This window comes from Mastigoproctus giganteus, chromosome 3 (genome assembly GCF_048544385.1).
Source record: "Mastigoproctus giganteus isolate SK-2022 chromosome 3, ASM4854438v1, whole genome shotgun sequence".
Taxonomy (NCBI): domain Eukaryota; kingdom Metazoa; phylum Arthropoda; class Arachnida; order Uropygi; family Thelyphonidae; genus Mastigoproctus; species Mastigoproctus giganteus.
The window spans coordinates 146,997,494-147,111,121 of record NC_143577.1 but is presented as its reverse complement, the minus strand read 5'-3'; the positions used below and the strand labels follow the sequence as shown (position 1 = coordinate 147,111,121).

The window sequence follows — 113,628 nt, the reverse complement described above, 5'->3', positions numbered from 1 at the left end:
TTCATCTGATGTTTCAAATATCACAACTGGGCAGTAGATGACGGATGGCAATTTTGTAGCGTACGTGTGGCAGAAATAAACAGCAATTTATATGAGAAGATTAGATGAAAATATGTATATATTTTAATAAATTAGCGACCTCCTAAGTGTATTACACTGCATGACAGTTTATCATAGATGCATGCTAATATACACACATCTGAGGAGGATACAAATTATGTTCAGATTAACATCATCGGTGAGAAGTTATAATATCAGTGAATCATTCTTGGAATTAGAACAGAGGGATGTTTTCGTTAATGAAACCGCAAGAGCACTTGACTTCCTGTTTTTCTCCACACTTTGTCTAAGCACTGGCAGCCCAAGGAGTCCGGAACTCATAGTCTTTCTGTAAGAGAAGTAAAATGCAATTATTAATCAAGGAAGCAATGAGTAAAAAAAACAGTCTCCCTCTAAAAAATTGTTATTGATGGATTTATTATACCAACTCACATTTCATTTAATTAGGTAATTAATCAAAAAACAAATGAAATCAGACAAATGATATCAAGGAAAACCACGTAGTTTTTATATAAATAATAAAACTAAAGCTACCAATCTTCCAACAGTTTTATTATATAATTTGATGAAATAAAAACTACTGCGTCTTCCATCGATAAAATGACAAGATGCATAATAAATTAAAGTAGGCACTGTTTATGACGCTCTTCACATCATCTCCCACCCGAGCGATCGAAAGACTGAGCCCAGTTAGCTTTTAGGTTAATTGAAACAGGGACTTCAGCTTCTGAATGACGTCCAGCCGTCAGAAAAATACCTCAGAACAACAACAACAACAAACTCTGTTTGGGTTTGTGGCTCAAAATAAATTTTAATAATAAAAATGACAAGAAGAACTAGAAAAATCTTGCACAGAAACGGCCCAGATTTCTGACCCACTTCCGCATTTATAGAAGGCAAAACTGACAAGTGGAATTATCTGTTTGGGATTTCCCATTAGCATGATTCGGACTGTAATTTCGAGAATGAACAACATCAAGGAAAAATAAGATGAAAGAATCTAATTTGGTGAGCTATTTTTGCGCGAATTGACGAACTGTACTGTAGCATTCTAATCGATGTATCTTCTGTGTCAGAAAAATTTCAGCCGTAAAATGGGAGAAGCTCACAGTCGATGACTACCCACTTTCTTATTATATTTATGTATTTATTTTCTTCTACTGGCAATAACATAATCGGAGAGTTTACATTCAAGAAGTTTTCGTAGCCACCAATTATTTATATCCAAATAAGGCACGGCCCAGCAAACATCAAATCAACCACACGAGGCACGTAATTTACAGAAATAATACAGTATATATGGTGCTATATGACTTAAGTTGCTGATGCGCCTAAAATCCTGTAACGACCATGCAGGGAACTGTATAAAAGTGTTTACTTTGATACATTATCATCAATAATAACAGACGTATATTAAAGAAATATTTCATGTTCTCTGCTTCGTGAGCAGTGGACGGGCACACATTTCCAACTAATGATTCTAATGCAATAATATATCGAAAATATTTGACGTATACACTTATTCTCAAGCGAGTTTAGGGACACTAAATGAAAACACAGATCTGGTTAGAAAAAAAAAAAATGAAATTTTTAATATCCAGTATGTTCTATAGGGGCTTTAATGACATCATCTAACTAAATATCTTTGAAATGTTCCAAAACACCCCAAAGGTACCCAGTTACATTCGGACCTAAGATCTCTGCTGCATAAGGAATGATCATTACATTATTCTCCTCAAACATGCCAGTGCTTTATGGCACGGAGGTTTGCTATGCTAATTTGTGACATTATGTACACTGCATATTGTACAGAATGTTGCAATACATGATTCAAATCTGATCGGAGTAGCACCCATTCGTCCTGAGTTGAAGTTGGCAGTTCTGCGAAAGGATTCATAATGGTTACAGGGCCGCAGTACCACTCCTTCCAACCATTCTTTTCATTAAACTCTCCGTCAAACAGCCTATCCTTCCCTTTCTCTTCCCCCCTTCCTTTTCTCTTCCCTCTCCTACATTTTCTGTTGACAAATGTGCCCTTGTCAAGTGGGTGGCATATGTATTCGTTTAAACTCTGCTGCTTAATAATTTTCAGTTAAAAAAAGTGCGCAGCCTGTCCCCGAATAGCGTCTTCTGTTTTATTGTATAACAGATGTATTTTTGTACCCTTGAAATTTTTACTCGTAATTTTCATCTTATATATTTTATTTGCATTATTTTAAATACGTTTTTTTATATATACTGTGCAATTGCAGGGGGATATTTCAAAGCAGAATCTGAAATAAAATCCCTACGCTTTACTGCGTTCGATTTTGATAATTGGAATTATATTTTTCGACTGAAGACCCAGGCCGAGTATTCGATCTTAGGTTTGTTCAACTTAAAGACAAACATTGCTATCCGTTATCCCGCATAAGTTATATTAGAATTTAAAATTTTTCTCTTCAGTTATAGGAATCTGGCTGTCAGGTTAAAGATACTTGACATTGACTCCAGCATAAAAAGAAGAATAAAAGTTATTATTTTTAATCTTCAGAATAAAAAATGAAATTTCACATTGAATTTTGAATTATTTCCTGTTTTAAATTTAATGGAACTCGTTCTCAATCAAATAAAACACCTTTTTTTTTTAATTATCGCCCCTAAAGGGCTCTTTTTAAACATTTTTTACCTAATCGCCCCCCCCCATGAAGTTGTAAACAAGAAAATACTTTATACTTATTCTTTTTATTCAATGGGATCCCTGAGACCGGTGCTTCTTAGCTAAACTTTCAATGTTAGTTTAATTTTGATGTCTTCTCTTGAACATATATCAACCCTGTTTATTTCCTTTGGCTATTTCAGACCATAATTTTGGATAAAGAAATTTAGTTGTTTTTGATCCCCACAACTCAGCCATTCCACCTTTTTTGAATTTATATTTGCATTCTTGGTTACATTTTAATTCAATTAGTTCTTGAATTTCTTCACTAGCAGACCACACCCGGCATCGCATCCAGTTGGATCTAACATCCATGGCTTCACTTCAAAATAAAATAAATCCGAAAACTATTTTTCATTTCACCTTTTAAAGAACACAAATGATCTGAATAATTGTTAAGACCATTCTCGGCGAAAGATTCGTTGATTTCAGCTAACTTGCATTCCATGAAACAGGGCCAACTTCAGGGGCGATCGAGCGATGAGGCCGCACAGGGCCCCAAAATTTAGGGAGCGCAAAATACAGAATTATAAAGAATTTTTGGGGGTTTATATTAAATAATTAGACTATGTTTTATTCGTTGGTACGATTTATATTATAATAAATAACGTTATTATATTGCCAAATGTGGTTAATCTATTTATTTCCGAAATAATATATTTTATTCTATCCTTCAGGGGCTCTCATACATGGTTTCTTTTTTAAAATAAAAAAGAAACTATTTATCAGTTAATAGTAAAAATATAAACCATAAACTTAATAGGAAGTTGAAGAGGGCGCATCAAAAAAATCTCGCACAGGACGCTGGGGCCGGTTCTGCCATGAAATCGTTTTCTCATTAAATTGCTTTCAAATATTTCCGGTTTTTTTAGTGAAGGCTTTTAATACCCGTTTGCAGTCTCTGACCGTAACTAACTTCCCTTGAAGTTGAAGAGATTCTTCATTAAGTTTTCGAAAAAGCCAAGCCATATAATATATGTTGCTTTTGTGTTTGCTGATCTCCTTCACTTTCTACACAAAATTAATTATCGTATCAAAAAGCCATCTGACTTCTGTATGTAAAAGAAGCCTCACGTATCGTTCTTCATTATCAACACAAAATTTAATGAAAAAGCGATAATATTTGCTGTGTGACTTTATTTTATCGATCGTTTTAATAACTATACTGAGAGATTGATAAAGAACTGGTCTAATATTTTTTTCAACCAGATGTCGGTGCACAATGCAGCGTATTGCAAGAACTTCGTGACATATTTCTTTTAGGTGGGTTATAAAACTTTTGTCTTCTGACCATATAGGTAGCACCATCAGTTGAACAGGATACCAAATTTTCTAATGGTACTTGTTTTTCATAAAACCATGTTTTTACAGCAGCAAAAATGGATGCTCTAGTACGAAAACCAAACAATTACATTAGGGTCATCCAGTAAGCTAATACATATACCCATATATGCATTGTGTCTGTAAATTGCGTGTGTTCTCTGGTCGATTTGCCTATTTTTGCTGGATGAAAAAATCCCAGTTTCTGGGGGGGAACCTTGTTATCTACGCCTGAGACCGACTAACTTAGCCACGGAGCGAATAAAGCCCATTAAAGATCCTCGCGTCATCGGCGGTATTCGAACCCGGGCCTTTTCCATCCGGTATGGGGAGGACAGTGATCATACCACTGTGGTACCGCGCAGACGGATGCTCCAGTACGGTCAGTTTCTATAGATTTTAAAAACATCTCTTCTTGCAATTTACAATCATCAGCGAAACAACGGACGAATGCCATTAGAAGGGCCTTATTGTCAGTAACTGTGGATTCATCGATCTGAATAGAAAAGTTTCTCGTTTTTGGTTTGTCAGATAGCTGCTCTTCAATGTTAACTGACATCTCGTCCTTGTGGGTTGTTAAGCACAGTTGTTAGGATCGCCGTCCTCCCCACCCCGGGTGGAAAAGACGGGTTCAAATCCCGTCGATGACGGGAGGAATTTTTATGGGTATTTTTCACAACGTGGATGAGTTAGTCGGTCTCAGGCGAGGGTAGCACGTTTTTAATCCCGGAAACTTGGGTTTTTCGTCCAGCAAACAGAAAACCAACTTCAGAACACCCAATTTACAGACAATATACACGGAGTAATATGGCCTTAGTCGGTGATGTTCCTAAACACCCAACAACAACAACAACATTAACGGACCTCTCATCGATTCGTCTTGGAATTGAATCGTTGCTCAATGGCAATGCTTTTAAAATACTGGAAGGATTTTGATGCATCACTGTAGAAATTACAGTCTCTAATGCAGGTCGTATATATATATATATAACTCTGTGAAAAATTGTTTGATAGTTAGTTATTTATTTATTTTTTTGCTAACTGTATATCCAATTACATACATAAATATGCATGGAAACAAGTTTTAAGGACAAATATCTAATTCTATTCCTCTTTACACTGCCTTTCAGTTTCTTGAATTTACAACCTATATTACAATGCACGTGAAGCACGATAGCATTTGTAGGATTACTCTATACAGTGAGTAATCGTACAAATAAAAAATTCTAAAAGAGCTCAATGTAGCATATAGTATTTGTATAGGGTAATTATAGTGAGAACTTAAAAGATTATCAGAAGGAAGGTGAAATATCTAAATGAAGATTGGAACGGTAAGAGTAAGAGATTCGTATTGTAAAAAGGAATACGAAAAGGCAATGCCAACACCAGAGAAGTGGAGTTCAAGAAAATGAAGTTGGATGTAAGGAGGAAGGAAAGGAGATGTATCTACACCATCATGAATCATCTTCTGTATAAATTGCAGAGTGTTTTTTTCTGCGTGGTAACAAACCAAATCGTTTATGGAGGAGTCAGTAGTCCTCGCAATTATAAAGGATGTGCTGGCTGTAGCGCAGCATATCCTATTTAATTTACAAGTTTACAAGTGCAGGCTTCAACCTGTTCACTGAAATATATTGGCGTGTTGACCAAACGACGCTCTTGTATTCTGGATGAAGAGTAACAACTGGTAATAAAGTTGGACGATGACTCTTCCACATTTACAGGGTATATCTTTTGATGATTCCTGGATATTGCACTGCACGAGGTGCGATGTAGTTGATATGACTGAGAAAGCTGAGGACAGACTTATAATTCATGGTCTTGGCGCAGACTGAAGAGTGGTATTATCTATCCAGTTAGAGAACAAGATGTGTTTTCTGATCAGTGCCCTATGAGCAGACACTACACGAAGAGCTTTTAGTATCATTTATTTTCATCATTTTAAAACCAGCCCAGTTCTCAACAGAAGTCATAGACCGAAGACTGCACTTGTTTTAGACAAGTGCAGTCTTCAGAAGCAGAAATGGGCTTGCAAATTATAATACGAGCAGTATCAGTAGATAATTAATATCGAATAATATGAGGTTAGTCATTGATAAGTGCTACGAGAAGCAGAGAACCAAGCGCTGATCCTTGTGGGACAGTTGTGTTCGAATACTTCGTTCTACTGAAATGTATTTTACAGATGCTCATCCGAAAACTGATGCTGGCAATCACTACTCTACTTCTTTGCTCATTACAAACATGAACTAAGATAAATTTTACTTACTTTAATAATATGCTGCATATCATTAGCTGCAAACTCATAGTGGTTCTTGTGTCTGCTGGGAATGATCTCCTGGACGTAGTGTTTGATGTAAGGATCCGATGACTAGGATGTGCACAATAATATGCAGAATATTACAATACTAGTATACATAAAATATCAGAAAACTAATAACTATTAAATATTTAATTATAACTTAATACAATTTTCTTTTCGTTCTTTTATGCATAGATAAATAAGTCGGGTTTTCCTCCTCTTTTTTCCTATTCAACCATAATGCAACCTCGTATCTATAAAACAGAAATTATGTTAGAAATTTGATAAAGTTACGCAATCATTATTAAGTTCAATGAACTTGTATAAAGAAACTTTTGTTAATGAATAGCTTGTATGTAGTTGGAGTTGAATTCTTTCTGAGCAGTAACAGAAATCATGCAGGTCATCTTCCTCTTCGAAAAAGTGATAACTATGTACTTCTAACATTTCTCTATTTCTTAAGGAATCGTTTCGATGAGCTCTCACCTTTATATGCAACCTTTGCTGATCAAACCCTTAAATGCTTAAATCATAAAATTTAGTAACATGAAGATCTATAAAAGCGGTGGTTTAGCCAGAGATAGTTAAACCAAAGTTAATTGTAAATTTGTAAATGTTCCATTAGTTACGTGTATAGTCAGATATTTAAAACATTTTCTCGATATTTGACTGCTTGGCAATACTTCGCATTAATAAGATGAAATTTGTCACGAGGACACAAAAGTCCCTACTACCCAGTGCTCATCCAAAGCCATCTCCAAACCAAAAAGCGAACCCAAGAAACGTGGTGACGTCGGTACTAACAAACCATAGATATTTAAGTATCAATCCAGACCGAATCAGAAGGGTGTATTTTGAAACTGGCTGAGGGTATTGACTTCTGATAATGCATCGCAAAGCGCATCTCATTTTTTAAAAAAAGTCAATAAACTCGCACTGCACGATACTGGATTACTATAGGTTCAAATTCTCCCGTGTTTGGAATGACGACTGAAATAAAATAAAATAAGCAAATTTTATGATGAGATGAGCCAGGCAGTCCATTGTTCTCTATCAGGGTTGCCTGAGCTTCCTAACGAAGACAAAGTTAAAAAAAATGAGGTAAGGGGGACAGTTTAAGAGGAGAAGCAAAAGTAAAGTGTAATATGTGTTTAGGGTCAAACGGCACCAGGGGTTTCCCCCATCTCCGCGTGGTATACATTGTCTTGTGATACAGAACACTGTGAAGGTCAGAGATTTAAAAGTGTATGGGTACTGTTTACGTGTAATGTTGTGTACCGTTGTTCCTGTAGCCATTTAGCCGCCATATCCCTGCTAAGGTCTGACGTTGCCCGCACTTCGCACCGTGGAGGCAGAACAGGTACACCAGTAGTTTAAGATTACTCTGGCAGGTTCTGCCACCTAATTTCCTGAGATTTCAGTGGCTAGGACCTTAAAAATAATAATAAAAAAAGCGCACACACACGTGGCGTGATCGCCACAGGGTAGCGCTAGAATTTGAAGGGCCGAAAGTTTTGTGGGTGAAGCAATTTGGATGTAGTTAATTTTGTACGTGTAGGGTTGCATACATACAGATAGAGTGGGGAGGAGACTGAAGGCTAGGGGGAAGAGGTAAAAATATGGGGACGATAGAGAAGGCGACCCCAGAGAGTCAGTGAGGCAGGCCCATTCTTCACCAGGCGAAAGGAGGGGACTGTAGGGGTAAGTAGACAGAGCCAGTCTTCTCCTCCCCTGCCAGTTTATAGTTGTTCAATCCAGACTACTGATTATTATTGTTTTTTTTTCCCTGCTGGCTCTCTGATATGGGTACCCCGGGGAGCGGGATTTCTGGCACTCACCGATATTGCACTACCTCCAGTGGGTGCGGGATTTCATGCGCAAATTGCGCTACAGTAAAATCGACCCACGTAATTCAACATAATTTTCTAGGCATGCTTTGTAAAGACTGCATATTCACAAGTTCTCAAGGCAGAGTTGTGCTTATGCCTGGGAGCTACCCTGATTAAAGAATACACACACACACACTCACGAGTGTTTAATGATATGTACAGAGCATCTAATTATATGTAAATATATATTGCATATAAATCATGTATATACTTTGATGTACGTAATCTTGAGACTGTACATTGTGTGTAATTAATCAATGAATGAAAAAATGAATCTTCCCCTGCCAAGAGAAGGGGAAGTTAAAAGTGGAACCAGGCAAGTGAGTCCGGTTCAGATCCCCAGTAGTGTCGTTGGGCAGCATAGCTGCACTGTCATTCATGGTCCAGTCCATATTTTTTCATGTTTGAGATGCAGGTCTAAGTTTGGGATCTTATCTTCTAGTCCCATTTTTCTTGTTCTTGATGTAGGTGTCTTCTTTTTAGTTCTTTTTATAGTCAGTGAGTGTGGTTACGTGCGGTGTTTTTGGTCCTGCGAGTTGGTGTTCGAAATTCACAAGTGGGTAACCAGTAGTTTGTCTTGTGTTTTTTTGCTTTTTTCAGTGTTAAACAGTATGTTCTAGGGTGGTCGCGGTAGGGTCCTTAGTTTGGTAAACATCTCTTGGGCAAATTGTGAGAGAGCCCGGTAATGGCCCTGCTCCCACAGTATGAGGTGTTCCCGATCCTTTAAGTTGAAATGGATATTCGCGATGAGATGGCAACGGAGGTCTTCGTAGAGGGGGCAATCGTGCATTAAATGCTTCCAGGTTTGCTCCTCACCGCAGTGGCATAGTGGTTATTCTACAATACCGAAGGCAGCCAATTTTGCATTGAAAGATCCGTGCCCTGTGAGCAGAAAAGTGATGTAGAGGCCAAGTGAGAAGCAGGGTGGTTGGCTTGGGTAGACTTGCAGAATTTCTGAGAAAATTTCCGTGTCACGGAGCCCTTGGTTGTGTCCGTCCATCTGGATTGCCAGATTTGTCCAAGGAAGGTTGTAAGGCGTTTATTCTCTGTTACAATGTTACTTCTTGGGTTGGTGGTGAAACCAATACAAGTCACTGTTCTTTCCTTTGAAAGGTGGTGGAGAAGGCCGCGACGGATGATTTCCAGGTCTAGGGGGAAACAGCCCATCAGGACAGTACAGCATGCCCTTGAGATGGTTAGTAGGATGGAGCGCTGTATAGTCTCTAATTTTCTCCTATTGCCTGCCCTGGTGGCTTTTTTAAACCAGACACCCGCAACATATGAGAGGGCTGGGATAAATACGGCTTTATACAAAAATTTGTACAAGAGGGAGAGTGTCCTCTTCTTTAGGCCCCAGTTCTTCCGAGTAACTCTGGCAATAAATGGTGAGTACCTCTTAATTTTTTTCTACAGATGTACAAGATGTGGGGTGAAAGATAAGTTATTGTCAAAGGTAATCCGAGATGCTTCAGTTCTGTTGCTAGTTTTATTGTGGTATATTATATTTTGATTTGCGGTGGCCTGCGGATGTCGAGAGAACCTTTCAGGAGTATCGAGGAAGTTTTGGTTGAGGAAATTCTCAGATGATTGAGACTGGCCCATTTCTGTAGTCTAACAATGGCCTGGTTTGCAGTAGCTTCCATCTGGGCTGTGTTGTCCTTGTAGCACGAGGACAAGATAGTCCGCGTATGCTTGGTTATCATCAAGGCCCAGGAAGCTGTCCAGGACAATGTTCCAAAGTAGTGGCCCCAGTACGGAGCCATGAGGGCACCCCCGATAAACAGGTCAGGTGACTTGGCAGCAGGGAGTAGTTACTGTTCTGTCAGAGAGATAGGTTTGTATGCTGACATATAGATTGCCCGGGATATTTGCCTCCCTCAGTCTGCCGAGGACGCTTGCCCACCAAAGTGAGTCAAACGCCCGGCAAAGTCAATGGAAATGACCAGAAAATAATTTTTGTTGAAGTTTTTGGCTGCATTTGTTATGCATTCAAGAGCGTCGACCGCAGAGCGCCCCCTGCAGAAGCCAAACTGGTTTGAGGAGGAGAATTTCGCGGCAAAGTAGTGACTTTCAATTTTATTATAGAGAAGATTCTCAAAGAGCTTGCTGATTACTGAGAGAAGTGCAATGGGTCTGTATGACTCAGGGAGGTCTTGTGGCTTGGCTAGGTTTTTCAGTATGAGCCTGACTTTTGCCAATCTCCAGTTACGAGGAAAATGGCCTGTAGAGAGGCAGTGATTAAATAAATTTAAGATGAGGTCCGGGATATATTCTACTGCCTTTTTGACAATCTCAAGTTCAAGGTGGGCCTTCCAGGCGTTTTCCACGTTTCGCAATTTGGTCACTTGCAGAAGGAGTTCTGTATGAGTGAAAGGGGGTCTCCTGGAGAGTGGGTTTGTATCTGTGGTTCTCCTCGCAGAGCTGGAATTGTTCTGGGAGTTAGGATACATTTGTGGAAGAAAGGAAACATCCAGAATTCCATTTATTAATTCATGCCACGTCTTCGTATAGGTGTCCATGGCTGTTTTGATGGCTAGTATCACCTTCCCTCTGGGTAGTTTATTGGTTGTTATTTTGTATACAACTCCCCAGGGGTCTATATTTCCAACGGTGGAGACCAGGGTCTCTCAAGACTGTTTCTTCTTTGTTCTTATTAGAGCAGTATATTCGTTCCTGACCACACCTAACGCTGTCTTAGGCCTTCCACTTCAGCTGCCGTCCAGGAGCGACGCGCACGCTGGAAGTTTTTGCGGCGTGCATTGACTTCCCGTCTGAGTCTTTGGAGTTCCAGGCACTACCACGAAACGGCCCAGGGAAGGGTCTCTTTCGTCTGATCATAGCGGTTGCAGCTTCTGTAATAATTGTTGTTATGGCTCTTTGATGTTGGTCCGGTGTGAAACCTGCATGGTCGAAGGTCTTGGCAGCCTCAGTCAGCTTCTCTCTGAAAAGGTCCCAGTTGGCTGTTTTCACTGAAAATCTGTACAGAGTGAGCATAGATATAGGTTGATGGGTGAGAGCACCATGTAACTGGAAGGTGATAACCCTGTGGTCTGAGGTGGTCCAATCTTCTCTCACCACCCAGGAGGATAGGTGGTTGGCGATGGAGCGAGTGGCCAGATTGACACCGATGGTGGCTTCCCAGACAGTGTTTGAGAATGTGGGTGCATTGTTTGGTTGGTTAAGAACTGTGAGGCTGTTGTTGGTAAGGAATTCTTTAAGGCGTTGTCCATTTCTAGATCCGCGTCTTTCGGGAGTTGTGCTGTGCCATGCCGGTGACCTACAGTTGACATCGTCACAGATGACGATTTTAGCATTAGGAATTTCATATAGGATATTCTGCAGATAGTTTTTCACCTGGAGGATGTCTTCACCTGGCCTACAGTATATTGCTATTTCATAAAAGTCCCCCCCCCCGTAGGGAGGTTATATGGGCACGGGCAGCCCATTTGTTGCACAGATGTGTGATCTTAGTCACCGTGAGGTCAGGATTGCGGACGATCGGGGTCGCCCAAGGGGTGTCTCCGTCGTGCTGTACCACTTTGTAATTGAGTGGGTATCCTCTCACCACTCGACAATGTAAGTATGGCTGCTGGAAGAATAGAATGTTCAGGTTTTCCTCTTCGGCCTTTTTTCTCAACTGGGCTGCAACTGCGATGGCCCTTTGTGTTGCGAAAATTTCACTATAGTTGAGTTATAGTTTTTAGATAGTCCCCATAATTTGTTTTTGTTTGTTGCGCACTCTTGGCTCTAACGTACACCCGACATTTATTGTCTCTGTTCGAATGGCCGGCAGGTAGTTTTTGTGCCTTACAATTGGCAGAGGTTGGAGCATGTCTTGTTGGGGCTGGAGTTGTAGTCGTGGCCTGTGCCCGCACAGTGGCCGCAGGTTGGCAAGGTCTCCGCACACGTGTGCGTAGTATGGCCGAAGCGGCAGCATCTGAAACACTTGGGGACAGCCACGTGTTCCTTGTAATGGTGGCTGTCCCGATTTATGACGACTCTATTTTGATGTTGTGTAATCTGCCAGGCTTGGGGGGAAAGCTCCACAAACCAGTTCGTTGAGATTCTCGTATGCGATTTTGTTTGGTATTTTGGAATGACATGGTTGGCAGGATCTTCTTCTGGAAGTGCTTGTTTGGAGATTTCTCTGGTATAGCTCCTCCCTGATGGTTGCTGAGTCAATATCTTTTGCAATGTCACATATGGTTATTGATGGGCCTTTCCTCTTTTGGGGTTCGGCCAGAAGACCTAGAGTTGGAATTGTGGTGTTTTTCAGGATCTTTGTTGCATCTGCTTCGGTCTCAATTTCACCAGTATTTCTGATAGATTTTATTTTTGCCACTTGAAATTCGCTGGTTAGTTTGGCAATCACAGTCTCCTTAATTTGCTCGATGGTCTGAGGGGCGTCGAGGGTTGCAGGTTTCAGGAGAAACAAATGTGATGTAAGAAGGAGTGCTTTCCTTTTGGTTACTGCTGTGGTTGTTGACACTGATTGGTTTTGTTTGCTTGTGTTCCTCAGCGCCTCTGCAAAGGTGGAAGCACGTTGTAGCATTTGATTTGCTCCACAGTCAGTTTGGGATCTTGCTTCTCCGTCAAGGTAGGCGTCGAGCTTCCAGATTGCTTTCTAATATTTAAGATTGGTTTCATATAGCACTGTTTCAAGTTTGTTCTATAGTGTGACAATTTGTGCCCGTAGGTTTGTGGTTACCCAGTTAGACTTTTTTGATCAAGTCTTCCAGCTCGGTCTTGAGTTTTATGCCTTTCTTGAGGACAGTGCCCTCTGGTATGGTCGGATCCAGTTGGAAGCCCTGTTGTCTGGTCTCATCCAGGTCCTTTTGCATGATGGTTGCGTCCTGTGATTCTCGCAGGTCAACCTGGCTGCGAGTCTCTCTCTCTCTCTGACTTTGATACTGTAAGTTTTGTGTATTTTCTTTTGGCGGTTGACACTAATTTCACGCCAACGGCACCTTCCTGGGTATCTAGGATGTTGAGGTCATCATTCATCACTGTGGTTGGCTCGGCAGGCGAGGTTTTCTTGTGTCCAGGTGCCTGTTCTGGCATTTTGAGGGTTTTTTCGGATAAACGAGAACGGTTCGAATAATCGGGATATCTCTTGCAGATCCGCACAGAGGCTTGAAAACGTTGTTGATTGTTGGGTCACACAAGTTCGTGTGGTAGTTAGAGAGACCGGGCTAATATCTTCTGGAATTTTGCAGTCGCCTTAGACGATGGTGAAAACATGTTGTGAGTAAGGTAAGCAGGAGAGAAGGTACTGTTTGTCCATGGTAAGTCTATGGTAGAAGTAGAAGGGGGGGGGGATTTCGAAAATCATGACTGCACCGAAATTGTTCATTATAAACCGTCCTAAGATATTGGAACGCTGTCGCAGTCCGAAGTTACACAGGTGGGAGCATCGAACCACGTCGCCGGAAATAGCCCATGTTGCGGCTCATAAACCTGGTCTTTTAATTCATGTTTGTTAATATTTCCAAACTGTTCTTAAGAGAAGGGGTCTCCTCGATTTAAGGATATTCCCAAAATATGTTTCCGATCTCTAGATTGAGAGATCGGGGACCCCGAAAACCACTAAAAAGTTGCCTGGGTGCCGTTACTTAGTGTTTATTGTGAATGTTTACTGGTAATTTACAATAAAACAAGCAAAGTGTCTCTTGAATAGAGCAGGCAGAATGCCTTCAGTTCACACTATATATGGTTGCTATGGCGCTGGCGATACCGTTACCATAGTATTACATAGAAAATATTAAATTCTATGTAGAGTCTTAAATTCTAAACCAAAAATTTACGAAAGATTACCTGGTGATCCTAAGACACCTTTTCTTTCCTTTGATATCGTTGGCGATTGTTATATCCTTTTGTGAGGTACATTCAATTGAAAAGCATTGGATTTTCAAGCAAAAGTGGAAAAGTAGGGAGGATGGAGAAATAAGGCGTCCTTCGTGAATGTACATAGTGTTTTGTGGAAGGCATAACCGGTGGTTTCCCACATCTGCGCCATAGTGCTTTGTGAAGGAGTTCAGAATCTCTGTAAAAGCCAGAAAAGTGTAACGTCTGGTTTATGTCAGAGTAATGCCATGTTCTGTTGTTGTGTCTCTGGTGTTTTGGCTGCAAGGCCCCTAGTGGGACCCCCCGTTGCCCGCTACCACTACTGGGAAATGAGCCACTCTGCCCGTCACGCCTTCCTCGCTTTCATCGCCCGTAAACTTTCTCAGACTGGAAGAATTCAGTAGCAGGAAAGGGAGGACTGGTTACGCGCAGTTTGTACAAAATGTATGGAACGTGTTTGACTACTTTTTTCTCAGAAAAGTGAGCTGACCCTGGATGTAGTGCAATACCAGGACAACTCGTGACAAAGGTGAAGCAAGCTCTAAGCACTTCGTCGCTTTCTAAAATTCAGTTTAAAATCTTGGGCCCTGATGGAGCTCGTATCAGATATTAAGCTGATAAGAACAGATACTACACTTTGATCTTAGCCAAAGAGCGGGAAGCGATACCTACCACTCTCTGCCCATACCAATTATTGCTCACTTAAGTAAGCTTCTGTTGGGCAGTAGCTAATTGAGGTCCCTCCCTCCTAAATACAAAGAAAAGTGACCATAAGCACCATAACTTTTTTATACATCCACGTAGAAATTTCGCTAAACATTATTTAGCAAAAAAAAAAATATATATATACAGGCGCTCCTCCACTTACGTACTTATTTTATTTTATTTTTTTCATGTACGTAAGTCCAACTTCGGTCTTGTAGATATTAAATATATGTACAGTATAGTACAGTACAACTCACCGAAAATATAACCCCAAACAAATTTCACCGGGCCGTATGTACAGTATTGTTTACAGCATTTTACGATTTGTAACAGTAAAAAAATAAGCTATCAATAACAAAGAATACGGCACGCAAAAATTGCAACTAACAAGACACGCGCAGGTAAGGTACGGAGTAACAAGTTTACGACGCTTAAAAACAGGAATGAAGAAAAGATTCTGAAACTTTGATTTATGTTTTTTTGTATGATTGAAGAGATCAGTGAAGGAAAACACATTTCACCATAATAACGTAAAAATCCACAGATTTCCAGCTATCGATATTATCGCAAATGCAATAAGATCGAGTTTACTACCCTTTTATAATAGATTTCCCCAACAGAAAAGCCCAATAAACTGGAAACTGCAAATTGTTTTTAGTGTCTTATGATAGTATCCAGAAATGTGCTTTACAAAAATATCATAAAGGCATTCAAAATCGTTCTTATAACCGAACATATGATAGTGATGAAAGTGTAGGGCATATTTTAATGATTTGAGTTGTTTTTTTGGAAATTCTATAAAGCGGCTGAATCTAGTGATTATGTTAACCTGCACCTGCTTATTTCACTTTACGATAGGCTTACGGGTGTCTCCGACCGGACCAAGTATTCCCTCCTCTCAGCCAGTAGCAGCATTTGTAAACACGTTGGCCGCGTGTCTTGTTTTTGCATCCTTTAATTAAAAGTGATTTTTGTGTTTGGCTTATTTTATAAAAATTTATACAAAACTAATACAATTTCATTACAAATGACCTTTTAGAGAGAGGTAACGTTAGTTATATCTTAAGTCTTGGAAAGAATTACCCAAAAAAGTGTGTTAGTGGGTTCACATATTTTTACGATACGATGGTGTCTCTGGAAAGGATTAATGTCGTAAAGCGGGGGGGGTCCACTGTATTATTTTCTGATACTGTGCTTTTTTGGAAAACTTCAGTAATAATTAGACGTTGAAACATGTAATTTATAAAAATCCCGCAAAGTTAGACATTTCTTCGAAATTTTGCACATCGCATCAATATAACAACCCTCGTTTTCAACGATTTTTTCCTCTCTTAATTATCGCCCTAAGAGAAGCTGAAACCAATCTGTATTTTTCATTTTATCGTCTGACGTAATTTATCCTACGAAAACCAGCGCGCTAAAGTCGTTTTGTTCGGCGCATTTTCCCTTGGGTGGAAGAAAGCGAAGCATCGGCACTTCAAAAATAAAAACAAAAGCAAAACCAATGAAATTTTCTTCTCCCGTTTCAAACAAATAAAATTTACTTCTGCGCGCGGCGAAAGAAAATAGGCTTGTTTGGTTGACGCCCCTTCCCCGCCGCAGTCCGGAAACAGGAGTGTGGCACTTTTCTTCGTTGATCGTGTGATAAGCTGTCTGTCGACAACATTTCGAACGCCTGACTTGAAGCGGATGTTTTCGTGTGACAACAGCGCACTCTGCCGAAGATTCTACTATTTATGCCGCAATAATGCAATCTAATAGTAAGTGAACAGTGGCTGCGAGAGACGTGCCCTTAAGCGAAATCAAATGCAAAAGGCAATTTATGGTTTTCGTGGAAACTACAAATGGCATCCACTTGTGTAAATAACGCATTCAATGTCTCATTTCGGAGAAAACTGTCAGTTATCGAAGGTCCATTTGAATTTTGCAGAATCGCCTGGTAGCACTGTTTGCCGATGCCTGTTTTGCGACAGGAAATGACAAACTAAAAAACACGTTCGAAGAGAGAAAAAACACTTTCTTCTTTTTGGTACAGTAGCCTCCAGTATTGTCGGAACATTCCTTCTTAACACCAGTAAGTTTGATTACTTAAGAAAATACTGCGTTGCATGATACGAGAACATTACAATGCTGTTAGGTGGTCTTGCGTGTATTTGTATTTCGAAAACAAAAGTGAAATGTTCAGAAACAGATTAAAGAACTTTCAATTGTTAGCCTTTATTTTCTTGTTTCCAACTTTTTACTATGATGGCCAAGAAGCATTGCCAAATAAAGGAGATAACCTACATTAAATAATGTAATGAAATATTTTTATACAACGTGAATAATTAAAAGTTGTTTATCAAGTACTTTTGATCTCACTACCCTAAATTTGATACTGTAAGGGCCCTTACAGGATCCTGTCCTGAGATCAATACATTATTTGATACGAGTTCCTCGCTCAGCCTTCAAACTAAGATCGCTGCCTGTGATGGCCAAAGGGTGAGTAGCTGGTGTAAGCACACATGTACTATTTTGATTTGATGGGAGGACCAGCAAGTGTCCTGACACGTCTAACAGGGCGTGGTATAACAGTGTTTCATTACATTAAATAATGTAACGAAACACTCTTACATCACACCTTGTTTCATTACATTTTTAATGTATGGATAATCTATTTATGTATATCTAATAACCACTTATTGTCATTCCCAAATGACATTAGAGATAACCTAATTTAAGTTGAGAGTTTCCATCAGCTGTTGTTTCGTCTAAAGCTAACCACTGCCACCATCGATGCCAAGCCAAATGTCATCCAAAGAACTGACTCAAGGTTTCTACCAAGAAGAGAGGCAGTGGATGTAGATGGAAGCTTCCGGAATAGTCAAGTGTGCCAATATAGTGTCACTCATGTTGCGTATTATGAATAACTCCCAGTGGTGAAACTACCATGCTGCCAGGTTCGCCACTGAGATGGCAGAGGTCCAAAGTTGCCTGATGGTAAGTTTAGTATGGTCGTTTAAGAACACGTGGGGACTGTTCGGAACTCTCGCGTGGGATCCAAAATATATAGTTTCGCCTCTAACCCCATATAGGTACAAGTACAAGCATTCTTGTGCTATAACCCCAAGTGGCCTGCCCCGAGTATAAATAAAACATGTATTAAACTTAATTCGGCATTCTGCGTAGTCTTCAGGTACTATCGAAAAATATAAGCTAATTTTGGACCTAGACAACTGTTTCACTCATGCGTTCTTATCATATATTAATGCTGAGAAGGATTAAATTACTTTGATCAGCCTGTCAGTCCAGACTTTCGGTATTATTAATTATATTAAATCTTTTATAGTGATATCAGAAGCGTAAACCCCAGTTATGCGTTATGCATCACTGGGGTATAAAACAGAATCAGTTTTCTGATTCTGTTTTATACGACGAGCTCCCTATCGTTTGATACCCAATCTATCGTGACAAAAATGCGTGCGATGATGACTTAACACTCTTCTTTCATAAAAATCTCGCTGTTCTTGGTCATAAAACATTTTTTCTTTTTATTGTCTTTCGGATTTTATTAAATTTTCTGGTCTCTCATTTATTAACATTCTAGTTGACCAATCTCCTTCCATTTCGCAAACCATATTTCGCCAATTAGAAGAGCAGAGCAATTCAATCCAAAATCTGATTTTTTAACCAGGAGGAACTGGCTTCTGGAAAAGTGGAAAGGAATCTCAACAACGACTAATCTCTCTGTTTGTACAGTGATTTTATCAGACGGAAAGACTTGTGTGTGGCGTCAAATCGGAGTACACCGTTCTTCAGGGGAGTGCACCGTTCAGATGTAATGGATAGCTGAGTAACCCATAGAGTTCAGGCCGACTTTTCGCGTATTATGTTTCCTAGTAGTTTTGTGAATAGCCATGTTAGATCTTTAAATAATTCTTCTTGATTGCTACTTCTTCTTCAATGCTATAAGCTATTAATAAATTGGTAAAAGGAAACCAGTTGGAAGTCGTTTCTCCATTTGCGCATTACTTAAAGATGAAAAACACACTATTTATGGATTGTTTTTCATAACAATTCCAAGTTAGTAGATCTCGGGCGAGGGTTGCATAGTTGGGTCTGTATGAAACTCGAATTGGATTTTTTATCTTGAGAAACAGGCAAACCGACAACAGAAACTCAAAATTTACACACAAAATATATTGAGGCCTCATAGTTTGAGGCTATTTATGTGTTACAACTGAACTATAGATAGCGTTGCCACCTCTCCAGGTTTAACACGAAATCGCCAAGTTTAAGGATGTTAGGGCCCCGGGTTTAGTAATGTCTCTGGATTGTAGAATGATAGATAAAAAATAAAAAAATTTCGTTTCAAAAATTTTATATTCATTTATAAAAGTTCCATTTTGAGGTGAATTGGATATTATTCGTTCTTATATTATTTTTTAGAATGTATATTATTTACGGAATTGTTTTATAGGTGTTTCAGTATATTTTAAACGAGGGGCTTTTGACACCATATGAGCACTCTAAAAATAAACAAGGTCACGAGACGATCTATCATAATTCATCTATAAACGTTATTTTATATTATAAAACTTTTAAATACACTAATTGTAGAATTACATTTTTTTATTATGAAAACACATTATGTAAGTAACTATATATATAAATTTTAAACTATTTCTAGCATTAGTGTTCACCACAAAATTTTATTATATTTTTAATTAAACATGTGTGATGCGATCGACAATTTGCAGAATTCTGTTTCAATCTATGGAGTTGATAAGGCCTAAACTGGAAAGTAAATGGTTATCGCACAAGTCATTTTAATGTTTTTCGTTAAATTAATAACATTTAAGAAATTATTTTTTACCCGTTTGAAAGTAATCTAAAAAATGTGTATTTTAAGTGAAAAATTTTTAGGATTGTCTTCACTGTTCCCTTTCATCCTCCACCATTATCGCCGGGTCAGCAATTTTGAAAAGTTAGCGATTCTAGCAAAGAGAGTGCTGGGTTTTTTGTTTTTTATTTTAAATCTTGGAACCAGCAACGCGCTGTTTGACAGCTTACAGAACTGGCCAAACCAGGTTTCTATTTGGCAGTATTGCGAATAGAAACAGTCCTACTGTTACAACAGGAATGCATTTATAGAACGTATGACTTAAATCGAAGTATTTTCCTGTTGAAATAATTGTTGTAAAAAGAGGATGCGTTCTAAAATTCTACTCGCCCATAATTTGACATATTGTCGTTTAGATGCGTTTTAATCGTGAGCAAATAAATCGAAATGGAGATTAATGAAAATTTAAGCACTTCAACCTAGAATAAAATCTATCTTTAATTTCTTAGACGAGTATAAATATTTAAGTCGCTGAATTAATAAAAAAATAATAATTCTTATTAACTGCGCAACAAACTGACGTACAGAGAAATATTAAATCTCTCTCTGTACAGATTAAAACGGCTTTTGAAACATTTTTCAATTTACATATCGTTATAGTGGAAATTTATGATTTATATAGAAAAACCGCTATGAAATATTGATATCGGCCTCGTGCAGCAGAAATAATTAGAAGACTACCTGTATTCGTTTGAGGTTGTGATGGCGATTTAAAACCTAAATTCATTTCTGCTTTCATTCTTTTTAATAGAATGAAATACATTCTTCACTAAACAGCAGATCGCGATTTCACATTAAAACGTGCTTCCTGTGTAACATATAAACATTAAAAATTGCAGATTGGTACTTCGTTGTGGTAAGTAAACTGAAAATGTTTCGTTTAAGAAAAATTCAGTTCCGCCTAACCAAGGTCTTCAGAGGCCAAAAGGAATCTCTTCACGGGCTGCTACACTTACAAGCCCCTGTATTTGAATAAATTTTCAGAAAGCATCCTTCTGTATAGAACGTTAACTTCCAATAAAAATCTGCTGACATCCTTTACCTGCACACTGCATTACATATGAGGGAATCAACGCTACTGACACAAGCAGTACAATACCAATTCAATTTCTGATGACACTTTACACGACGCGATATAGGAGTCTGTAAGAAGTATATTTGGGGAGGCGACAGGGCATAACTTTTTCATCTTCGATAATAATAAAAGGTCCCGTATTCTTAATCCACTTGTAAGATTGATCAAAGATTGGCGTGGAGGGGTGAAGGCCTTTCTACAACGAAAAGATGATTACGAAAATATCTGTTGAATAGACTCTACTCCTATCACGGTGGAATTTATTTTACGTACGAGTATAAAATTATTGATGCACTCTGGAAGCATTATGCGTGTTTGCTAAGAAAACTGAGAGGGGATATTAAGAACAGCTATTGAAATGCCGTGCTTAGTGAAGCACTTTTAAAACACCCTTCTGTATATTTCCAATTTTTTCCATATATTTCCATCGGATCTACACTTCAAAATGCAATTTCTACTTCGATATCGGTTCGGCGATATTAAATATCTGACAGCGTGTCAGAAAATGTAATTCGGGGATGAAGAAGAAACGGCCTCGTGCAAAAATCGTGCACTTGTGTACATTAATAAAACCGCCTGAAGCAAGAAGACAGTTAAACTTAACCCTGGATCTCCTTTGGAAATGTTAGTGGATAGTATTGTCCACAATTAGACGCCTGCCAATGTTGAAACAGTATTTTGAAATAGAGAGAAGGAAGCGAGGAAAGATTTGAAGCATTTACAAAAGGTTCGCTCTATTTTCAGAGAGTTCAGTTGTTATGAAATTATTTTTAATTTTTCAGTAGATATTACAAAACTTGTAGAGTAACAGAGGTATTAATAATTAGATCGACACTTATTCAAGCTAAGTGCTAACACTTAGCTTGAATTAGCATAACTAATCTTGGTCTGTAAACTTGCGCATTCCTCACGATATTTGAAATGATACCCGGTGAAGAGCTAGTAATCTTTCAAAATGTAACCAGACAAAAGCTTTCAGTGCTCACTGTATTACTCTTGAAACCGATGCACAAATTATTTTAGCTATTTCGAAAAACAAAACGATGGGGAGATTTTGTGAAATGTAAAAGCGCTTTGCACCACGTTCGTGATAAAATCATTTCAGATGTTTTTTTTTTTATTTAACAATATTTCAGTTTAAGATGAAATTCAAACTTAGCAAATAATCTGTCTACTGTATTACTGCATTTTATTATTAAGAGGATGAATCAAATGAAAACGTGATTTCGATTGTCTAAATTTAAATTACGCGCTTCATTGGTTCTAAACTTAAGGTACTAATGGGACGTCGACTACAGGACGATGGGATCACTGTGAACGCCATATTCTTTCTGCTGCTGCGCATCACTTGGGGTACTGAGAAGTTCACACTGTTATCAGACATCTGTTAACAGCCATCATAAGCAAGAGATCCCACAATTTTAATGGAGGTAACTATATTTTCCACATGAAAATCAGGCGAACACATGGTTGCCGTTTTTATTTATATAGCTCATTAACTTCTAAAGTTATATTGCACTTGGCCACATACAGCTCAATACACTATGGCAACACCATCCAGAAACTGCACTGGTGGAATGATTGATATCCTTTCTACAGCAGGACTTTATGTCGCCCTGGAATTCATGTTTTTGTGGGACTGAAATATTATCTTGCAGGACGTCGACTCCACCTTGACAATGAAGTGATGGAAGCTACCAAAAACAGTGATGCCAAGTAACGAAAAGGCTTTTATTAGCAGGATATAAAAATGTGGTCTGTGGATGGAAAAAGAAGATTTCTTTTGAAAAATAAGCTACTAGTTATTCTTAAAAAAATAATTCTCGTTTATCATTTGATTCACACTCGTGTTGTTATTATTGTTATTATTAATATTAGTGTTAGTAACAGTAGTAGTAGTAATAAATAATTTTGTCTGCCAACTTATGTGTTGATTCCATTGTGTTTTAGTCTGACTAAATCAGTTTTTGTTGTTTCTGTTTTGGCCTTAACCAATGAAATTGATCCCGACCAGTGGAACCTTTGTTCTTTTTATAGAAATGCTTATCTGGCTAAAAGTTTGGAGTGTAGTGTCACTTATATACATACGTAAAATTGTGTGACATACACAAATTACTGATATAATTGAGAAGAACCAAACACCCCTCTTTTACAGCTAAACTGCCCACTTCACTGAAGGGAACACAGGCATAAATTCTTGCTGCCTGCTTCAAATCCTTAGATGAAAGTGATGCATGACGAACGATGCTGCGATTTAGATTCAAAGGTTGGCAACACACTTCATTAATTTTCTTATTAAAATTAGTGTTTTTCCAAAAGTATTATCCAATTACTTTTCGAAGAATAGTGTATATATATAGGCCAGTCCATTCACTAATGTAATGATCCATCTGATTTACTATTTTCTGTAATGTACCTATTTGTAATCCAGCGAGAGAGTAGAACTCGTACCAACTTTTCTGTTCGTTATTTAAATTGTAAAACTAATTTGGTTATTCTGATAGGAAATGTAAATTTACAAAATCTTCGTATGAGTTTCTCAGAATTTACTGAAATCATTGGTACCAATAGTAGGTCATAAATTCCTTTTCGGCAGAGTTTCTGGCTGATATATTATATCTGTTTTCCCTTTGAAAGTCTTATTTTCTAAGACTGGTTTGTTTGTTTGGTGAACCAAAAAAAAATGCACTTCCAATGGAGATCGCCTACTATTCAATTGTAGCTCCCATTCTTAAAATATGGGTCAAAGTGAAGAGGTTCAATTAAGCTTGCTTCACTATTGGTTATTTTTCTACAATTTCTAATTTTCAGCCCGCCTGATCACTACAATATTGCATATGAGCAGAGATGTTATTCGGATATTCCCAGCTGTATTTTTGGACACGAATAATTTTCATTTAGCATTAAAAGATAAAAAAAAGCTGTGAAAATATTTATGTAGAAGTAATATGAACATAAGAAAGCTCACCGAAAACCATTTTTATAAACCCTTAAAGTTATTGGAATTTAACATGTAGCTAAATTAATATTAAGAAAATACGAATAATTAACCTTCATTTAATTTTTATTTCATAGTTAAGACTTCAAATTAATTAATATAAAAGCCAAATTGCTTTAGTTCACAAAAATAATTCTCAATTTTTATTATATATATATATATATATATATATATATTTGTATATAGTATACTATTTTCAAACGGTTAAGTATATGCAGTTCACGTACCGTTGCTGGACTGATGAGCAGGGCAGTTATATTCTCCTTTTTATGATTTAGCGGATCACGTGGCGCTCCATTTCCTGGTCTCCCCCAAAATGTCTCCCATGTGTCCAGATGCTGAATGTAAAATAAACAAGAGAAAGTAAGAAAGAAGGGGAAAAAAAAACGTTAAATGTTTATTTAAAAGTTTTTACAGGAAGGGGCTTCAAATTTACCCGGAATTTTGATAAGAGCGTGTTAATAAATTATTTTACCTTTCATATTAGGCACTCTTCTGGATGCATTTGTTTCATCAACGTTGGAGTGCTAATAACCTGCGGTAAGATTTCTTCCCCTTTAAGTCCTCTCCTCTCTGCTTCAGTTCTGTCCTCCAGAAAAATAAAGAAGACATTTCTGGCCTGTAAAGGGGGTAGCAGTCAAGGATATCTCACCGAAACAATCTTTCACCAAAAATTTTATTGCACTTCGCTCTCTGAACTAACTTCTACAGATTCCATCCAGCGTTGTGACTGATGACATGGGCAAAAATACAATTAATGTGAGGAAATTAACAAAAACACCAATTCTCATTGCTGTTTGCGAGAAATAATGAAAATTCCGGTAAAATTTGAATCCCCTCTCTAATTTTATACTTTTTGTACCTTTTGATGGTTTAAAAAGTACAAAGTACGGAACTAATTTGAATAGACATAACGATTGATGAAATAAAAGCAGTTTTAAAGGTAAAGTGAATAAACATTAGTTTATTTTAATTGATGCAACAATTCTAAAAATTCTGCTTCATAAAATAATTAACTCCGCGCAGTACTTCACAAGAAACGGGCATAATTAAAAATTTTCGATTCTTAACATGACGGTGGCGTTAATTTCGTTTGTAATTAATGGAAATAATAGTTCCTGGTGAATGGCTGCTGTAAAATATGAATTAAAAAATGTAAAATGAAAAATATGAATTAAAATATATAAAAATATGAATTAAAATATATAAAAATATGAATTAAAATATGTAAAAAATATGAATTAAAAATATAGTGAAAATGTGAATAAAAATATAAAAAATACGAAAAGAGAGAAAATAAACTGTATTGAAAACTACAGACTAGGTAATTTTCAGAATTTGAATAATTAAATGTTTTTTTTTTCTTTAGAATAACACGTGTATTTACATTATTCTTTACAAATATTGTAAAATAATAAAATATCGATATATATAATTATACAGATATTATACCTGGCATTTTGAATTTTTTATAAAAACAGTGTTGCGTACAGGATAAAAACAATATAACGTACAGGATGTTGCCTATATTAAAAGATACACAGGCATGAATAATATAAAAAGCACGGTGATTTAAAATGTGACAGACAAAAAATTATAGACATCTTTTTCCTTATTTATGCTTCTCGTGGTCAATTAATGTTCTGGATTCGATATTCACTTGCCTCACATTGCATGCACTCAAAGATAAAAATCATTGTTCTTATCAAATCCATCGAAAGTAGTCAATAAATTGGGGAATGCTGCCTCGCCTGCTGAAAGAGAACATCATGATGGCATTCCAGTCGGAGTTTAAATTCTAATATTTTAAAGTTTTAATATTTAAAAAATTCTGATCTCCTTCCAATAAATCGTTTAATATTCAGTTAGCAGGTTTTGGGGAGAGATTGTGAAGGTTTAAAACTAATAAACAGGATCGATCTAATATGTTCTAAGCCCGAAATAGGCTGACACATGAAAGAGTGTTAGTCCTAACTCTTATTATAACAGTATGCAAAATGGAATTCAACTCGCAAAAGGCAAGTTGCAATATTAAAAAGGAAAAGAATATTCTGTTTTTAATTTTGAATTATTATAAATAATTCTAAGTGACTCTAACGGATTTAAATAGTCTCACAAAATAAACTTTCTCATGAATTTTACCTTCTCTGTAGCCTGTTGTTCTTTCTCTTTTTGCTGTTTCCTTTCCTTTTGCCTCTCCGCGGCCTGCTTCGATAAGTAGCTGTGATATTCTAGACTTTCCTGAGATTTCGCTCTTCGTATATCCAGCCTCTAAAAGGCACAAAAATATCAGTCATTCAAAATGTTTAGTACTATAGTAGCAAACGTTAAAAATTAAATACATTACACATTATAATATACATAATAGGCAATATCTTTCATTAAAGTCAAATTTTCATATATTTCTATTTTGAAATAATTATATTTATATTTTTGGTTATTAATTATAATTATATTTAAAATTATATTAAATATTTCAATTTAAAGAAATTAGTAGTTATTATTAATCGATAAAAGGAAACAAACTTTTTTTTTTTAAATAAGAATTAGTAATATAGTACTTGAAGTTTAGCTTATTTTGTTTATTAGCCATATTTTTAGCTATAGAATATACTATTCCATATAAAAAGTGCAAAGTGATATCTGAGAATGCGTGTTATAAATGGTATAGGAGTTTGTACTATGATTACACATCTAGCGTTTCTAGAAACATATGCAAAATAGTTATTTCTCTTTAGCCGGAGGTATACCATTATTTTTGATGCAAGTGGATCGCAGAAATCCGTGGAGGTCAGTTTAGAAAGATCAAAATGAGGTTCCAGTTTAATGTTCAGTTAGTTTATTAAATTAGTAAATTATCTTCCCGGTGACAAGGGTTTTTTTTTTAATTTATTTATATCATTTTATTTAACTTCCTGCCTAAAGAATCCACAAGTGGTTAGGAGAAAAAAAAAGAAAAGCTTACGTGGTGAAAAAGCCCATAAGTGTCGATTTTCTTCACACTGTGGCACACATTAAGCCATGTGTTATTAAAGAATTTTTTTAATAAAAGGGTTTTTTTCCACCTCTGGTGAACAAAATCTATCACCTCTGGTGGTAACACACTGGAACTTTTTATCTGATCCCAATGAACAACATTATCGAGATCGCTTTATATACCTGTAACTTATTTTCTGTTACACAAAAGTATAAATAAAAAATTAACATTCACGTGTGTTTTATGACACCATTTGCCAAAATCAACTTATACTGAAGTTAGGATAGAACTTCACACGCATATGGCGCCTCCGTATCCAGGAGCAGCAGTGCGTAGCACATGCTTCTTGATTAGACCGGGATTCGAGCCCGTGACCACCAAATAGGGAGGATGCGGAGAGGTCAGGGAATGACCACCGCATATCCTAGGAGCAATATGGCCTTAGTTGCTAATGCTCCTAAAAAACCAAACAACACGCATATCGAGAAAACAGATGTGCTTAAATTTTATCTGCCTTCTTTTAAATTTCTTTAATTACTCAGTTCCGATTAAACATTTCTGTAACTTTAAAGTGACGTGTTGCTTCCAATTGCTCCTCTAATTTAAGGAGCCTCCCGTTTCCATCGAATGAAAAGTATAGGCGTTAGATAGCGTTCTTTAAAAAGAGTCAAGAAAATAAACTTTTACTGTATGAAATTAGATTTAAATAACACCAGAGAGAGAGAGAGAGAGAGAGAGAGAGAGAGAGAGAGAGAGAGAGAGAGAGAGAGAGAGAGAGATTACTACTGGCGATCAGCGATTATCTATAAAAATCATTTTGATCGAATATGTAGGACCAACACACAGAAGAAAGAAGTGCATCCCTGCCCAAGAATGAGATGAGCAATGTTCAATATTGCGATATGGCAACTGAGGCTGCCCGACTACCATTTGTTGGGGGTTGACAAGGGACCTGGGTAATGAGATCATGTTTCGGTCCATTGATGGGAAGTAGTTCAAACATTAATGGGTCTGAAATCCTTAAAAGCTCCTTTAGTCGAGGGTCGCAGTCTTCTGGCTTCATATGGAGGAAGGAGTGAGTTAGACCGTGTCCTGCGACCTCAAAATATGTTAATTGACATGTGAACACACGTGCCAACAGTTCTAACACTTCGCCCATAGCAGGAGTTTTGTGCTGCGGTCGCGGCCAACCCCTAATCGTATTGCTCACAACTAACAAAGCTGGAAACGCGATTATGAATATGATTACTTTCACTAGTTATTGATGATGGAATTCATGCATATACACTCGGTGGACATCCACACACATACCATCACTTCTCTATCGTGGAAGAATTTCACAATTTCGCAAAATAAAAAGGAGACACAATCTATACTTTACTGAGCACAAAAGTCACAAACTTAACTTATAAGGCTCTCTCACTCTGGAAAGCAAGCGCTAACAGAAAAGATATACTTAATCGCCCAAACGCGTCGCCCAACAGAATTCCAAACACTCTACTGTGTTAGTTAACTGATCACTCGGTAGATGGCAGCAGCAACCACATGAGCTAAAATATTACTACACCAAATATCAAAGATACACGAGTGAAAAGAAACATAAAATTACTCCGAAGAAAAGTTAATAATGTATATTGAAAGGACGTTATTGAGATATTCGCGATTAATCACATCAGATATATTTTTCGGATACATTTTTATTGGTATTGTTAAATATCAATTTCATGGAAACACAAGATGATAATTTGATTATTAATGCAAGTAGGCTGTTAACAACAATCATGGAAACTTCATTATACTGTATATTTAGCAGTCTATTATAGACGACTCTGTTCATAATTATCGAACTGTGTTATTTGTGTATTGCATTATGAGCTCCTGCTTTTGTAGTTGTCCAAGGCAGCATCTCCTTTTGCTCTTCGGTAAAAAAAAAAGCGAGAATGGATATTATTATTTGGGCGATTTCAATAATGACAACGATCCCGAAATGTAAATTATACTTACTGTTGCAGTTACATCCGACATAGTCCTAGGATTTCTAACAAGTTCACCCGTATTTGGATCTTTCTTCGGATTTCCAACTGATTTCTGCCGGATGATAGTAGCTAACTCATTACCCTGCAGAGCAATACGAAAAAAGAAAAAAATAATAATGAAATAAATTGCGCTATAAATACATAAAATAAAATTTTAATATTTGTTTTGTTCTAATTGCTACTGATCAGGATACAGAGGACCTGACGAGATCCGGGTGCCTAGCAAATTGAAGAGGGGGACAAGGAAATAAGTGTACCGTATTCAACTAAATCATAAGTTCCAAAACAAGCTCTTCCTTTCCCTGAGTTGGGGGAAGGCATATCAGAGGAAAAATTAACTAAATAGAATCGAATTAGAAAGAATGTATATTTATTTTGAGCTGTGGGTATGCTTACAGAAGGCATTTGCAAGGGCTTCTTCCACAGAGATCTTTCTCAGTGTGTTCCAATTCTAATCCGACTGTAGCCTGATATCAATTTTACGTGTTCAAGTTTTTTTTTTTTTTTTTTGTTATATATTCTCTGGCATAACAGATTGGAATCACCTTTAATTTTTATTAATTTTCACAGTTTGTTTTTATTATCATTAAAATAGGACGAAATTATTTACTAAATTTGTTAAAATATTTTCTGTTATGTGTAAAATCAAAAAACTTAAATTATATATTTAAGAAATTTATAGAATATTTCAGAAAAGTATAGAAGACTTCCGAATGCGGTAAACATCGTAGAACATTCCTGGATGAGGTTGAACACGTTGTAGATGATTCGAAAATATTCTAGAAAGTGGGATTATTCTACAATAGAGATATGTGATCTTGTCTAGAAATCTGGGTATGCTTATCTTCGATGACACTCCGATTTCTAGGCAAGATGATATATCTCTTTTGGGGATTACCCTGACTTCTAATCTCTCTTTGCACAAGCACATTACAAATATTGCTTCCTCTGCATCTAAAAAACTGGGTTTACTGTTTCGCTCTCTTCGTTACTTTTCTTCCAAACAGCTGTTCACTCTGTACAGATCTCAAATCCGCCCTACCATGGAACATTGTTCCCACATCTGGAGCGGTTTTACCCCTAAAACCTCTCTCAGGTTTCTAGATTGCATTCAAAGGAGGACAGTTAGGTTAATTAATGCTCTCTCTCTCTCTCTTATAGATGTTCTGTTTCTGCTGCATGCCTTTTCTACAGATACTTCCATGGGCACTGTTCTTCTGAACTGGCTTCTATAGGTTCCCGCTCTCTCTTCCAAAGCAGTCCAAACACGTGCCACAACCAGTCAGCATCCTTTTATAGTCCAACCTCAAACTCACAGAACTCTTTCCTCATTTATTTCTTCAATTTTCGTTTTCTAGTAAATCTAATATCAACAAGTGTATTCTTTCATCTTCTACAGCTTGAATTTGGGTTGAATTTGAAAGTGTCTGCAATTCTGCCCAGACACGATAGGAGGGAATATATGATGAGAGCCTTGTCGATCAATTCGGCCCTGGAAAGATTGTGCAAGGCTCAAGGGGTAGAATTTTTTTCAGCCTGGACTGTACTTGTTAACAGGAGAGATTGCTTCTACAGGGATGGGATACACTTAAATAGAAAGGGTGCAAGAATATTTGCTGATGCTATCGAGGCAGTGTTAGGTGGGTCGGAAAACTGCTAGCTTGTGGGGAGACAAAGACCAATAGATTGACAGTAGCCACTGGCAGAGGTGAAAGAGATTCTTGCACCGCTTCTATTAGAATGAGCAGAAGCCTGAAAAACAAGATGCATGGTATTTCAGAGACTGCTGGGAGCCATTGCGGTACAAGTAAACACATGGGTTGTGTTAGGGTAGCTAAGAATAGAAACAGGTGCAGGTATACTTGCGTGTACACCAATGCTAGGAGTTTAGTAAATAAATTTGATGAATTTGAGGTATTGCTCAAAACATCGAAGGCAGATATTGTTGGGATATCATAGACGTGGTATCACACAGATATAAGGGATGCGGAACTGCAATTTGGGGAGTACAACGTCTACAGAAAGGATAGACAGGATAGGAAGGGGGGAGGTGTTATGCTATTAGTTAAGAAACACATAAAAACCAAGGAAGTGAAGCCAGTCGACATCGCTGGACAGTGCAGTGTGGAGTCAGTTTGGTGTGACATAAACATTGGGAGATCAAAATTGAGAGTAGGAGTGTGCTATAGGCCTAATGGCTCTGATGAGTATAATAAGGAACTATACAGGGAAATAGAGTGGGCCAGTAAATCACAGTGTCTTATAATGGGAGATTTTAATTTCCCAGATATTGACTGGAATTTGGGGGCTGGATACTCACACACTAGCAGGGCTTTTGTGGATTTATTGGATGATTGTTTTCTACATCAGCATGTTCGGGAGGCAACTAGAGGGAGAAATACTCTTGATTTGATTATCAGCAGTGATTCTTCATGCATTAAGAATCTGCAGATAAATGAACCACTAGGTGGCAGTGATCACAGTGCTGAAGTGGGATTTACTCAAAGAGGTAACTACCATTAGGGGTAAAGGGAAGGGTTATTGCTTCCGTAAAGGCGACTACGATGGACTGAGACAGTATTTAAATTCTATACAGTGGGACCAACTGATGATGTTACCAACAGCAAATTCAAAATGGGAAGCATTCAAAGAACTTATCTTGGAAGCTACTAGGCTTTACATACCAACTAAGAAATATTGTTCAAGGTTTAGGCCAAAATGGATGTCAGATGAACTAATAGGTCGCGCATAGGTCGCCAGGAAGCGTAGCAGAGAAGAAAAATGCAGAGAAAAAATAACAGAAAAAATAGCAGAGAAGAAAAAATACATACAAATTAACACATGACACAGAAGCCTATGATAGATACAAGTTGATATGCAACCAAGTTACAAAGGAGGTTAGGCAGGCGAAGGCAGATTACGAGAAATCCTTGGCAAGGGATGCAAAGAAAAACAGCAAAGAGTTCTTTACTTATGTAAACCCTAGAAGGAAAGGGATGAATCAGATTGGTCCACTTGATATTGATGGGTCAAGTGTTGATGATCCTGCTCAGGTAGCTAACAAACTAAATGAATATTTTGCATCGACATTCACACATGAGGAGTTATTCAGCGAGGGGAATGCCAGAGGTGTATTCAACTCTAGCAGTAAGCTACAGAATCTTGAAATAACTGGGAGTAAAGTGGAGGAGAAACTGTTGAAGATAAACACAAGAAAGGCACCCGGGGTGGATGGGATCTATCCAGTTATATTAAAGGAGGCAGCAAAGGAAGTAAGCAAACCCTTAGCCATAATTATGAGAGCTTCCTTGGACTCAGGGGAGGTACCCATAGACTGGAAATGTGCAAATGTGACCCCAATTCACAAAGGAGGATCAAAGGCTGACACAAGTAATTATAGACCTGTGAGCTTAACTTCTGTTCCAGGAAAATTAATGGAGGCACTGGTTAAAGAAGCACTGCAGCATCATTTAGACAAGACTTCAGTTATAGCTCAGACACAGCATGGTTTTGTTAAGGGGAAGTCTTGCCTGACCAACTTGATTGGATACTATGATGCAGTCACAAAAGAACTGGATGCAGGGAATAACTTTGATATTATATACTTGGATCTTAGAAAGGCTTTTGATACTGTTGCACATGGAAGACTGCTACACAAATTGGAGCAGTGTGACATTAGAGGCAAATTGCTGCTATGGATAAAGGGGTGGTTGAGGGGGAGAAGACAGAGAGTGGTAATCAATGGACACTGCTCATCGTGGACTAATGTTATTAGTGGAGTCCCTCAGGGCTCAGTGTTGGGTCCATTATTGTTTTCTGTATTTATAAATGATATTGATGATGGTATATCGGGATTAATGTCCAAGTTTGCAGACGATACAAAGGTTGGCAGGGTTGTCAAGGACACTACTGACACTATGCTGCTGCAACAGGATCTGGAAAGGTTGAGCAGATGGGCTGAGAGGTGGCAAATGAAGTTTAACATTGACAAATGTAAAGTACTACACATGGGAAACAGCAACCCCAGAGCAACGTATCAACTCTGTGGTACAACACTGACAGTGGTAGAGAATGAAAGGGACTTGGGGCTGGTTGTGCAGGCAGATATGAAGTTCTCTGAGAAGTGCAGACGGGCTGCAAGAGTAGCTCATGGAGTATTGTCAATGATATACAGGAATTTTTCCAGCAGGGATAAGGAGGTGATTATTCCATTGTATAAGGCGATGGTCAGGCCACACCTAGAGTACTGTATACAGGTCTGGAGGCCTCATTTCAAGAAGGATGTAGAGCTGCTGGAACGAGTACAGAGAAGGGCAACAAGATTAGTGAATGGAACAAAGGGGTGCTCTTACGAAGAAAGGCTTAAGTTTTGCAAATTACAGTGTCTGGAGACTAGGCACTAGCGAGGTGATCTGATAGAGGTGTATAAAGCCTTGAATGGTTTAAGCATGCTCAATGCTGATGGGATTCTTCCTCTAGCTCAGAAAAATCACCTGAGAGGGCATAAATTCAAATTGAGGAAAGACAGATGTAGGATAGACGTGCGGAAATTTGCCTTTAGCCAGCGGGTGGTTGGTTGGTGGAACAGACTTCCATCCCTTGTGGTGGAGGTTGATAGCCTAAATAAGTTTAAGGCTCAGCTGGACAGGTATTTTGAACGAACAGAGGGGTGAAGTGGAAGTGGTTTTTTTTTTTTTGGCTGATGCTGCATAAGCTTGCTTTCTTGCATCAAATGCCTCTACTAATGCTAATGCTAATGCTAAATGCTTCACCGCATGCATGGTGCTAAGTACTCTAGGTTATAATACCTGTCGCCTTTGGGGTTTCATAAAAATAAGAATAAAAAAAAAGGAAAAACACGATCAGGATGACCGTACATAACAACGGAAGCCCAAGATAAGACCATAACATTGATTTCTAAACGCAATCGACGACTTACTGCACCTGAAATCTGAGCTCAGTTCACCAGGGACAGAGAAATCTGGTGTCTACATCCACTGAAAAACTTCATCTTAAACAAGCAGTACTTCATGGTCGTGTGATGGTCCGAAAACCCTTATAAAAACAGGAAAATTAAAAGAAACCTCGTGGTGGGAAGGCTACCTTTTGCGCATAATACAGACCGTACGTCTTGGCATGGACTCCACAAGGTGTTGCAGGGTGGTAGGTCCCAAACATGCCTAATTGGATTGAGATCGGTTGAGCTGGGCAGCTATGGGAGAACGAAGAATTCAATGTCGTGTTCCTGAAACCGGCTTGGCGCGTAGTCTTCTTGATACTAGACAACTGCATTTGTCAGGATAAACTGTCATCACGAATGGGATGTATTTCGTCGGCGACCATAGAAAAGTAGTGATATGTTTATTTTGCTAGGGCGGCACCCAGAACTTCTGTTCAACTCCACCTCGGGTCACTGTGCAGATAGAAAAACTCTTTAAAAAGCCCAGGCATGCTAGTATCGTAGGTTTGCGTGAATAGTGTGTGTTGTGTTGATATGTCGTTTTAGCCTCTTGGCTACGCAGAAACAAGAGTCACCTGGACGCCCGCTTCCGGGTACTCGTCTCTAACCACGGGAAGGTAGGCCAGTTCTTTCTTAGACATACTGTCGCCGTGGGGATATGTCCAACACCTACAGGAGGGAGTACAATGCCAATAGTTGTGAACGGAGAATCTTTGGAAGCCTATTCCAGAAAGAAAAAAACGTTTGCACAGAGGAGTTTGTCCAACTTGACGAAGTATTTATCAACTTTGGTAAGCGATGTATAAAATTCAAACATAATTTCTAAAGAAACGTCTGTTCAAACATGGTTTAAATACTAAATAATAAATAAATCACAATTTATAATTAGCTATTTACAGAATAGCCTTTTACACTTGCTCTAGTAAAGTTATCAACATTAACATTCACAATATTTACGCTATTATACATAATTTTTCTGCGTTTGAAGACTCAGCAGAGAAGGTTTTCAAGGCAGAGAAATTTAACCGATACTGGAGGATAAGAAGAGACTTGTCCAGGTGAAAAGTCTGAGCAGGCAGTCAGAAGATCAGAAATAAAACGTGACTCCAATTTTCTTTTTAACTGTAGAAGCAAGATTCAGTATTGTGCAACCCAAAAGGATGAAGCTTCTCATTAAGCGAGCCATGTCCGTGATGATAACTCCATAGAAAGGTAGGCGTTCCTATCGAGCTATTGATTAACGGTATCAGGTAACTCAGGATAGGCCACGAAAACAGGTTGCAGACCATAACACTATCGCTTCCAGCCTGCTAAACACCTATAATGCATTCAATTGCCATGGCCTTATGTTGCTTTCTCGAAATGCAGATACGTCCATCAGCATGACATTGTCGGAAACGGGATTCACCAGGTGACAGATTATTTTCACATGTCGGTATTCACGTGTTAGTGCTGATCTGCCACACAAGGTGCAGTTTCTTGTGTCTCGCAGTGAGTATGGGTATCCGTGACGGCGTCGCCTGCCACAGCCAATACGAACTAATGGTTGGGGACATAATCCATGGGGTCCCATCTCCACATAGGGTACTCTTTGCCTATGACTTTAATCCCTAAACACCCTGAGAATTGCCCACTCCCCGTTTTCACTTCCGATCTAAGCACTTCTTCTGAGCCCTACCACCCTACATACCTTTGCTGTTCTTAACAGTCCTTCCCTGTGGAGGATGGGGTGCCTCTGTAGGGGTCTCTCTGCTATGCTGCATTCTTTTACATTCCTGATGGATGTCTTCCTTTCATCCACCTTCTTCATCTTTCCTTCAAGTTAAGAACTGTCACCCACGCGCTTCTTTCGAACAAAACCTTCATTTTAGGACCCTCCGTGGTAAGCTCCGGCTGTGCTATGGTTAGAGCAGCCAGATAATTTCATCCCTACTGCCTGGCTCGACACGCCGCACATGGTATGGTAGCTAGGGCTCGGTGGCGTTCCAACAGCCCCTAAACTAAAAGGCCAGATGAAGCATAACCCTACACTACACTGTGTAAACCACATATCACTCTCGCTATCTGACCTTTACAGGCTACCGTATTCAACATAAGAGAACGGATCGCGGAGTTGTGGAAAACCAGCGGTACCGCCTAACCATAAACACTATGTACTATAGTCCATGTAGATACTAGTCTTGCTGTTCCTATGTTATACTGGGTTGTTAGCTGGGCCACTGCACTGCGTCGCTGCTGTGTTACGAGACACACGACAATCACCACGGTCTTCGACCACAAATGTGACCTTTAGCTCTTTGTTCCACCGCTGTTAAGCCAATCACGGTAGACTCATGGCACCACAGAGCGGGGGACACTTAACCACCTGGGCTGTTGTTCAAATACTGGCACATACACGTCTTGTTACCACAATAATTCCACGTCCGAAGTCAGAAAACCTTGAGGCCGACCTATTCTTCGTCGCAGACGCTCAAAAACTGATTGCCACCTGTGCGAGCTACAATCTTATATTAGCCATTCCCGACTTTGAGCCTTCCCGAGTGTCACACACCAGTCCATTCCTATATAGGGGGATACAAAACCTGTCAGGCTGTTATCGCAGTTAACAGCATTAATCAAGAAGCGCCCCAGCTAAAAAAAGTAGAATCAGGCATGCGTCGCGCATAGGTCGCCAGGAAGCGTAGCACACGCTTCTTGATTAGACCGGGGTTCGAGCCCGTGACCACCAAATGCGGAAAGGTCAGTGAATTACCACCGCATATCCCCGGAACAATATGGCCTTAGTTGCTAATGTTCCTAAAACCAAATAACAAACTACAAACTACAACAAACAGCGTCGCGCATCCACGAGGCGTAACTGTCAAAGAGTTGACAGTTTTGCACTTTTCGTAATAGACAGTATGCTTATCACACAAGCTGAAATCTCCTCTGTCCCCAAGGTCAGAAAGAGAGCAGACTCCCGATGTGACAGTAAGTCTGAATCACCAACAGTTGTAATTCCATTAACTTAAAGAAAAATTAAGCGTACCCCTAACTTTGAACTTATAAGAAAAAAGAAATGTGCAGGTGATTGTGTTGAGTGTTATATGGTGTGCTGCGTAGAGAAAGAGACTGCTTGACACGTACAATAACTCATAAGGCGAATAAATTCGCCGCTGTGCGTGGTATTTCCTACAAGTGGTGAGAGGAGACGTGCACTATACTTGGACAGTTCATACATAGATGCATTTCAGCAGGACACTACGGGTCTGAGAGGAACACCTGGCTTATGGATTTTTGGTAACCCATAAAACTGTGGCAGTTGGCAGCCCGTGGCATGAAGAAGTCGCCGAGTTGGATCGGAGATTTTTTCTTTAAACCATGCATGGACGAGCTTATTGACGCGTGACTCCAGATCTTTTAAGACCTTAATGGGTGGATCTGTCACAGGCTCATATACGCTGGGGTCTAGTAGGAGGGCCAGGGCTTTCTCTCGGTAGGCTGACCGGTCTAATACGACAGTCTGACGTCCTTTGTCAGCAGGAAGTACGACGATGGGGTTGTCCTTTCTTATAAAAAGGGCGGCCTGCTGACGGTGCTTAAGGTTTGAGCAAGTGGGCCGTGTGCTACGGAGGATGGCGGTTCTGAAGCGGATTTCATTAGCAGTTTCTTCAGGAATGTTGGTAATGCTTACTTCTACTCCCATAGCGAGCTATGTGATCGGTGGCACGACGGCGAACTTCATACCGGTGGTCAAGGCGTTGAGCTGCTCCATGGTTAGTTGTTTGCTGCTCACTTTCAGGACGAAGGAAGTCGTGTCAGTTGAGTGGGTGTTCGCTGTTGAGGAGTTGGCCTCTATTTAAATTTTCGTTGTTGCCGCGACCACAATCCCAAGCGAGACTATGAAATAATAGACCACTCCTGACACTGCCTATGGTTAGAGTCACTCAATATATTGAACAATTCGAGAGCCATGAACCGCTGCAAAGGCATGAGACTACACCCCATCTTAGAGACAACCGTTCTATGCCTCGACAAACGCTGGAGAAAAACTGCGCATGTCCGTGCAGCAACAATGAACGCCAGTTTAATGATTGAATAATGTGCCTTCGGAAGCCTCACTGAACGATATAACTGTATCTGTTAAGTTCAAATTCTGTTGGAAAAAAAAAAAAGACGATTTTCTCGAAAGCTACAAAGTATTTATAATTAAAGATATTTTATTGGATTTATACGTTACCATTATTTCATTTCACCGTGGATCCCAGTACAACAGGCCCATTTGTTCTCAAGTTAGTTGATACTGGTCAACGTCACTTTTTTGCTCCGCCAATACATCAACTGTTTGCAGGGAACTTTTATTATGCGAAAATTTCTGACAACTTCTACGTATATAGATTTTTGTGTTTACTGGTGTTAACGATAAGTAAACACTTAGTTTAGGGAAGCAGATACAGCCTGATTTGTTGTATTACATTCAAATAACGTTTGAATGTGCTCATTAGTGGTGATAATGTAGGGGAGAGTTAACATGTCCAACCTTAACCTCTACTGCCTTCCATCTCTCAGTAATAGAAAGACAGTGGGAGTGTGCATACGTGTACAATTCATCTACCGCATATTGTATTACTTCTGTGTTTTGCTCAGCACTATATTATTAAGATGGCTAAGCAGAACCATGAAGTTTATGAATCAACCCAACAACTTGTGTTTCGAACGAGAAACAATTAAAATCTGCATTATTACTAAACGTTCAATTGTGTATTTTGATTGAAATATTGGTGTTCATTATAAACTTGGATTCTATACACATTCTGGGTTACCTGCATTACAAATCTGAGGGAGGGGGTGGCAGCCAACTGTGAAAATTAAAAGTAAGCACATCGACAATGACAGTTTCTACGTGAAAAATATAAGATTTCGTTATGGACTTGGATGGAGCAAGCTACCAACGGACCTTTTTTTTTTTTGCGTATTCGAGTACGTTGCCTCTTTCGCTAAAAGAGTACTTTACGGAAATATCAGAAATCATTCATTATTTTGTTTGCATCTTAGTTCAGCGGTATTCCTCCCTTTCGGGTTGTTTTTAATCCGGAAAATCTCAGTGCGGTCTGAATCATGGGTATTTTCAAATTGTCCTTGGTGAAGAATCATACCAAGAAATGCCCATGCTGAGAGTCCTATAATTTGTATTCTGAAAATTGCAGTTACTTTAATTCGCCAAGCATTCTTATACTTTGCTGATATGATTATAGAAGAACGGGAAACAGTTCAGTTTATGAGCTAAATTTTATTCATTCAGCTAATCATGTTTTCGATTGCTGGTGGATACATTTATCTTTTATTAACTTATGAAAGCAATAAAATTTTCATATTTCGTTAAACTCAATACTGAAAGCATCATCTCGCTGAAGTGGGAAGGAAATCCAACAGCAGTCTACAAATGTCTCCTCATAAGACATTGTAGATTAAAAGTTTGTGAGAAGATATTGTTGTTTGCTCTTGACGAAAACTCCGAAGAATAACATTTACAGTTTTAATAAACGGTTCATTCTGTGTACTACGATTGCAAGATTGGTATTCAGGACAAAACCTGGACTTATAAATGCTACAATTGAATTGCTCGGAATAATCTTATTGGATAGCTCACTCCATCTAAATTTGTTGGATAAAATTCGATTACGCCTTAACAAGGGTAATCAAATTAGTTTTATTCATACATCCTTAAACTTTAGACCTAGAGTTGAGGTTGTTCCTGCTTGGTGGTCAACTGCCACTCAAGTTAGCCACCCATAACTTGGGTACGTTCTATTCCGTTATCAACATAAAATAATACAGAAGTTAAATACCAGTTTTAGCCACATATATTTGTTGTTCGGGTGTTTTCTAGGCTTTAGAAAAATACTGTCTTTTAGAAGATTTGATGTATACCTGTAAAAACTGCTTTCTAGAGTTACAAAACATGCTGGATATATAATAAAACTTTATTACCATATTAAAATAATAAAGAATGCATAAGGTAGTATATAGACAAGTTTAAGAAGAGTTTACAATCGGTCTTGAAAACCAAATGTTGTAACAGTAGAACCAGAATCACTCTTCGGAAGAGACCAGAATTACGTAAGTATATATTCGTACAGATTTGAGCAATATATAGCGGCATTAGTGACCTAGTCTTGCTTCCACTAGTCATTAAAGACATAGCGTTGCAGGTAGATGAGTCCTTGCCATGCCATGAAGTCCACAGGTCGACTCCAAGTCTCAAGGTCCAAAGGTCAGTCCCACACAAATTCATGGCACACTTCAAAAGAAGAGAACAGCACTCGTTTTGTATTGCGGGAAGAGGAAGAACAGTACAGTACACTAAAGCAGTAACTATAACTCTGCATTTAGCACCATCTTTATGTTGCAGCGGGTGAGCAGGCTATGACTCCATAAGCGGCCATGTATATTACGAATATTTGCATATAATTTGCGCAGATCTTGGTCTTTGCAACCCTAAAATCTCAGGATGACCGGAGCAATTTAACCCTCAAAGCAATAAGTATTCCTTAACGGATAAGTTATCATCAAAAAGAACACCCGTAATCATCAGCGATCACGAATATAAAAACAGCAAAAATCCACAAGACTGAAAACAGCGAGCGACAATCTAAAGTAAAGAACTTTGTTCTGAGTGGATTAATATTTAAAGTAAAAACACTCATAAATAAGAAAAAAAGATTTTAGATTAAACTTACTTATAGGGAAACATGCACAGAAGAACGCGCACCGGTATCAGCATAAACTAGAATTGCTACACAGCAAAGAAACCGAAAAACAAGGCCGACCACGAGCTACCTTTAGGAATTCAAACCGATAGAAAAACAGAAATCTTTAAAAAAACATCGGAGTAAATAATATTACCAATACAACTCTGTACACCAATGTACAATTCAGTAGACTTCTAAAAGCGCAGAAATTAATACTGCATCAAAATACGGAAAAGGCGAGAAGTACGATAAATTACTGCTTTATTGGAATTTCACGCCTGGTACATTCTACCAGTAAGAAAATTAAGGCGCGTTAAGCATTGAAGTAAACAGTAACGTACTAAATAGTCAGCAAGAAAAAGTCCCATCAAAGGTATAAGTAAGACTTTTTCAAAAAAAAATTAAAAAAAAAACTAAGCATTATTCGGAATAAGCATAATTCTGGAAGTATACCAGCAAATCGGAACAAAATTAAATGAAGCAGTTAAATGCAACATTTAACATAAAGCCATCGTGACACAAAAAGAAGGAATGCCATCCAGATTTAAACAGAAATCGTGGATGTCTTAAACAGCTTCCTTAATACGATTGTTTCAACACGGAAGAAGGCGTAAATTAGTTTCATAACAAATTGACAACGAACACACATCGTTAGACTTGAATTAAAACCATCTAGAGCGGAAAAACCCGAAATTTTAACTACGATGACCAACCAAGCAAAAATTTCAACACCAATAACTTCCACACAGAAATTCTAAGAGAAATACTCTTACCAAACGTCAACCTGAGGTTAACAGAAGATAAAATAAATATCATGATTCTCCGCAAACGATCAACAAACTTTGCGACAGATTAAAACACAAATACCGTTTGCATCGACTTAAATAGGCGAGCGTTTCGCCAGGGCTTCGAGTGAGGACCAATGCAAATTCTGAACATGGGTAATCTAGCAATCAGCATGATCCAGCGGGACAGCCAAAAGGACGCATTATTGAGAGGGGGAGTAGCAAGTAGCGACCACAGAAAAAGTTCAAACAGTAACACAGCTAATCCTGACTGAATGGGATTTTTTTTTTTTTTTAAGAAAATGCCAAACACGAAAGTTATTAGAACCAATAGAACTTAACATCGTGTATCGATTGAAAGCTGAAAAGGGATAATACTTGTTGGCATTAGCTTCAAGCTTCTATAGACTGTATTTTTCGGGAAATGTATGGAAAGGAATGTTATTCCAGAAAATGGAAGTAGAAGGACAACAAGAAGGAAAAGTTGGTTCTGTGATTCTCGGGCTGAACAGTGAATAGATGCTGACAGTTTGCAGCACGTGTTCGAACTTGTTTTCGAAGAGAGTGGGGAGATTTATAAATGACATTTCATAAGAATAGTGCCCGTGAAAGTGCCTATAGAAAAATACATGCAGCAGAAATGGAACGTCTATGAGACAAAGAGTGAGAGACTTTATAAGAGATGGGCCATTATCTTTACCTGACTGCTCTCTTTTGAATGGCCAAGAAGCTTGAGTGTTTGCTGCACCATCCAAGATGTGGGAACAGTATTCCATGGTAAGGTGGAGTTTTTTTTGTGATAATCCCAAGAACGACAGGTATTACAACCTATAGTACTTAGTACCGGGCATGGGTTATTGGGAAGATGAAAGAAGATACTTGTTAGCATTACACTTAAATTTCTGTAGAATGTAATTTTCAGGAAATACGAATGAGGGGAGGTTGTACCAGGAAACAGAAGTTGAAGGAATAAATGAGGAAGAAGAAAAGTTGGTTCTGTGAGTTTGAAGTTGGACAGTAAAAGGATATTAACTGTTTGCGACACGTGTTCGGACTGGTTCGGAAGCGACAGCGGGAGTTATAGAACCCAATTCAGAAGAACATGTGCCCTGCCCATGGAAGTATCTATAGAAAAGGTGTGCGCAGAAACAGAACGTTTATGAGACATAGAGTGAAGAAACTTTGTTAGAGATGGATTATTAACTAACCTAACTGCCCTCTTTTGAATGGAGTCCATAAGCCTGAGAGATGTTTTTGGGGCACCGCCCCAGATGTGGAGAAAATATTCCATGATAGGGAACATTGTTTCTCGTGGAACTATATTCTATAAGAAACGCCCAGTTTCTTGTGCAGTATGGCATTAAACAGGATGTATTGCATACAACCAAGCTCACCATCACGAGGGATAATGTTCAAGTCCTGTGCTGTTCCTTGTACTGCAAAAACTTAAGGGGTAATGGACTGGTAATTGTACTGTCTCTATGTAACTTCATGCAAGATCCATGCGGTTTATTTTGCTGCATGGATCTTAGGATATCTGCGGTTCTTTGCTCTGTTCGACGAAGGATGTACTTGCTGTTGTGATGCTGATAATGACATTGGCAGGTACATCTGAATTTCGCAAATGACTGGAAACAGGAATGTAACGCAAGTCTCCTACTGCGCAGATTACGACAAGGGATTCCTTTCAGCATTCACAGTATTCGTTTGGGCATCTTGGCTAGACATTTCATGAACACTTGGACTAGTTAACTAATCAACCAATTACCAATTTGATAATAAAATCATTTTTTAACTTTAGGATCGTGATCTGACTCAGACAGATCACAGAGCACAACGAGCATTACCCCACACCATATAATAGGGAAACATATTAAGCACTATACTGATCAGTTTTGCTGAGTAAGCTATCTTCACAAACATACAGCGAGGGCGAGGTTGGCATAGTCTGCCTCGAGATCGCTCACACACATTTAAGAAATAAAAAGAGATATGAAATTATTTATTTAAGAAAACTTTTGAATTACTTACCGAATCCAGAATGTTTTGCTTTTCATTTTGTTCCCGTTCTTTTTTTTCGCACATTTCTTTCTCTTTAAAATAGATATAACACAATTTTTAAAGATGCAATCTACTTGTTTTACAAATCAAGTTTTATATAATTTTATTAGTATTCAAATTAAAGAGCGATTATAATTACTCTAAATCTGTAAACGTCAATTATTAAGGAACAGTATTATTGCAGATTTATCAGTAGCAGCGGAAGCATAAATTCTATAACAAGACAATTTTTCCCTTTAATATGTAAAAATTATTACTTCGAATTAATGTGTTTCAAGACCATGCAATATTTTACCTCACGCTATTTTTATTTTAATCTATGTTTTCTATTTTAATAACCCGTTATTTTCCTTAACGAAAATCATTTTAGGTTTCTCAATTTTTTCTACGTTATTATAGAAAATAAAAAATAAAAAAATTTTTTTTCATGGTTAGGAAAACTCGTAATAGTTTTCCTAACCGAGTTGCAAAGCCTTGATAAAGGCTTTGCAACTCGGTTTTAAATAAGAGCGGCTGCATATTTAAATATATGCATCTGCTCGACAAAATTAACAGAACACATAGAAAACGTGGTGTAACACGTGCAGCTTGCGATGAAGCGGGACAAAATTTTTGTGTGGTGGTACCAGAGAATAACGATGAAATGAGGAGATGGAGGGGAAAAACGATGAAATGGATACAGTTACTGTATCCCTATTAAAAACGTGAAGAGGGTGCGGCCGTTGATCATTATTCTTCTCCACACGAGAATACCCCTTCCACCGTAAATGTCCCTTTCTCTGATGTTGGAGGGATGGTACCGCATTCCTCGTTGTCTCCAAATGAAATATCGTGTAGAATCTGTTTGTAGGCTAAGCTGGACCTCCTCAGACAATAGAACTGTACCCCATTTGTCACGGCTCCAAGTCACATGTTCATGGCATCAAATTCGACGAGCTCTGTGGTGGTTTTGGTTAAATGGATACGAAGCACTGGCTTCTTTGCGTAGAGTCCACTTGAACTGAGTTGGAAATATTTTCACCTCTGGCCGCAGCAACCTCAAGAGACAGTTTATGACAGGACATCGTAGCGTTCCGTCTTGTTGCTAGAGGCAGATAGCTGTCTGTTCTGGTTGATGCAGCCCTAGTGCAACCTTGGCTAGCTCCTTGTAACGGTTCCTGTTTCCTGAAGCTGCTTCTATACGTGAACAGTTTCAAAGACCACACTACGTACTACCTCCACCTGCGATTGCGTGGCTTCAAGTCGTCCAACTGCTTGCCATTTCAAAGAATCATTTAAACGACAATGACTTTCCATCCTGAGTACCGGAGATGTGTCTATCCCACTGAGCAAGCCAAAAAATGGGTTGGGAATGAAGTGATGTGGTCGCAACCGTGTTTTTACATTCTCTGTAAGATGGTAGATTGATTTCTATTCGATACTCAGAATTTGCATGCCGAGATGCTTATTATATCAAATATTCGCCATCGGTGACTGTTCACAATAAAATATTAATGAAAAACATTTTGTTCTGTTATTTTTGTGGAGAAGTTTATATTTCTCTACATAATATAGAGGAATTTTTCGAACTTAAAGTATTTAATCAAAAAGCATTATTATGTCTCTACCGGGTAATGAAAATGTCAAAGAAAGGTTCAAATTTGTCATTACATTTTTATATCGTGTCAAAAATAGCAAAAAGTTCATGGATTTTCATAAGGAACGTGCCCTCTTATTTTTACCAAGATAAGCAGTCACTACAAGAATTTTAAACGTAGTTGGAGGGGTATTCTTCAATATGTGGTTTCGAATTGATTTGTTGAAAACAATTCAAAGCTGCGGAAGGTGTTATGAAATGTTACAATGAATATACTTATGAAATTGCATTGTAAATGATTATCTACACCTTGTTCAGTAATACATTGAACTTTTGTAATCCTAAAACAAAAATCCAAAAATCTGTGCTGTTCTTTCTAACAAGGTGGAAAAGATCTTTAGCCGAATCAAGGGGTAATAAATTGAATGGGCAAGCAAGACTTGGTGTCCCATTATGGGGACTTTACTTCCTTTTTCGTATATTGGAAATCGTGCACCTGCAGTACCAGGGCTTGAAGGGAAATTATGACGGACTGAGGTACTTCTTGAACTTTATTAACTTCATTTATTATTAATTATATTATATTAATTATTTCTTCTCAACCCTCTGCTGGCTGGAGCACAATGCCTTGACACAGACCTGAATAAGTTGTACTCCTCTACTCACAAAATGTACAGGAAAAAGATTCTGACAGCTCGGTGAGAGTTGACAAATACGAATGATGCTGTGATCTGTGGAGTCTTAACCACAGTAATTGAGTCTCCTGGCTAAGACTTTACCATATTATACAATTTATCTTTGTAGCTGCACGTCTCGATGTTATCAGGAACAAACATATATCAAGAAAGGTTTTGATAATTTTTTGGGTTCATGTTATAAAATTTTCCACAATGCTGTGTTATTCTAGTTTCATTGTAGTGGGGTTGCCGGTTGTCTCCCCCTCTCAGGATAATCCTCAGCTGAGGAATTACTCATTCACGTGTCCGGAGGCAATCTTCGTTTACAATGCCCCGTTTTTCTCATTGTCAAACACGTAACCCTAATATTTTGGAAGGAATCACCCTCACGATTTCGCTGTGCAGCATAGGAATTGATCGAAAATTCTTTTTTTAGGTTTCGTGGAGCATCAAATGTAACATATAATTCTCCTAATATTCAAGTCTAATGAACTCCCGTTGCCCCAGGGCAAACTATGCGGATGGTTCCACTGATGCATTCATAGCAAACCTCGCTCTTCCTTTCAAGTGGAATCATTTTACCACGAGGCATAGGGCATGCAAATACTGACTCTATAATAAGATGGAAGATAATAATAATGGTAACCAACCACATTCGAGGGGAAGTAACATTAGAACAAGAAGGGGACATGAAATGCTTACTCAACACTAAGATGAATATTACGAGAATGGAGACATCTACAATAATCAAGAATTCATATTAGGACATAGTCGCAGGACGGCACGGAAATGCTCCTTCCATAACAAGATGAAATACTCGAATAGTGGAGCAGCATACTCGTAATAAAATAATAATAATAAGAGGAGGTCACGGAAATGCTTTAAATAAAGGAAGATCTGCCCACCCGGACAAATCCCAGGTCACAGGGTTCATCCCAATAGATATCGTACCAGGACGGGACGAAAGTAACTCTGTCTCGGAATGCCTTCCAGTGCGCAAGGCAGGCTTCGCTGCGTTGCTATAGACGGAATTCCGATCTGGACAAGCTCACGAATCCAGACCAACAGTTCCTGTCGTAATTCGCAGAATTACTATAGCAACGGTTGCAAAAAACGGGATTGCGAACTAAAGGCCACTATAGTCACTCTAGTAGGTCACAATTCTGTGTACCAACCACTTGAATACACACGCGAAGAAACTCTCGTATTTCACTGATCACTCTGAACAACGAGTAGTCCTCTAGTAGTGACTTTTTAATTTGAACTTTACCTGTTCTCTTCTCCCTACCCACACCTCTTCCTCCTCCAGGACTCCCACCCCAAACTATACCTAGCACTCTTCCTGCTCCTTTTCGCTTGGAAGATGCCCTACACTTTGCCATCCCCCGCTGTCTTCGACTTTCCTGTCTCTTCTCTGCTCTTTCCTTGGCCACTTTTCACTCTCGCTCTGCAAGAGTGTGAACGGCCCGTCAGATGTTTTTCTACTCCCTGGTCCGGTTCCTTGTGCCAGTGGACGGATGTTGTGAGGCTCCTTCATGGTGATCGCGCTGCCGAGTAACGAAGAGGCCAGTCAAACAACACACTTCTTACACAACCCACGTCGACTGGCTTTGCAATGTTCACAGAGTACATAACGCGAATTTGTGGGAAACCACAGAAAGCGCATAACAATAACACTATGTCCACTATAGTCCTCTAGTAGGTCAAAATTAGCATCTCTCACGATGGTCTAAACCTTCGCCATGATGACACCTGCGTCATGGAAATGACCAGAACGCAATATTGCTCGTCACGTTTCGCCACCACACGCCAGCATCACTGCAAGTAGTGGAACTTCATTGGCAGCTGCCATACGGTGGCTTCTCTATTATGCTGAACCCTCAATGCTTAACAACAAGTTCTTCACTGATTGCTCTCCGGTTCAGTTTCACTCTTGCGAGACTATCACGTATTCCTCTCATTGCATGAAAGGAACACAAAACGACGTCTCTACTAACGCTCAGCCGCCGAAGACCTCTACTAACGCTCAACCCCGGAAGAACTTTTTTGCAAACCAGATTTAACTTCTTACCAGCCTCATAGAAGAGATTAATACATAGACCAGCAATTATCATATGATCCTGTGGAAAGTAAAATTAATTATTATTATTTTATTTTTTTTATCGTTCTAATGACGGCAAAAATACAGGCACGGGAACACTCGATCGGCGACTGTCCCGATCTTCCATACTATAGGTATGGAAGATCGGTATGGTAACTTGACAGTCTCGCTTCATGACTTCATCTGTCATTGGTTTCTGTTACTCACGACTGACAACTATTGTCAATCAAACTTTACGCAACAAACTTCCAATTGTTCTTTAACCCTGTATAGAAAATCTAACCTTATTTTAACAGCATTACGTTTATTAAATTAAAAACGCAACAATACAAATATTTCACTTCCTGCAGTAGTAACTGCAGGAAGTGAATTTCGTAAAAAACGACACGAAGGTGATGCTCTGAGTGTATTTTGGTGATTTTGTAATTTTGTTTGTGGATTTGATTGTAATGCCCGGACCAAGATGTATTGAAAAAGTGCAACTATTTCTCCAATCTATAAGAGAGAATCTAATGAAGTGGCAGGCAATTATAGACAGTGATTTTGACTTTTTTGATTGTAAAATTATGGCATCTACTGTTAAAGACGCAATTCCCGACCACTTACTATGACTAGGTTATAAAGCGGCTGGATGAAATGCTTTGATATTATGTTTCTGAATTTTAGTAAGTATTTTGATACGATGCTTCATGAGGGATTATTGTATGAATAAATTACAGAAGGACGGAATAACAGGGAACATTCATCAATGGATTAGAGGATGGTTGAAGGACAAGATACGAAGCGTTGTAATTAATGGCTATTATTCAAAGTGGCCTGAAGCAGTAAGTGGGGTTCTTCTGAAGTCAGTGTTCAGACCACTCTTGTTTCTTATCTTCCCAAACTAACAATAAGTACAGGGGGGATTCTGTCAAAGTTTGCTGAAAACTTAAGGGAATCAGGTAGTTAGGCAGAAAAAGAAAGATTAGGAAAAATCCTAATAGAAAACGAAAGATTAGGCAGAGAACAATTAAAGAATGTTCAAGATGAGACTTGAGGATTGCAATGCAGAAAGACGTGACGTTCAATGATGTGGGACTTCATGCTTATACTGAAAAGCAAGAAGGTCACAGGCTCTTCTGTGATTTATCGGAATTTCGTAAAAAGCGACATGAAGGTGATTCTCTAAGTGCATTTTGGTGATTTTGTAATTGTGTTTGTGGATTGGATTGTAATGCCCGGACCAAGCTGTATGCCTTGGTCACGAAGGCACCTGTTGCAACTGCAATCGTAAAAACTCCTTGCGTTATTGACGAATTCAAACACAGACCTTTGCCACCCGGTGTGGGAAGACGGATTGTAGGCACTTACAGGTACTATCGTGACCGCTGTCATTAGGTATGAGGTATATTGAGGGTCTAGCGGCTCCTGGGATTTCTCCCATCTCCGTGAATGCTCTGTGTATCGGTGACAGTACCCTGTCAAAACCAAAGATTTAGAAGTGTGTAGGTCATGTTATATGTTGTGCCCATTGTTTATCCGGCTTATTGGCTGCCAGGCCCCTAATGGGACCCGACGTTGCCCATACCTCGCAACGTGGAGACTAGCTGGGAGTTACCAGTGAGTCAATTGTACTCTGGCAGGTCCTGCCACTTACTTTCCTGGGATTTTAGTGGCTAGGACCTAAAATAAAATTGGAACGACCGCGGTTAATTTTAGTTCACTTACATTAAAGCGCTAATATGGGATTTGACGCTGAAGTCCTGTTTTTGAAGTGCCTAAAAGGTCGGCGAAATTTTTTTTGGTGTATTTTAAATTTGGTCGTGTAGGACTATGTGCTGTACAAGAGAAAGTGCTGGGAGGAGAGAGTGAAGGCTGGGGATGAAATAGGAAGAAGAGGGTCGATAGGGTAGGTGACCCCCTATTATTCAGTGAGGCCTGCCCATGCTCCACCGGAGGGAAAGAATGGTGTGACAGGGGAGAGAGGAGACAGCAAGCCGTCATTTCCCCCCGCCGGGTGTGGGAGAAAAAAGGCTTGCATCGCACAAGAGTGCAGAGCCCTGAGCCAATATGGCTCTGTCAAGGCGGCAACTTGAAGTTTCTATATCTTCGTCAGTCTTCTCTGTCATCGGTAGCCTTTAGTATCCAGATTTGTCCTCAGCTATGAACACTGGTCAGGTCCGTTGTTAGTCCGTTACCAATGGCTGTGGTTCTCTTCATCATGGAAAGATCCGCAGCACCATTGGGTTGTTCTTGCGTTCGCTAGGTATTAGATATTATTAGTAGTGAGCAGGTTCCTGAGGGAGGCTCTCCCTGAGTACTCTAAACGTGTGTTCGTGTCTCATTTTCTTTTTAATCTGTTTCTTCTGTTGATGGCTATCAGTGTTTTACGCCTAGCAAATAGTTTTTGTGCATATTCCTTTAGTGCCCTATATTCCTCTAGTGAGTCCAGTAGATGTGATTCCAGGGTCTTGGGGAGGTAGTGTATCGCGGTGATCAGTCTGCACCTGAGGTCCTCATAATGTGTGCAATCGTATATAATGTGCTCCCCACAGGCGCAGCTCGGATCCTCCTCAATTCCCAGCGCTGTCAGCTTGGCTTTAAAGGCCCCGTGTCCAGTCGGTAAATAGGTGGTGTATAAGCCAGGTTTAAACGAAGTTGGAGGACTGGGGTACATCCTGTCGATGTTCGGAAGAAATTTCCTGGTGATATTTCCCTTGTTTGAGTTAGCCCAGCGCTCCTGCCAAACTTGCATCAGGTGTTTTTGGGGTCTTATCTTTTCATTTTTTCGTGGTGCATTAACGTCCACAGTATAGCCATGGTATGTACAGGAGATTCCTTTCTCTATATGGTAGTTCATTCCGCTGAGCATGATCTCTAAGTCAAGGGGGAGAGCCCAGGCCAAGACCTGCAGTGCGTGAGTACTGGTTGTTCTACAAGTATGTGTAAGTGTCAGTAGGATGGTTCTTTGCGTTGCATCTAGGATACGTCGGTTTACTACAGTTGCTGTTTTGGAAAACCATATTGCTGAGGCGTAAGTGATGATCGATAGAAAGATTGTTTTATAAAACAATGGCAGGGTGCGTTGGTTTAACTCCCATTCCCGGCTAGCGATCCTAGCCACCAATCCAGAGTATCTTTTAATTTTGGCTCTGATATAAGATGGTGTTTAAAGGAAACAGCCCCTCGACATGGGCAGCTGTACATGGTGAGGGCCCTCCCAGTGACGCTGCTGACTCTCCAGATTAGCATCACTGGGATCTAACGCCCGCGGCCTAGGTTCCAGGCTAATAGGAATCCGAAGTTTTTACAGTATTCTGCGACCAGTGGAAATTCGAAAAGGGAGGATCCTGGTGGTTGAGGAGGCCCAGATTCAACACACCACTTTGGCCCTGGAATTATCGGCCGGGATCAATCGGTTAGTGGGTTCGCCTACAAGGGTCAGCTGTGTCAATGCTGTGCCCCTATCTCATGGTCCGAGGGACAGGATAGCTAACCAGACACTATACCCGCATCGCCGCCAGCTTCAGGCTGGCGGCGATGGGGGTATAGTGTCTGGTTAACCTGGCGTCCCACTGCCCAGCGCATTTATTGCTTTCCGGGCAGTGAGCGTGCGTCCCATTTGGACTCCGTGATGCATAGATAGCAAGGTTTTTCCCCAGAAACTGGGGTTTTTCGTTCAGCAAAACAGACAAATTGACCATAGAACACACGCAATTAACAGACATAAGACACACAGCACGGCAGACAAATTTAATTATTCGGGTGGCCTAAAAATAATATATATACATATTTTTTTTCGACTTCGTGATGAGTGGGAAGCCCGGGCACTGAACAAAAACAAAACATATTATGAATAATGAAAAAATTATTTCTTCCATGCTCCAACCTGGTCTCTATCTGTAAACCAAACCTTAGAACCAGACAATGTCAGTGCAGCAAAGAAACCTTATAAACTTAAGTACCGTCAGATCCCACTCCAAGATTCTTGATAATGCATTCACAAAATGAGAAACCCATTGGGAAAATTCCGCCGTTCTTTGTATAGAAAGGTTTAGAGTGAGTTAGCAGATTCCCCGAAATCGATTAAGAGGCTTCGTTCTGGGAACCCCTTAATTGAAACCAAAAGTGACAGACACTCAGAGCAGCTACTACGAGACACATAAATTGGAGGAACACCGATTACTGTGACACCTCACAGAACTCTGACAACGACAACGATGTGTCAAGCTGTTTTTAGTTTTTTTTTTTTTTAATAAATAAACTTTTTCTATCGTATTTAATGTAATTATATGCCTTTTTACATTTTAATATTTGTATACCTTTTTACCTCCGTATGGCCTCTGTAGCTGAGTGGTCAGGAGCGGGAGTGCAGTAGCATACACTCTTTGAATTGACCGCGGTTCAAGCCCCTGACTGCTGAATACGGTCGATCTGCCAACCTGCACTGGACCAGCGTGGCAGATTATGGTCCATTTTCCCTCAGCATGAATTGTTGAGAAGGCTTCCATCCTGCAGATAATGGCTGCATTTTATATTTGTATACATATTAATTAGGTCACCGAAATTTCTACTGTTATCTTGTATGGGAGGTGGTTTTAGCGCATTATAGCCCTACCTGCTGATGCACCATTAAAACCCAAACAAAATAATTGGATAACAGATTAGTTATTTACATTTGATGAGATGTACTGGCTGTGCAATATTCGTTCTTTTCAATAATGTGGTTAATTTGTATTTCTTAATGTGAAACATAGTGTTATTTCAATATATTTAGTGGCTATTCAATATACCACGCTCAGTTTATACTTTTCACATTGAATATGTTTATTCAGTGCAAAAAGTTAATTTATTTACGAAAATCATTCACTCTGATTCATTTCTTGAGCGTCCACGAGCCAGTGATTTAACACGAAGAGTGAGTAAATGAATTTCACTCTTTTTTAAATTATTTTTTCCTCCGTGTTATTTGGGCTTAATAATCTGTCCGTACGTTCTGCGCATCTTCGTTTCTGTTAAAAAGTGATCCACCGATACGTTATTAGAAAAACGCTTCATGGCCTACGTAATTTATTTTAGACAAGAGGAGATCAGAATGTTTAATAGAGTTAGACAGCAGACATATCAAAATTAAAACTGTGCGCAGAAGTACATCTCGCTGTAAATTGAATTTGAGTTAACCCAGATAAAAAATAGAGTTTTTTAGCATATTCATACTAATTACTTTCGCTGCCGTGCTTTGGAGAGATTTAAAAGATCTGAACCGTGTACAGTAATTCTCTCGCGTGCTTCAGTTAATTGCCATACAAATTCCTAGAAAACAAAACAAAAAAAAAACTGCATTATGACTCGCAACGTATATAAAATAAGAAACGGTTAATCTAAAACGCCACAATTCGCTAAAGGCTTGGTGTTGCTGTGAGACACAGCACATGTAGACCTAGAATAGATCTGTGTAATGCGCTGTTATATTTTAGGGGGTTGCACTGTAAAGACCCCATACGTCGAGAAAATAATACTATTTTTGTTCACTTCTGCGAGTAAGCGTACTGAGCACTCTGTGAGGCCAGGGAGAGAGAGAGAGAGAGAGAGTTCTCTTCACCCACTGTGCTTAGATTTGTTTTCTGCTGGACCAAAAATAAAATATAATAGAGTGGCAGATTTGAATGAATGACATGTTACGAAGAAGTTAGCATCAGAGAAGGATTTTTTTTTCTCTTCGGTTGAAGTAAGGATGTTGGGGAAGGGAGAGTCAAACAGGAGTCAAACACGCCATGGAGAGGTCAGTGGAACAAGAAGTCAATATTGATACTACAGTAGTACGCGAGTCAATATTGCTAATACAGTAATGTTAGCGTTGTATGGAAGGGTATTATCCATATTCTCCGGAATGAATACTGGGTTTTTGACATTTTCGACGTAATGTAAAAGATTTTAGACTAATCTCAACTTCTTCCACCTTCCTCAAACTTCTTGAAAAGGTACTCCTTCCAGCATTAAACAAACAACTGATGCCTCAGAAGCCGAAACAGTTCCATTTCGCAGTCGCAAATAGATCCACCATAACAAACTTCATGGCCGCACAAACATCAATTCTTCAATCCTTCGAAACTAAATCCGAATTAGCTACTGTGTACGCCGATATTGAAGCTGCTTTTAACAGCCTAGACGTCACAGCCCTTCTCAATCTTCTGCAATTCTTCTTCAGGATTAATGGAGACCTACTAGCTTTCTTCACCACGTTATTGAGGAATAGAAGTGTCCACCTCACAATGAAGAAGACCCACTTTACAAGAAAAATCAATGCAGGAGTCCCACAAAGTGGCGTCCTGTCTGGCCTTCTTTTCTCAGCCATTCTAATTCCTTTCATGAGTCCCCGTGACGATGCTCTAATATATGCCGACGATATAAAGTTTCTTACCTTAATCCCACCGTCTGCAAACCGAATGGCAATTACGTCTTCAATCACAGAGAACTTGACCGCTCTTTCAACTTACTTGAAGGTGTTTGGGTTAAACCTTAACCCTTCAAAATCTGCAATAATGATTTACTCATTGAAGCAGCAACCAACAATAATTCAACCATCAGTTTGGGGTACTCTCATCCCAGTAGTTAACTGCCATAAGGATCTCGGTGTCTATTTTGATCCAAAGCTGAAATTTAATGTTCACACAGAATACCTCCGGAAGCGATTTAACACCCTACGCTGGAGAGCGAAGCAACACTTACTTCGTTCCAACGATGCCACAACCACCGCCAGATATCTTCAAACCACTGCTTATCCGGTTATTTTATACGCTGCTGAAATTTGGGCATCTGCGTCGCTCTCACTTCAAAAACCGGTGTTCTCGAGTGAATACTGAACCCTGAAATGGGCCACAAATAAGCATCGCCGACCCCCTCAATTGAGAACAACTGACATGGCTGAGCAGCTAAATGTACCCAGGCTCCCGAGGTTAATTGACAGCAGGCGTTTACTGACTACAGTAAAAATATACACAGGAGCGACAAACGCCCCAAGCATCTGGGATTTCTGTCAGTGGCACAATCCTCTGCCATCCTTGAGGTCAGACCTCACATTAATCCTCAAATACAACCGGTTGAAACTGTGTAGTCGGTTCCTACCTGCCCAGGCACTCCCCAAAATTCAGGCACTGCTCCGTCTTGGAGTCAACCTACAGAAAATGGCTACCGATTACAAATACCATCACATACTCCTTGAGTGGATTACAACTGTGGAACTGGGATAAATTCCTCCAAACTGGTTTACGACGTTCAATTCCTCTTTATATTTTTCCTATTATTATAATTTCATTTTGTGTAACTCATAATTTCCCATGGAACTGTAATTTTTGCCTATTTAATCACATATATAATGTCAAACTCCTGGCCACGTCGCCGTGATGAGAATTATTGTTACTAGTACACGTACCGTACTTAGCAGCAATAAAGAAGTTATTATATGTTAATAATGGACTGCCATTACCTTCAACAAGCACAAAAGTTCTTTTTATGTCATACCGATGGCTACCCAAACCATTACATCGAAGTTTATGATATCATCACCCGAGAGTCTTCTCACTCTCATTTTTCGAAGCATCAATCACGCCGATTCCAAAGCGGTTCTAATCACTAAACACTACCAAAGAACACTGTAGTTCTAACTGACCCATGCTCGACACCAATGAAAACGTTCACAACATTGAGTAGGGGTGAGGAACAAACAGTACGATTGAACAGGAGATCGCAACCCTGCTTCTGGCTAACGATCGCGAACTTAGTGTTTAGTCTTTCTGGTTAAGAGTGGCACTGGGGGTCTCTTCCAACTCCGCGTTGTGTACTTTTGTGACCCAATACAATCTTTGTGAAGGGCAGATAGTGTGCTATTTTGTGGTCTGCGGCGTTTTGCGTTGTGTTGGGTTATGTTGGTCTGTTGTTCATCTGATCTCTTAAAAGTGACAGGAAAGACAGGAAAACCATAAACCAAGGTCCCCCCCCCACCCTGCCCGTCCTCTACCACGAGAAGTGGGCCAGGACGTAGGGTATAAGATCTCTGTCTGGAGTCAACCATGGTGTCACCTGAGCTTGCCACGAAGGACCCTCTAAAAAAATCTAAAGTTTTTGTTGGAAAGGGGATGACAGTTCTAGCTTGGAGGATAGGTGAAGATGAAGAAGGTAGATGATAGAAAGATGTCCATCATGAATATAGAAGAATGGAAACAGAAGGAACATCCTGTAGAGGCATCTCACCCTCCACAGGGGAGACTTTTAAGAACAACAAGAGTGTTTAGGGTGGTTGGGCCCACTAGAACGGGAGGGGGCAATGCCCTGGATATTTGGTGGGATTAAAGCCATAAGGTCAGAGCACCCTATTTTGCAGAGAATCGTCGCTATTGGGCCATTGTGTTATGTTAAAAAATCCCACACTAGCCAGACCAGCTGAAGACATTTCAGTCCTTCGCCTTGCCACCCATGAGGATCAGCATAAGCAGTGAGAGGAACATCCAGATTGGGTGCATTCTCCAACTGCAGTCGGCAAGACAAGTAACAACACACTTCAGACAAACGCTTATAATTATACGAATACAGAGGGCGTTTTAAAGTTTTTTTTTTTGTGCGTATATTCAGGAGTGAAACAAAGAAAACAAAGTACAGCATTTATTCTCATATTTGTGATTTTTTCCACCCAGAAATCTAATTTGCACAGGGATATGTTCACAATATAGATGCATACGCTTTTTTTTTTTTTTTTTTTTTTTTTTATTCACAGGTCACAATCACTCATTTGGCCATTGCACAGTTTACACACGCGGCCAGAAACATTAATACGACAATTACAAATCTTAACTTACAAGGGAATATTAAATTTGGGGGGGGGGGGACACGTAACCAGAGTACAAAATTCAACCGATAATTACGACATTCACGTGTACTCTCTCACAAAAACAAAGAATCACTCATTACAGCACACTTTTTTTTTTGCAGGTTGAGAACACTATACTGTGATACTTGAGGATATTCCGCAGAAGGGGGAGGGACATTCTCGCCCCAACACACATAGGGGCATATTCAGAGGTAGGCAGAGAGGGCATATGCCCTTAACCATTTTGAAATTAAAGAAACAGAACGCAGGAGGCGTTAACTCAAGAGCCTGGTCGCCATGCCTCTCCTTACGATGTTATCTGGACCTGGTTGCCATGCCCTCCCCCCCTTACGATGATACCTGGATACGCCACTGCACATAGTCATTCAATCATGCTCACTTGTCCTAAAAATCATACTTGGCTAGTCCCAGACACCAGAGAAAGAGTGTAATCTGGAAATAAAAGAGCTCCTGTGGGTAAGGGGGGGGGGGTTATTACTAAGTGTAGTGTATTACTGGAATAGTCAAGACTAAGAAATATCACTGCCTTATAATTTAGAAGCTATTCTCACGTTCCTCCCAAGCTAGACTGGGTGGAGCTCCCATCCAGTATAATCACAGAATACTATGGAACTGGTGGTGGCCACCGGAAGTGTGGGGAGGGATTTTGTTGTTATAACATTGTTCTGGTACTCCAGGAGAGGAGAGGAGGGTTGGACTTAAAATGTAATAGTTTCATATTGATTCGAATGTCAATTAATCACTCTACTGCAAAAATCATCCATTTCCAAAGGATCTTTTATCACCATGGGCCAGGAAAGAATATCCACTCCAACCCATAACGATAGCGAATGTGCAAGAAGTCAATAAGACATAGCAACTCTCCTAAAGTAGGCAGAAGTAGCCGACCTGTTGGTCAATCCTGCCTTTCGTCAGGGCTTCTGGCTGTTCCCTTTGTGTTCATCGATGAATTGTAGACCTTTCTCTCGTCCAACTCAGCAAAATCGTGACAACACAGCCGTCTCTTAGACTGAATATCCGTTCTCTTTCAAAGTCAGTTATTTGGACATACGGAGAAATTTGTCTTCGTATCGACATTATTCTAGTTATACAAACAAATTTTAATAAAAAAAACTTTTATATAAAAATAACAGTAATTTCACTCTACACTTTGTTCATAAACAATGCTGTATCTCTTTTAATACTGAACCAAATTCCCTGAAACTTTAAAAATTCATTTCTATAATCCATTCTAACATTACAACCAATTTTGTCAAAATCGTACTAATAAATAGTCTTGTATTTTCATTCATATCAGTATGCTATAACAAAAACATGCACGATATCAAATAATACTTACGAAGCGTACTTAGATATTCTTGTTTAGCATTTCGGTTTCGTTTTCTTGGATGACCGCTCAAAGACCATCCCTGGAAATAAATCAGGTCATGTAGTAAGTGAAATTTAACAGAATACAGAGAGATTTTTCTATCCGCATTGTAATGTACAGATAAGTAAATATACCTATTACAAAGTGGGATACACTCAAGTGCAAAAGTTACGCTTCTTCCACTGTCTCTGATTGTTGGAAGTTTTCTGTTAGGCAGCGATTTTTAATTAGTGCAAACGCAGTTGAGGCTGACAGCTTTGAGGATATTCAACGATCGGCAGTGGAAGATTGGCCCATAGCAAGTGAGTTGTCAGGTTCTTTAATGTGTCCAAAAGCATCATCTCAAGGTTGCTGAAATGTGAAGCCGTCCACGGGTAATAATCATGTCTGAACGTCGATTTTCAATAGAGTTCTCATCGCCCTGAGGTTGTACTGTATTGAAGTGATTCGCAGACTCCGGAAACCTTGTTCGTGTTCCTCTAAACGGTGTTACATCCTGATATTAGCCCTGCAGCATGCTGGACATGAACAGTAGTAGGGTTGGGGCTGCATCGCCATATCTCCAAGTTTCGACGAGCAGTTAAGAGTGACCTTCATTTCTATACAATTAAATGTTGGAGCGCTGCGTGCAACTGTTCCAGGACGCATTTGGTTTCAGTTTCTTCAAAGAGGACTGCTTACAGATTTCCTGAATAATCTTGTTGCCAGTATGAAAGCTGACTGCGATAGGTGATCACGCCCCAAATTAATCCTCACTAATCCGTGTAAATTAATCTTTACTAACCCTTCATTCATGGTATTAAACTAGTATGATTTTCCGAAGTTCATGAACGGCATGCGCTTTGTTTTGGTTAATTTTATGAGTTATTCATTTGTCTACGTTTTTATTGAAATATCAACAAGAGTGATAAGATAATTCTAAAAAGGCTTAACTTTTGCACCCGAATGCATGTATCTACTATAAATATTTCTGTTCTGTAAACATCAGGACCCTTAAATAATAATTTTCTGAAACAGACTGGTTAATGCAAGGACATTTATAAAATTAAGGATATTCGTTATAGTACAGAAAATATACATATATTATATTTTTAAAGAAAAAAGTTTCACATGTTGAGTGAAAACCTCAAACACGAAAGGCATTAGTACCATATTTCTGTGAATTGTAATTTTCAGGAAATAAGGGTGAAGGAAGGTTAATCCAAAATGCAGAAGTTTAAGGGATAAACTAGGAATAGAAAAAATTGATTCCGGAAGTTTGGAGTTGGAATAGAGTGGGGGATTTACAGTTGCCAATTCAGAAGAACAGTGTCTGTGGAAGTATTTATCGCAAAGGAATGCGGCAGTAGAAGACAGAGTCATCCACCATTCGCCACAAGGGGCCAGAGAGAAAACGATTGCAAAACATAGTCAGTAATCCATAAGATGTCGCTTGTTGAGAAGACCTTTGTGGCAAATACGGTGAAAAGCCTTAGAAATATCAATTCAACTTCTCGAATTTCGCCACACTTTTCCATCTAATTTGTCCAAACATATTATAAGTCAATATATCAGCAGTGAATTGAAGCTAACAGAATCCATATTGCAATCATTAATCAGATGGAAGGTTGCCAAATAATTTAAGATCTTGCGGTTGATGGATTTCTCCATTAATTTGGAAAGAATAGAAGTAAATGCAGTGAGGCGATAAGTTGATGAATATTTGCTGTAATATGATTAAGGACAATTTTGTTCGAAGAGGAGAGGATCAGAATTTTTTTGTGTCATTTGAATGTTTCACATCATGAAATTAATGATTTTTTTTTTAAACTTAACAACTAATTTTGTGCTTTCTGTTATTGCATTACTATACAGTACTTTCTAACTAGAGCCTGAGAGAGGCCCCATAGGAGATTTTTTCTTGGAACCCGAAAGATGCCGAGATAAAAGTCGCTTTCTCCTTCACTTTATTAAAAAAGACAGGACAAAAGCGAGTTTGAGACATTGAAGTTTATAAATAAACAGTGGCACCATCTACTAGCAAATTAATTATTAATTTTTTTTTCTGGGGTACTACAAATGGACTTTATTAGTCTATTTTAAATTTCAATTTGTGTTCCGTTTCTTCTCATGTTTTTTTTTTTCTTTCTTCCTCTCTTCATGCTGACTTTCTAACTAAATTTTATGGCAACTGAGTCATTTCAACGGTACATAAGAATTTTTAGAAACTTGGTAAAAAATAAATAAATCAATAAACGAGTAAAGTATGTTTCTCGCCGTAATAATTTCATAATGAAATTTGAATACTAACTAAAGTTAAGTAAAATATTTGAATACTTACTAAAGTTAAGTGGAGAATAAATTTAATGTTTACTGCCATTTCCTTCGTGTAGAAATAAATAACACTTACGAAAATGAATTGATTGGGGCACGGTAGCCAAGTTGGCAAGAGCGCCAGGCAGTACTGAGTGGAATAAACGGGGTTCGAATCCCGCAGCTGGTAGTTAGGAATTATTCGCGAAGCCACTCAGTATCCTGAGTTAGTCGGTCTCAGGCCGTGACCGTGAGGTTTTCTCCGGGTACTCCGGTTTCCCCCTCACGAACCAAAACCGAACTGAGAACATCCGCTTCACATCCACCTACACATTTTCTCTTCAAAATTCAACATTCGGGGGTTTTTCCCCGGGTGCTGAATATTGAAGAGACAGGGGGCGCGTTTACCGCGGGGGTTACTCACCCCATCTATGCTGTTGTTTTACTTGAACACTGACAAGCCACTTTTAGTAGTATGGGAAAAATACCTCTTGGCTGCATGTAGTTCATATAGAGATGGACAGATGGCGCTATGAATTTAGATGTACTTGCGCAGAACAGAGTAGCGCATTTTTTTTTTATAGTCAGTTTCCAGAGTAGCGCACTCGTAAGAGCAGTTTAATAGTTAGTGATCGCTTCTGCACCTTCAGCTGGTAAGTAATTACTTACAGAAATTTCTCAATCTAATTAAAGTCCAAATGTCACAAGACAGAGATAAATATCTCTGGTGATTATTCTCAACGTTGATTATTGTCTAATAATCAACGTTGAAGTTTTGATTTAACTACTTCTGAATTGAGAAGAGTCGTGGTTAAAAGAAAATAATTTATGTTTGTATTTAGTATTTCTCTATAACATATCTGCTACAGAATACAAGCCCGGTTCTGATTTAACGCTTCTGCAATTTACAGATAATTGAAATATGAAAGGTCTTAATCAGATTTCCGTGATAAGAGTGAAGTCCTAGAAATATTCCAACAAGACTTTCACTAACTTTTTTTCTACCAAAATATAATTGTGGCTGGACGAACTGTTCCTCTGAACTGAGAGCATATTCTTGTGTTTTAAGCATTAGAAACTTAAGGTAGGACTGGTTATGTGAGTGTAATCGTTATTGCGCTAATAGATATTCCAGGTGAGTTATTTTAACAAAACCGATAGCGCTTCTTTGTTTTCTAAATCGCCTTTTACCTTAATTTAATGCTATTTTGTTCGCTATGATTATTATTATAATAAGAAGAACCTAAAACGAACAGTCAAGGTCGAAAAAAGCCTAACTTTCTTCTGTGCTTCGCTTCACTAAGAGTTTCTTATTTCTCCAAAGTGTATTAGAAAAGAATTGTTCTGTGTCATTTGCGTCTTACTTTAACTAACCCCTTCCTTTCGGTTCATGCAGTGGCTCCCTGCTTTCCTTCTACTGTTAGGCTTATTGTCAAATACTTCGTTGAGAAACCGGTATTCGTTATGTGGCTTCATACAGCTTTCATTTAAAAAAGATGGACTTTTTTTTCTTATCTCCTGTGTAATATGAATTTACTTAACCATATGCAACAGTTTCATTACATTCAATTAAGACAGGGAAATTTGCATGACAATTTTTGAGGAATAGCAAATGAATGAGCTATCCAATCACATAACCGATAGTTGCCCAATAAATTGTTTTACGCCTCGATTTCACGATCTGTGAAATCGAGGCGTAAAACTTTCTCTCCCGAAATATTACTGTCTTTATTGTGATTAACTCGCAGGATTTTTAATCAAGTAATTTCAATAAAATTGACAGCAAAGGTAAGATAGATAGAAAAATAGCCAATTAACATTCATATAATATTAATTTGCTTTTAGCACAATTCCAGATTATATTCTTCCCTTCGGCCTATCAGTGAATTCTAAAACTGGTTGTTATCATTTCGCTACCTTCTACTCACGTTGCAATTCTGGTCCATTTTAATAATTGTAGTTAGTCGAAGAATAAAAATATAAAATTGGGCGAAACCCACGAGATACTTGAAACAATTTTAAATTGATCAACCAGGTTGAATGAGCCGTTTGGAAATTTTGTCATTGGAATGGAATGGTCGCCGACAATATTAAACGTCATGCTAACTCTGAAACAATAAACAACCTTTCGAGAGGGGATACATTTTCTTTGTACCTTCACCCCTCTGGGTATCATGTCTCGTTTTGAAACTGGGATAGTTACTTCAAAAGGCATACGTAGTGACGTATTCATTTTCCTGTAGAGTGAAATGAACTGCTTAGTATGTTTGTATTGTGTTCTCTGTGACAGTTCGGTCATTCGTCTGGGGAATTTTGCGTTCAGTTAAGAGGTTAAAATACGCCGATCACAAATGGAAGGAGTGTAATTCTCGGAGATAAGATATCACTTTCGCATTCCAGAATTTTTTAGGGTATAGATGAATGTAGTTTGTGCATTATTAACTTCCAATAAGAGATGTTTTTTGTGAATACTAATGTCACAAAGGATAATACGTTCCACTTCAGGAATGTTATTACTCAGAAATCAATTTGTCATCAAGGTAGGCAGTAGCGTACCTAGGGGCGTGCAAGGGGGGGGGATTTGCTCCCCTGCAGGATTTTTGCCTTAAATGGCGCCTATGGAAGGGTGTCTATTTCTTGACAGGGAAATAGAACATATTTCAAACAAACAGTAAAAGCGCCTATTTTGTCAACTTTTCTCCCCCTCAAGGAAAAACCTGGGTGACGTAATGGGAGCTGTCCTTCCCATTCTTGACATGAAGTCTGCTTCCAATGGCATGCTAATTTTATTTATGCGGTGAAGTTTTTCAGCTCCAGTGAACACTCTGGTCGTGGAGTCTGCTGGTAATAGACTTAGATTGGTGTATTCTTTATTTTAACGGAGAGTGTTTGTTTGGAGATTTTTTTGGCGCATAACGGAGGGTGTAATCAAGTAAATAGCCATTTATTTTTAGGCGCGAGGTTCGTGAGCCTCACACCACAGAGGAAAACAATGGACGCTTGTGAAATCATCACCAGTAATTAAATTGTCTCTGGCCATAAATTTTGTAATCTCTGAATTACTCTAAAACCAACTCAACTATTTATTATCTATAAACGCTTAATAACGTTCGTACCATCTTTTCCATGAATGGTTTGCCATTTTCTCTAGAGAATGGTGCTCCTGCGCCTGGTTTACCCCAGGGATTGTACGTTTCATCAGAATTGGTCTGAACAGGTTCCGCCACGAAGTTACCTGAAAGTCATAAATAAAAATTGCATTGGTATGTAAGGATTCTTCAAATAAAAATAATGTATGTATTTTACTTGCATTACGAATATTGGAAAAAACAAAACGATGGTTGCCCATTTTAAGGAGTTTCGTATATGTGGTTAGTATATGCAGCAGATACACGAAATTAATAGGAAGATCTCCTATAGCACAATTTTCCCATCTCCAAAAGAACAATTATTACTTCAATTGTGACAGAGTTGATGGAGGGTAATTCCACAGTTATTCCATCTGTCATTCTTTCAGCACAGGAGTTCGGTGTATGCAGGGGCGTACCGTTTGTGTTTGTATTTTACCTTGAAATTAAAAGTTGGTATTTATAAGTCATCACCCTCTGTCATGCAACGTATTATTCTCATAAATCAACAAATATTGTATCAACGATCTTAATTTATTGAGATTGTTGTTACACAAAATATTCTTTACTTTGGTGTAAAGAAAGAAAGAAAATATAAATATACACAATTTCTCTATATAGATATATATTTTTTTTCATAATAGCAGCTTTATAAGAAAGAAATAGCCACTGGGGACAGATCTACACTTATAGGGTGGATTGTTTTAATTCCTGGAATCTGCGGTCATAATTTATTTCAGAACAGCAGCATAGATGTCTCCAGTAATCTATTTTCTTATAGTCTATCAAACATTTCTTCCAAAGCCTGAAAAAATAGTCCCGCTCTTGCGGCGGATGTAGTCCTGAATTTTGGCCCGTGGTGATCCATGGCATTTCCATTGCATGAGCTGCTGTTTTTCTTTTAACAGATCCCCGGATTTGGCCTAATCTAACCTCGAGCGTTTACCCCAATTTTTTTATTATTATTACTATTTCATTTTTTTTTTTTTTAGGTCCGGGCCACTGAAATCTCAGGAAATTAGGTGGCAGGACCTGCCAAAGTATAAATATAACTATACTGGGTGTACCTGATCTGCCTCCACGGGGTAGAGTGTGGACAACGTTGGGTCCCATTAGGGGCCCAGAGGAACCGCATTTAGCTACACGACACTTTACTTGTACAAGATCCATACACCTTTAAACCTCTTCCATTGACATGTTCTGTTTCACACCCACAATGCGGAGGAAACCCCTGGTGCCGTTGGACACACTCTACACTCACTCTGATCAATCCACGTTTCATCACCAGTTAAAATTCTTGAAAAACTGACCTATTATATAACCAAGTATTCATGGAGGATAGTCTGTACCGCCCACTCAGAAATATTGCATTCTCTGGCTGTATATGAATGCCAAATCATGGTCTAATATGTATATCCTGCATACCAAGTGTTCAATTTAATTTATTTGCGCATTTCTGGGATTATCCCTTCAATTGTGTTCTTCTATGGATTCTCGAGATCATTTCAGTTAACTGGTTTCGCCAAAATTTTATCATCTCCATATACAGCGGTTGGGGAATAACTTTTGGCCCATTCCTTTCTGTTGATAAATATTTCACCATCAGCAAGTTCTTGATATGTTTTCCTTTGAATTGACTACTTCTAGGTTATGCTCATTCTCTCCCTTTTCCTTGTCTTCAGTGCTTTGAGACGTAGCAAGCATACTAGTACTTATCAAAGGAAATTCGACATGGAAGGCAGTTACAGCAACGAAGAGTATGCGGACATGCACTTCATGTATGGTAAAGCCAACGGCAGTGCACTCGAGGCTGCACGTTTGTACCAAGAAGCAAACTCCCCGCCGAAGGCAGCCCAACAGACGTACATTCATCAGGGTACATCATCGCCTTAGAGCACATGGAGTACGAGCAGGTAGGCCCAGAAGCATAACATCTGATGTTGAAGAAAGGATGTTAGAAAGAATAGAATAAAATCCAGGAATTTCGACAAGGAGGGTTGCTCTGCAAGAGCGTGTACTGAGTCATAGCAGTGTGTGGCGAATTTTACATCGCCAGTTACAGTACCCCTAGCATATCCAGCGTGTACAAGGTCTCAGCAATACAGACTTCCATAGTCAGTGGCGGATCTTAACAGAAAATGTGCATTATCTCGGAAACGGTTCATTTGCGGCAGGGGACTTTTTCGCTTATTTTAGTTTGTACTTTTCACCTTTAAACTGTTGACCATAATTTTTGAAATACTTTACTCAAGGTAGATATTTTATTTTATGAATAAATCTTCCGAAAACTAAATGCGCAAGGAATAATATGCTATGGGTTGAAATTAACTATATAATGTTGGTGTAAATACATCATAGTTTACCGATAAGTTTAGTCTTCAAAATATTATTACCTACACCTTTTGGCATTTCTCATATTGTGGAATTAACTTCGCAACCGTGATGGCATGCTTCTCTACTGGGGAAGCGTTGCCTATTCGAGGAATATATGAGCTTTGTGTGCGAGTCGAAAGGAGTTGAGTTTCATCGAATAGGTAACAACAGTCTTCTCTACTGGGGAAGTGTTGCCTATTCGAGGAATATATGAGCTTTGAGTATGAGTTGAAGGAGCAACTGCTCTTCCTTCCTCTACCTCTCCGACTATAGCACCTTCCTACATATTTATCTCTTTTCTAAGTATGAGGATAACCGAGAACTTTACCATACCATATTTCAAAACGGTGCCGTCTGGGTGGTGATGAACACTGAGAATAAATAACAGTAGTCTCCTCTATTAGAGAAGCGTTGTTTATTAGAAGTAGTGCAATACCTGGTATCTCGTTGTGAAGGTAGCAAACGATGCCTTTACGCTACTAATGCACAAACCTATGGGTAAAATATGGTTTATTTACGCCAACATTATATAGAATAAATCTTCTATACAACGTTTTTCAATTGAAATAGAATATTTAATGAACGAAGATGAAACTTTTTTCTCACCTTTATTTCCTATTGACTTTAATGTGCCCCGTATCCTTCCAAAGTGATGACCACTTTGAGTTATTCGAGGAGCCCCTCCACCGCCTTTTAATTTGGACAAATTAAGTGACGTCTTCTGAAGTAAGAGGTAAACGTTAATGGACAACTGGGATAATTAAAAGTACATAAATATAAGATAAGGTTAACATGATAAACACTTGAAATGGTACGCTATAAAAAAACTGTTGCCTAACCACACTAAATATAACGTAGTTGTTTAGAAGCTTTCTTTTTCAAAGAGGAAACAACAACTTTTTCGTCCAGTGCATATTGATTATTGACCATGAAGTTTGCAAGTATCTCAGGAATAGCTCATGTCGATACATTTAGCTTATCTGTATTCCAGGATACATAAAGAAGGTATTACATAATATTCAATATGTTCTTTAAGAAGAAAGTGAAATATTGTATTAATAAATAAAAGTAAATGCCTGCCGTGAGACGACCAGGAAAGTCAAACAAGAAAGAAACCTTGTTGATAATCATCGTTTAAAAAGCAGATGTTTATTCAGATAAGCAATAATTATTTTTTCCAAATGGATTGTGTTTGCAGGAACCAAACTGTATGGACGAGAGATTACGAAGGTTTCTTCTTAGATAAAAAGGGAAGGGGAAGCACTTCATACGCTGTTGTTGACCAACTTTGGGCAAGGTAGGTTGGTCTATTCAGTGCGTGAAGAGGTGGGCAACGACAGACATTTCATTAGTCTGTTTACAGACAGGTTACAAACTCCAATAATAACCAAATGTGTGCTCCTACTATATCAGGCTTGTGATCATAATTGTTACGCAGTGAAAGCAAATCCTTTTGTCAGTATAGTAATACGACATTTGACCCTCTATTTCACTGTGCATGTATTACAGTGGCAATTAATTTTAGCGCCTATCTGTGATGGTTATAGCATCATAAATCGAAACAGTTGTCAGGGGATGATGGTTCCTCACACAACAGTAATTGTGATGTGGCACTGCGATCAGTCTCTTCAGAATGGCATGTGTGTTTGCAAGTATCTCAATATTTGATGGATTTCACTCGGATCAACCGAATGAAATCCATCCAGCTGTTAGGGTCACGGTTCATCAACCATGCTGTACCGGCGACAGTGATCCACCTAAGATCATGGTGATTTCAATGTCTTTTAAAATTCGGCATACTTCACACAGTATAAAGTAATAAATAAATTTTTTTGGTCATTTAGCCACTAGATTGAAGGGTAAGTGTACAACTGTCCTTTTAAGAAATGGAAACTAAATGAACTAACTACACTTAGCATTATTGTTCAATATTATTTATTACTGTCGTGTTATTATATATTTTTCGTTTATCGATTTGTTATGAGCCAATTCATTAGAATGAGAGAAAAGGTTTCTTGGAAGCTCCTTCTCTCGTTCTGCTAAAGTGGAAACTACTCTTGATTTTTAAAGTCCAGTTACCTTTCAGTAGGAGTGTGTTGAAAAATAAATTCTATGATAACCTAGCATGTGCATGTGACAATTGGTGCTGCATCTGCGTACTTTGATATATTTTCCAGTTAGAGAAATACATACTCCATTTCCGAGTGAAGATTTAGGGTTTGGTATTCCAAGTGAAGCTGAAGGGGCGAATTTGTGTCTGAGAACATTTCCTTTTTCGTCTCTGGCTGGATTACCAAAACCTTTTCCCCAAGGATCGAAAGCCTGCAGAAAGAGAAGTTTAGAGTTTAATTAATAGTGTTGCATTATAGGAGTAGTATTTATGTTTTAATTAATATTATAAGACAGCAAGCATGATTGACCAATAAATTAGGCGAATGCTTTTTCCCTTAATTCCTGCTTTAATCCAGGATGTCCAAATTGCCACTTAGGCCGCACAGTTCATTGACATTTGCTTTTCTAGGTGTTGTTATTTTTTGTCCTTTTATAATAAAGAAGAGGAACCAATCCGCGTCATTCATCTTTATTATGAAAACTAAAATTTTTCGCAGTTTTAGAAATTCTGAAATTACCATGATCTGATTTTGCAAAATTTTAATGTGGTTGTTTGAAATAGCGATTGAGGATCTGGAGACTGCAAAATAATAAATTTAATAAGTGAAAATAGGACCCAGGGCCTAATTATGAGGGATGTTTCTTTCTTTTAAGTGGTAAACTCCAACGAAAATAACTTTTACAAGAAATCTTCTACAAGCTAATAAATTTGTTGGTGAAGTTTTCATGTGGTCTTCCTTTTAGAGATGTTAAGAGATGATCGGAATTGTCAGAAATTTGACATTTTAATTTCGGAGAATTTTTAGCAAGCTATGTGATGTGAACAAATGGTGTTGCTAATAAAAAAATAATTTCACATACAGTACAACTATAAATTATTGGGTGAAATAATCTCAGTTAAATTAAAAATAAAGAAAACAGCAAGACACGCAGAATGTGCTACTTCATTTCCAAGGTCTTCAAAAATAGAACATCTATTCTAAAACCGTGGAATCGTCTTTCTAAACGCAACCACGTGATGAAAATTTAATTCCACTACGTGGTGAAAAGGTTTTCATCACGTGACAGAGGAGAAAAACTACTTGTCGTTATTAGTAAGTAGAAGAGAGATCCATGTAAACAATCTTCAGCACACATTTATCTACAATTTACATCGGGAACTTATATAAAATGTAATATATTTAAGCACTAAGAGAAAAGAATGTTCGTTCTTTACCCTTATGTATGCATGAGATTTCGATATGACATCTCATGTATACATGAGACATCGTTACGAGTTTGTAACGCTGTCAAGCTCATTGAGAGTGGCGTGGCATAAGATGCAAGAAAGCAAGCTTATACAGCATCAGCCAAAAAAAAAAACTTCCCAATATCACCTGTCCATCTCTCTAATATATATATATATATATATATATATATATATATACAAATCTGCCAAGGCCAAATGAAGATCTTAGTAGTGTGGGTATCTTGAATGTTGTTGGTCGTGTCCATCCCTCTAATAGTTTGTGAAGTTCTTCTTCGAATTTATTCAAAGTACCCACTTCCACAACAACCGATGGAAGTTTGTTCCAAGTTGCCGCCAAACTGAAAGGAAATTTCTGCACAATTATCCGCACCTATCCTTGCTCAATTTAAATCAGCTTTGAAATTATTCAATCGACTAAAACCATAGATACATGAGGAGATCTCCTCGCAGGTGGTTAGTCTCAGAAGCTACAATTTGCAGAGCTGAATCCTTTCTGGGTGCACCCTTTAGTTTCCTCTCACTAATCTCATCTGTGTTCTGCACCCGTTTCAGCAGATCCACATCCTTCCAAAAATGATGCTTCCACACCTGTATGCAGAATTATTTCTCAACAAAGGAACACATAACTGAATTGTGTACTTTTTTTAAATCGTTTCCCATTTTCTAAACCTGAAATAATTGCTGTAACTTATACTACGGTTCGCCGGTTCCTAAACAGTAGCATAGTGGAAATAATACGCAACCATTTAGGACGCTTTTACCAACTGAACGTCGTTTGATATGTTCTTTGAAAGACATTACGTAGCGAAAGCAATTGAAAAATGCACTTCTCATCTACGTGTTAATAATGCTAATTTAATCCTGGACGAGTATTCAGCAATTTAGCCGTATTCTCTGTGCACAAACGAAGAATAAATGTCAACAGTAACTGCGTGAAGTTAAATTACGGAAGTTTCGTAAACCCAAGATTTTGTTTTCATCAATGACAAAATTCTTTAAACAGATTTTTATTTTATGCGTCAAATGCCTAATTAGTTTTATTGTAGTTCAAAGATGAAACTGAAGGCCAAGGTGTTCTATTCTTGCGATCTTTTCTCCTCCTCCTTCAGCATTTGCCGTTACAACAGTTTCTACGAGTGTATGTCGTAGACATTGGTGATGATCTGTTGTAGTACCAATTGCTTGGTGATACTTGCTAACTTTTAGAGTTCTTTCTGTGGAAGAACTTCAGAGGAAGAACGGTACACCTTCCGTGTACGGATGGGAGGAATGAGGATAGTTCCCTCACTGAAATTTCTACAGTGAAAAATTTGCGCTATCAAATTATTTGATTAAAATTGTGGTACTGTATTTAAATATAAACAGGCTTGCGTTTAAATTCAAAATTACGTTACTTTCTTTTACAGGAGTCCAGGAGAAATATCTGTAGGAGATGTTTCCATAAGGGGAAGTATTATGTCATTTTATTAAGGTTTGTATTTTTCAGTAGATGCGATTAAATCTCCTAAGAATATCACCTTATTGTGATTATTGTTGGGCATTCTTAGAGCAGTAATAATGGAAAGCATGATTCAAAAAATTGCAATTAAAATATGATTTATATATTTTTATATTTCTCTAAAGATAGCAGTGGAATATCACCATTTATATTTATCCGTAATGGAAAAATCTAAGAAATTAGTATAAATGGCATCGATTTAATTGTATCTCATATTATGACTACTCCTTCACAACGAGTTACCATGTATTGCACTACCTCCAATAAGTAACGCTTCACCAATGGAGAAGACTAAATAAATAAATATATTTCACTGCTATCTTTATAGTATATTACTAATCCGTAACTTATTATGCCTTGTTGCGTTTATTTTATTAGTACAGTATTTGTATATTTCATAAAAGTGTAATTACGTGAGTGCCCTTCTCTCCATCCTCTGCAAGAGGTCCTTCGTCACTTCGTCTTGGTTTTGTTTGCATGAAAACAGAATCTGGAAAGGAATAAGAACAAAAATAGAATTTCATACTTGAATTAATAACCGAATTTAATAGTTCAAAATTAACATAAGCATTTTTTAGATATGTTGAGACAGAGCGTCACACTGAAAATTAATCAAACGCAAATGCATTGCAGTCTTTGCAACAGTTATATATAATTTGTTGTCATAAACTTGAAGTACGTCTTACTTCAAGATTTCTGATCAATATAAAAGCATTTTGATGAGGATCCTCCTTGTATTCCTTGCTATATAGCGCAAGTTTAGCTTCGGTCGGTTCGCATATATATGCCGTCTAAGTGTTTTAATAAGGGGGATAAAAAAATACACAGACAGGATACCCGATATATCTTATTCGGATATCATCATTATCGCAACAAGACTATATGACATGACGTTGCTACCCGCCCATTACTGCCTAAGCCAAGGGCTCAAATATAGTTCTTCCACAAACCTGCAATAGAATTTCATTGCTCCGAAGTGCATTTTGAGTAGCCAGCCAACCAGTCACTGCCAATGTAAGTCCATTAATGCTAAACTTCTAACCACTCTGTTCCTGGAAAGTGATATTGATGCTGCAATATCTTTAATATATACTTAATTTTTTTATATTAATATGAAATTCATTTCATATATTAACAAATATACTTATCAAAATATCCTCCACGAGATTTTATCACTGCCTTACACAGACGTGGCTTTCTGGCGATTAATTTTGACAATGTCTTGACTAACTTTTTTCCAAGAGATCGGCAAGGTTCCCCATAAATTTTATAAAAATGTACAGACTTGACGGTCTAGATGATCTCATATAAGCTGTACTGGGATTAAGTCAGGCGACTGGGATGACCATATCACAATTTGCAATAGCCCCTCATTCTATTGTTTAGTTCCAGGACAGCTTAGAGCCGTGCTTCGGTTCATTGTCATGTTAAAATATTTTTGCCCCCACAAAGTCGAAGTCCAGTGAATATTGAATTATGTTCGAGAACGTTTTTTGTATAGCCTTCATTTCTTAAAATTCCTTCAATTCTGACGATGTCACCCATTCCAGAAAAGCAGAAGCACCATCGTGCTTGACTGTAGGCACTAAACAATGTGGCACCATTTTTTCTTCAATTGAAGGTTTCATAAACTGAAAACGCATGGATCCAAAAATGTCAAATTTGAATTCATCGGTCCATAGTACATTTTTAAACTCTTTAATTGTCCAAAATATTTTAATAAAAATTTAATAAACAACATTTATTAATCTGCTTAAGTATATTAATAAAATATTAGATATGATTCGTTTGGTGAATGAATCAAAAAAAAAATTATTCATTTAATAAGCTTTTGAAGGAATTTGGGAGTGACAAGCCATCCTCCAAGCAATTATTTGGAAAGAAATAAGTGATAATTCTTATGAATTTGTAATGATATGGCTCATATATAAAAGTAATTATGAAATTATTGTCAATAAACTTACTATAAATGAACTGACAGATATTGTATATTTTAGTGGTCTTCGCGCTTGCTGACCATGATGTGTTCATAAGAACCTTATCATTCCGATTCTTTCAAAAAAGTAGCAAAGTGAAGAGTTGACCACTTCCTGTCCTTCAGTATCCAGTTTTTGTCGTAAAAAAATATTAGTTCTTCAAGAATTCAACTTACCAGGTGACTCTTTTTTTATTCTTTTTTTACATTAAGATTGATTTTGTTACATATTTATCTTGGTGGTATGTAATGTTTTCATCTCATAATTTTAATCTACAATTCGCACAATACTCAGCAACTTGAGGTCGTCACTATACGATATCATTCACACTTATCCAAAATCAGACTTAATTCTTTTCTCTGGGAACTTTCCAAAAAAGCAAAAACTGTGCAGTCTGGTAAGTAAGGTGACATCATAATGACAAATAAAACCAACACTACAAAGATTTCATCGCTTATGAAAAATGGTTTATATAGGAGTGTGTAAAATGAAACATTCACATGAATGTGTACACGAGGCATAACTGTGGAAAAGGTAGTGTAAACACTACAATGTAATCCAGAAAGGCTAGGTCGAGGTCATTTGCACGTTTTCTAATTACCGGTTTAGATAATGATGGAAACATAATTTTCCCCCTCTACTTATGCTCCCTTCAATGATTTAACTTTTCAAAACTTAATTATTCTGAATATAAACTCATATTTTCCTTCATACATTTGCCCTTCGTCCAACATGATGAATGCGAAGTCTTGTTCGTTCCAGCTTCTTTTAACAGATGTTTAGAGTTTGAATAATAATTTTTTCCTCCAAAATAGTCACGGATATATATTATTTCCAGTGGTTATAGATGGCAAAATCTCCAAACTGTACCGAATTGAAGAACAACAGAATCCTACCAGACAGGCCAATCCAGATGCGCCTTTGACTCAAAGGCGAATCTCCCATCATTTATTGATGGGAGGAGAATGCTGCCCATAATGATCAAAGCCATTTTTTCTTGACTAGCAAAAATATTTAAACAACTGGCTTTGTGTCGCACACTATACGATTGCATAATGCTTGGTCGGAAAACTGCTAGCTTTGGGGCGGGAGACACAGACTAATAGATTAAAAATAGGCAGAGGCAAAAAGTGATCCTTGCATTGCTTCTATTGGAACGAGCAGCAGCATGGAAAGCAAGGTGTTAGGGATTTCAAGGACTGCTGGGACTCATCATGGAACAAGTAAATACTCTTAGGGTACTTAAGAGGAGGAACAGGTGCATACACACAGATGCTAGGAGCATAGTAAATACATTTGATGAATTTGAAGGGCTGGTCAAAGATAAGCATTAAACATTTGGGTAGTACAATGTGTAGAAACAGGATAGGATGGGAGGAGGTGTTATGCTGTTAGTTAAGAAACAGATAAAATCTAAGGAAGTGGACAGTGTAATAGGGAGTCAATTTAGTGTGACATAAGCACTGGGGAAGCAAAATTGAGAGTAGGAGTGTGTTATAGGCCTAATTAGTCTGTGTACAATGAACAACTGTACAGAGAAATAGTGGGCCAGTTAATCAGATTGCCTTATAATGGGGGATTTTAACTTCCCAGATATTGACTGGAACTTGTGGATGGTCACTTGCACACTAGCAAGGCTTTTGTGGATTTATTGGATGATTGTTTCTACAGAAGCATGTTCGAGTGGAAATCAGAGTGAGTAATACTCTTGATCTGATTATCAGCAGTGATTATTTATTCCTGCATTAAGAATTTGTAGATAAGAGAATCACTAGGTGGTAGTGATCAAAGTATATTGACGTGGGATTTACTTGATGAAGTAACTATCATCAGGGGTAAAGTGAAGGGGTTTGATTTCGTGAAGGTGACTTCAGTGATCTCAGGTAGTTTTAAATTTCATACAGTGAAACCAACTGATAATGTTACCAAAAGCAAATTTTAAATAGGAAGCATTCACAGAATTGATCACGAAAGCTGCTAGGCGTTTCATACCAATTAAGAAATTGTTCAAGGTTTCGGCCTAAAAATATGTTGGGTTGGAGGAACTAAGAGTCGTGACAGACAGAAAAATACATGTGATGCATAAAAATTATCAGGCGACACAGAAGATATAAGCTAGTCTGTAATCGTCACAAAGGAGGTTAGGCAAGCGAAGGCAGATTACGAGAAATCTTTGGCAAAGGATGCAAAGAAAAACAGTATAGACTTCTTTACTTATGTAAACTCGAGAAGGAAGGCAATGAATTAGATAGGTTCCCTTGATGTCGATGATCCTGATCAGGTAACTGACAAACTTGAATGAGTATTTTGCATCTACGTTCACGCATGAGGGAAGTCCTTTGAGAATGGAACTTGACAACCTAAATAAATTCAAGGAGCTAGACAAAGTTTTGGGAGGAATGGATTGGTGAAATGGGAAGGGGGGTGTGTGTGTGTGTGTGTGTGTTTTTTTTTTTTTTGCTGATGCTGTATAAGCTTGCTTTCTTGCATCATCTGCCATTACTAATGCTAATAAAACCACTGTATGCAAGTGAATTTTGGCTCCTTTCCTGGGCAGCCCACATATCTCAACAGCATTTCTACCCCTCCACGCCACTAGCGTTGGCCGCCATCTAGGACTAGTAGGTAGATTCAATAGTCGTGACTGTGATGTGCGAATCAATCACGTGCCGTATGAGTCGGATTGTCTGCAGGATTTAAATCTCCCGTCCTTAATTTCAACGATAAAGAACTCATTCTGATTGGATTGTCACTGCAAAATTACTTACTAGTGCCAATGCTTGAATAGTGCAGTTGCGATCACGTCTTTTATACTTGAGTGAATTTTGATCATTTTGAGGTAAGATCTAGAATACGAAGATTATCCTTAGTCTATGCAGCGGCTAGAGATTTATTTAAATTAATTCATTTAATCAAAATCATCATTCGAATAATTGTTGCACTCTGGATAAAAAAGATTTGTTTCAAAAATGCTGTACTTAAGGAATTTTAATCGAAAACAAGTTAAAAAGTACTTAATGGACTTAAGGTAGTTTTAAATTAGGTTAAATTAAAAAAAAATAGTCGTAAATAGGAATGTCTAATGATTTCAAAACCAACTGGTATTTTCAAGCAATAATTTATTTAAACTCTGTTAAAGCAGTTTTTTTCATAACAGCGTCTCTGGAATAGCAAGAAACGAAACAAGAACTGTATCTTTGGAGAGAGCACAGATGCGGGATTCAGTTATAAAAAAAAAAAAAAAAAATATATATATATATATAGCCAAATGCTAAAAACATCGAATAAAAGCAAATGCAATTAATTAATGCAGCTGAACTTCCTTTAAACGCTTCAAGTAAATGCAATTTAATTAACGACGCAGCGAATTAAATTAGCTTCTTCCAAAAGAGTATTTTTATTCTCTAATGATCTCGTTTCACCTCAATTAGTGGTAGTCTGTTTTTCTTTCTCATTTTGTTTTATCAGGTTTCAGATTTTTTACTATTATAGCGCTTAATTATTTTCAGTTTTACAACTTCATAAAAGTAAGCTGTTCGTTCCAGTCCAGAAGTCCGGCTAAATAAAAACTTAAAAAAAATACATACTTTTTTAAATATCTTTATCGGATTCCGATGCCTTTTGTACCTGATCTGCATTAAGCTGCAGTGGCTTAATTGCACCTATAATTATCTTCCCATATATATAAATAAAATGTCGACTGCATTTATTACTGAGATTAAAGTTACAGTGATGACAAGTGCTAGACTTTAAATGGCATCAGGAGATTAACAAATAATTTCAAAATTATTTACAATTATGCCAGTAATTCTCATACGTTTTCTTTAAATTGTAATATTAAATTTCACATTCAGTGAAATCCAGCATATTGCCCAATTTAAAAATCTGTTGTATTTTGTACCTTGTACCCTGTAAGACTATACATAGTTCTCCTTCCTCCTTTACGACAGACGAAGGTCACGGGACGTAAGCTTACAATTAACAGTAAAAATTTTATTTTATGTAAAAAAAAAAAAAAAAAAGCGTGATTTTTGCATTTTCATCATTTAATTGTTTTTGGGTCTATCTGTGGTTTATGAACTATGTTCTTTGATCCAGACAACAAACTGTCCCCTTTGGCCAGACTTTGACATTCCAGTGCTTACTCCTTGCCCGACTGTCCCAATAAAGCAAAAAGCTAGGCATTTTTATGTAGCCAGATTGCTGTTCAAGTAACGTGCCATCACATTAAAGTCAGCACAGACCAACCAACCAACCAACCATGTTTTTCATACTTAAATTTGTCAACAATTTCTTCAAGTTCTCATATGTTTCTTTCAAATGCACAGAGAGCTATTGAAATTGACCCATATTTATTTCCATTGTGGAGCAACACACTCTTGAGACTTCTCTAATTCTCAAAAGGTGCCCACTGTGTAGGATTGTAACTAATTCCTAAATAGTTCATTAAGTAATTTATATTACTACAAAAAACTGTGGAATCGTCCTCCGAAATGTAGGGGTCTGTAGTTATCTGTACCATGAGAAAAACGTACATGTGCTAAAAGGTTTTTTTGATTTAAGTCTAGAATCAAGGAGTTCTGCAGATTCCTTTGGTAAATTTAAATCTCTTACCAGATCATTGATTTCATGCTGTGAAAACAGTTGAGGGCTGGACTCAATTTCTCCACACGTGTATACTTCAGTTTCATCTTCAGAAACTTCACTTTCCGCACTCCCTCCTGCTACAATCTCCAATATAAGTGGAGGGCATGGATCGGCAGATTATCTCCATGTGGGACTGGTCTAATGGCAGATGGAATATTAGGATACACAATGCCTTTACTCTTTGCATTGTATCCCTCTACATTAACTAAGTAAAAGTAAGTCATCACAGTGGTTTGTAGGCTCCCGCAAAATCGTGGGAATTGAAAATTGCGTATCCTTCTTTTTATCATTTTTCCACAATCTCAATTCTTCAACACAGGTTCGGCAAACTTTTATGTGAAGCCCATTGTTGACCTTGGTTACCGAATTTCACTCCAACATAAACACAATACACTTTTTTTTTTTAACAAATTCTGTAATATCTGGTCTTTGTTTGGGGACTACATAACTTCTATTGATATAAAAAAATAAGTTCAGATTGTTCAAACACTTGCGTGAAAACATTTTACTCACTTTTCAGCGCAAGTTTGGCACGATAACCTCAAAAATAAAGTAATTTCATCCTGATAAACACAGCTGGATATAGCGCTAAAGTTCAAAAAAGCAAATGACTGAAGGCAGTGTTGCCAGCACGTGAAGGTTTAGTTTACAGATTCCTAGTATTTATTCCTAACTTAATTCAGTAATACAACTCATGACATCAACTTCAGTGATTTGTAAAAAAAAACTGTTCGTGGTAGAAAAAAAATCAGATAACATTAATGAAATCAGTGTTAAAAAACATAGTTGGAAACCATGCTGAGTTGGTAAAAATAATGCTCAAAGGTTGAGATGTACAAATTAAAAGTGGTGTAATAAAATGTCCCAAATGCAACTTACAGGGTTACTAAACTTGGCCACATTTATATAATAATAAAGTGTGGCCAAGAAAAAAATCTTCGATATCTGATGCATACAATAGTCTCCCTAAAGACACAAAAATCTCCTCCAGTGGATGTGGTGTGGTGCTAGTGTTAGTATTAAACGCTTTAATACCATGTATAAAATTGCTACAAAGTTCAGCAAAAGATACTTGAGATTTGGTAACTGCTAACCACAGCCAAGCAATTAAAATAAACAGATAAAAGAAAAATATGAAGATACAAAATAAATCATTGAAAACCAAATCAATAATCAAAGCCAATACTCACCCAGCGAAGCACTGAGGCATGAGATCCTGTCAAGAATAAGGAAATCCTTCGCTTGTAACACCCACTTAAAGGTGAAAGAGAGGAAAAGTTCTGGGGAACCATAGTGACAACTTGTTCATGGAACATCTGCCACTGTAAGTTAGCATCTTCAAATTACTACTATCAGTAGTCAGCCATTTGTAACTTAATCCGTGGCTGTTAAACTGCCAACCGAGTGGAAATGTGTGGACCGAAGTGATGTCGGTGAAGATGCCACATTTTCGTTTCGTTAGGTGGTTTCTCACTGGAAAACATTGCGACCTCCCTAAAGGAGGTAGCAATGTTTTCCATCGGCAGTTCTGGTTCTTCACTATACACAGCAGCCAATTTTTTGAACATACCCAGTTTACTGACACAATGTACTAATATCATATTTCGTTTTCACACTAATTCAGCTGAACTAAATATCAGAAATATATAACAGCGGCATTGACCGTTAGTTTAAATTAATATATCATATTAGTTTGCTGATAAATTGTTTTAAAATCACTATGTAAGTTACCTTTCCTTACTTGTCATATTTCGATATTGAAGGCTGTTCAAAGTAGGTCGCTTAGTGCTTCTTATTTGAAAAATACTTGTAAATCTCCGAATGGTAATAGATTTTAATAAATATTTACTCGTCACTGAAATTTCAATATTCTATTGATTTATTCACTACAGTAAAATTATACAGCATTTGTCTTTGATTAATAAATTACCGTCAGAGTCAAAATTTTGTAAATATATGCATATTGAAAAGAGGTGCTTTGTGCTGAATAGCTAATGAGTCATAATCATGCTTAGAGCAACACATTTCACAACAGTGCTGAATTTGTAAATTGTAATTATAGTAGTGCTCAATAAAAGACTGAAAAAGTGGAAAAAACACACATTAAAAAGACCAAAATTAAGATGTGGTGTCATCCCAACTGTCTTTGCTTCTTGTGGCTGTGTGAATCAGAATGTGGCTAGAGCCAAATTTTTATCCCATATTACAATGCACAAAACTAATCTGTAATAAGTCTATCAGATGGTGACCAAGTCAGGAATGAACTACATTCGGTAACCAGGAAAAATGTTAGTAAACAAACAGCCCTCGCAGCTAGCATGAAGGCCACGACTGTTGTTAATGCAGATCATGTGGAAAAAAATCTCAGTCCGAATTCTCTTGACATGGGAGGGGAGAATTACAATGGCTCTTTAACGCGAAAGTCGCAAGCTTTCCTCCCCCTCCAAGAAACTCTTTCATTCCATACAAAAATAAATAAATAAAATAAAATATGAGGGAAATTTGCATTCTTCTGATTATAATTCACTAACACTAGGACGACTGATTTATCTCCTGTTTGTTTAAAGCGTTTACCAATTTTCCTCTTAAGGGTGACTTTGAACTGCCCTTACTGAGTTCTACGTTTCGCTATCGTGAAAATCCAGTATGATTTTTCATTAGAAGCGTCGACTAGAACTCGCATTATCCTTTAGGACTGTTTTATTGAAGTTATGCGGCATTTCTCTTAGCTAGTTTCGCTCTCCTTAGCTTGCCAGGCTATTTTCACACAGGAAATATCTCCACATATCCATAGTGCGATTTCCTTCGTAACTGAAAGATCTGTGCTTTCACCAAAATGTTTTTTTTTTTCAACGTCGAAAACCAAAAAGTATCAATTTTAAAACATTATCTCTATTACATTTGAAGATGCATAAATTAAAGATGTCGACTCGTGGTACAGTGGCAGTGTTTTTGTTAATATACGGACAGGATCGAAGTGGTCAGTGTGTTTCCCCCATAAGTTTTCATAACAGGGGAAAGCAATGTTTTCAGTGATCTTTAATCAGAGTTTTCTTTATATGACCTCATTCACTCACATAATGAAGTGTTTTGAGGTCTTTATGTGATGTGTGGGGTTTCCGAGATCCCTGTATCCTTCAAAATACAACGTACAAGGAACAAGCGGTTCGTGTGTGAACTTCCAAGCCAATTTAATTCACTTTCGATATGTTGAATACACGCAATTTAAAAACACCATGCTATTGCCCTGTCATCTTAGTTGCCTTTCGTGTATTCTATGCAATCCAACTCCTTAGGCAATTCCTGTTAAGATTGTTTTTGAACGTTGATTATGATTATTTCTTCATTGTCCTATTGGAAGATTCCTAAATATTCATAATAAATTTACTGTCAGCTTTATTCGTGTAAATAAATTGATTCTAAATATTAGTCAATATTTCAAGCTCTCTAAATTTGGTTTACAAACATTCAGATGAATATTACGTAGTGTTATTGCACATCCTGACTTGGCTGCCACTTCTTGCAAAAAAGGAAATCGACCCTTACCAATGTAAGGGTTTATTTCATTTTTTCTAAGATGATTTTTAGTGAATAGGTTTATTCTTCTAGATTAGTTCATTAAAAAGGAGAATCTCTAACATTAGGCTTTAGCTACATTCCAATTTCTAAGAAACGCCCAGAAAAATGTAATCCTCTTAGGAACTCGTGAATTAGATTGATTTGCAATTTTTTACACGAAATTGAAAAGCCAGCTAAACGAGACTTTAAATGACTGGCCTGTGGAAAAATTTTGCGAAATAACAGTTTTAATGTCAAAGGAAATTCAATAGCCAAAGTATTTTAGGAAAAGCCATTTGATTCGTTTTAATGGCTTTTTGGAAGGTTCTTCTAGAAAGAAGAAATAATTAAAGAAATTATTTCACAAAAGGAAAAAATCTTTGCATTTTGATTCGGGTTATAAGCGTTATTCCCTAGTTATATTTAATCAAATTAATAATATTTTAAAAACCTGCTGTTTCTTACTTGTTTACTTTTGTTATCTTTTAGTTTCTCTTTGAAAAAGGAGTACGTTCTCAATGCAATTCAGATACTCTCGTTTTTAGAAGTATCGTGTAACCACAGAAGCAAAATTCAATCCAGCCTTATGTGGTTGAATGACTTCGTTTTAAACGAATATTTATACTTACAATTTCCAAGAATTACAAGAATAACTCATTGCTAAAGATTTCTAGAATAAGTGGAAATTTGTAGAAATTCTGCCTTGATTAGTTACACTAGCTGTGGTAGTGTGTACCAATCGAGGGGGAAAATATTGCCGTAATAACAATATTATTAAACAATTTTTAACTTAACGCAATGTGACAATATTTTCATTATCAAAGTTTATTATATGCGGTCTTACTCCTAGCTTTTTACTTTTCAAAACGGTTTGATCATTGCTGAAAAATAAGAAAACGATTATAAAGAACACAAACACTGGACAACACAGAAGCGTGCAATACCTGGCTTAGGAAACGAAGACCCACCGTTTTTTGGATCTTTACCGAACGGAAAGAGCTTTTTCTAGAAAGAAAAAAGAAAACAGAATAAATTAGAATGAGGCTTTCATATTAAAATTTTAGTAGGCGAAATGAAATATATTTTAGCATAATTTGTTAAAACTATTAGCGTTCGAGAAAAAGATGGCACTGCCGTTGTTTATTCTTAATATACTTTAAAATTTTCGAAATGGAAATGCATGCAGAAAAACTAGTGAGATATTATTTAATATTATGTATATACGAAAAATGTTGTCAAGGACGTTGTTCAGAACCTTTCGCTATTAAAAAATGCATATAGAATGAATTACGACTCACCATTTCTTCTTGTTTTTGTTTATCCAATTGCTTCTCCTTTTCCTTTAATTCAGCTTTCTTTTTAACTAGATCTTCTGTAAATTTAAAATGTTATATTTTAATCATTGTTTTAAGGAGAAAAGGTTGCCTAAGCTTTATATTTAACAAGAGATTTGGATAAGAATCCATGTTCGAATGGCCCCGGCTGAGCATTACATATTAACGTTCAACGAGTGCAATAATGACCAAATTTTGTTTGACTGCTGTCGCTTGTATTAATTCCAAAGATTTAATTTTCCCTCATGAAATAAACAATATTGCAGTGGTGAGTGGGAGTAAAGAAACGAATCACCATAATGCCTGTTCCAAATTGGCTTATTTCGAGAATTCATATAACCATTATGGCGAAACTAAACATTTTCAATGATTTGCTATCTATATTTTGAATCTAATTGCAAATGAAGCTTTTTAATCATATGCGAGTTTGGAATCCTTATTCATAACTCTGGTCCATCTATAACCATTATAGTTGACCAGAGCCAGTTGTTATGTTATATGATAATCCACTCCGTTCTGGCTTAAACTTCAGCAGAGACAGCAACAATCTTATCCTAATGACACTTAGTTTCATTTGTCGGCACACTTCTGAGGTGATCTTGATTTTATGTTTATCATATTGGCACTGCTAGAGTTTATTAATCATTAATGTGAAGGCACTCTTCGCAAAAACAACTATCGGGAAATTGTTCTCTAAAAGCACGTGCATAAGCAACGTAGCACTTGCTAGTTCAGCGATAATTGCGTTCTGTCGAATATGGCATTGCAAAATCTGGCCACACACCATTGAGAGATTAAGTACAAATTATCGTACCATGCAACGCAGCTAGCATATAAGCGATGGTAGTCACAGTTAGAGAATTAATCCTGGCACTTTTAAGCATTGAAATATCAAAATGTTTTCCATTGGGTAATTTTGAACCGATCACACTGATAATAGTGATTATGTGGGATGCAATGATCTTTCTAAAGTGGATAGGGCTGCTGAAATTTCCGATTCCATTAGAATTCCTTTTTTTTCCAAATCGCCAGTTTTTAGATGTGGCCTGTATTTGTCGGATAAATGAAATCCATACCATACCATATGAAATGAACACCACCGAGCGGCAATATAATTGTAACTATAAGAAAAACTACAAGTGGTAAATAAAAAACTATTATAATGTTTTTGAATACGAAGACAGTTAAAATATATAATGAGAATTTCTTATGAAATTTTATTTTCATCAAATATCAATGATACAAACAATGCTACTTCTCGAGATAATTTCCCGCTTTATCAAACTTCGGCTATTTTTTTTTTCGAAGAAGTTTCAGGATTCGCTTAAAATTTTTAGTTTACATTCCTGGATTGCCACATAGGGTCAAAGAAGTGTACAAGACTATCCTATTTCTTAGTATTCGAATGTGATTGCTGTCTGAACCAGAACTGCTCGGCTTCGATGACTTCCTCATTATTTTTACATATCTCTTACTGAATAAAAACCTTTTAATGGTCCAAAAAAGATAACAAAAGTGCTTAGTCCAAACTATAAAGTGTATGAGGGTTGATTGAGGTGGAACATCTTTCAATTCAAGTTCCACAGGATATCCCTTGTCAGTGCCTGCTAGTAAGGCTGGCTCTTGCCTTGGTTGAAGCAAATGCCTTTTGTACTAACTATTATATTTAGGCCACCCGAATAATTAAATTCATCTGCCGTGCTGTCTTGCGTGTGTTCTATGGTCGATTTGTCTGTTTGCTGGACGAAAAACCCCAGTTTCTGGGGAAAAACCTTGCTATCTACTCCCGAGACCGACTAACTCAGCCACGGAGTGAAAAGAGTCCATTAAAGTTCCTCGCGTCATCGACGGGATTCGAACCCGGGCCTTTTCCACCCGGTGTGGGGAGAACGGTGAAGATACCACTGTGGTGCAGACCGCCTTTGGTACTGTTGACCTCGGCATTTTCACAATACTGCCGGCTCTACTTTAACGTTCAATAACTTGCTATAGTTATTCGTATTAACAGCCCGCTGCGTCGTAAGAAAACTCAATGAAGAAGACACTTTTGCATTTTTATCGGCCGATTCTGAGAGCTGATAAACTAGCCTTCCCTACCTTCTGGAGCTAATCATTACCTTTCTACCACTGATGTCATTGTATTTATTTCGCATCCCTACGTTTCTTAATAAGTCTGTAATAAAATTCCTCTTTGAAATTTCAGCCACACTGTCGTACTGTATATACAAAACCGTATCTTTTCTAAATGTTATGTAGCATTATTATATTCAAGCACCGACTAACCGAGGCGAATGTCCGTTTGCTGAATTAGAAGAACATCAGATGTTGAAAGAGAGAACATTCTTCCGATTACTGCAACTTTCCAATGAATGATTTCGCTCGCAGTCAGATCAACTTAATCTAATGGATCTGGTGACTCTTTCTTCTGAAAATGCAGTATTCAAAATATGCATATATGCAAAGTCATGGCTGCTTTTACTGACAGACACTGTCAGTTCTCTGGAGTCAAAGTAGTAGCATTTTCTGTTATGCGAGGCTAAACTCTTTTTTTTATTGTCTTTGCAGATTTTATTTCACAAAAATTGTGTACTAAACACGTTCACGTATGAATGACAAGTACAGCTTATTGAGAAAATTTAAGCGTAATGAGTTTTACTGTTGACTATTACAAAATAAAATTTTTACAGTGGAGTGGAAATTTTACCTTCTACAATTCAAAAATGGTGTTGAGTGAAAATCAACTTTGAAGTGTGTTATTAAGCGCATCTACTACAGGCGTAAGTAACTACCAGTTCTTACTTTTCTGTGACTTGTTGGACATTCATTCCATCCGCCAATTGAAGGTACTGATTTGGCCTTCCAGTACACTATCGAGACTGGGATCGGTTGGATGAATTCTTCGCTCATCAAACTTTCTGTAGGTGTGCGGAGACCGACATTCGCTGTGCGCTGTGATAATCTATGAATGGCTGATGCAGATAAAAAAAAAAAAAAAAAAGCGGTGGCTAATATCGATTGTGAAGGACATTGACCTGCCTTCGCAGCTAATGAGACACTAACACCAACTGCATTGGCTAATTAATGGATTGCTTTTCTAAATGCAAATGAGATCTCTCAGCTCTGACATGGCATTCTTCTCTTTAATAACTAATCATAATAAGATATTTTAAAATTCATTGACTTTCAAGGTAGTCAATAACCTTTGAACACAATAGTTCATTCTAGAAATAATTTAAGCATTCTCGTTGCTTAAACTGCATTTCAAATAGTTTGCACTAATATATCACTGCCATAATTTGCAGATGTATTAATTAATAATAAATAAGAATATCGCAAGCTTTATGCGGATTGTGATCTATTATACATAAAAGATTTGCAGTTGCTTCTGCTTTTCTCGATCACTTTTGAAGCAAGATGGCTGTTAGGATTTTCTCACTTAGGTTTTCCTCTTTCTCTGTCCAGTATATAGGCCATTCGGACCCGTTCATTATTCAACAGGTGATCACTCATTGCAACGACAGTGTTCTTTCTTATAGTACATGGGTTGGCAAACGTGCGGAAGTTCCTCTATACAATGTAAATTCAAAACATTACGGCATTTTTTTTTTCTTTCTTAAAGACAGTCTTTAACTTCTATTCTATTTTTTGTATAAAGAAAGCTTTCATGACAACTATAATTATAGTTGAGTTCGAATTGCAGTTGCTTTATCGACCACACTACAGAGACCATAATGAACAGTATATTATATAATATGCAGGCAAGAGTTAATTATTTATACGACCTGTCTCTATCAAATAAATTGAGATGGCGGGATAAAATATATGAGGAGATATCAAGTGAAACCTTGCCAATATACAACATTTAATAAAAAATCAAATTTTCATATTAATTGGCAGTTTTTAAATATACCTTACCTAACACATCTCTGTAATTTTCCTTATCTGTATTTTTATAGCGCAGGTAATTTTCCACGCTTAATTTAACAGCCTGATGGTCTTGGAAACGAATATCAGGATCACCACTCAACTCAGTTTTGATGCGTCCTGAATTTGTTCTAACGGGGGCTCCTGCACCCGGCCGTCCAAATTTCAAGACCGTGTCCTGTAAGGATTGTAAATTGTTTAACGATTAAGACTTCATAAATAGTCAAAAAATGTGGTTATTCAATTTGTTTATTTTAAAGTACTGGCAGATTAAAATAAAACTTTCACCACGAAACATTTTAACAAATTTCAGTTGGCCTAAATATTTTAATGTATTATTTCACTAAGAGGGAAGAAAAAACTGTAATATATTCCAATGACTATGATGAAGTGCGCTGTGATGTCTAATCTTCTGTGGCAGGAAAAGATGAGGCTTCTCCACCACATTTTTGTAGACTTGTTCTAAGAATATCATCAATGGACAGAAATCTTTGTTTTACTTGTATAGCGTACTAAAGAATATTATAATGAAAATATGGCTATATTTCTTAACAGAATCTTACCTCCTCCTCCTCATGTCCTTCCTTACCATTTGAAACCTCTTGAAATTTCTTCCGTTTTGTGTCATCCTGGAAGAAAAGCATTTGTTTAACGAAACAGTTCATAAGAAACATTATTAGAAGGTATCAAGATATGTTCACTTATACATAAGAGAATTTGTAATGCCCGTTGTATCTTTATTATCCCACGAAGCAAAACAGTGGGCTTAATTTGGAAAAATTTACGCAAGAATGTCCAGAAAAGAAAGACTTCTTCAGGGGTAATAATTCCCAATATTTTTCCGATCGTTTACTTGGTGTATTTTCTGTAAATTTCATTCCTTTAAGTTGAACCTAATAATTTATCTACGTGCATTTATTAAATAAACCGGCTATAAAAAACGAAGGCTTCGCCAAGTATGGACAAGTCTTGTCAAGACATTGATCCATGCAATGGTTACTAAGTTTTTTGAATGACATAACACTCACCAAAAATATGTATATATATTATTTCATTTATTTTTAATGCGATGCTGCCAGACAAAAGGCCATTCATAATGTCTTCATTTAAAAAACGGTTACTATTTGTTTTGAACTGGAAAAGTACTTACTGCTGGTGCTCCTGCTCCCGGTTTTCCCCAAGGATTATAGTTTATTAACATTTCCATATCCTAAAATGAAAGGAGGAGGAAACATTTATTAATATAATGTAATGTCAACTTTACTTAAATGAACGATTTATGATTAATTTGAAATAATTTTCGCTGTCTCAGTGAGAAATTAAAGTTTTTCCCATAGTTCAGTTGTCGCAGAAAGAAGGAATTCTCTATAAATTTTATTTTGATGTTTTCTCTCTTGGGACATAAAGGGCAAACAAACGGGGATTATATGCAAACCGAACTAGGATAAACACATTAAGCCAAAATGGATACATACACTGAAGTCTCATGACTTTAGTTGCGATTGCCAAATATTCCTTAATATGAGGTATAACTGGTGCGATAATACGTAAAACAGAAATAACTTGGTGTCATAAAGAAATCAAATGATCTTAAAACGATATTACGCAAATGGAATCCAAATATTTCATTATCATAATGATTGCCTATAAAAATTAGTAAATTATTTCTTCAAATCAATTTACCCTTTTTCTTTCCTCCTCTTTCTGCCGTCTTTGGATCTCTTTGTTTTCTTGTACCTTGACCTTCTCCTCCTCCATCATCTCGCGTTCTTTCTGTCGTCGAGAAAGATCTGCGGATCTAAGAAAGAACAAAAATGAAACTTCGTAAGTACAATTAGCATATTTTGTGAGCGCACCTGGCATATAAGAAAGGTAATCCATTTCTATAGCCGTTGAGAATATCAAGTAATCATCACGATTGTTTATTTACAAATCATTTTATTAAAAGGAGGATCTAATTTCTTGATTGAAAGACATACTTGGGAAATTAGATTATAAATCAAGATTAGAATGTCGACTTACTAGTTCTGTTTATTCTTTTAGACTGAGAATTTCATAATTGTCACATAAGTTGTCAGTTTCATTCGATAGTGTATTTACTTAAAGATATACAGTGGCGGACAAAAAACTGCATTACTTGCAAATATATTTGGCGCTGTATTGGGGGGGGGGTTTGCAGAAATGTTCGAAATGCATTTGTTAGATGGGATATATATCTCTGGAATGGAAATCCATTAAAAAGACTCCGCCTGATATACCTAATTACCACAAATATCTTTCCAACGGGTAAAATGCGTAATTAATAGGACTGTAGAGTGTGTTCAGTGTCAAACGGCCCCATCTCCGCGTTGTTGTTGTTGTTTTGGTTTTTAGGAGCATTAGCAACTAAGGCCATATTACTCCGGGGATATGCGGTGGTCATGCCCTGACCTTTCCGCATCCTCCGTATTTGGTGGTGACGGGCTCGAACCCCGGTCTAATCAAGAAGCGTGTGCTACGCACTGCTGCTCCTTCCCACCTGGCTACGGAGGCGCCCCATCTCCGCGTAGTATACATTGTGTGTGTGAAACAGAACACTGTCAATGCCATAGGTTTAAAAGTGTATGGATTTCGTACATGTGTAGTGTCGTGTACCGTTGTCCTCTGGTCATTTAGCGGCTGGGCCCCTAATGGGACCCAACGTTGTCCACACTCCGCCTCGTGGAGGCAGATCAGGTACACCACTATTATAGTTATTTACTCTGGCAGGTCCTGCCACCTAATTTACTGAGATTTCAGTGGCTAGGACCTAAAAAAATTAATTAAAAATAAAATAAAAAAACCCCGTTATTAGTGGTCAGCCAAAAGGAGTACTATTTATACGAATTGATGTTATTAAGTTTTTGGGAGTAGGGCTCAAGCAATTTAGAGATGATTCGGACACTAGTAATAAGTTAGAGGGGTGGGGAGACTGAAGGCTGAGGGGGTAAAGACAGAGATAAGGAGTCGATAGAGAAGATAACCCCCAAATCAGTGGAGCAGGCCCATGCTTTACAAGAGGGAAAAGAGGGGCGGCGAGGGGAGAGGAGACCAGGAATCACCTCACCCACCTGCCTGGGGAGTGGAGGCAAAGGACCATGCAAGGGAGAGTGGCTAGGAAGGCCTAATAGCAGCATCTGAGCTGTGCTGGTGGTTGTGTCACTCCTGGGACAAACCAAGGAAGGAGTTGTATGGCACTATTCCCGCGAAGATTTACGGTTGAGGTAAAGTTCGTTGCCTGCCAAAAAAGTCTTGGGCAAACTTGGAAAAGGCGCGGTAGTGTTTCTCGTTTTCCAGAAGATGGTTTTCTTGATCCTGCGGAATGTAATGAATCTGTGTAATGAGAATGCGTCGAAGGTCTTCATAAAGCGGGCAGTGGTACATAAGTTGGTTTCAGGTTTCCTGGGATCCCTAACCACAGTTACACAGAGGGTTGTCTGTTATATATGGAAATAAGTCAGTTTTGCACGAATGGAACCGTGCCCTGTGAGAAGGAAGGTGGTTTGTAGGCCTGGGGAGAACCCATGTCGGGCATTTGGGGTAAATTGTTTGGACTTTTGGAAGAAATTTTCGGGTTATGGCCCCCTTTGTAGACTCCGTCCACCTAGTCTACCAGACGTGTTAAATGGGTATAAGTCTCTTTTCTTCTGCAGTCCCGTTGTTGAGTGGATCAGAGGTGAAGTCTAATATTGTCTGATTTTCCTTTGGAGAGTTGATAGAGTAGACCTGTGCGGACAATTTCTGGGTATAAAGGTAGTACATCTGCTAGGACTTGCAGGGCATGGGTTGAAACTGTGCGACAAGCTCTTGTTATTGTTAGGAGGATAGAGCGCTGGACGGTTTCTAGCTCTCGCCGACTGACTACAGTCTGCGTCTTTTCGAATCACACCCCGGAGGCATAAGTGATGGTAGTGATGAAAACTGCCTTATAGAAGAGCGCCAGGGTGGGCTTTTTGAGACCCCAGTCCCACCGGGTTACCATGGCCACTAGGGCAGTGTAGTTTGTGATCTTCTTACGTAGGTTGACAAAATGCGGTAGGAAAGATGGATTTTTGTCAATGATTGCTCCAAGGTATCATTTGGGCTTGCAGTTTTATCGTAGTGCCATGGATCGTTATCTGCGGCGGTCTGGTTGGTGCAAGCATGCCCCTCAGTAAGACACAGCAGGTCTTAGCAGGTGAGATGTTCAGTGGGTTATAAGTAGCCCATTCTTGTAGCACTGTCAGAGCACGATTTGCACAGGTCTCTAAGAGAGCCCTTGAGTCTGCCCCCAGCATCAAGATCAGATACGCTTGTGACTGGACTTCTCCAAGGTCGATGTTCAAGAAGTCATCCAGGACGTAGTTCCAGAGCAGAGGCCCTAGAGCGGAACCCTGCGGGCAGCCTCGGTATATATGTCTTGAAACGTGACTGTAGGGGGTCTTCACCATTATGCTTCTATCTGAAAGATAGCTACTGATGCAGTTATATAGGTTCTCTGGAATGTTGACTCGTCTGAGTCGACCCAGGACTCTCGGCCACCATAAGGCGTCGAATGCCCGGGCGAAGTCCACGGATATTGCCAAGAAGTATTTATTGGGTGGTTGTTATCGCAACCGCCGATTTCGCACTCGCGACAATCAGTTCAACAGGACAATCCGTTACGCTTGAATCCGCATCGTAAAGTACCACATTTCGTCTTGCAGAAACAGCGGATCATGTTGAGTAGATAATCTGGAGCTGGTGGCATGTCGCAGAGTATAGGGTAGTAGGAATTATTCTTTACATACCAACCCCATTCTTCTGCATTGATCCTCTCTTCTGTAGACTTCCAGAGTCTTATTTGAAAGTATGTGCGAAAGCTGTGGCAATTTGTGGACGAATCGGTACATGGCAAACGCTGTGGTATAACAAATGATGTAGCTGCAGCTACCTTTTCAACTAACATTCGATGACGCAGTGCGTTTGTGGATTCCAATGTTTTGCAGCCATACAACAGAAGCATTGCCTTTCTTCCAGCGGCTTCAATATCTGAGTGTTGGCAACAATCAGAACAAAATGTATTTGCAACTGAACGGAGTTCAGCCACCTTCATCAGTTTGGCGAATGCTGAGGTCTTCCCAATCGAAAAAATTCTGGATGTGGTATCACAGCCCGTGAAAACATACATAAACAGGAGTAACTTGCAGATGTCACTACCCAACAATGATTGAATGCTGAGAATATCATACACAGGATTGGGAGATGGTCCCCGTCTTACGTCACTGCGATAGTACAACTTGAAACCACTGTCTTTGGCATGGTACAGAAGCACTTTCATCAACCGGTGAAATACCACCACTTGAAGTGGTGAAACCCATGTTTAGTCTCTAGAGCAAAGTTTCCGGCATCCCCCCCCCCCCCCCTTACTTATCCTTCAATCCATGCACGGTACTAAGTACTATAGGTTTTGATACCTTTCGTGTTTGGGGTTTTCATAAAAAAAAAAAAAAAAATCAGCAAGTCGGTGTCTTCCCCTATAACTGTTATTTGCATTTTCTGATGATGAGACTTGCAGCACGAACGATATCTGCATTGTGCACAGTACACTCATGCTTCTTCAACATCTTACCTACAAGAGAATTCATTGCTTGATTGTTGTTTTCATTAGCCAAGAAGTGTTCCTTCCTGACTACAAACTGTATGTCCGGACTGAAGTTAACATTTCTACTTGTCTTGGTACTGCGTCCTCTGTGGGCCGTGTCCTTAATCGTAGGAGAGCCGCCGTAGACATCAAAAACAATGATAGCTTTTCCATAGGTTTTCAGAGTGAAATCGGCATAGGAGATTGCAATTTTTTCAAAAGTTTCATTGTTACGCCATGGAATACGATGTAGTAGAGATCCATCATCCATGACATACTGCTCTGTACACTGAATTTCTTCAGCTTCTTCCATGCGTAAATTGTCAGTGTATTTCAATACTGCATGAGCTAACTGAGACTTGTCGGCTTTCCTCAACATACTTCGTGATTCGAATAATGCCGGAGGGTACGCACAAAGTTCGTAATACATGACATCTTCAAGATTCGTGTCACCGCCAGTGTCATTCGCTGAAAGAGAGGTTCAGGATCTACTTGTATATCGACCGGGCTCATAACGGTTTGTTTGTTATTTGATTTTTAGAAGCATTAGCAACTAAGGCCATATTGCTCCGGGATATGCGGTGATCATTCCCTGACCTTTCCGCATCCTCCGTATTTGGTGGTGACGGGCTCGAACTCCGGTCTAATCAAGAAGTGTGTGCTACACACTGCTGCTCCTGCCCACCTGGCTACGGAGGCCCCTGCTCATAACGGCAGCAGCAGATCTATGGTTTTCACTTTTCCTGACCTTTTGGCAGAATATGTGAATACTTCTTTTCCTATCAGGTTGACGACGCTGTCCATACCTATGGAGTGCAATTCATCAACGTTAACTCCAGAATCAGCATTTACCCTGACATAATGTTGCAGAGACTTGAGTCAGAATTGAATGGGGATATGGATTCCAGTCGTTCGAGTACTTTTTTAATGTCATTACTGTCCTTCATGTGTCTGCTTTCCTTCATTTCTTTGTGCTGTTCACTACTTTCCAACAAAACTCTGGTGTATTCCTGCATTGCTAAGTTATAAGTGGAACAGAGGGGCATAGAAAACAGCTAAAGTTGCCCTCTGGATTTCTATAAATCCACTTTCTCGTGTGTCCTCCTCTGCTTTTCAGCGAAAAATATTCGCTATAGAGTCGTAAATTAGTTCTTTTTGCATTTAGGAGGAAACAGCCAGTCCACCATTTTGAAATCCATTTTTGGGACTGTTCCCGTGGTCCGAATTCGTCGGATTTTGAATATGTTATTCAGCAATGATTCCTGAGCTGGAAACTCTTTAGAACGCTTCTGAAGCAGTTTTTCCCGGGTTAGAGGGAAAATTGCTTCAGTTTGCCTGGACTAATATTAACTTGTTGTATAGGGCAATGGACGCACCTTGAGTACTGAATACAGGTCTGGAAGGATGTCGAGTTGCTGAAATGGTGCAGGGGAGAGTAACAACATTAATCAAGGACACAAAAGGATATTCTTACCAAAAAAGACTAGTTTTGTAAATCGGAGCGCCTGGAAACTAGACACGTGCGACAGTTCCTAATTGCCAGGTGTATTTAATTGAAGCGTATTAAGCTTTAAATGGATTGAGTAAATTGAATGCTAATGGCTTCATACTTTTCATTGAACAACGTGCATATGGGGATGTGCGAAAATTTTCTTTCATCGAGAGTAATTGTTTGGTGAACCGAAACTCCATCCAATGTTCTGGAGGTGGGTAGTTTTAATGAATATTAAGAAAGATTAGACAAATCACTAGAGAGGACGAACAGACGACGCTTTCCTCGTTTGGCTCTACTGATATTAACGCATTATTTCTATCACTTCTTGCAAATTGTAGTCTGCTCCTTATGCATAGTCTGTACCACAGACCCATAAAAGAAATTTAATGCAATCGAATCAGGTGACCTGCAGGAAAGGGAAATTAACCATTCCTTGGAATTAGCTTTTCATTGCGTTTTTGGTGTAATAAATCTTTTGCGTCTTTTTGTAACACATACCGTGTCGTTCAATCTTTATTGAAATAGGAACTTCTTTTCTTTTTTTTTTGCGAAGTTGCGTGAGAAGTTGGGATTAAAAAATATGTTCAACGCATGTCGATATACGAATATTCTGTTCGCTGACTTTCACCTAAATCGGCATGCGCCTCATCGGACACGAACAACGACATTCCATTATTTTTACTGTCTTCAAAGATTTTCGTCATAATTCAACAGTAGCAAAATCTGAGTTTCTAAGTCTGAAGTAGTTAGTTTATATGGAAACTTGAAAATCCTGATGCAAAATTCTCTTCAGCAGTGCGACTTAAATCTGTCTCTACTTATAATTTTCTTTTGGATTTTAATATGGCCTTGTCAGAGGGGAAACTTTGCAATAGTTTGTATGATGATGATATCTTTTAGTTCCTCTCACACGGCATCTCTTATTGAACTTTCCAACGAATTTGAAAAGTCTGTGGGGCGATTCAGACCCAAATGGAGCGCTCTAAGATCTCAATATATGTTAAGATTAAAATGCTGCTCCGTTCAATAAATGCTCTACAATAGCTCGAACAAACGTTCAAAATTAGCCAGGGGCCTCCTCCTGCTTTAAAGATGAAATTGTGACCATAACATGAAACAGTTTTATTTTAGTTTCAGCTGTACGAAATATTAAATTGCAGTCTTTTTCAGTGTTAGATATTGTAATTAAAAATTAAGTGTTTTAGACTTCGTGGTAGGCATTATAATTGCTTTTAGAGATATTTGTGCGCTAGAACTTAACTCATCGGATAATAACTGATGTTCAGGAGAAAGTAAAGCGAATTATGTAATTGGAATAACTCATATACTCACGAGAGGTTCAGCTGGTGCACAAAAACTCTGTCCCCTTTGTCCAGCACCATCGTCTCTATGCTGTCACCTGAAATATAACGAACTTCATCAGTGCGTGAGTAACACTCCAGATTTAATTCCACTTAATTCGCATTAGCTTATTTTAAATGACCTGTAATTTATTTTAAAGTAAAACGAATAGCAAATATAACAATCTGAAAGTTTATAACTTACCTGTGTCCGGATGTGTTTAATCAAACCAATTTAATACTTCTATCCAGAAATGATAGAGGGCGTGCAGTTAAGAAATTCATTACATGAACTACACCTTAAATATTAAGGTCAATTTTTGTCTCCTTCATATTAAAGTCATTCGTGTTTCTTTCGTGAAATGTTTGCATGACAAACTTTTTGCAGAGCAATATTACGTAACTAAGTATGCGTGCTTAACCTCAATTTCCATCAGAGTAGCAGTGTTTTTCGATATGGTTTAATGTACTTTAGAAGCGGATAAAGAGGATAGTTTTTTTTTCTTGTGGGCAGCTACCCAAAGATGAGGAAAGGTTTCAATAACTCTGATACTCCTTGATGTGTTGGTACTTTAATAATAAACTTACTCATTCGATTTTTCTGCTACAATACAAATAGTAGCAGCGGTTATTAAGCATATAATTTATTTATAAGAAAGAAATGATATTTTTACATTTATTGTATCTGTGAAAAACGATTTTAACAATTCATATGCAGCATACACACACTTTATACATTCAGCACACATTAATATACAAAACATAAAGTAAATAAATAAAATAGACAGTATTTCATTCACTATTTTTTTTAATTTCCACGTTAATAAATTTAAGAATTTATTAACGTGGAAATGAACTTTTTTTGAATTTACAAAAAATTAAAAGCAACGTTTAGTACCGGTGGTTCAGACTTCTACTTATTTAGTCATGCTGTCTGCGCTACAAAAAACTTCTAAGTGCTTATTTTGTTCCATTTAAAGAATATCTTAACGAAGTTTAAAATAAACCCGAGATACAAAGTACCCTCCTCTTTTACAGACCTTTTTCTTTCATGAGAGAGAAAAAATGTGTCCAATCTCATTTGCAGAAAATAAGGAACTGAAGTGTCCTCTTTCTTAATGCACGAGTCATCAGGTAAAACGTTTCCAACAGCAATAAAGTTACAGTTTAAATCATTAAGCTAACGCTTAGAACTATTGACTTCAAAAGGGTATAAAAGGTCTTAAGTCTTTGCTGCTTTGTTAAACGAATTGAAGTTGAGAATTATCAACAACAAAAGACGACCTATGGAAGCTAGGGGAGATAATGAATCTTTCTCAAGAATGCTTTTTGGGTTATGTTTTTAAATCGTAAGAAGGGAGGAAAATGTGAAATGCAAATATTATAATATTTGCGCTTATCTTTCTAGTATCCTATTTTTTACAGTCTATTTAGAAACGTAAGAATCCCCTATGCTCGGAGGAACTTGAAACTTTTTTCAGTACAGGGAAACTTAGCAAGTCTGAAGCAAAGGTTTTGGTTTTTTTAACCCTCTCAGAGAAAATAGATATTAAAAAATACCACTTACCTACACTTTAAAATGACTCCTCCTAACTCGAATTTCCAATAAGTCTTAAAATAACACTGTTAAGAATACCTGCTTTGATTTTACAATACAGTTTTTTTCTAATTTTAATAAAGAACATACTGTAAAAGTCAGAGGATTACTGCCACAAAGTTTAGGCCTATAATTTTTAAAAATTTATTGTAGAAAGCAACAACATCACTGAAATGTTTTATTTACAAAAAAACATTAAAAATATCATAGAATTATTTATATAATCTGTAATATTTAGTTAATACCTTCAGGGGGAAAAGGCTTCATTTTATTAACTTCATTAAGCAGTCCAAGATTTATTTTTCTTCGATAGAATCGAAATTAATGAGTTCGTGCAATGTTCACGTGAACATGTGATGTATTATTCAGAAATAGGTTAATGTTACGTTCTTGGAATACTGCTTTTTCCCACCAGGTCGCTATGTTACATTCGTCTCCTTAGTGATTTCGTGGCTTCTTATCAAGCCACCCGACAAAATTCATGTCCTCTTAATGTTTACTGAATACGAAATAAGCCTTCCACATATCTCTTGAGAAAATGTGGAGTAACATCTTGCTGTATCCCATAGATACGGCCCTTAGCAACATTCTAACACAAACAGTTACCCTCTAGAAACACAAACGTGCTCTGCTTTATGAACGTCATTATCACACGTAAGCCAAATGTCTGTTATCCTTTGATTTTGTCAATACACACATTCCACACGCGGAAATATGCATCGCTTCGTTTTCCCTAAAATGCATACTACGATTCTGAAAAACTACAGTTAACAGTAATATCGTATTTCTCAAGTATGACTTATTACACGCCACCAGAACGAATATACGTTTTGTGAGACAGACACTCTTCAATATATCGGTAGCAAGTTTCCAAAACATTTAAAATTGATTCTGAAAATAAGCAAACTTTTGGATTATAAAGAAGCTTTTAAAATTTTCGGGATGAACGTTTTAATCATTATCACGATTTATGCGCAAAAGTTAATTAGAATAAGTAAAGTTGATTTTAGCAGTTATTTAATAATTATAAAGTAATATACAGGAGGGTTTCTATTAAGACATTTTTAGTGTTCATTGCTGTTTGATTGAAAATGGAAGGCAAATTTTTTCCGAGTCACTTCGATGATTGCACACAGATTAAGCCTCTAAATCAGTGGTTCACAAACTGGGGGCATGCTTCCGTTAGAGAGACAGAGAGAGGGAAGGTGATGATCATGTTCTAAAGGAGTCAAAAGATATGAGACCCGTTTCAACCCACTTTTCTCAAACTATGGGCCTCCAATTCTGTTTTAAGAGGCGCGAGAAAAATACGGAAGAAGAAAAAATCAACGCCAATCCAACCATTAATGAAATCTTTACTTCCTAGACTCGCATAACTCAATGTTTTTATGATGTAAAGTTTAAAAAAGACGTTTAAATTAATCATAGACGCGATGATATATCTAATATACGTAATGCAAGCCAGTTAAGTAAGTGCGTGTAAGTTTATATAGACTTTGCTAAATGTATCGTTCCTTACCTGATTCCGCTGTTTCTGGTCTTTCTTCCATCAAGTCTCCCAAAGTATTTTACCGTCCTTAAGGTAAAAATAACCGATATGAAGTTGCAGAAGTTAGTCCATAAATATAGCACGTGACTTTTTTTTTTTTATTATTATTATTATAATTCACTTCTGACCAAGATGGCGCCTAGTAAAAGTGGCAGCAGAGATGCAATGGCAGTCTCCGATTCAGAGTTTAGCTAATCCAAGACGCATCGTTTAGCAGCCCTCGTCAAAAGCGTAAGTCTACTAAACAGCGCGCGCATAAAAATTTTTCCTTTGCAGTAATCGCCTGAGAAATTGCACCGTACAAACTTCCGGAAGAGGGCGCTTAAGTAAAAATGAATAATCTCCTAGAATTGGTTCACTGAAGCGTTTAGGGATTGTTCTTGTCCAGTAAATGTGCAACCAGCGTCTCTAATTACTGAGAAATTTTATTTTCCTTTATAAAGTTACATTTTCTGCGAAAACACTGCTTAAGATGTCAATGGAAAATTGTTTTCCATACCTACTTCGTTTGTTTTTCTTTTTATCGGGCAAATGAAATTATCCTTAGTTGAACTCTAAATGAAGGATGGAATCCCTAAGCTGACCCCGGAAGTAGACGTATAACGTCAAATATAATTCATATTAGAGCACGTGCAATGGAGACTGACGACATGCCACAGTAAAAGTAATGAACACTGCTTTTATCATCTTATGAAACCTGCTTTTATTATCTCACGAAGCCTTCAATGATGAAATAAATTTTATGACAAGATGTTTCCACATCTGATAATGTATATGAAGCGGTATTGTGATACAGATGCCTTTTATTCGTGAATAATGACTCTGACAATGCGTTATGTGTTTATGATGGAGCGAGTGAGTAAGATATTGAAACTTTTGAAATAAATTTTTTGTTTGCTACGAGAAAGTTTTAGGTTGGGAAGTTTAGCGGTGATCTTCCATACAGTAATTCTCATCTGTTCATTAATAATAAAATATTTTTCACTAAAGTTAATGGCAAACGTGTTCAGTTGAAGCCAGGGGTATCGGATAAAGGATCACACAAGGTTAAGTGTAACCAATGAAACACATAGGAATATACTTCGTTTTATACGGATTTTCTGTTAACTAGAAGAGTAATCATTGTGGTTCATAGAGCTTCGGCATCCGCTCACTTCAGAAACTACTATAATATTCACCTGAAGTTACCAATGTCGTTTGAAGGTGAATTGGTTATCCATTTAAAACTTGCAGGACCGTTATAGATAGTTTCAAAGCTATTTAGCTACTCATAAGTCAACAAGAAGAAAAACTTGCTGTCTCAAACATAATATATATTAACGCTTATTACTGAACAGCGTTTTTATATTATACATAAAGTTAATCTCTCAACTAGAAGTGTTTCTTTCACACTCCACACATTTTAGATTCAACGAATATATTCGCCGTTCTACACAGCTGCTAATTGGAGCTGCCTCTTGTCTGATGAGCAACCAACAGCTCTGAAGCTGGTCACAACAGTCTTCGAATGTTAATAAATAACGGATTCGCCTTCTTGGTGATATTATTCGCTAAAAAATTAATAACATTAGGTCGTCTCTTGGATGTATTTAGTCATTTCTATGCCAGCTTAAACCCAAGCTGGATGGACAATGGTCTATACAAACAGTAAAGACAGAAAAACATAACACAGTGTAGTTTCCCCTCCGGAAACTTTGTATAGCTGTGTTTAGAAAACCATATTTTAAAAGTGATTTCATACGAACTACACCTACCGATACTACAAAACACGAGTATATGAAACCTAACAAAGAATTATAGGTAGCATCCGGCTATTTACTTATATAATGGTTGCTGCTATTTCCAGATGAGTTCAGACTTACCGTACACTCTTTGTTTTCAATATATGAGGGTGTAGAAGCACATGCGCTTTGAGTGGATCTTAGTTCTAACCGCTTGACTGTTAAATACGGTTAATTATTGTATTCACTGTCCGAATCATTAATGTAAACTCTTCTGACCTAGTGGTAGTGTCGCAATATTAAAAAAACCATTACCCTTTTCATTTTTCTCAATATATATCAGTATTTTAATCCTTCAGATTATTAAGCTATAATATACCGCTATTATGAGGCACTAACGAATTAAGCATTAAAATCGACTCTCAACAGAACAGTATAATTAATGTCTAATGCCATCTGGTCGGAAATAATAAAATCACGATTATTTGGTATATTTAACATGATTTAATTTTAAGGCACACACCTGTCGAATAACTCAGCCCATTAAGGTACAGAAAACCCAAAAAAATAGCATGTAAGCATTTTCTGTGGCGTGCACAGAATAAAACAGTAGGTTTGTATTTAATTTGCGTACGTGTGTAAAGTACGTGACTCTCATGGAAATCAAAATAACAATAAAATTTCAACTAGTGAACCTAATGAGCTGTAGTCTACTGCTAATATTTAAATTACACAAAATCGTGATACTGATCTTAACTACTAGAAAACCATGTTTATTGCTCCTGAGCTGGGTAGGAATTTTTGTGCGTTTGAGCGGTGTTTTTAAGTACTGAATTCTGTTGGTAGTTCTTATTATACAATACAAAGTAAACATTGACTAATATAATAATTTAGTGAATTAAGGTAATATTATGTATTCGTATCAACAGATCAATATCTGTTTATACTAAAAATTCGTGGCAAAAAGAGTTACGAACGAGGCAAGGATTTGTCTCATATGCGAAGGCACAGAGAAGCAGAAGATAGTGTCGATGGAATCACTGATACTGAGACCCAAAACTATGGAATAAATAAGTTTTAGGTACTACGTTCTTTACAACTGAAAGACTTTTTAACAAGGAGGAATTGGTGAAGAGCCAGACTGTTGTGTAATTGATGATATATCAATTTCTGAGAAACGCCAATCCGAAAAGCTATTGATACAATGGGGAATTAGGCCCCCAGGGATGGACGGTATACATATACTTTACTAAAAAGGGGCATGTGAGTATTAAAAATCACTAGCAGGTTAAAGGGATCATCATTAGACTCTGGGACGATCCCGAGGCCATGTGGTAGGAAACCTTCAAGGAGCGATGTGAAATTATAGATCGGTGAATTTGACTTATATTGTTGGGCAGGATCATGAAGTGTGGGGTTAAGAATACAATAACATGACCACCTCGATAAGAATGAAATTTTAAGGGAATCGCAGCACAGATTAGTGAAAAGACCAATTTGAACTACTAATATTATAACCATGTCATAATAGTTAACAAAAGACAACTTTGATTATATATACTCGTATATATACTTCAGTAATATTTTTGATACAACTACCACCGGAGTTTATTATATAACCTTAGAAAAATGAGAATTACAGGGAGCTTAATTAGATAAATCAGAGAGTGGCTTTAGGATGGAAGGTAATCCTAAAGAGGTATTCTTCAAAGTGTATCTGTGTAGAAAGTGAAGTCCATCACGGATGTTTAAAACCTGAAACTACAATTATACTCTCAAACCACTCACGACAGCGAACCCTTTTTTTACTGCTAGAGTGATGGGATAGTGTCTCACTTTCTCTCCAGATAAGAAAGAAACCATGGGTCATCTTGAACAGAGGTCCCTTTCTTGAAGTCTTTCAAATAGTTTTTCTTAGAGCCCTTGTTGGCAGAAGTCAAGGGCTGCTCACCTGTCTGTTATGGTTAAATAGCTGTCATTCCAGGATGTAGTAAATTTGGACTTCAAAAATTATTTCAAGGTGATGATAACAACCTTGAAATTGCCATTTGTGACATATTTAAAACCAGATAAATCAAATTATATATATATATATTATTTTTTTTGTCACTATTAGACTTAGAAAAGCAAAAAGGTAGAGGGAAAGTAATAGTACGAGTTACGAGTGGAAGAGGAAAAGAAACGGTGTAGAAGGGACAGTAACTCCTCCAACTCACACCACTCAAACTCCTCGAATAGGCGACGCTTCCCCAATGGAGAAGGCTGTTGTTACCTATTCTTGGAAACTCCGGACATCATCAGGCTCCCCCTGGCGGCACCGTTTCAGGGCTATTTGGCTCTTCTTCGGTGGGTGGGTAGGTACCCAAGTGATGCAATAATGACAAAACGGTTATGAAATATAACTCCACAATATGAGAGATGCCTGGTGGTGTATGATGTATTTAGACTAAGATGCGTTTAGGGCTAAAGCCTCAAGCTGCGAGCAAGTTTAGAATATGTATATATTAAGTGCAATGGCATCATTAATACACAGCCATTTCTGAATTAACAGAATATTTATAAGGTGGTATCGTTTTAAATTTGATGTATTTAGACTAAGACGCATCTTAGTCTAAATACATCATACACCATCAGGCATCGCTCATTTTGCTATTATTGCATCACTTGGGTACCTACCCACCCACCGAAGAAGGGCCAAATAACCCTGAAACGGCACCAGGGGGAGCCTGATGATGTCCGGATTTTCCAAGAATAGGTAACAACAGCCTTCTCCACTGGAGAAGCGTTGCCTATTCGGGGAGTTTGAGTTTTTGAGTGGTGTGAGTTGAAGGAGTTACTGTCCCTTTCATTCTTCTACACCGTTTCTTTTCCTCTTCCACTCCTACTGTTACTTTCCCTCTACCTTTTTGCTTTTCTAAGTCTAATAAGGACAACTGGATAGTCTAGTTATTATTCCACACAAATACAAAATAGCCTTGAAACGGCACCAGGGGGAGCCTGATGATGTCGGGAGTTTGGTAACAACAGCCTTCTCCACTGGGAAAACGTTGCCTATTCGAGGAGTTTGAGTTTTTGAGTGGTGTTTTTGAGTTGAATGAGTTACTGTCCCTTTCATTCTTCTACACCGTTTCTTTTCCTCTTCCACTCCTACTATTACTTTCCCTCTACCTTTTTGCTTTTCTAAGTCTAATAGGGGCAAGTGGATAGTCGAGTTATAATCCCACACATATACAAAAGAAACTGTGCCGTCTGGGTGGTGGTATCCATCTGAGAATAAGTAACATTAGTCTTCTCCCCAGGTGAAGAATTACTTATTCGAAGTAGTGCAATACCATGGCAACTCGTTGTGAAGGTATTCACAATATGAGATATAACTTAAAACGATGCCGCCTTATAAATATTATCTTAATTCAGAAATGGCTGTGTATTAATGATGCTATTGCACTTAATACATACATAGTCTAAACTTGCTCGCAGCTTGAGCCCTAAACGCATCTTATTACAGACTGATGTAATGTTCAATCTACAATTGATGGCATTAATCTGATCTGACATACCTTTTACATCTATTCCAATATTTCATAATATATTAAATATATCTCCAGTACAAAATCTAATTAAGCAATATGAATTAATTTCAGTTCTTTAGCTTGAAACTGTCCACGTATTTAGCTCTCAGAACTCTACTGCTCAGAACTTGCTAAACATCAACCTTTTGAATTCTTGCAGAAAACGAAAACCTAATCAGTTGCATTCTATACTGCAGAAAATTCATTAAACTAGATATGGGTGTGCTGTTAGTGCTTTATTAATTCGACTGATTTTGGTGATTAAAACTGTATTCGACACACAGATTTATCAATTCAAATTAACCAGACCGTCAAAATTTCGTATGAAAATGTACGCAAAAACGTTTAAAAAAACAAACATGATCGTAACTTAACTTCAGGACAGTGGTGTATTTCGTGTCGTCTTAGCTGAAGAAGACAAAGGAGGTTTAAGTTTTGACGGAATTGGAAAGATAGAGATAGTGAACACTAATAGAATTCCAATATGAGCGATTGTCTTTTCTTTTTGTCAAGGGGAAAGCCAGTTGCAGCATTGTTCGTTCATCCTTGTCAAGAAGCCACATGACCACATTTTTACTAAATGTGGAAATCATAAACTTACGTTGCGTCGCCACAACCACGAAATTTAACGGCCGACCATAAAGGTGACAGATATGCACCGCGAGTGTTCATTCCCATTTTAAATGCCATATAAAGCACGTGATATTACTTTTAACTGCAACATACTTCCCTGCGCAGAAATTAAGTTTTTGTAATCTACTCGTACTTCAGGATATGTGACGAACATGTCACGCAGCCTCAAACTTCCCATTAAAATGAAAAGAGGGCCACGTAGTTAGCCAAGTAATCACAGTGTAAAAATATGCAGGAAAGAAGTAACTGTCGCATAAAGCATCTGACAACTCTTAATAAGTTTCCAAAACATTCATTCTTGCGTTCTCGGAAATGTTTCCTGTACGTGTACTTTTGCTTGCCACCGCTACTCTACTCTATTTTTAGTCATCTCAATTCTTCTATTGCATTTTTTTTATGTCTCTTAGCTTCTTTCTTATAAGCAGATTGATACAAAATCATTATAGTGTGAAGCAAGCCACCACAAGTTGCCTCAGTAGTGCGCTTCTCCCTAAGAAGTATGTCGCTATTTATCTGTAATTTGTTCCACTGCTAAGAAGACAGATTAGGAGATTCGTTACGGATAATGGAGCACCAAAGGTGTAGAAAGTGACAACCCAGTTATAAAATATCGCATAATGCCGTACATAACTGAGGCTTTGGCCAACTTGCGTAATGGTTTATAGTTCCAATGAAGTATTTACTGTGCTCAACTCCTTGAATCTTTATAATTTCCAGAGATTTTAATATAGAAGGATTTTTCTTTTTCAAAACAAATTTTTGTAATATATATATTAACAAATATATCGGGATATTAATTTTTACCATAATCTCTTTGCTGATGATCTCTAATGCTATTGATTAAATGGCGTTAAACGCGACATAACTAGTTAACTTGTGTTGTTACTGGTTGGTTGATAATACTTGGGTATATAAAATTAAGGATTCAATAACATTCCAATAAGGTTGCACTCATATACTTAAGTATTCGGTGGTTAAGTTGTGGATGTTACCACCCCGGCGTGACTATTATTCATAGTTACGACCTTCAAAGTTATGTTACCATAATTGCGTACTGAAACGCTGTGGCAGCACAGCTCTAAGGATTTCATCCCTCACGTAATCCATCTATTAAAACTAAAACGAATTTGCTTGGCTAAACATTATTTTTCTTGACGAAGAAAGTCATTCTAATACTTGGGTCAAGAAAAAGGACTAGATTTTGCACATGCGTGACAAGGGCGTGCATTACCTCCTAGCTGCTTGTTTTTTTCTTTATGCCCATGGAAAGAAATATTGCTTTTTCAGAAATAGCAAAGGAAAGTGACTTTTATGATATCTGGAAGGACACGGATTTCGTTTTTACCAGTTCTGTTGGCATCTAGTTGAATAGACTGGGATGTTAGAAACTGAGAAATCAGCTGCAGGAACAAGCAGAGATAGTCTTCTACAAAAAAGGCCAACAGAAGAAAATTTCTCAGCAGTTCTTCGAGATATCATGGTACATTTTTGTGATGATAATTAATTTCCTCAATTGCGTGACCTGCTTTTCTTATTCTCCGTTTTTTTATTATTACGCTAAAATATTTTAATATGAGAAAAGAAACAGAGCAACTACAATGACAGATAACTTCAAATTTAAAATTTCTGTACTCTGTTTCTAGGCGTTAATTGATGGTGGTGGTGGGGAGGTAATCTTTCATATATTCAGATTAAAAGTGGAAATATCTGTGACGAAATTGAAAAAAAAGAAAGGCCCTGAAAAGAGAACAGCAGACACGTGTTTAAACACATGTGTACTTACGTCTATCTGTAATGAATTCTGTTCTTTACAGGTAGAAGGCACGTCGATTCAGTGGAACATTTTAATAAAAATCTACTGAATTTGCATGTCCACCCACTTGGACGCATTTATAGACGTCATATATTGGATGTGGTACATTATAATTCGGGTTGAGAAGTTTCATTTTAAAAGATAAAAAATATTCCTCTGACTTTCCCCTCCCCTTTTTTCTATTAGTATGCGTGCGACAGAGATAGATTGCATTGCCTAACCTTGAACATTTTTTTTTTCCCTTTTCTCAACAGAGAAAAGTTTGCGTGATACTCAGAATAACCTATCCGAGAAGAACACATCCCTAAGCAATATACAGTACTGACAAATGCATGCAAGCCATTTTTTAAACTCCTGTATGATTATTTTCAGCCTAGCCTTTACTTAAAGTTTTATAACAGTAGTCATGGAAGTGTGATTAATTTCTTAAATCGCATTTCCTGAGAAAACTTTTTAATTTCGCTCATTAAATGAAATGTAAATAATTTCTTCAAGTCTCACTGGCTGAAGGAAAGTTGCAATACAAGTTATTTTAAGAGCAGAAAGTCTTTAATAAACGGGCACTTGAACAACATGAAAAGATTGAGAATGCATTGATCAATCCGTAAGGGCCCCCGTCTGAAATACTTTGTTTCAAAACAAGTTTGATAATGTATGAATTGCGTTACATTAGTTGTTTCGATTTTTTTTCTTAATTAGTTTCGTAATTCTTTTATGTAAGACTCTATAAAGAGCTGTTATGAAATTTAATGATAATCCGTTGAATTTAAAAATTGCAGGATTTCTATTTGTCTGATTTTAATTAAATTTAAAATGACTCGACAACTGTTTATAGAGAAGCTAAACATTAATTTCGTTAAAATACGTTTGTTCTGAAACTAATAAACTCATTCTCATTTGAGAATATGCTTCAAATTAATGATTTCACTAACCAGTACCATAAAATCACGATCTTTCGCCTCTCTCAGCAATGTTATCGACGAAGCTCTGTTGACCAAGCCAAACAAGGCTATCCCCACTGTTATTGATGGTGTCAATATTTCCGGTGCTTTTGATCCTGTACCCTAATCTCCATCGATTGATATTCAGTTTCTCCATATTTGGCTTTGCAATAATTCAACATTGATTTATCTATTCTCCCCCCCCCCCAAAAAACACACACACATTGTCTTTTGTGCGTCACAAAATTAGGTTATTCCAATCGCACTGGATTTAGTTTTTAATTGTACTGTGCTGACTAATACATGCAAGCCTTTACTCTAACATGTTTCATCTATTTTGAGCTTTGTGAGGAATTGGACGATGATCTTCCATTTCTGAAAAAGCAGTGAATCGGCTGTTTCATTTCAGTTTCGCATAGATGCCACTATATATACAAAAAAATATTTAAATATATTGTGAAATCACTTTTGTCAGAAGAGAAATTTCCTGAAGCCATCTAGTACATCTTCCTATTAATGGAATCAAGAATTTAGCTTTTGCCATAAAGGTTAAACGATTAATGGAGAAATCGAGTATCTGTATATGTGGTCAAACGAAGAGACAAATTACTTGAAATATTACGTAATGATGTAATTTGTGGTAATACCACGAACGAGGGGTTTATCTTTGATCTCCATTGTGAGACCGAAGTACATACTACTTTCCGCCGGTTTAATGAAGCCCCTAATTATTTCACTACCAGGTTAGTCGGTCTGGGAAAGAAGCGTTTACTACAGTCATTCTGAATATAGAATACGTTTACTTCTGACACTTCTTTCCTAGACCGACTACCTCCACCCCAGAGCTCAGCGAACTACAGCCTCAACAGAAATGTACTGTTTCTGTTCAATTCCTAATGGAACTGGAACCATGAGTGACAATTAGGGAAACTGTCACAGACTACTGGAAGGAGTGTTATGAAAATATTTTAGAAATAGAATGCTACAGTTTAGTTATTGCTCAGTCCCTAAAATGAGTGAGTGACAGTTTCTAGCTAAGTGAAACATAACCGTGGTTCCTTGTCCCCTGTGATTTCTTGTGAATCCTAAAACCAAAAATTTTGCACTGAAAAGTCGGCGTCATGACGTTTCAGAGATCCTGGTAAAATTTCTGGACTTTGAGGGAAATTACAAAGAATGGGTCCTGAAGATTTTTCCATCACCCCCGGAGATATCGACTCAGAGTCTGAAGGGAATATTTCGGCAGTGACCCCATGCAGCCAATACCCATTAAAGAAATTAAGTTTAATGCAATTCTGGATATTTTTTTATTCTTCATTGAAATATGAACGCTTATCCAATGACGCTGTAGGGAGAAGAATGGCTGTGAAGCACCGTAGTATAAACTCTACATGATGATAAAAGGCTACCAAAAATTTAACCTGAGAACATCCCTTAACTATTGCAGTGTGCAATGACGACCGATAGTATTTACATTTTGCACTATAAATGTACGATGATGACATCTGATCAGTTTACTGATCAACAAAAGAGAGAAGTCTCTTGAATGGGGAATGTACATAGCGAGTTTTTCTGTCAGAAAATGCCATCGGCACTGGCGAAAGAGAAGAGTTGAGGGGTGCATTTGATTTGAAAAACTGAGAAATAGTTCCTGCTTTCTCTGTTTTAAAAGGTTTTCTGAAAATAAAAATTCCAGTTATTTCAATGGCCAGGGAGCGTGTTGCTTATTTTGTCTGCACAAATGTATGTTCTCGGGCTGAAAAACTTGGAATAACTTAAGGAGAAAATAAAATCCCCTCCTTCCGCCTGAGATAAACGAATGAGAGAGAGATTATCTTCTTTCTCTATGGATTTCAACATTATGATCCAAAGTTTTCTCCTGGAACCGAAAGTCAACTATTTTCGGTTTTGTTGTTGACTTTCAGTACTTGAGCAACGAGATCTAAAACAAAATTAGGCAGTTGAAGTTTAACATAGACAAATGCAAGGTACTGCATATGGGTAACAGTAATCCAGGTTAATGTATAAAACGTGTTTTACGACGCTCAGGGTGGAGGAGAATGAAAAGGACTTTGGGGATAATTGTGCAGTCAGATTTGAACAGTGCAGACAGGCTGCCAGACAGCCCATGGGGTTTTGTCTATGATATACAGGAACTTTGCTAGCAGGGAAAAGGCAATGATTATCCCATTGTATAAAGCCATGGTTAGGCAGCATCTTGAGTACTCTCTACAAGTTTGGAGCCCTCATTTTATGATGGGTGTAGATCTGCTGGAGCCGGTGCAGAGAAGGGTAAGCAAGGAGATTGGTGAAGGAGACGAAAGGGAGTTCTTACTAAGACGGGCTTCAGTTCTACAAACTGCGACGCATGGAGACTTAGGAACCTGCGAGGTGTTTAAGGCTTTGAATAGGCTGAGCAAGCTCAATTCTGACGGCCTTCTACATCTTGCTAAGACTACGCACATCAGAGGGCATATTCAGATTGAGGAAAAATGGTTGCAGGATAGGTGTGCTGAGGTTTGCCATTAGCCAGCGGGTAGTTGATTGTTGGAACCAACTTCCATATTTTGTGGAAGGAATGGGTAGTTTGAATAAATTCAAGGAAGAACTAGGCACATTATTGGAGGGTATGGCCAGGTAATGTGGGAGGGATTTCTTTCTTTCTTTTTGGGTGATGCTTTATAAGCTTGCTTTCTTTACATCATATGCATATGCCGCTGCTAGTTTCAATAATTGTTTCAGGTTATGCTAAAATCGCTCTTGTAAGACGTTGCATTTTGAAGGAGCCTAGATTGGAATTAACATAGATAATCTACTATCCCCAACATCTTCTGATCCTGAAGCCATCCTCAAGTTCCACCCTGATCCTGCCGTATTCATTATTGGGAGTTCCTATCATTAGATCTCTTCTCTCAACTCCCAATATCTTTATCCAATTTTTGACGACCGATTCGTGACGTTGCTCTGGATTGTCTTCCAGACGCCAACTGATGTCTTCTTCTGGCAAAGTGTTTAATTTGAGCGGTGTTTCCTTGTGTAGGATAAAATTAATAGTTTTACTATTTCCACATTTTATTTTATTTTAATTTTTAGGGTCCGTGGTCTAACGAAGGACTCTTATAATGTCACTCAGTTGTTTTTCCGTCCGTCTGTCACAGCATTGTATCTCTGGAACCACTCAACCTATTGACTTGAAATTTTGCATGAATTTGTACATTGTAAGCAAAGATAATGCCATATTGATCGTTTGTAGACAAAAATTTATCTGAGAAATGTGTGTGGGGGGTAAAATGTGGGGGGAGAAAAATGTTGTCGACAACGTATAGCTTATTATACACCGTTGGAAAGAGCTCAACGAGTAGGTTTAAAATATTTTTAAAATAAAAAATGGCGGCCAGACAAGGAAATGAATAATTTTCATATCCCCCTCTATTTCGTAGCTAAAAATTTAATAAATCGGTAAACTACTCAGTGCCAGGCACTCAGGGTGAAGGGTCGGTAGTCATGAATGGTCCTTAGTGTAGTATCTCAAATAGAGAGCTTTATGGTAACTGAAAAAGGTTTCTAGTACCCCGGCTTGTCCTAAAACTGAGGAACTAACGAAAAATTATGTTTGAGCCTTTCCAGTTGTTGTGAATGACAAGGGTGGGAGAAGCAACTAGCAGGTGCTTCCCCACCACCGCCGCCTCAACACCTCTGAGTACCTCCTTGCCGGGACAACTCCAGCTTTGAAAATTGTTAAAAAATACTTCTCGTCGCAAAATTTATAAATGACCTTTATAGAATTATTAACTAACTCTTTAGCAACCTTTTTTGTCACCAAAAGGAGAGTTATTTAGTACAAAGAAGCGCGCTATCGAAGTGCAATAAAATTTTTTTTTATTTTTATTTTAGCACAAGTAAATGTAGATCTCAATCGAAATAGTTTTACCTTGATAAGCATCGAATAACGCATAGCTAATGTGAGTTTTAAATTTTTAGCTGCATTAGCGACGGAAATAGAGGGAGGGGGGACACGAGAATTACTCACATTTTCCTATTTTAAACCTATTCGTTGAGTTCTTTCCAACGGTTTATAATAAGCTATAGGTTGTTGACAACATTTGTCCCCCCCCACATTTTATCTCTCCATTTCTCAGACGTTTTTATCAACAACGACCGATATGACGTTTTGTTGGTTCACATGATGTACAAACCCATGCAAAATTTCAAGACAATAGGTTGAGTGGTTCCAGAGATACAATTCTGTGACAGATGGACGGACAGACAGACAACCGAGTGACATTATAAGGGTCCTTCGTTAGACTACTGGCCCTAAAAATCACATTAGCTATGCGTTATTTGAGATGTTTATCAAGGGAAAACTATTCCGATTGAAATCTATCATTTAGTTTTTGTGTGAAAATTAAAAAAAAAACATTTTTTTATTACACTTCGACAGCGCGCTTCTTTGTACTGAGTAACTCACCTTTCGGTGACAAAAAGGTTGCTAAATAGTTAGTTAATAATTCTATAAAGGTCATTTATAAATTTTGCGACGAGAAGTATTTTTTTAACAATTTTCAAAGCGGAGTTGTCCAGGCAAGGAGGTACTCAGAGAGCCAATGTTGAGTAAGCGGTGGTGGGGAAGCGCCTGCTAGTCGCTTCAACCACCCTTGTCATTCACAACAACTGGAAAGGCTCAAACAGAACGTTTTCGTTTGTTCCTCAGTTCTAGGGCAAGCCGGGGTACTAGAAACTTTTTTTTCAGTTACCATAAAGCTCTCTATTTGAGATATTACACTAACAACCATCCGTGACTACGGACCCCTCATCCTGAGTGCCCGGCACTCAGTAGTTTGACTGATGTATTCTTTATTTGTTTCTGGAATTGAGTGCAGAACTTTTTTTTTTTTTTATCGTTGTCTATCAGATCTTGTTCTCGTCTTTAATCTATTTTCTTCCTTTTCTACTGAATTAGACTGAGGTGTGCTGACGTCTACTGAGAAGAATATTTTATTGGCAGCACGAAGCTGGGGGCCTTATTCAATATTCTTGGTGTTGCAAAATTATTTTGATATTTTTTAATTTTCTTTATTTCATTTTAATTTATTTGGTGGGATTATGTTGGCAACATTGAGATAAGAATTCCCTCACCAATTCTCAGTGTTTGCGGATTTTATTGATCCCTGTGTTCATCTCGGCGCTCATGGGAAGTCCGTACGTGTTAATTTGACCTGTCTCCTCGTGGATGGTATATGCATAATTGTGGCCCGCCTCATCGTGGCATGGACGGCGACCAGCAGGCTTTCCAAGTGATTACCTTCCCGGTAGCAAAGTGACAGGAAATAACTAAACACACACACACGATGCGCAAAAGTAATAGTATGACACATTTCTGCCCTCTTTACAGAGTTATGTATCGTGAGTGTAACAAGGCGGAGTTGAACTAACCTCTATAGGGGTTAGGAGTCGCCCTACATAAGATCCAATATAGGTCCATGGATTTCAGCAGAAGAATTGAATCCACCTGATAGCAAATACATAGATGCTTCTATGTGGTTAGGTATGGACTGGTAAATCCATATAATTGAAGAACGTGGCTGATAACTTATTGATAACTTATCTCACACAATGGGGAAAATAACTTCTCATCACATTATGTTCGTGTAATGTGGTTTATATATTCAACACAATACCCAAACCTTCTTAGATGCTCTCTAACAAACCGCACAACAAAAGTTTAATTTTAGTTATGTAACTAAGCGAATTTCTGTGTGCAGTAAGGTATTCTTTTGTTCTCACATTATCAGTTGCACATTCAAAATATAACCAGTACAATGTGGGGTTAATAATGTTTTCAGGGAATATTTATTCAGAATGTAAAGTTCGTTGTTACTCGGGCACGATAAAGTCAGTGGACCTGACATCTTACTTACTCTTGTATAACACGATGTCAATGACGATACAAACAAACAGGCTTAATTTTTTTTGCCTAAAGCAGCTAAGTGAATGGTTAGGATTCTCACTTTCTTCAATATGTCTTCTTTCATTATCATGTAGATAGGAATTTGCCTTGCCTTCCTTCTCTGTTTCCTGATTTTCCATAATGGAGTAGCCTAGTTCAGCGTTAAATGTTTGGCGTTTCATTAGAAGGTGAGAAGATAAGTTACGGTTATATTTTTATCTGTGAAACGAAGTAATTTGCATTTTTAAAGAAAAAAAAACGCCATCAGAAACCCAATTTCATATACACCTAAAATTTAAACAGCATTTATTTATATTCATAATCAAATGAAATAATTAAAATTATCTTGGCCATGCTAAAATGCCGTTAGATATTATTCCGGCTGTATTATAGCGAACAGCGCTCGCATCGCTCAAGGGTTAACTTCTACTGCCTCGAGAAAGAGTCAATGAAATATGCCAAGCCGGATAATTTAAAGCAAAGTTTGGCTGCGGCAGCGTACTAGAAATACTAGGAAAAACGCATTAAATAATTAACCATCGCTTACCTTCCTTCCAGTTGGTCTTCCGAAACTCTGACTTTCAGGAGAAAACGGACACCTTTCAGATTTTATCTGCCGCTCTACACACTTGGATTTCATCAATAAACAGTTGTTTGCGCGCCGCCGACCTACATTTTGCCTTCTAGGCGACACACAGCGTTGGAAATCTAGACATCGATTATTTGGGCTCTGAGAAAAGGCAAGACAATGTCCAGTCGAACTGCAGCGTTAGTTTTGTCGCGTGTTCCGGTTCAGCCCTTCTCTATGTTTCGAGTACCACTCAAACTTTTGTTTTTTTTTTCCTTCGTGATGGCTCTCATAGAAAGTTCATTCATCACTAAAACATTTGTAAACAAAGCACCTTCCCACATTGGGTTTATCGTACTGCTCTGTGACAGCTATAAATAGGTCTGTTTATGATCGTTTAATGATTTATGGAAATGTATGATGCTGGAAGGGCACTGCCATCAGGTGCATTTCGAGTCATCGAACTTTTCTATATAGATAGTACAACCCGACAAACCCATTTTATTGCCCCCCCCCTTTGAATCGCCGAATCCAGTTGTTGACTGTTGGGTCCTGAATAATAGAATTGTTTGAACATCCAGAAAATGCTCTCCTTTTGGAATTATTGCATATATTGATTGTGTTATGCAAGTTGGTTGTACTTGTAAAAGTCATTACGAAAGGTCACAGACTCCCAGGAATCCACAATTATTGGAGAATTGCTTTGTTGTTAGTGGGAAAATCTTGTTCGGTAATCACTTCGTTGAATTATCCTAAATGTCACAGCTATTTCTCTTAAAGTAAGGAATTTAATGTTAATACAGAGAAAGGGATATCTATAAACCAAGTAATTAAT

The 113,628-nt window shown here is 37.9% G+C and overlaps 1 protein-coding gene and 1 non-coding gene across 5 annotated transcripts; both read right to left on the bottom strand.

The window, feature by feature from the left end:
• Positions 1-244: 244 nt before the first annotated feature.
• LOC150088314 (uncharacterized) lies at positions 245-112,884 on the bottom strand. 4 transcript variants are annotated; one of them, XM_090370706.1, is made up of 19 exons: positions 112,773-112,884; positions 94,448-94,514; positions 87,684-87,798; positions 87,151-87,210; positions 86,564-86,629; positions 85,992-86,178; positions 82,041-82,114; positions 81,687-81,747; positions 70,975-71,051; positions 67,896-68,024; positions 66,309-66,423; positions 63,318-63,436; positions 57,880-57,949; positions 43,294-43,355; positions 28,755-28,868; positions 25,916-26,044; positions 24,001-24,111; positions 6,348-6,449; positions 245-388 (listed from the first exon to the last, which is right to left on the bottom strand). In XM_090370706.1, exons 2-19 carry the CDS (start codon positions 94,495-94,497, stop codon positions 347-349), a joined length of 1,683 nt encoding a protein of 560 aa, XP_090226832.1. In that variant the 5' UTR covers positions 94,498-94,514; positions 112,773-112,884; the 3' UTR covers positions 245-346. The 4 variants fall into 4 exon arrangements, with proteins under 4 accessions (XP_090226832.1, XP_090226833.1, XP_090226834.1 ...); XM_090370707.1 differs by having other exon boundaries at positions 57,889-57,949; XM_090370708.1 differs by lacking the exon at positions 67,896-68,024.
• LOC150088315 (U2 spliceosomal RNA) lies at positions 14,589-14,779 on the bottom strand. Its single transcript, XR_016546819.1, has one exon. It is a non-coding gene; the product is annotated as a U2 spliceosomal RNA (small nuclear RNA).
• Positions 112,885-113,628: the final 744 nt, after the last annotated feature.

What these genes read in the sequence shown, in the direction of transcription:
- LOC150088314 (XM_090370706.1), bottom strand. Translation starts at nt 94,497, where the DNA reads ATGGTGCTGGACAAAGGGGACAGAGTTTTTGTGCACCAGCTGAACCTC. An exon ending in AAAGTCAATAGGAAATAAAG is followed by an intron (nt 63,437 to 66,308) that starts GTGAGAAAAAAG and finishes TATGACTTTCAG; the next exon opens with GTAACTTCGTGGCGGAACCT. An exon ending in TGTCGGATGTAACTGCAACA is followed by an intron (nt 26,045 to 28,754) that starts GTAAGTATAATT and finishes TGTGCCTTTTAG; the next exon opens with AGGCTGGATATACGAAGAGC.